This window comes from Heloderma suspectum, chromosome 5 (assembly GCF_057233095.1).
Source record: "Heloderma suspectum isolate Gila_16-S chromosome 5, 16-S_ref, whole genome shotgun sequence".
Lineage (NCBI taxonomy): Eukaryota > Metazoa > Chordata > Lepidosauria > Squamata > Helodermatidae > Heloderma > Heloderma suspectum.
The window spans coordinates 182,748,080-182,892,258 of record NC_139462.1 but is presented as its reverse complement, the minus strand read 5'-3'; the positions used below and the strand labels follow the sequence as shown (position 1 = coordinate 182,892,258).

General features: G+C 44.2%; 1 protein-coding gene across 1 annotated transcript; it reads right to left on the bottom strand.

Annotated features, from left to right (window-relative positions):
• Nucleotides 1–75,878: 75,878 nt before the first annotated feature.
• MACC1 (MET transcriptional regulator MACC1) lies at nt 75,879–130,337 on the bottom strand. The gene is made up of 5 exons (XM_084860452.1): nt 130,184–130,337; nt 96,101–96,210; nt 91,902–93,952; nt 87,363–87,551; nt 75,879–81,734 (listed from the first exon to the last, which is right to left on the bottom strand). The coding sequence occupies exons 1-5, from the start codon at nt 130,258–130,260 to the stop codon at nt 81,522–81,524; spliced, it is 2,640 nt and encodes an 879-aa protein (XP_084716578.1). The 5' UTR covers nt 130,261–130,337; the 3' UTR covers nt 75,879–81,521.
• Nucleotides 130,338–144,179: the final 13,842 nt, after the last annotated feature.

Sequence of the window (144,179 nt, the reverse complement as noted above, 5' to 3'; positions counted from 1 at the left end):
AAATAATAGGAGTTTAGTTAGCCATGACTAACTTAAGTCCCATTGATTTCAGTGGGTCTATTCTGAGTATGACTAAGTCTGAAACTAACCCAAGATGTCTATATAAAGATGCTTGGCTCAAGGGCCATTTTTGTTTTTTAGTATGTTGCACTCATACATACAGATATTGCAGCCTCATGTTTCCCTACACTACTTCTGAATGCTACCATTATTTCTCATTGCCCACATTTCATTTCCCCTGATTATTTATCTCTTTCCCTGCTTCCTTACAAATGAGTCATTTCCTCTTGGTGGATCTGTCCAAGTTTGGGTGGAAAATGTGCTGCATCTCTCCCCCGATTCCGCTGGAGCTCAGATAAGCGCTTGCTATGCATGGAACTACCAGTGTGAAATTATTGCTTGAATATTATCTGCAAACTCATTTTGACAGCCACATCCAAATTGGTTTGAACAAGGTCTATGGTGGCCCAAAACAAACTGGAGTGCCAAAACAAGGTAAATTCTGACTAAGATTGGACTCGGTCCTCTGGGAGGAGCAGGGGAGGGTGGGGGATCAATGTTGCAATTTTTGGAAAGGCTTCAATATCTTTGAGAGTTGTGAGTCATTTCCTTTGGTGATAATGATCCCTATTTTAATTCCATGGGCTTATGCATGTTTTAATTCTGTTCTGATTGCTGGCTATGCCATCTTTTTCTTTCATTCTCCTACTTGAGCTGAAGAAATGGAATTATCCTCCCTGACAGTATATGTAACCTTCTAAATTCATCTTCCTTTGAATTTACTAATTATTATCATAGTCTTTTCTATCTCGTCATTTTCAGACTCATATGTTGAAGTCGCACAATAAATCTTCAGAGGTGTGTATGTATAATCCAAAACCAAGTTGGGCAGGATATGTACAGTATATGTAACTCCAGCCTAGTGGAAGTTCAAACATACATTAAGATTGTGAGACAACTTGCCATCTTGCAGAGGAATCACCATAGCTCAGTGGTGAGCTCATGTTTGGTACGTAGAAGGTCCCAGGTTCAATTTCTGACATCTACCCTTAGAAGGATTTTTAAATTTTATTTTATTTATTACATTTCTATGTTGCCCAACAACCTCTAGGTGGGTCACAGAAGAAGACTGAAAAGCATAGAATACAATTAGGGATGCTGGAGACATTTGAGATGGACTAAACTGAGCTCAGATTTCTAAGAATCTGAGCTGCGGAAATTGCTGCGGAGTCTGTGGAATTCCAGATTTTATTTTATTTTTTACTTTCCCAAAATGTATGCATATTTATTTGTAGGAAAATACACAGGTTTCTGCTGAGGAAAAGTTGAATGGAACAATACACTACAATACACTAAAAGGCAGAGAGACAATACACTAAAAGTTACTTACAAAGGTAAATTATGTAAATTCTTGTGAACTTTCTTATGGAATTATTTGTGTATTTTCTGCATAATGGAAGAAAGAAATTGGAATCCATCTGTGTGAATGGATGATGGAATAAAAGGCGCCTGACAATCTGCGAAACACAGATGGAGCGGATTTCACACAATCCATACATCCCTAAATACAATAACATAATAAAACAGAATATATATCTATATATACTTTACAAGTTAAAACAACAGAATAAAACCAGATTAACCTGGGCTTTGGATAAGGGAGAATGCTCCTTCCTTGTTCTCCTCGACCTCTCAGTGGCTTTTGATATCATTGACCATGGTATCCTCCTGGACGCCTGGAGGGGTTGGGCATTGGAGACACTGTATTGCGGTGGTTCCGGTCCTTCCTCTCCAGCAGGTACCAGAGGGTGGCACTGGGAGAGGAGGTCTCAAACCCGTGGCCACTCACTTGTGGGGTGCCACAGAGTTCCATCCTCTCCCTGATGCTATTTAACATCTATGTGAAGCCGCTGGGGGCTACCAGGAGGTTTGGGGTGCAGTGTCATCAATATGCGGATGACACACAGCTCTATCTCTCATTTATATCTTCGCCAAGGTTGGGTGTAGAATCCCTGTCCAAATGTCTGGAGACAGTGAGTGGCAGGATGGGGAGGAATAAGCTGAAGCTGAACCCTGACAAGACCGAAGTACTTTTGGTGGAAGACAAGAGGAGGTTGGGGGATGTTGACCTGGTGCTGAATGGGGTACAGCTACTCTTGAAAGACCAGGTCTGCAGCCTGGGGGTCATTTTAGACTCCCAGCTGTCCATGGAGGCACAGGTGTCAGCAGTGAGACGGACAGCACTGTACCAACTCCATCTGATACGGCAGCTGGCCCCCTACCTTCCCGACCATCTGCTCCCATCGGTAGTACATTCCCTGGTCTCCTCTCATCTAGACTACTGTAATGCGCTCTATGTGGGGTTATCCTTGAAGACAGTTCGGAAGCTGTAGCTGGTGCAGAACGTGGCAGTTCGCCTGATTAAAGGCAGCCACTGGTGTGATCACATCACTCCAGTGCTGAAGGAGTTGCACTAGTTACCAGTTGTTTTCTGGGCCAAATTCAAGGTGTTGGTTTTGACCTTTAAAACCCTATACAGTTCCGGCCCAGCCTATCTTAAGGAGCGCCTCCAGCAACACCAGACAGGCTGCTCAACAAGATCAGCTTCAGATGGCCTTCTCTCTGTCCCATGATCAGCCAGGACAACTAGGCTGGTGAGGATGAGGGAGAGGGCCTTATCTGTGGTGGCCCCCACTCTGTGGAACTCCCTCCCTAGGGAACTCTGCCATGCCCCCTCTTTAATGAGTTTCCGCCACACGTTGAAAACTTGGTTGTTCAGGCAGGCATTTGGGGTGGGCTAAATGATGTTTTAATGTGTAATTTTATTGTTTTTAAACTGTTTGTATTATTGTACATCGCCCAGAGTGGCCAGGTGACTGGCCAGATGGGCGATTACAACATTTAATAAATAAATAAAAATAAATACCTCCCCCCCAAGTAAAAGCCAGCAGCAGTGCAAAGATCTCAAAACACCCGAAGGCTTTCATCCTATGCATACTTTCCTGGGAGTCAGTCCCATTGAACTGATTGGGCTTTGGTTCTGAGTAGACATACATAGGATTGCATTCTCACTCCTTAAAAACAAACAAAAAAACCTGAATGACTAAAATTCCGGGGAGGATACAAAGGTCTTTACCTGGCACGGGTGAAAGATCAGGTAGCCGGTGATGGGGAAAAATCTCATCCTGAGACCCTGGGTAGCCACTATCAGTTAGAATAAGCAATCCTGCCTGTCCTGGCTGCTATGCTGTGCAGTGTCAAGGTGGAGGTCATCTGTCCAGCTCCTGCCCTAAGTACACACAAGAGCTGGAACCAGGTAAAATAAACTTCCTAGTTCCCAGCACCACTCACCCCGCCCTTCTGAGCTGATACAGATCTGTACAGTGGCAAAAAGGGAACACACAGCCAACTTGGGGAGCAGGGATTGGAAGCTTAGAGCCACAGCGGATGTTCAGGGCCACCCAGATGGGGCCTGGGGCAGGTGCAATGTTGGGGAACCCTTAGAGGCAGTGGAAGCTGGGGAGGTGAATTTGCTCCGGGTTTCAGACCGAACCAGTAGAACTCTAAAGGAGCTATCCAAGGTGCTGAGCCCACTTGGGGGCTAGTGTTCAGCACTTTGGATAGCTCCTTTAGAGTTCTGACTGGTTCTGACTGAAACCTAGAGTGGACTCACTGCCCCACTGACATAGGAGCCACCAGCCTCCACTGCTTAGAGGCCTGAGGCTTCCCGATTCCAACCTTTTATGTTTAATGGCGATTACTGGAGGCAGCACAGTGGCACCACCAGCAGTTGGTGGAGGCAAAGTCGGACCGCAAGCAGGGTGGGACCTGAGAGTGGGGGGGGGCACAGACCTTCACCCAAGGGTCCTGGGCTAGTGGAACCTCTACTGAGCTAGATGGACAAATAGTCTGACTTTGTAAATGGCAGCATCCTAATTGTCACAGGACTGGATAACATCCATTTTCAATAAGAGCTGATAGCAAAGTAATCTTGAGTAGGGAAACACACTTGACAGAGAGAAGAGCTGTGTGAATCAGCTTTATTACGTCTCTTAAAATCGTTGTCTACCAATATGCTATTGCTGGTACATTAAATTACATTATACATTATATACATGCTATATTGCTGGCACATTATATATAAACCAACCACAATCCACCTGGATGTTTTTCTGCCCATGCATAGTAGTTTTTGCAGGAGATCACATCCATTTCAACAGGGATATTTGTTGTATTTCTTTTTCCAGTGTATGACTCGTCCTTTAGCCAAAGCTCTCAGGGTGACATACATAATAAAAATAGCTACAATAAAGCTGATAAGAAACAACATTAAAATAACTTTTAGAAGTGTTAAAAGTAGCAACAATAATTTAAAATAATTTAAAGAGATGGACATTCAATATGCACAGGAAACCTTTCACTAGACTCAGTACTGTTCTTCAAGGTGCTTCTGTGCAGCATTATCCTGGTCACCAGTAAATGGGTTGATGGTAGGAGTGTAGCAGATATTTTTAGGCTCCAAACTTAAGCCACAATTATCCACACTGTGATTCACAGTCAGACCCATGGTTCACGCTTCAGCTTCACAAGGTTTAAAAAAAAAAAAAAACCTCTCCGAAATAGCATGTGCCTAGCTTTCTTATGGCAAGTGCCCTCTTCCTGTGTTTTTCCTCATCACTGATCAGCTAGTGTTGGGACAGGAGATACAATTCAGGCAAAGAGGTTGGCCAAGGAAGCAGCTGCATTGCACAGTAATGAATGAACTGGTCCCCTGGGCCTGGGATCTAGAGCAAGTGCAGAACACGGAAGAAGGAGAAACGTTGGGCAAAATACATGTTCCAGCATTTCTAACTTCCCCTATGTATTGTGCTTAGGAATGATCTCTAACCACAGAGAGACAGAGAGACAGGTCTGGAAAGCTAAGCTTAATCCTGTACCCTCCTAGGGCAGCCACCTATGCATCACCCCGAAGAGGAAATGTATCACTCACAAAAAGGCAAAAGAGGATACAGATTTGCAAAGATGCATATACTAACGTATAGATGCAAATTTAGATTAATGTTATTTAAATAGGAATACAATACATCTCCCCAGGCCCAGAGTGGGGAAGACTGTGACCAGGTGACTTGTGTTTTGCCTTCTCAGTCTCCTGGCCAGATGTTACGTGTTGATGGACAACTTCAAGGTCCCTGCATTCCCTTCTTTTGGTTTTTTTTTAATCTTTAAACCAGGCTTGGACCGGATAGCCCTCCAAGTATAGGGTGCCTTCCAGTAGAGGACTGTCCTTTGCAAAGTAGGACACACGGACACTGTATAAAAACTGGCTCCATGATGCTTCTTCATACAGAACATAGAGCAAGCATAGGCGATCTGATGCCCTCCAGATGTTTGGACCTATACCTCCCATAAGTCCCAGCCAGTATGGCCAATGGTCAGGGATTATGGGGGTTGTAGTCCAAAATATTTGGAGGGCACAAGTTTTCCTACCCCTGGCCTGGAGGTTTCCAAGACTTACCTGGAGGTGCTTCTGCAGAAGAGGCTCTTTGGCAGCATGTCCTAGGTGCTAGATATGATTGGCTTCTCTGACTGGAAGATCCATTGCCTCTGTCACCAATGCCTAATGCTGCCTCTGGTTTTCAGTACAACAGATCAGCATGGTTAGAAGCCTGCCATTTATAGTGCGAATGGAATACCTTTGGGCTCTGTGGAGCTGTGGCTGAAGTTAATCCACAGCACAGGCCTGGCACAACGTCTCCTGTACTGAAAAGAGAGAGAAGAGATGGAACTCAGCAGAACCAACATGTGTGGTGTTCTCAGACCTGCCGCCCATTGCTGGGGTTCCTCCCAGATTAAGGGTGTTGGGACCAATGGTGTAGTGGTACATTGTGAGGTGCAGGCACTCAATGTGACAGTCCCTATAAACACACCCTCAAGGAGAGCACAAAAATGTGGGTAGCTGTGTTGATCCAAATCAGCAAACCACTTCTCACAGTTTTAATCTCCACCAGGAGTAGATCTTTTGTAAAGATCATGGGTCTTCATTCCCCATTCCAGACCAAGCCACCCCAAACTACTTTGCATTACAACAGGGAACAACAGGGAAAATTCATGCCCCGCCACCCCTAGCTATTGTGAGAAATGCAGCTAAGCTCAGAGTGAAATCTGAGGGGGGTGGCAGATGACATCAGCATCCCCACTAATAAAAAAGTGTCACCACTGTGTCCTTGCAAGCTCTGGCTTTACTACACCACTGATCAGGACCACATCTAAGTGTGGATCTAGCAGCAAGCCTAATTGTTTATGCATATGGAATTTGTACCAAGTGCTGCATCAGAAATTCATGGTTAGGTGGAAGGGTTGGCCATTATTCTGGAAGTTAGCTGTTTTTTCCTCCATGAATGCTCTGACTTAAAATAAGTCAGAGCATTCTGACTTATTTTAGTTTGGGGGATGGGAGGAGGAGTGTATGCATGAAATATTCTTCATAAAGCACAGCTGTTTTCCCTTTTATTTCAAACTGCTAGCTGACAGATGTTTCATAATATTTAAATATAAGAAAACATGTACAGAAAACTCCATATTTCAAAGTGATCGTTTCAAAATGTCTTGTGGGCCTACTGCTAAGCTCCTTGGGGACAACTTATTTCTCAAATGAAAGGTATGGATCTCCACTTTGTGGAAAATTGGAGGTTGTTTTCCATGTGAAATCTTTATTGGCACAAAGAAATCAAGCCTGGCATTAATTTGTTACTGAGCTGCTCTATGTAACGTGACTTATATGGGTGCTTCTTCCTCTTCCTCTTCCTCTTCCTCTTCCTCTTCCTCTTCCTTCTTCTTCAAGCTTTGGCAATAGAGATATTGAAGGCGATGGATTCCTAGGGTGGAGGTGGGGGGTGGAAACATTCCTGTGGTGCTTGCCAGTAACAGTTAACAGCAAATGACCACACAGGCACTAAAAGAGCAATGTTTTTGGGTGGGCTATGCAATCCACATGTTGCATTGTTGTAGCACTTCCCAAGTAACATTCCCAATGAATAGTATCACAGAATATGTCAGTATTCCATGAATGGAAAAGTGTGTGCCAGCATCACCATTTGGCTTCTGAAGGTTTTGATCTCAGTAGAACCGAGCTCGTTAGCGTTGCTGGACCTGCAGGAGATTATATCTTCAGTGCAGCTAATTTTATGCCAATTTTTGTTTCACCTCACGTTTTCCTGCTTTTTTTTTTTTTAAGGTCCTGAGCAAACACAATAGAATAGCTTAACCATCATGTTGACTCTTCAGGATTTACTGCAACCATCAATTTGCAATCTAATAGGAACAGGAATTCTGAGTTTGATACAAATAAGTAGCCTAAGAAGAGCCATGCTGAATCCGACCATGGGTCTATCTAGTCCAGCATTCTGTTGACACAGTGGCCAACCGGCTGCCTGCAGAAAGCTCAGAAGTAGGACATGAGCACAATAGCACCCTCCTGCTCATGTTCCCCAGCAACTAGCAGACAGGCATACTTCCACTGGTGTTGGAGGAAATAGCCATCATGAGTAGTAGCCATTGATATCCTCCATGAATTGGTCTAATCCCCCTTTGAAGCCATCCAAGCATGTTTATAAGAGGGTTTCTGGTTCATAGGAAATGGAGAGCCAGTGTGGTGTAGTGGCTAGAGCGTTGGATTGGGAGCTGGAAGATCTGGGTTCTAGTCCCCACTTGGCCATGGAAGCTCAGTGGGTGACTTTGGGCCAGTCACTGCCTCTCAGCCCAACCTACCTCACAGGGCGGTTGTTGTGAGGTTAAAATGGAGAGGAGGAAGATAATGTAAGCTGCCTTGGGTTCCTTGCAAGAGGAAAAAGGCGGGATATAAATGCAATAATAAATAAATAAATAAATAAAAATGGTTCAAAGATGTGTATTATTGAGCGGTCACAGTACTGAGAGTAGGGGTGCATGAACCCCACTCACCAATCCACCGGGGGGCGTCCACTTGGGGGGGAGGCAATCCATCCCTCCACCCTGGAATCCTTCCCAGCTGGCTCTGCTCCGCGGCAAGGCTGCAGAGCCGCCGGCCAGAGCTGGCCGCAGCCAGACTTCCGGCTGCTGCTGGGCTGTGGCCACAAATGGTGGCCGGCGTAGCGGCCGCCATTTGCGTCCCTGCCTTAGGCTGTGATAGGCTACGTAAGTATTTACATAGCCTATCACAGCCTAAGGCAGGGACACAAATGGCGGCCGCTACGCCAGCCGCCATTTGCATCTGCAGATGGGGCAGCAGACAGCTGAGGCAGCTAAGAACAGACCGGATGGCCGACGACCAGGTAGGGTCTGTCCGGGGGGGATTCCTCAGGGTAGTGTGTTCTGCCACGGACTCCAGGGGGCCAGATTCTAAGGAATCCAGCCTCACTGGAGTCCGTGGCAGATTTCTCCGCCATCCCTAACTGAGAGTGCTTGATGATCTCAGAAATAAAGGAGCCAAGTTATGAATGAACTTACAGGAGCTAAGCAGAGTTGTCTTTTCTGAATTGGGTCCAGGGATGAAATTCAGCCAGCTTTCAGGTTCTGGAAGGAAAGCTTGGCAAGATCAGATCCAGAATAATCTGGCCTTATCATTAGGCAGAGGGAGGCAGCCTCCTTAGCTGTCAGGAAATTGTTAGTTATTATTTTTATAGTATTTTTACTGAAGGGGGAGAAGATTTTCTGCCTCAGGTGCCAAAATAACTTGACCAGCCTTGGGCACTATTCATCTTGACTTGTGGGGGAGGGAGCGCAATTGGCTGCTTTGCCTTAAGTAACAAGGTGCCTTTGACAGGCCTTGATCAAGCAGTAGGCAAGACAGGCTCAAGGGTAGTGGGTCTGAGGCAAAGGAAAACAGGATCCAGCCCAGGCAATACAATTAGACAGGGAATGATAACAGCAGATGCAAGGCCTATGGGCTTTTCTACATGAGGCACTTATTGTACGTTTGTCATTCCCTATTCATGGTTGTTTATGGGTTCTTTAGACAACGTTGTGACACTCCAATTTTGCTTCTGTGTCTAACGAGCACTTTCAGAGAGTTTTTTAGGGCTGGGAAAATGTGGCATTTCATTGTGAAAGTGAAAGAAACATCGATTTCCACTTGTATATTTGCACTACTCTGCTAGAGCGCAGTGCCACCTAGAGGTGGGGTAGTAGAAATCCAAGAAATGAAATGCTCCTCGTGTGGTGCTCGCATCACAATTCTGTGACAAAGACGAAAATAGATACAGCAGATTAACAGTCTCACGTAGAAAGGCTGTATGTCAGAGAGAGAGAGACAGAGACAGAGATGGACAGGTATTTGGCTCTCTACAAATGATCTATTGACCAGCTTTTCAGAAGCTTCTTCCTGCTATCATTATATTTCCAGGTTTCTAGCAATTGTTGTTGTTGTTGTTGTTGTTCAAAAAGCAAAGTTTTTCAACAGACTTGTTGAAAAGTCTGTTGTGCTAAGGATGTGGTGAGAGGGGAACTGATGAAGAAATTATCTCCTGGTACTTGGGGAACCAATAAGAGAGGAGCACATTTATAACAGTGCAATCCTATGCATGTTTAGACAGGTAAAAGTCCTACAACTCCCAGCATTCCCCAGCCAGCATGGTATGAACATCATGGTTTGAACACAGTGTGGACATGATGTTTGGCCATCCCTTCCTATTTTGTGGTAGCTGTAGTTTTCCATGACACCTGACCTCAGGAAAGCATGTTGTTGTTGTTGTTGTTCAGTCGTTCAGTCATGTCTGACTCTTCGTGACCCCATGGACCATAGCACGCCAGGCCTTCCTGTCCTGCGCTCTCTCCCGGAGCGTGCTCAAGTTCATATTCATTGCATCGGTGATGCTATCTAGCCATCTCATCCTCTGCCGTCCCCTTCTCCTTTTGCCTTCAGTCTTTCCCAGCATCAGGGTCTTTCCCAGGGAGTTTTCTCATCGCATTAGGTGGCCAAAATATTGGAGCTTCAGCTTCATTATCTGTCCTTCCAATGAGCAGTCAGGGTTGATTTCCTTTAGGATGGACTGATTTGACCTCCTTGCAGTCCAGGGGACTCGTAAGAGTCTTCTCCAGCACCACAGTTCGAAAGCATCAATTCTTCGGCGCTCAGCCTTCCTTATAGTCCAGCTCTCACAGCCATACATTACTACTGGGAAAACCATAGCTTTGATTAGACGGACCTTTGTCGGCAAGGTGATGTCTCTGCTTCTTACTATGCTGTCTAGGTTTGCCATAGCTTTCCTCCCAAGGAGCAAGCGTCTTTTAATTTCAGGGCTACAGTCACCGTCTGCGGTGATCTTGGAGCCCAAGAAAGTAAAATCTGTCACTGCTTCCATTTCTTCCCCTTCTATATGCCAGGAAGTGATAGGGCCAGATGACATGATCTTAGTTTTTTTAATGTTGAGTTTCAAACCAGCTTTTGCACTCTCCTCTTTCACCCTCAACAAGAGGCTCTTGAGATCCTTTTCGCTTTCTGCCATTAGGGTGGTATCGTCTGCATATCGGAGGTTGTTGATAATTCTCCCGGCAATCTTAATTCCGACCTCTGATTCATCCAACCCGGCATTTCTCATGATGTACTCTGCATATAAGTTAAATAAGCAGGGTGACAATATGAAGCCTTGTCGTACTCCTTTCCCAATTTTGAACCAATCGGTTGTTCCATGTCTGGTTCTTACTGTTGCTTCTTGACCCTCGTACAGGTTTCTCAGGAGACAGGTAAGGTGGTCTGGTACTCCCATCACTTTCAGAATTTGCCACAGTTTGTTGTGATCCACACAATCAAAGGCTTTCGCGTAGTCAATGAAGCAGAAATAGACGTTTTTCTGGAATTCTCTTGCTTTCTCCATGATGCAGCGAATGTTGGCGATTTGATCTCTAGTTCCTCTGCCTCTTCGAAACCCAGCTTGTACTTCTGGTAGTTCTCGGTTCGCATACTGCTGAAGCCTAGCTTGTAGGATTTTGAGCATCACCTTGCTGGCATGTGAAATGAGCGCAATTGTGCGGTAGTTTGAACACTCTTTGGCATTGCCCTTCTTTGGAATTGGAATGTAAACTGACCTTTTCCAGTCTTGTGGCCACTGTTGAGTGTTCCAGATTTGTTGGCATATTGAATGCAGCACTTTAACAGCATCATCTTTTAGGATTTTAAATAGCTCGGCTGGAATACTGTCATCTCCGCTAGCTTTGTTGTTACTAATGCTTCCTAAGGCCCACTTGACTTCACTCTCGAGGATGTCCGGCTCAAGTTCAGTGACCGCACTATCATGGCTATCAGGGACATTCAGATCTTTCCTGTATAGTTCTTCTGTGTATTCTTGCCACCTCTTCTTAATCTCAGCTGCTTCTGTTAGGTCCCTGCCTTCTTTGTCCTTTATCATGCCCGTCTTTGCACAAAACGTTCCCTTGAGATCTCCAATTTTCTTGAAGAGATCTCTAGTCTTTCCCATTCTGTTTTTTTCCTCGATTTCTTTGCATTGTTCATTTAAGAACTTGCTTCCAAAACCAGAATTGGAAGCCATGGTTTGAACTTCTGGTTTTGAATCAAACTATAGTTTGTAACAATTTCCAGAGGGGTAGCTGCAGCTGCAAAACAACAAAGAGCCTTGGGGCACCTTAAAAACTAAAAAAATGTATTTATTCTGGCATAAGCTTTCATGGAGACTGCCCGCTTCATTACATGGTTTGTAGTAACTATAAGAGTTCGAGGAAAACTGTGGTTTGTACTTTGGGGTAATCATGACAAACTATAATTACAGCAAACCAGAAAGCGAGCGAGGGAATTGGTGCTCACAAAGATGGTACAGATGTGTATACCTGAAGCATAGTCCTCATGGCCAAACCATAGGTCTGTTCATGGAATCTGAACCAGGATATTGAAATCAATGGGTCTCACTTTCATTAAGTAGGCACAAAGGAAGATCTGAATACTCAAGAGATTGGGTGTATTCTCAGCTTGCCCTATAATTTCAATGGGGCCAAAAAAAAACCCCTCTCAATATGGAGAGAGGGAAACATTTAGCACCCTTCTTCTAGTAGATGGAAAGCAATCACACACCAAGGTTATAATCCAGATCAGGCTCTTGCACCTCCTCGAAGTAAAAATGAAAAAAGGCTTAGCTACTAGATACGTCTTTTGTGACCCTTAGCTTCCTCCATTCCTGCATGTTTTATATATGGTCTGCAATAGCTATAGTCTCAATACCTCGCTGTCATCTCAATATTAGCAAAGTGCCATCTGTGCTACTTCTAGGGTATAAACTTAGTATTTCATCACACAGGAGGTATTTCCATTCCAATTTTTCATTTTATGAGCCAAATGGTGGTAATTGCACACTAATGAACACACTGGGAAGAATTCCCATTTTTTAAAAAAAAGAACTATCAGATATAGCCACCCTCATACACCCATTCTATATTAATATTTTAGACATTACATTCTAAATTAGAATGCTGGTAGTTATTGTAATGGTAGTCTTTGTCTGTGAGAAGCAGCAGGCTATTTATCATGTACCATTCTGTAGCCATTACCCCCATTAGGGAACAATATTAATGCTATAATGAGATGCAATAAGATTAGGAGAAACTCAGCAGTTCTGATCTGAGAAAACAGAAGAGAAAAATCTATCAAGCAACCTGATTTCCCCATTGAAAGAATATTGTTATTAGCTATGTTCTTTCCTCCACCATCTCCTCCTTGGCATTATATACAGATTTTCATTATCTTTCTCTACTCTAAGTTACTTCATAGAAAATATTCCAGATCAGGCTGGGAAAGGAAGTGTTTACAAAAGGAATAAAAGCCTTACAGTTGTCTGTACATTAGCTTTCCTTCTATCATCATTTCAGCTGTCGTTTTGTTTTGTTTTGTTTTTAAACCTGGCTTAATATTAGCAGGGATTTGGGATTTTCAATAAGAAGCATGTAGCTTAAACCTTATCCAGCATCTACCAATGTCAACAGGAAGATCTCAACAAATATTTGCTGAGGCCTCCAGAGAATAATGGAGAACTTGATAAATCTTGCAGTCCTGCCTATTGTTACTCTAACTATCAATATGATCTATATTGCAAGTGTAAATGCATAATATCTAGCTCAGATTAACATTTTATTACACTTTATTACAAAGCAATAATGGTCAGGATGTCAGGGTTGGATCGGAGCCCATAGAGCCCCAAAGCAGTTCTGATTCTGAGCAAGAAATAGAAACCATGGGAGAGGAACCCGCACGCTGTTCAGAGGTGCCACCGGAGGGAGAGTCCCTCCCTGCTCACATTCATGAGAGTGGTAGTGACCCTGGCAAGCAGGGGGAGGGGTAATTGGAGCTTCAGGATGCTAGGCACCAGCGAAGGGACAAGTGGGAGATGGAGGGCGCCGAGAGGAGGCACTCAGCCCGCTTGGCGCAATGTCAACAGCTGCGCCCCAATGCCCCATGGGAAAGGGGCGGACTTTCACCTCCTAGCCCTTAAATCCAGAGGTTTCCCACCTCTGCCCTCCAAATGGAGATCAACTGATTCACTAAGGCTAAAAAACTCTGGCAGGCAGCTCTCTTAAGTCTCCCTCATTAGGCTCATGCAATTAGCATCTGTAAGCATCATTAGGTTGAATGGAAAGAAAGCCTTGGAAAAGAGCGCTATCTTCTGTGTGTTGATTCTGGCTACTTGAGGATTTCAGAAGGCAGCAAGGGCGCTCCTGACACAGTATTTGCCAGATCACCAGTCTTGGGAATGGCCATCTCTATTTCTTTTTATTTATTATTTATTCATTACATTTATATCCCACCTTTTTCCTCCTGAAAGGAACCCAAGGCAGAATACATGACCCTCCTCCTCTCTACATGAGGTAGGTTAGGCTAAGAATCAGTGACTGGCCCAAAGTTACCTAGTGAGCTTCATGGCTAAGTGGGGGCTTGAACCTGGATCTCCCAAGTCCCAGTCCAACACTCTAACCACTACACCATGCTGGTTCTCAATTGCATAACATATTCATAACCCTTATTAAAACATTTGTACCTTTACGATCAATGTGACTAGTTTCAGTCTATAGTATTGGGCCTACCATCAGCTCTTGACATCCTAGGACAGCTTCCTGCACCTGCCTCGACCCCTCACATTGAACAGCTGGGTCTGGGGGCATCCACTGTAATTCCCCACAATGCACTGGAGTTCCACTACAGGCTCTCTGGAACATGGTGAGAAATTAAAATGGCTCCAAGCAATCCTTGGCATGCTGCTGCTGCTGCCACCACTGCCAGGTAAGCCTGAGGAGGCCTATCCATGGAACGGGTGGAGCTACCAGGGGACGCTTTCCTCAAGACCCCCTAAACCTGGAAGCATTCATACAATTTCCCCCACCCCACCTCATTTATTGTTTTGGATCCAGGTTTTTGTGAGCATAGTCCTGCTTGGAGCTCAGCTTCCCACACCCATCCAGAATGGAGGGCTGGGGGACCCTCCAGAACATCACATGGAGGGCTGGGGGACCCTCCAGAACAGCATGGGAGATGGTGCAGGGGTCTTCAGGGGAAAGTTAGAATCAGCATCCCTCCACTTCTGCTAGTGGAAGCTCCACTAGATCCAAGCCCATCGATGGAAGGAGCCCTCTCTCTGTTTGAAGAAGGCATCCATTGAGTCCAAGCCTAACAACAACAACAACAACAACAGCTATAGCATTTCTATTAACTGTATTTGCAAATGTGATTTGTTGTATTATATCTTTTTGAATATGTCTGAGCTTTTGCATAGACCTTTGACTGACTATATATATATCTATATATCTATATATGCACACAGTCTATGACTAAGCACTGTACAAAAGCATGCAGCTAAAGACACATCAGCCAAATATATCTACTCTAGAACAATCTGTTCTATCACCACAGTTGCCCTGAGTTCCACCTGTGCACCCAGAGAGCATGCAAAGGGTACTGTGCCATACACTTCGTTCGCAGCACTGAGTATCTGTGTTTGGCACTCAGGACCATATACAAGGATTCTGACACTGAACTGGGAACCAGGCAGGCAATGCAGTCAGATTTGACTGCATTGTCCCTTTTTTGCTTCCCACACTGGAAGGAAAGACAGGCTTTGATACAGGCTTTCTCTCCCTCCCAAACAGGTGCTTGGCACTGTCAAAACTGGGAGCCAAATGTCTACTTGCAGCCCAGTGTTCTTGGGCCTCTGTTATCAATTTTCCAGCCCTGTAGAAATCATGGGCTACTGCTGTTCCTGCTGCTGTTCTTCTCCTCTGGCTTTCTCTCTCTGAAACAGGGGATTACATGCTCACAGTTCAAAAGAACACAATTACCTCAATTGACTGTAGGGCTTTAGTCCAGCTCACATAAAGTTTTTGGTGGCCTAGCAGTTAACAAGGACACTGCTTCCACTCAAGCCTTACAGCTCTGGAGCTGAATACTTTGCTGGATGCCAGTGTTAAAGAACTCTGGTGAATTCCTTGCTACACAGACTGCCTCTGCGAGTCAGTTGTTTTAGTTTTCTGCACATTAATTTTACTGGCTTTGGCTCATTCCATAAAATGTCCAGCTGTCCCCCTGTGATTACCCTGGATCGCAGGAGCAAAATAAACACATGGAAATTGAGAAGAGAGTCTATAAGCTTTAGGTAGTGTCAAATGAGTCATAAAATGTAGGCACTGGAACTGCACATTGAAGGGTAGGCAAGCTAGGCTACTGCCCTCCAGATGTTTTGAACTACAACTCCCAAATGCCCCAGCCAGCATGTCCAATGGCCAGGGATTATGGGAATAGTAGTCCAAAACTTCTGCAGGGCAGCAGGTTGCTTATCCTGCAGTATATGCACATTCATACACAGTGGAGGCTGGGAGCTCTGATGTCAGTGGGACAGTGAATCCACTCTGGGTTTCAGTCAGAACCAGTCAGAATTCTGAAGGAGCTATCCAAGCACCCTGGATAGCTCCTTTAGAATTCTGACTGGTTCTGACTGAAACCCAGAGCAGATTCATACCCTAGACAGTTCTAAACAAATTGTGACACCTACCCTGCATCTTTGGAATTCCCTCCCCTGGGAGACTTGTTGTTGTTGGACATCCTTTTTTTTTAAATGACAGGTGATTTCTTATTTTGATAGGCTTTTAGCCAGCAGGTTCTGCAATGAGCATACAGTGCTTCTAATATGAATTGTAGCTGTTGTGCAATTTTATTAGACTCTAGTTTTAAGAGGTGTTTATGGCTTCAGTTATTTTTCTCTGGGGGCAGTTTTATGCTGTTTTGGTAACCACTGAATGTTGTTTTTAAAAAAGAAGAAGTTGGGTTATGAATTCTCAAAGTACAAACATTATTGATCATGATTCAGAGGTGAATAGGAATAAAATGCTTGCTAAGTGTTATAGCGAGGGTGGGCAAGTTGTGGCCCTCTAGAAGTTTTGGCCTACAACTCCCATCAGCCCTAACCAGCATAGGCAATGTTGAAGGATCATGGGAGTTATAGGCCAAAACATCTGGAGGGCCATAAGGAACCAAGGAAGAAGGAACAGCAGTATCCACTTACCTTGCCTTTCCCTTCTGGGCAGTGGTGTTTGTTTGTATGTTTGTTTATTTCATTTCCCTACCACCCAATAGCTGAAGCTCTCTGGACGGTTCACAAACTGGGCCCAGAGGGAGAGGACAAGTGAGCAAGAAGTGCTGAGAGTCCCAAGCAAACAGTTCAACAGTTGCCTCTCAGCAATCCTTTTTCCACCTGCTCTTTTTGTGCATGTTTCCATTTCATTTCTTTATTGTTGATCATGAATGGATTTGGTATGCCGTACAAATGGGAAGGAAGGGAAATCAGGGATGTACATTGCATTTTTTTGCCTACTGTTATTGCATTTAACATGCAGATTTAAAAAAAAAATGTGGATATCCTCCAATGGTTGGAGGATGGGCAAGTAGGATGGAAACTGTGATGCCCCCATTGGGAGCTTTCCTCCCAGTGCAAGCAGTAACATTGGGTGAGTTGGGGGATCCATTGGATCCATTGCAGCAGGCCAGGTATGGATAAACTTCCCCTCTTGGTCCACATGCTGTGCCTCCACCCCTATGGCATCTATTTACATTTTCAAAAAAAAACTATGGCCATTAAATGCAATAACTGATTTAGGGCTTGTTTAGATCTTAGGGCTTTTAAGATGCCTACGTCCTGCTGGGCTGAAGCCAGCAGGGCAGGAGGAATGGCAGAGGTAATCTTTACCTATCTGTCCTCTGATTTCTGTACTTTTGCTAGACAGGCTTTTTACCCCATCTAGCAAGGGCACTTCAGCCTCTCTGGTCTCCACCACTCCCCGCCCACTGGAATGCCCCCTTTCCCCCCTCTCTGACATTGCTTTTCTGACTGTAGAGAATGAAGCAGCCAGCATGGTTCTTTCTGCACCAGCTGCGAGGGGTCTGGATCTGGGGTCAGATCTCTGACTCCATGTTCTGAGATCGGAGCGCTGTCTCCAGCCTCAGAGGGGTTTCCCATGCCATCCTATGGTCCCTGGGATGCTCACTCAGGGACTGTAGGATTGCTCTCCTAATGTCATACCTAGTTTGGCCCTCGAATTACAATAAGGTTTAAATCAGGGGTGTTGAACCTCAGGCCCATGGGCCAAATCTGGCCCACTTGTCCCAATATGGCCCTTGAGGGTTCCTCAGATGGCTACATCCCTTTCTCCTGGCCTCACCCCTTTCCCCCCTGACTGCTTATCACTTGCTGTTATGCTGGCTTTGGCATTTTTTGGGCCCAATTCTGAGAGGTTGAAATGCCTCTCCTATTGCCAGCTTGGCAACTGGCAGCAACAGCTCTAGGTTAAAATATGCTGGTATTATGCCAATCCAGATCAGGCCTATAGTGGGGGGGAAGGGTTGAAGCCCTCCTACCCTCGCACGTTGGTCCCAATCTGGATCAGGACTCCTGTGCTTACCCTAAAGCAGGGGTGGGGAACCTCTTTCATCCAGGAGCCCAAATTGAGTTTTGAGGAAGCTCTTGGGGGCCTCATTCCAGTCATGGGTGGGGCCAAAGGCAAAAGGGGTGGGGCCAACATTACAAAAAGACAAACAGAATCCAGCATATTGTCGCTTAAGGCTCTGACGGCCGGTAACAAAGCCTTAGGAAAGGCATTTCAACCTTTTAGAATGGGGAAAAAACTGTGCAAAGCTAGATAAACCACCAAATGAGCAGTGGTTGGGGAAAGGGGCATGGCATGGCATGGCCATCTGGGGGAGACTGGATTGGAACCCCAGGAGAGCTGGATTTGCCCCCTGTGCCTGATGTTTCCCCACTCCTGCCCTAGAGGAAAATGAACAAAAGACAGCTGCTTGCTGCTACATTGTTAATGTCTGTTTGGGGCTTGCAGGAGCAAAGAGAAGGAGGGGCCACAGCACATGCTTTGCATGCAGGTTCAATCCCCGGCTTCTCCAGGTAGGGCAAGGAAAGAATCCTGACAGAAACCCTCAAGAGCTGCTGCCAGTCAGTGCTGACAGTACTGGGCTAGATGGACCAATGGTTTGACTCAGTATAAGGCACCTTCCTATGTTCCTAAGGATGCAGGTGAAGAAACTGGGTATTTCTTGCATTGTTGTAATCTGGGGTAAGCCACCTTGGAGATAATTTGATCAAAAGGTGGGGTACACATCTTTACAATGAATCAATACATTAGTGGCTGTAGGGGGTGGTTGTACGGCACTCTTTGGACTCAGGACCCAGAGTTGGTAAAACCTCTCTGCCTCTGTGGGTGGGTGGGCGGGAGGGCGAATGTACTGGACAGGTTGCCACATGGCATATGGGGGTTTGTGACTTGGGAAGGCATCATGTAATCACCTATTGGAGGTGGGGGCGAGATTAATGTGGCTCTTATTTCAATGTGAAACCTACATTAGGCAGAATCCTCATTTGCATTACAACTGCTCTTCTTTAACTTTCTGTTTTATATTAGCAACCAGCTGCTGTTAGCAGAATTAGAGTGAGGCAATTTAAAGCTCATGTCTGGGGGAATAAACTCTTAGACGTGTTGAAAGAATTAATTTTCTCAGGTTGATTTGATCTCTTCTGCAACATGACTAATCTCTTTGCAAGATGCTTGGATGCCATCAAAGCCTCTCCGAAACCAAGTCTACATGCTTTCAGCAGCCCTGTGTGTGGGAACAATATTCTCTTTCCGCCTTTGCTTCAAATTAAAACAAAAATTCAAATCTCTGTGACCAAAGCCTATCTAGACTGCTTTTCTGGCTGCCAGGCTTCTGCCATTAGCATGTCTCTTGACAGACTCCAGAACAGCATTATAATCTTTTTTTTTTTCTTTTTCTATACTAAAAACCCGTTCCTTTCCAGCTGAAGCAACAGAATATATTGAGCACCTTGCTGCCTTCTAACTGAAGGCATTCATTCTAATCTATTCTTCCATGTTACTGTTAGATAGGAATGTCAGAGAATTCCGCCACGGATCTCGGTGAGGCCGAATGCCAGTGCATTCAGCCCCCCAAAATCCATGGTGAAATGGCCTGCCCCCCCCGCCCCCCCACGGATACACCCTGGGACGAGACTTACCTGGGGCGGATGTTCCCGACGGTGGTGGCTCCAGAGGCGGCTTCGGCAGTGGCGGCTGGTCTTCTGACCGGCTGCTGGCTGCCGCCGCCACCATTTGCAGTCTGGTCGTTTGTGTGGTTTTTTTTTTTACATAGACGTGATAGGCTACATAAAGACTTATGTAGCCTATCACATCTGGGTTAAAAAAAACCCACCACGTACGCAAATGGCTGCAGCTACGGCCGCCGCCATTTGCGTTCCTTATTTTTGGCCGTCTTACTCTACGTAAATATTTACGTAGACTATTATGGCGAAAATAAAGGGGAATGCAAATAGCGTAGTGGGCACTATTTGTGTTCCTTTTTGATTCGCCGTTTTAGCCTACGTAAATAAGCCTACCACGTCTGGGTTAAAAAAAAAAGCGTACGCAAATGGCGGCGGCTATGACTGCCGCCATTTGTGTTCCTTATTTTTTGCCATCATAGTCTATGTAAATATTTACATAGGCTAAAACGGAAAATCCAAAAGGAATGCAAATAGCGCCCACTACGCTATTTGCGTTCCCCTTTATTTTCTCCATAATAGTCTGCATAAATATTTACGTAGACCATGATGGCGAAAAATAAGGAAAGCAAATGACGGCGGCCATAGCCACCGCCATTTGCATACGTTGTTTTTTTTTAACTCAGACGTCATAGGCTACGTAAGTCTTTACATAGCCTATCACGGTTGAATACAGGGATGCAAATGGTGGCAGCTACAGCAGCTGCCATTTGCGTCCCTGCTACCCAGCGGCTGGATGTCCGGCTGCTGGCAGAGCCGGCCAGCGGCTCCGCGGAATCCCTGCAGAGCAGAGCCAGCCAGGCAGGACTCCGGGGGGAGGGACAGAGTGCCTCCCCCCCCACCGCGAAGCAGATCCATGAATGGTAAGTAACTTTCGTACATTCCTACTGTTAGAGCTAAAAAAGTATGGCATATTCTACATTTGCCTTGGAATTTATTAATTTGATTCAATGGGTTGGATCCAGCCTTAGTCCCATTTGGAAAAGACCCACTGAAATCAATAGGTCTTAAGTTAATCTCATGACTAACTTAAGTTTGATTGATTTAAATGGGCCTAACTTGAAGACTCAATCTAACCATATAATTGGATAGTCACATTGGAATATGTGGTGGCAGTCATAAAGACCATATGCTACAGCTGTCCCTATCAGAGACAGTCCCTGGTACCCATCCCTGCCATATAGTCTCCATTTTGTGTCGCTTTAAACATTGATTAGTCTGTGGTTAGAGTTGCCATTCTTCTGGGTTCTGCTCTCATCCCTCCTGGGTCCCTATATGCTAAATCTCTCTACTGTGCAATGTAAGGACAAGTTACCTTTTCTCTGAGCTTATGCATATCTTGATGACTAATAGCTTGATAGGTGAGAGGTAGGGGAGAGTCTGAGAGAACAAGAGGCACAGATGATAACTGGGGGTGTGGGGAAGGCTGCCATGAGTGAGAAGTGTGGCTGCCAGCCAGTAATTGTAGGTTAATTGTGGTGGGGGGAACCATATTGCCTTTGTGGAGTGGAGATCCATGTTTGGTGTTGTATGTCATATATTTTTATTTCTGTGTTAGGTTTTATTCCAGGGCTGTTGTACCTCTTTAAACCAAAGGATCGAATTCAGTTTTAGAGAAGCTCTGAGGTGCACCATTCCAGTGGTGGTTGGGCCAAAGCAAAAGAGGCAGGATGAAAGGCAAAACAGATGGAGCCAAAAAAATACCAGCATAATGTAGCTCAAAGCTCTTACTGCCGCCTTAGGAGAGCCATTTCAGCCTTTTAGAATGGGGATGAAAAATGCAAACACTGGGAAACCAACAAATGATTGGTGGTCATAGGAAAGGAGGTGGGGCAAGGGGAAGGAGGCATGGCAATTTGGGGAACCCCAGAGGCTGGATTAGGATCCTAGGTGGGCTAGATTTGACCTACAGGTTCAACACCCCTGCTGTATTCTCTCTCCTGTGTAGCTCTAAGCTATTGGACTATGTCAGTTTATTTGTAATGTTTCATTCATTGTTGGATGGATCGATAGTTTTTTTTTATTATGAATTTATCTATTGATGCTATGCTTACCTGTAATTGTTCTTATTACTTTTTTTAATTGTTCTATTTGTAGCTGTTCATTTGATATGTTGTGAGGTGCTTTGGACACAACTTTGTGTGAAAGTGGCATACAAATAAATAGAAAAGGATGGTGCTTGCCCAAATGGCCAATAATAGAACATATTAATACCTAGAACCTGGAATGCAGGACATACCTTTCTGCCAGAGAGCAGAGCATTCAAAGACAGGGCTTGCAAATGCAGAAGTGGTCTGAGTTTGGAGCTTATGGAATTCAAGGCACTGATGCTCTTTTAAGCACTTGCTTCCACATCCTGTAGTTTCTGCTCAGTTGTACACCTGCAAATAAACAGATAGCTATAAAGACACTGAGACAATAACGTTCCCTCACCCAGAAGGGTACTGACCCAGGAAGGGCACCCTGAACTCTCACAGCTCAAGGAAGGGGAAAAGCAAAATTATATCATGTCCAGTGGCCCCAAAGAACTACTATGAAAGAAAAGAGGGGGAACAACACCTTATTTGGCTTTGGCCGGTTGATAGTTTTGGTGATAACTTCTTCATGCTTCATTTTAGAATCTATTTTTGACCTGATGGCAATGTTATTTATAGCGGCAATTTACTTACACTGTGCTTCTGTTTCTGACTTCACAGGCCATCAAAAATGCATTGTCTGTCTGTTCTATTGAACGATACAGCTCTTCAAGTGAGGCGTTGCGAAGCACAAAGGATATGGGAGACAGAGAGATCTCATATGCTGTATTATTGTCAGTATGTGTTCTGAAAATAAGCTCATGTATAACCAAGAGGAAAATTAACCTTTGTTGTAACAGACAGCATAAAATGGAAAAAGAATTGGAATTTTAAGTAGCTTGTGGGTATTGGCGGGAGGGAGGAATAGGAACATTCTGAATGATAAATAAGTTAAAGGTGTGTGTGGGGGAGGTCTGCTCCTAGTTTTAGCATTGTTGTTTTAGCATTGTTATTTTAGCATTGTTATTTTAGCTTACTGCATCCTCCATGCAGTAAGCTTCAGGGATGTATTGTACATAGCAGAAACTGTAAGTCTCAGAGGCAATAAAATTCAAAGGTTATCCTATGTGTGAGTTACTTCTACATTAATAATACAAAACCTTGAAAGTTCAGACTACCCTCAAGAAAACTGGGTCTCACAGTGTATACATACAGAATAAACACAGGTATACATTTCTAGTTTTAACCAACAACACTACAGACTGGTTATTCTGCCTACAAAAGAGTCTTAAAAGATTGGAAGAAATCAGTCTATGACATGTGCACATACTTGGGTTGTGTTGGGTTGCCTTATCTCCCCCCCCCCCATTGATACCTTTCCTCATCTCTTGCTTTATTTTGAGCTTTTCTACATGAGGCTGTTAATCAGCTGTTAATTTGCTGTATCTACCTTCAGTTTCATTGCAGAACTGAGATCCAAGCACTACACAAGGAGTATTTCCTTTCCTGCTTTTCTACTACATAACCTCTAAGTAGCACTGTGGTACATCGGAATAGTACAAATACACAAGGTGAAATCATGTTTCCTTTCACTTTCACAATTAAATGCCACATTTTCCCTGCTACAAAGAAACACACCACAAGGTTGTCTAATGAGCAGGGAATGATGAGTGCACGATCAATGCCTTGTGTAGAAAAGCCCTTTGCCCTGCAGATCCAACTGGGGTGGAATTGAATTTCTGATTCTTTGTGTAAATCCTGACACCTTAGCCCTATTCCTATGTCTGGCTTGAATCCAACATCACTCAAATGGACTTCCACTTATGTAATGGGACTTCCCTTTGCTCTCCTCCCCCCTGCAGCTCCCTGTGCACCTCCCAAATCTACTCCAGAGAGTCCCGCAACCTTCTGGAGCAGATTTGGGAGGACTACAGGGTGAATAGGAGAATCCCAGTGGTTTCCATTTCAACCTCTGAGTGCTGGCCAGGGCCAGCCATGACCTTGGAACCTCTATGAGACCACTCAGCAATACAAATTCCCAGTGCTGTCTTGGAACACCTTTAGCCCACAACATCATGCCAAAGCAAGCACATATGTAGATAAAAGTGATCACCCTTAAATTTCACCCCAAAATGATACCTTAGAGAAGGTGTCTCTAACCAGGAGAAACAGTTTCTATAGCCTGCCTCATCATAAAGCCAGCCTTGGCTTCCATACCAGTCTTTTTGGTTTTGTGAATTTGAGCCATAGTCCTCACTCTGCATATTTGTAACAAGTAATAATTTTTGACTCTACTCAGTGGCTACAGTCCAGCATATAGTTTCATGTAGATAGGTCCTGCTTAAATCAGTATGATTTAGGCATGCATAGCTGTGTTCTGGATTGCTGTTTGTGCCTCCTAAGTATGGGTAGTTTCATCGTCAGGAGCTAGTCCTGAGTCTGACCTCTGTCCTTGAGCTGGAACCCTTCTTTCCTCCATCAGATTAAGATGAAGGAATTTCTTCTTGATGTGTAGGACAAAATCTATTCAGATACACCCCAGGAGCCTTGACTAGGTATCATTTATGTACTGTAATCCCAGGTGCCCCACAGTTTCAGACACTGGCAGAATCATAGTAAGGGAATCCGATTATATCGGGGTGCAGAACCTCTTTCAGCCCTGAGGTCTGAATTCCCTTTCAGAGAAGCTCTTGGTAGTTGCATTCCAATGGTGGATGGGATCAAAAATTCCAAAATATATCAGCTTACTGCCAGTAACTAAGCCTTAGGAAAGGCATTTCAACCTTTTAGAATGGGGGGGGGGACTGCTGGGAAAAGCTAGGAAAATCCACCAAACAATCAATAGTTGGGGGAAAGCAGCTGGGGTTGGGAGAAGGGGCTTGGCCTTCTGGGGAATACTGGTGGGCCAATTGGGGATTCCTAGAGGCCCAGATTTGCTCCCGGACCTGGTATTCTACACCCCTGGATTATATGGGCTCATTTTCAGACCACACACCACCAATATTCTAAGCTACTTTTTAAGACACCACTGACATCCTGAAGAAACTATTGTCTACTGCCAATCTTCCAGAGAATATCATCATAGCTAAATGGATGTTGGGGCTCTTGTCATCAATATCTTCCACAAAGATGTACCACAAGCCATCAGGAATATCAACCCACATCTAGCTACCAAACTATGCCACTTTGTAATTACCTGCAGTTACTTCAGGTTTATGGAGAATGTGTATTTTCATATCAGTGGGCATTGCCATAGGTGCAGACATGGCTCCACAGTATGCCAACATATACATGGATGACTTAGAACGATGCTTTCTCAGCTCCTGTCTCCAAAAGCCCTTCCCTTACCTGAGATTCATTGATTACATCTTTATTATTTGGACCCATGGACAGGAGGTACTTGAGAAGTTCTACCAGGATGTCAACAATTTTTATATCACTGTCAACGTGAGTCTAGGTCATTCCATGCTGGACTAGGAATGTCGGAGAAATCCTCAGTGGAATCAAATGTGTTTGGATTTCTATGAATCGAACCTGCAGATTCTGCAGCAGACTGGCTTTTCCTGTGTTGCATGGATTCAATGGACTTGCAGACTGGTTCTTTTACTTTCTGGAATGTAATGCAAATTTAATTAAAGAAAAATACGTAAAATTTAAAAAAAGTCTAAAAATGTGCATTTCCCCCATAGGCTAAAGCATAAAAATGTGCATTTGGAGGGGGGGATTTGTGCTGGGGGGGAGAGTGGTGGATTTGGGCATGTTCACAAGCGCAAATTTGCGCAAGTGCAAATTTGCGCAAAATCGTGTAATTGGAAAATATCTGATTCTGCCAATGAGCAGACAGTGGAACAAAAGTCACCTGACAAACCATGAAACGCAGATGGAATGGATTTTACAAAATCCATACATCCCTATGCTGGACCCTGCAACTGCAGAACAGACACATAACCATCGCCTTTTTGGAAACCTACTGACCACTACACGTATGCACATGCTTCTAGTTTCTACTAAGAACATGACACAAGATCCATTGTCTACAGCCATGCCTCTTTATGAGAGGGGCTGTAAGTCAGTGGTAGAACACATGTGTCGCATGAAGAATGTCCCAGGTTTGATCCCCAGAATCTCTAGAAAAAACTTTTGCCTGGAACCCTGTTGACCTGCTACCAGTCAGTGTTGACAATACTGGGCTAGATGGTCTGACTCAGTATAAGGCAGCTTCTTATGATACAGATGCATCTGTTCAGACTTACAAAGTAAAAAAGCAGAACAAGGCCAAACTGGTATCCAGGAAATATTTTCTATAGGACAGACTCAGAAGAAAAAGTGACAGATCACCATGTGTAGTCACCTATAGCTTTCAGCTAAATCTGCTCCAGTGTATTATCAGTGCTCTACAGCTCATCCTGGAGGGTGGTAGGCCTGTCCTTACTTACAGACAGACCCCTAGAACAGCTACCCACCAGCAACAATACACCATATAATAGACACAGATATAGGGACTAGACCTTATAAGAAACCCAGATGCCAACTCTGTCCCCCTATCTACTCAGGCAACACTAGTACAAGACTTAATAACATCAGCCAGAATATCAAGGGTTTATTTTTCCAGTGTGATACATACTATTTGCAGGAACTAAAAGCAGGGCCAAAATGAAGCAGGGAGACATCCAATTTGTGTCCTGCTGCATCTAGGATTCCATCATCCATTCTGGGTAATGACTCAGGTGAGGAGCCACGATGTGAGACAAGCAACTGGAACAGGAACAGTTTTAGTACCACAGCCAACACCACGGGTACCAACCCAGGACTTGGCATGATTTCAGGATGACAGAGAGCAGTCCTGCAGCTAGAGCATTAACAAATTATCCCAGCGATGGCTTAGAGCAGGGGTGAAAAACTGTTTTTAGATGACATCAGGGGGCATGACTCCTCCTAGCACCAGCCAACTCCCTGTCTTCATGTGGCGTCTGGTACCTCCATAGATGATTGGTGCTATGTGAAGCAACTCAGTCAGCACCAAGGAGAGCAGCCAATCTTCCTGGCACAGGCCAAGTCCCATTGCCCTGACATCTGAGATGGCAGAAGACAATGGACATGCTCCTGCTGGTGAGTCACCAAGTCCTGCCACCCCACATCCCCAATCTGATGCAGGGATTTGTCACTCAGTTACCTCCAATCTGAGATCAGAGATAACAGTGGGGGTTACCTTAATAGCATGTGCAAGCAGGGGAACCCCCAGTGTTATCTCTGCTCTGAGATCAGAGATAACAGCGGGGATGGATTTGAGTGCCATGTGCTAGCAGAGGTATCCCTGCTGTTATCTCCAATCTGAGACCTGATGTGGGGATTCAGGGCAGTGGGAATCAGTGGTGTACCAGCAGGGGTATCCCCACTGTTATCTCCTATCTCTGATCAGAGATAACAGCTGGGATACCACTGTTGGTGTGCTGTACAATCCTTGCACCCTGCATCCTCACAGTTATCTCTGCTCAGAGATCAGGGATAAGAGGGGATGGCCCTGGCACCACAGAGATCAGAGATAACAGCAGTGATGCCCTCCAAGGGCTTCCTCCAGGCAGCAGGGCTTGGAGGCTATGCCCCACCCCCAGGAGGAACTCAGGGAGGCTTAGAGCAACTGGCATGTCTGTATAGTCAACTCAGGAGGAGAGTCTTTCTGGGAGGTCCACATCCTCAAGTACTGCCCCTGTTTTTTTTTAATGGGCTAGTGCCCTTTCCCATAGTCACTGGCTTCTTCTATGTGGTGAGGGTCTGGGGACGGAGGAGCTAGTCTAGTTGTGATGCAGGGGTTAGAGTGTTGGCCTGGGACTCGGGAGATCTGGGTTCTAGTCCCCACTTGGCCTTAAAGCTCACTGGGTGACTTTGGGCCAGCCACTGACTGTCAGCGTAACCGACCTTACAGTGTTGTTGTGAGGATAAAATGGAGAGGAGGAGGAGGAGGAGGGAAGCCACCCTGGTTCCTTGCAAGAGGGAAAAAGGCAGCATATATCAGTGCAATACTAGTTGGGGAATGCTCCCCAGGGCCAACTTGCTCACTGGTGGTCCGAAGCCTACTCCTCCGTATCTGAGCACAACGATGCCTGCTGATGATTGAGATGATAAGGTGTGGGATCCATGGTGGAGGGGGCCATTTGTGAAGGTCTGGCAACTGGTTCTGACTCCTCCTCAGAGTTGCTGCCACTAGAAACTTCAGTCTCAGAGGGCTCATGGTGATGGACCATGACAATTTGCTTGCCTTTGTGGAGGGGATTAATACCACAAGCTCACTCTTGCACTGGGAGGGGCTGGGATCCCATGGAAAGAATGCCCTTGAACCACACACCCTTTGCAAGCTCCTGTTGTCATTTGAAGAAAACAGAGTAAAACAATCATGTACACTGGTGTGGGAACCAGATCATTATGGGATAGTCCACAGCTATTCACTCCTGGAGCACAACTGAAAGCCTGGCTTTGCCTCAAGCAATTCACTATCTGAAAGAAATGCAGACGCAGACGATGAGGGGCACTGGGAGATTCAGAAGGCAAAATCATATCCCATGAGCTGAAATCTTTTCTACTCTCTTCTATAAAAGAAAAATGTTTGATACTGTGCAGAGCTGTAACTTGCCCCCTTCCCAGGGCTTGGTTTGATTTACTGAGAAAATAATAGTGCACAAACAACCCCCCCCCCAAGCTTTTAGATCTTCTCCCAGGGCTTGGCTCATTATAATTCAAGCAAAGCAGACTCAGACCACAGCACTGCTCTCTAAAGATCCAATGTCACGTCCTCTGCAACTGTATAAGGGACAACCCATGCATTCCAGAGAGCACTTGGCGAAATAGCCCTCCCCAACACTCCCCACATCACCATATTCAATGTGAAACTCGTGTGTGTGTGTGTGTGTGTGTGAGAGAGAGAGAGAGAGAGAGAGAGAGAGAGAGAGAGAGAGACCCAGTTTTGAAGCAGATTCGGGCTGCAATTCCACAAAGCAATGAAATGCACAGCCAGAGATCTCTTGAGAGTTTCTGCAGTTGCTCACCTAGCTCACATAGGCAAGACAATTTGCACCCAAGAAGTGGTTTGCCTGTGCATTTATAGATATAAAATGTGATGCCATGATATACAGCTGATGACAACACAATGCTACACTTTGAGGTGTTCCAGTCACTGGCTGAATCCTTTACTTATCAGCAGAAACCACTTACTCTAGAGTTGTCCATTAAATCTTCCTTGGAGTATATTGGCTGAAAAATGGAGTTAAAAAAGATTTGGGGCTGGTTCACACGCACTAACATGCAGGTCTAAATGCCCCATGGGGGATCCTTCCCTCTCAAAAAGCCAGACCTGGAGTTTGTGTGAATCCAGTCTTCATGCAAAGAGAAAAGAATCTAAAGTTAATGTGGTTCTTCAGCTTGTGGATTATTCTTGAAAGTCTCATAAACTGGCTTAAATCAAAGTAACTATTAAAATGATTACTTGAGCAATCATATGTCTCTGTTTCTGTACCTATAAGAATAAGCAATGTGATTACTGAAAGAACATGCTAATGGGGAAAGAATGAGTTCAAATGTACAGCTTTCTGCAAGGTCAGCTACTGCCTGGGTTGCCACAGCAAATTCTATTTTTAGACCTGTTTGACTCCTCTTGCAGCTTATTCTATTTTACTGGCTTGTCTAAATCACCATCAAGTCCAAATTGTTTGATGCCAAAAAAACACCAGCTAACAAGGGATGTATCCTTTAAATAATTTGATGGATTTTGCACAAGCTTTGGCTCTTATATTCACTGTATGGGGGGGAGTATATTTATTTATTTATTACAATATGTCATCTTTCTGTCTTGAAAAAGCATCTTCTTTTCCAAGGTGGATAACAATGAACCCTTATAAAAGCAATCCAAAAGCGGTGAGGCAAAGACAACCCAAGATGGAAGAACCACCATATCTGAAGTCATTTGCAGGCAGCAAAGTTGCATTTACCCACATTTTCATTCTTGTACAGACTGAGCTGGTTCCCATGCAGCCATATCTACTGGCATTTTCCACCATTGCATTTTCCTTCCTTGGTTACAAATGCAGGCGCATGAGTTTTTCCAAGCTCTGTTTAGTGGCACAACTTTTTCCAGATCTGCACTACATGTAGAGCTGCAAGGCTTCCTACGGAGCAACAGAGTCGTTAGGGTGGGGTGGGGTGGGGTGGGCTGTAGTCAGTGTTGTGCCAAGGACATCCAGTGTTACCTTGGGGGCTCAGGTGTGTGAGAGGATCGGAGGGAGTCATTTGATCACTTAATAATAAGGAGGTACTTCAAACGTTGCAGTGGGGGTTCCCTAGAGAGTGGTTCTGGGATGGTGAAGTCTGGAGGGTGTGTGCGTGGAGGGAAAATAGGTTCACCAGCTCCAGAGATGGCACACTTTCCTACCCGTTCCAGCAGTGCATCAGGGAAGTGGGAGGGTTTTAGATCTGTTGGGCTTTAGATCTACTGCCCCTAGAATGCCTCCTTTTTGTTAGTACCATCATTGGTGTAAAGGTAAGGGCAGCAGAGGTTTCCCTGCCCACAACAGGGAGGCCTGAAAGGGTGGACCTCTTCTCTGCCCAAGGACCTTCATCTCTGTAGGTAGAGAGGGAGATCCACCAAATCCTATGGCCCCCTAGAACACCTTCCCAGGGACCATCAGATGGTGGCCTTAAACATATTAAGCAAGAAATAAATAAATAAACATTAAATCAAATAATGTGCACAGTGGAAAATGCATCCCCAGATTTAACAGAATTGAAAGTCACAGTTTACATTTTCTGCACCTTCCTGAGTAACCCAGAGGTGGTGAACGTCTAGTCTCAGGCTGTTTACACCCTGTAAGTCCTCTGCTTCCAGCCCGCCAAGGCCTGGTTGAATCCTGGCCCTGCCCTGAAGCCCCAATCCTCAACTCCACAATTAGGAGACACCACAACAAGGTGCCTGGAACATCCTGAGGCAGCTATTTGTGAAGGCACTGCTCAGCCCTCACCTTTCCCACTGGGAAAGATGAGGGGCGGGTGAAGCCAGGTCAGTTGGGAACCATCACTTCAAGGTGCCTCAGGTGCTTTGAAGTGGCAGTTCCCCAAAGAACAGTCCACTGTTCCAGTGAGCTAAACAGTATGGAAAGGGGGAAGTTGTCTAAACCTCCCCTTCAACACAATCTCTCCCCAGCTCCCCACTGTTCAACTCACTGCGAAATAACTGAAAGGTATGGAAAAGGGGGCTGTGGTGTCCCCCTGCTCAGCGCCCCTTTCCTCCCTCCTCAGCTGTTTCCCATGCTGGTGTGTGTGTGTGTGTGTGTGAGAGAGAGAGAGAGAGAGAGAGAGAGAGAGGGAGGGAGTGAGGGAGAGAGAGAGAGAGAGAGGGAGGGAGGGAGGGAGGGAGGGAGGGAGGGAGGAGAATCATGTGAGAGAGAGAGACAGAATGGTGAGTGTGTGTGTGTGTGTGTGTGAATGGTGGTTGTGCGAGATAGAGAGAGAATGGGATCACTTTTTTATTAGATTTCTCTATCTTTGGCTGCGTCCTGCAGCCTGTCAGCTGGTTCTCCAACAGGCTGTAAGATGTTGTGGAAGTGGTGCTCCACCAGTGAGAGGAGTTCCACCAGTGGGCCAGCACTTATACCCCTGGAGAAGCCCCTGGGAGCCCCTAGTATACCAGAGGAAACATTCATAGATTACTACTTGCAGTATTTCACTGGTAGTGGGGAAGAGGCATTCCATGGGGCATGTCAGGGGCAGATGAGGAGAGAACTGTTGGTGTTACAGAACTGTTGGTTTTACAGAAATAGTGGGGAACATCTGGCTGGTGCAATTCCTTCTCAGCTTTGGATATCTCCCCATGTGATCAGTAGCTGTCAGTAATTGGGGGTAGGCCATTTCCAGAATTTTTGCTTGAGGTCCAGGTAAGAACAGGGGTGATGTGGTGCTTCTTCTTTTCCTCTTCCCGAAAGGAGGGGCTGGCAGAGCCTTCAGACAGCATTGGAAGCTTGTGCAGCAGTGCTAGCAGCTGGGGCTGCAGAACATGATGGGAGTCACAGTCCTTTTCTGCCCCTGGATACTTCCATAGTTCAAATGTACTGGGTTTAATACTCAAAAACGTAACACAGACCTTAATTCAGAACGAGAAAATTCCTACATAGAGAACATTGGAATAGTGATGATAAGGGATCACACCAAATGAAAGTGCAAGCTAAGGTTATTTATTTTCTTGCAGAGGGGTTAAAAAGTTATTAGCTGCAAAAGCAAGGATCACTGAGGGTGCAGAGCTAAGTAACAGCTATAGAAACATCAGAGAGCCTTTAGTGCAAGCAGGATCACAAAAGGGAGGGACTGTTGCCTAGCAGCCAGGTGGCCCCACATAAGTTTCATTTTTAGCCTGAGTTTCTTGTGTGTAAAAAGTCTAGCATGTTCACTGTATTCTTTAGTAGTGATGGTTTTATTCTCTTAGGGCTTCTCTACATTAAGCAAAAATCCTGCATTCTTACCAGGGCTTTCTGGAGTCTTTCCGGGTTTACAATGGGCTCCTTTAGGCAGCAAACATGTGATTTGGAATTGAAAAAGTTCCCTTTTTGCCATGCTTTATATGTTCAATGAAACAGTGCCATCTAGTGGCTGAATTATAATGCTATGCTGACATTACACACTGCCAATATCATGCCATTACCTTTTGTTACAGCTTATCTCCAATCTTTTTGAAAGTGGGATACAGGGGGGAAAGCATGGGAAACATCCTGGAGGTTGACAACTTCTTGTAAAGGACCTGCAAACTTCCAAGAGTGACTAATCATGAGCGTGCAATAAATCACTCATGTAGAGAAGCTCTTAGAAGCATGGCCTGCTTTGCTTTGCTGTTTTATACTTCTGACTGCTTATCCAGGAAGCTATTTGTTTGTGACACAGTAAAGTTTGCCAAGCCCCCCACTTTCTGGTTTCATTCAGTTTTATTCAGCCACTTCTGCTAACAGAGAATCCAATATAATACTTATACAGGAATAACTCTTATACATTTTATTACATGGTAAGAATATAATTTCTATGCACCCCACACCGTGCTGTAACTGAGTTACATGTACAATCCAAGTTAAATTGCATCCAACTAAAATACGTTTCAGCTTCTTTTTCTGCAGCAAATGAATAATATAATATCTATTTATTATAACAGGACACATTGCCACATAGTAGCTCTTTGTAAACTGACATGTAGAGTTTATTATTTCAATTTTGTTTAATTTAGTGGTGCAGCTTAATGCTCAATAGTGAGACATACAAACAATAAAAGACAGCTTATTGTGGACATGGCATTACTGATCAGGGACAGTAAATCTGTCTGAAGCATCTACTGTTCCTTGTGCTCTAACTGCATATGATTACATTCTAACATTTTTCTTCAAGTGCTAGAGAGATACACAAACATTTTCTATCCCATTGTGCAATCCCATTGCAATTCAAACAGAATAGGCAGGAAAGTCAGTATCTGTTGACTAAAAAAATGCCTTCACCATAATCTCCCCATCTTGTATCATTTGGACGGAGTCTGGAACATTTTAAGGGCACTTGAAGTGAGTGGAGAGGAAGTCATATTTTAAGATGCTATTTATGTCCTGTCTCTGTGCTGGGGGGCGGGGGGAGGCTAAAATGTGTGTGCAAGTGGGTGGTGGTAGGGAGACACTGCAATGTAAAAAGAATGCTGTTAAATTCATTCATTTGCAACATTAAAAGGGGGCTGGAGAGAGAGATGCATTGTCTGTTTATTCTCCACACAGTTTCTAGAGATGTCAGAGAATTCTGTGACAGATCTTGGTGAGGCCGAATGCCAGTGCATTTGGCCCCCCGAAATCCATCGTGGAACGAAGCCCCCACCCACCCCAACCCATGAAAGGCGCATGGGACGAAGTCCTCGCCGCCCCCAACCCACAAAAGGCACGCGAAACGGAGCACTTACCTGATCCCGTCCACGCTGCTTTGCGAATGGCAGCCGTCCTGCGGCTGCCATTCGCTTCCTCCTCTTCATAGCCGTGATAGGCTACGTAAGTATTTACGTAGCATATTTATGCCATTTGCATCCCTGCGGAGGCTGTGATAGGCTATGTAAGTATTTACGTAGCCTATCACAGCAGGGGGGAAAAAACCCAGCATACGCAAATGGCGGTAGCCGCCACCATTTGCATATGCTGGGGTTTTTTTCCCCTGCCGTGATAGGCTACGTAAATACTTACGTAGCCTATCATGGCTAAATACAGGGACACAAATGGCGGTGGCTATGACAGCCGCCATTTGCGTCCCTGCAGGGCTGCCCAGCAGCCGGATGTTCGCTGCGGGCTGCCGGAGCCGGCTGGCGGCTCCACGGCTTGGCTGCGGAGCAGAGCTGGCCGGGCAGGATTCTGGGGGGGAGGACCAGATCACCTCCCCCTCTGTCGAGGATTCTGGGGGGAGGGACGGAGCACCTCCCCCCCCCACAGATTGCCTGGTGCGGAGCCAGGTAGGTGTTTTGTACATCCCTAACAGTTTCCCTTGTACATCTTCTTCATAGAACAAAGCTGCTGTTTAATGACATGGTAAAAAAAATAAAAGAGACTTAACACAGGCCATAATTACTACAATTTAACAACTTCGTAATACAAGCAAAAACTATTAGCTTCAACAAAGAACTACAAGTGCAAATTAGTTCATTAGACGTGAAATGCTCCCAAGGGCGGTGTGACTCAGTGTCTCAATCTATTTCGGATATGCAAGTGTGTGTGGCCACATGTGAGAAACTAATGTATCCAATGTGCATTCTACTATCTGGCCATATTGAGATAATATCATAAGGAGGACCATATAAGTGGAAACCTCTTTCCTCATTTTCTGGCTTCCAAAGAGAATATGTCATCATCCTCTTCTTTGAAGCAGATGTGACCTCTGGATTAGACTATTGTAATGTGCTCTACATACATTGAGCCTCGTGTGGCGCAGAGTGGTAGGCGGCAGTATTGCAACCGAAACTCTCCCCACGACCTGAGTTCGATCCCAGCGGAAGCCGGGTCTCGGGTAGCTGGCTCAGGGCAACTCAGCCTTCCATCCTTCCGAGGTCAGTAAAATGAATACCCAGCTTGCTGGGGGAAAGGTAGTCACGACTGGGGAAGGCAATGGCAAACCACCCTGCTACAGTCTGCCATGAAAACACCAGCGCAAGCAGCATCCCTCTAGAGGTCAGTAATGACCCGGTGCTTGCACAGGAGGAACCTTTCCTTTCCTACATGCAGCACCCCATGGTTTGGAAATTACAGCTCATACAGATTTCTGCTGCTTGATCAGTATCAAGGTATTGCCTGGAGGAATCCTGCTACACCTGGGCTGGAATAGCTACATTAGTTGCCAGTCCATTTCAGGCCCAATTTATATGGACCTTTACAGCTTGAAACAGGTTGGGCCTTGGGCATCTCAAGGGCTGCCATGTGAATTTCCCCATAAATGAGAAGGACTTCAAAGGGAGGAGCATCAATGGGGGTGTGTGTTTTTGACTGCTATTTTGGAGTTATAGTTCATCATGGCAGGGATGGGCAACCTTTGGCCCTTTAGATGTTGTTTGACTGCAATTCCCATCATCCGTCACTGTTGGCTATGTTGGCTAGGGCTGATCAGAGTTGTACTCCAACAACTCTGGAGAGCCACAGGTTGCCCACTCTTGTTCTATGGGCTGTGCATTGACTGTGTCCCTCACGACATTCCAAAAGCTGGTTACAATTATAGTATTATTATTATTATTATTATTATTATTATTATTATTATTTCATTATTTGTTTGCTGTACTTTTGGTTGCTAGTTCTTACTGCTGTTTGGCTGCTGCTCTATACTGAACTGCAGAACACAAAAGCATTCTTTTGAACCCAAATAAAGATGGAGCTGGAGAGCAGAACTTTGCTTTGCAGCATGTCAGCTTCCCAGTTAATTTTTTATTGTAAAAGATCTTCAGAAATAAAACAAAAACCAGGAGGGACAGAGAGCCTGGTGGGCTCCAACAGTTATTTCTGTGGGAACACTGAAGCCCCCAGCAATAGGGAGAAATGGCAAACTTTATTACCTTATATTGACTGTCAGTTAAAAAGGTGTTAATGTCATTTCCACAACTTTAATAGGGCCTTTTTGAAGCAAGCAAGCGCACGCACGCACACACACACACACGACTGAGCCATGGTCATTTATTATTTCCAAGGCAACCTGGAATTTTCAGTTGACATATTAAAATCAAAATGTTGAATGATCTGAATTATTGCAGTGTCTTTCAGAAACTGGGGGCTGAGGCATGTAAAAGAATCAACAGAGATCCACAAGAATATTAAATACCAGAGGCTCCTCAAGTAATAACTGTCAGTTAATCAGTGACCTTTCTTTTCTGGAATAATAGATTTCTCCCCAAAGTATTAGTTAGATTTGATCTTGCTGCGCATTATTGTAAAATTCTTGGAACAGAACCAAAACAGTTGTGATGAAGTAACTCTCTACACCTCTTGGGGAACTTCCCCCGATAGGTATAAGATGGGTTAGAAGGAAAGGCAAACAGTAGGGCTGACATAAGGCACTACTTAAAATCAGTAAGAATCCAGTTTTGGCCCTGCCCATTTTGTCCATGGCTCTGCCCACTGGTGGAATGCAGCCCAAAAGGCCCATCACCCCTGCACTAGGCATTCCTTCCAGCAGCATGCATGGAGTAAAGAAATATGTCAGCTTCAAGAGCTTAACTGGGATAGCTATTCTCACAACAAGTCTTGAGAGTAAGTTCATTGTCCTGTAGGGGAGGTTCCAGGAGCTGGAGAATAGGGATGTACGGATCATGTAAAATCCATTCCGTCTGTGTTTCATGGATTGTCAGGCACCTTTCATTCAGTCACCCACCCATTGATGGAATCGGATTTTTGTTTGTTTCCAAATATGCACAAATCTGCAATTACACAAATGCACATTTGTGCAAATTTGCACATGCAAAAATGTTCAAATTCCCCCAAAATTCGCATTTTCATGCTTTAACGTATGGATGAAATGCACATTTTGGGCCAGGTTTTTTTTTTTTGGGGGGGGGGTTGCATAAAATAAATATTTTTCTATATTGAAATTTGCACAAAATTCGGGACAGTTAGAAAACCAGTTTGCAAGTCTGTGGAATCCACTGGACAGGGGAAAAGCTGGTCTGCTGTGGAATGTGCGGGTTCGATTCATGAAAATCCAACTCCTTTGGTTCTGTTGTGAATTTCTCCAACACCCCTACCTGAGGGTACTCCTATCTAGGAGTATTGCCCAAGACCTGTCCAACTCCTGCACCAGGAGTTGATGGAAGTCTTAGAAGCCTTGATGTCAGTTCCTTTGTCCTGCAATTAAAAGCCTGGAAATAGTAGCCCTGGGTCATTGTCCTGCTTCCCAATCACAAAAGGAAACCAGTAGGATAGTAGTATTTTCAGGCAGCAATATTTAGGTATTTTTCTGTTTCATAGACAATTTTGTTGTTGTTGTTGGGGCTACCTGAGTCCTAAGCATTCATATACGTATATCTGCATGGAACTGCACTGTAATATTCCAAGAAATACTGACAAATATTATGTTTCACGATGGTGCACTAGCACAGCTGTTAGTCTGTCTCACCTTAGCCACTTACATCAGAGATGCAGAACCTCAGGCCCTTCTGGGGCCCAATTCTGGCCCTCCTGGGGTCCCTAGATTGCCCCAACCCCTTTCCCCAACCACTAATCACTTGGTGTTTCCCAGCTTTTGTGCATCCCGCCCCCCATAATGTTGAATGCCTCTCCTAAGGCTTAGTTTCTGGCAGTAAGAGCTTTAAGCTAAGATATGCTGGTATTCTTGGCCTCACCCACCACTGGAATGTGACCCCCCACCCCACCCCACCCCAAGATCTTCTCCAAAATGGGATTTGGTCCTGGGGCTGAAAGAGGTTCAATGCCCCTGATATCCATGCTGACTAAAGCACAGCATTTTGAATTAAGATGCCACAGAATGTATCACAAAATGAATTCTAGGTCATTCCAGTTCACTTCAGCAATACTGGGTCTCCAGGGCCAAGATTACGATTAGAGAAGATAAGAATTCCACATTAATCTGTGGGAATTCTCCACATTTGTTGCCTGCATCTCTGTGGAAATGTTACCTCTCCATCAGAGACTGGCTGACACTACAGGGACATGAGGAGTGGCTTATAAGCTTGAGGGGGGTCTCTCCATGCCTGTGGGCATTGCTCTGCCTGGCCACAGGCCTCTGGGGGTTGGTACATGCCGCCACTCCTCATTACTAGGGTTTCATAGGAGTGTAACCTTCAAGTCATTGCCTTTCAAGTCTCAACCTCTTTCAATTTATTTCTTTTAGTCTCCATGCCAGGACCTATTCTTTGATCTTCCACTAAAATTATGTGGCTCTGTATTATTATATTCCATGATGGAGCTAAGTGCTGGACTGATGAGAAAGATGCTTACTCATTCAGGAAAACAAGTCAAGCTGGAATTGGATGGGCCCACTTGGGACTAGAAAATAATTAAATTGCTAAGTGATGAAACTAGAAGGAATGTTTGCTTGAACAGCACCCAGATGCTTTTTTGAAATGGTACAATGCACTGATAACAATGCCTGAGTACTCTCCCTCCAAACATAACAGTATTTTTTAAGAAAAAGAAAAGGAACAAAAGAAACATAATGAAATTGAAATGCAGCATATCAAGACTTTGCAGACTTGGAGGAAGAGGGTTGTTTTGATGTGATTTTTAATGACTGTATAGCTATATAACTGGGCATAGAAATTAATGTATGTCTAATTCAGGTATCAGTGGTAGACTGAATGAGGAATGTATTCTTTTCTAAAGACATCTCGTCCTGCCTTACCTTTAGGATTTTGCAGTATTACCATTGTAGTTGTGAAAATATCTTTGTCTCAGGCATTTTCTACAACAGCAGATGTGGATCTGAGACTGAAGACAGTGAAATATCCAGGGCCACCTTGGCAACACCATGGCTGAGTTGGCATTTGACCATGATCGCTGTGTTCAAATCCAGCACTCTGTTAATTGAACAAGACACATATCCCAAGGAAAGGAATCAATAATTGGCTATATTCAGAGGCGTGTACTCCCTGGGTATCTGCATGAGTCAGTATTCTGGATATCCCTCTGCCCAAAGCACAGACAGGGCAGAATTACCAATCTTCAAGCAGCAGCTGATTGGAAAGAGGGAAAAGGCCACAGCTCAAGATTGGAGCACCTGTCTGCATGCTGCAAGTCCCAGCACTGCTAAAAGCATCCCTGATAAAGCATCCCAGTTTATGAGATGACCTCTCTGCCCAGGACCCCGGATAGCTGCCATCTAGTAGAGTAGCCAATACTGGAATGGATGGACCAATAGCCTGATTCAGAAGAAAGCATATGTTCATATGTGGGAAGACTAAAGCAGTAAGTTATGCATCTTGCAGTCTTATCTGTGGATGGATACCCTGGGAGCCCTTGGGCCAGCTCTACCATTAGACAGAGACCTGGTTTGTATGTAACAAATACAGGTTGAATATGGGTTGTCATTGAATCGTGGGTTGTCATTGAATCATGGGTTGTAGTTACATGCGAATCCTGCACTATGGTTTAACTATGGGTTGTTAACCATGAACAACCTAGAGTTTACAACCATGGGTTCTCTTCCTGGGTTGTTCATGGTTAACAATGCATAGTTAAACCATAGTGCAGGGTTTGCACATAACGACTACCCCTAATTCAACAACAACCCACAATTCAACAACAACCCTTACTCAACCCATACTTTGGGTTGTCATTACCTGCAAACCATGCTCATATGTAATGCTAAACCATGGTTTATGTTAATATGGGTTGCTGAATCATGGGTTGTCCTTATGTGTGAACCCAGAATGATGGGTTAACCATGGGTTGTTAAGCATGAACAACTCATGAAGACAATCTATGGTTTGTTGTTAGGTTGTGAACACTGGGTTGTTTAAATCATGGGTTGTCATTATGTGCAAACCCAGAACTGTGGGTTGTTTGTGGGTTTTTCACCAGGATACAGAGACAGTGGGCAAGAGTGGTCAAATAACCAGCCACTCTACTCTATGTGCCAGTACTACAGTGCCACAAAGTCATGTGAGATACAGGGAACTAGTGAGAAAAGGGGGCAGGAACCCAAAACCCCAGGAACTGAAAAAACAGCCTGAGGTTTGCTCAGTTGTCTGGCAGACAAATCACAGGTTAGCTCTGGGTAAGACAAACACCCATGAGCTAATTAAACCATCAGTGTTGTTACGTGTGAATCAGGTCAAGGTAAGGTGGTTGCCTCAGGCACATATAGTGAGGGGCAGGCAGTGGACATGGCTTGCTCTTTACCTCCTAACCCAGGGTGCTGCCCTCAGGTACAGTGGAGGATGCTGTCCCATCACCAGTGCAGGATTCAATTGCCAGTCTGGCCAGCTTTTGTACCAGGAATTAGGGAAGGGCCATCTTATCCTTTGCCTCAATCAGCAAAATGACTTGGGCTGTGGAACTCTCACTTATTTCTCACAGGACATATTTTTTGGGAATTACTGAAATAAAGGAACATCCAGTAAACAGATCATTGCCTGCTTTGTGGTGGGTGTGGCTCTACAAAATGAAGTAGGAAACATGCCATTTCATGGAGATTTTTCACATTTTCACAACAAGCTTTCCCTGATTGACCAGGCATGGTTTTTATTGTCATTCTGTTCTTTAAAATAACTGTTAATACTGCATATTATTTCTTTTTATCTTTTCTTGTTCACCGCTTTGGGATCTGTTTAGATGTGGAGCAGTTTATACATGTTGTAAATAAATGAATAAATCTTGGAGAGACAGAGCCAAGGGTCCTGCCCGGGCTAAGCGTCTCGGAGAGATCCTGCTTCACACGTCCAGCTTCCAGCTGAGGGTAGGGCAGGAAACATTTGCCACTTAGAATGTCAGAGGAAGAATGAAGATGCAAGACTGTGCATATGATGGAGCTTTTAAAAGATGGGTTGTCTTTTGCTAGAGAGGCTCTGCAGTTGATGTGCTAGTGACCAATGAGGCCTGCTACAGCACCCTTATCTTAAAGAATCATCCAATCTTTGGAGAATGCCTCAATGCCTTACAAGTGACCAAAATTCACTATTCATTGCAGTGCAGCCTCACAGAGCTACAGCAAGCAGATACAGATTTTGTGAAATGAAGTAGATAGATGATTGATAGATAGATAGATAGATAGACAGATGATAGATAGTAGGTAGGTAGGTAGGGAGATAGATAGATAGAGAGAGAGAGAGAGAGAGAGAGAGATATGATTGATGATAGATAGATAGATAGATAGATAGACAGACAGATGATTGATGATAGATAGATAGATAGACAGATGATTGATGATAGATAGATAGATGATGATGATAGATAGATAGATAGATAGATAGATAGATAGATAGATGGATGATTGGTAGATAGACGATAGATAGGCAGGCAGGCAGGCAAACAATAGAGTGACAGATGATAGGATGGATGGATGGATGGATGGATAGATGATAGATAGATAGATAGATAGATAGACAGACAGATAGAAGGATGGAGAGAGAGAGAGAGAGAGAGAGAGAGATCTGGCAAGCTTTTTCCTTTAATTAAATCATTATGTTCCCACCAATAGTCCTACCTGCTCAAACAAAAAGAGAATAGAGAAAGCAGATAAGGAGAAGGTTTTATCCTTCTCTTATTATACCAGAACCCAGGGTTATCCAAGAAAGGTGAGAGATAAAAGGAGAGATAAAAAGAAGTACTTCCTCATACCACGCACAGTTAAACTATGGGATTCGCTACCGCAAGATGTAGTGATGGCCACCAGAGTGAATGGCTCTAAAAGGGGATTAGCCAAGTTCATGAAAGGTAAGGTATAAATGGCTACTAGTCATCATGATGATTATATATTACCACCAGTATCAGAGGCAGTATGCCACTCAATACCATTTCCTGGGGAACACAAGCAGGAGGGTGCTCTTGCATTCCTGTCCAGCTTGTGGATTTCCCATTAGCATCTAGTTGGCCACTATGGCAACAGAATGCTGGACTAATAAGCCTTTAGTCTAACCTAGCAGGCTCTTAACTTCTTATTTAATATAGCTGCCTGTATATGCTCACACCACTCCACAAATCATTGACACCTTAAGCATTGCTCTCTGACAGCTGTCCCCAGAAGACTCCGCTTAGTGTCTAAAAAGCAGGTGGAATTTCACGCAGACACCTGAGCCACAAAGTACACAAAAACGTGTCTACTTAAGGCCCATTGCTTTCAATATGAGTTAATGGCCTTAACTGTATACTGAGGTGGCCCAGACGGGTAACTGGTGCTGGGTGTGCTTTCCAAATATATGAATCTGCCATTCAAAATTTACAGGACACTGCTGGGTGACTTACCATTTGACTGTTTTCTTTTATTGCTTCTCCTTTCTGTACCCCCACCCAACCTTTCTTCCTTCAGTCTGTTTTGAAGTTGGCTTTTTGCCTTCAGTTTCCGTCAGTGTCCACTCAACAACACTTCATAAAGTACATTTACAAAGTCACGTCGGAGACACCATCTGGTAAGCTGCGAATTTAGCACAAATGAAAAACAAAATGGATGAAGCATTTGTATAGTGCTCAGGGTAGTCTCCCCACATGACTATTTAAAGCAACAATAAAAAGTGCCCCACCTGTCTCTTAAAAATATGCCAGAAGGTTTTGTAACTGCAGATTTCTGCCCCTGTTTGTGTTTGCGACACAGTCCAACTCTACCTACAATATCTTTTTTAGGTGCTTAAGGAAAGGCAGGCCTGGCACCAGTAGCCAGCATCCATGGGCAGTTGCTGGGGCTTCACTGCCCAAGCAGGGCCCACCTGAACTGGTATCTGCCCCGGAACTGATACCTGCCTCAAGCCTTCTGTGTTGGGTGGCTGAGTCTATGAGCCTCCCTCACAATGCCTACAGTTACACTACATCCAGCACTCCACGGAATTGTGAATACTGAAAATGCCAGCTCCCAGCATTGTCCCACAGCCCCAAACTTATATACTCTGTGGGAATATTGGGAAGCAGTTTGATAAGTTTGAAGATAGCAGTTGCAATAAACAGTCTGTTAAGACTTATAGCCAAGGTGAAAAAGAAGGATAAAAAAAACTTTATTCAAGGGAAAAAAAGAAAGGGAACATAGGTAATCATCTCCACTGCCAGAAAATAAAACAGCATCTCATTGGAGGAGGAAAAAAGGGAGGAAATGAGATAAGAAGGGAGTGGTCAAGATATAGGGGTGGACAAAGGGCAATTAAAGACAGATTAAGCAAGTTAACTCCTTGTTTACCAGAGAGAGGATTCATCAGCAAGGACTGAAAGATTATCATAACTATCACCTCCCACTGGCCCAAACAATTAACTAACAAGCATTGTTGCCCATTTCTAACAGACTCGGCAACAGAAGGAATACTATCATCTGCCTGCATTAGCTGCTGTAAATCTCTACCTGTGCAGCATTCTTTCAGCTCCTGAACCATCCCTTGTTAAGCAGCAGTGTTAACCACTGATTACAGCATATACATCCATGTCAACCACACTTCGACCAAACAAAAATGGAGAGGAGAGCTATGCCTAAGTGACTACACTGAATAATACTGGGTTGGGTCCAGATTTAGGTGTGTGCAACTGGGCTAGCAGAAGTGGACTTTCCACACCCTCTCTTCACCACAGCAGCCCCTCTAAATGCTACACAGAGGGGGCAGGGGACCTGCGAGCTGTGGTGTGAGGGGAAAGGGGCTACCCCCCCCAAATCAGAGCTCATGAATAGAGCTCTGCTTACCAGTGGATGTTTACAGAAGGTGCATACACCCAGTTTTCAGGGATACCCTTCCCCCTCAGTATCTCACATCGCCAGGGCCTTCTGACCCTCCATGTAGCATTTGTAGGAGGATGGAAGGACTGCCATAAGGAGGAGAGTGTGGGGAAGTCCACTTTCACCAGCCCAGTTGTGCATGCCTAAATTTGGATCCAGCCCAATACCCTTCCCAATAAATTAGGTACTGTGATTTGGTGGGAAAGAACTGGGGCTTATTTGGTGGGAAAGAACTGGGCTTATTAAAACTTTTATTTTCCCTTTGAATATTAAAAATGTAAATACAGTTGTCCATCCTCCTTTTCCCTCTTCCGTTAATTTTAGCAGTTCCATAGATTTGGGGATGGAAATATGCTAGGCTTGGGGGTGAGTAATTATCAGCCCCCCTCCTAAATAATAGGTCAGAGTGGATGAATAAATTAACCTTATATACTAGCAAAAATTAGGTTACACTAGAAACCTAACCATGTCTTTGTGTAGGTTTATTTATGTCTGATTTGCATGCATGATTATGGTAGACAGCAAGACACTGATAAAGATGTTGGTACATCATCTGTAGTGTCATGGTGACAGAAGATATAGAGCATATTTTTAATCACATTTTGTTTTTTGCTGGAAAGTGTCTCCAGCCTGAACAGTTAAAAGCTTTGGGAATTACCCATCCAAGTTAACTACGGTGCAGTCTATTCAGAGGTAATTACCACTTTCAATGGGGCTTTCTCCCAAGTAAGTGGATATAGGATTGCAGCTAAAAATGCAGAAATTGTCTACCAAATAGGAAAAAACAAGAACAGCCCAAGAAATTGCCTAAGGCAAAACTCATATCTGCCAGTGGAGCTCTCTTTGGAATCCATTAAGAGACACTTCCATTCTGGAGATCATTGTGAAGTGTTTTGCACCCTAAATTCTATTACCACATGAAAAAGAAAAGACATTTAAAAATGAGCTTCTGTGGAAGAATGGGTCTCTAGCACCTCAGCATAGCTGAATTGTTTCAGAAAGAAATGGGCCGTTCTCTTCCGTTCATTAGTGACCTTTCAGGAATCAATTATATTTATGTATAACAGTTCCTAACAGCTGTAAAATTTCTTTTCTTTAAATTACATTCAAGTTATAAATAGTTCCACAAATGGCCTATATAAAAGTAGTAGCAATTGTAGGCATTCCAGCCTAGATGCCAACCCATTTAACAAGAATTATTTTTTTGCTTTCCTTTGCTTTTCTTTTAAGAGAGTTAACAGACTTTGGGCAGAATCCAGTGGGACACTTACACCCCTGCTGCTTCTTTTCTGCCCCACCAACTCTCTTTCACAAGCAGCGGGTCCTGCCAATTCTGTTGTGCAAATGGGACCCACCCTTATGCAGGGAGATTTAGTACTTCCTAGAGTAGGCCCTGAAACAAACAGAAACATTTGTTTCTGGAAGGAGGCAGGTTGGCAGAACTCCCTTATGTGATGTCTGCTGACCTGCCTCCTTCCAGAAATAAGCATTTCTGCTCATTTTGGGTTGCTCCAGAAGCACTATCCCTGTTGCACAAGTGGTTGGGGGGCTGCTTGCACAATGCAGTTGGCGGTACATTAGAGAATAGGCAGGGGGTGTAAGTTCCCCCATTGGATTCTGCCCGAAGTTGTATTAGTTCTTTAAACTAATACCACAAGTGTCAGACAAACTGCTTAAAGAACTAATACAACTGTGGCTGTTATTCTGGAAGTTTTTCACCTGTCTGAAAGAAAAGAAAAAAAAAATTCCTTAGGGCCATATGGATCTTCCTTACACTGAGTCAGACGATTGGTCCATCTAGCTTAGTACTGCCTACACCAGAGGTAGCATGACAAATATTTGCCCCAGAAGCCTTTGCATCTGGCAAGACTACAGCACCAACATGAACAACAAGGCTACCTTGAAAATATTTGACCGAAATAGTTATTGGATCATCCACATCTTTCTGATAAGCTGCAAAACTCTCCTAAGCTATAATTTTTGTAAAGAAGCAATGGAATATTAAGATATATTCCCGTATTAAGTTTGAATCAGTTTGATTCTAACAGAGGCATTCTAACAGAAGCATTTGTGCTGATGTTCTGTGACTTTTGACTGAACTTTTCACTGGCCTGCAATGTGAAAGATGAAATGTTCCCAGCTGAACTCATGAAAGGAATAGCAGGATTTTCAGATAAGGAAGTTGGGAAAAGGAAGAATAACTGCATATTAGACAATTGTACATGTTCAGGTTATGACACAAAAAAGTGGAAAATGTCATGAAATATTCTGGGAAGTAAATAGGACTAGGAAACACTTAAGATTTAGAATAGTAAACGTATGGAAGAGAAGTTGATGTTGTTCTGTTTGGGGGACTTACAGAACTGTGTAGCTCAGTGATGCTGACAAGTAATGAAGTAAATATATTACTTCCCAAATTATAGCTGGGAACTTTGGAAAAATAGGTTTCTGTCAGTGCTGAACATTGTGGGTTCAAATGAGTTGTTCAGTATGTTGGAGCTCAGACCACCTCTGCCTTGCATCCAGACTTTTTGGCAGGTAACTTGTCCCTTGCCATGCCTCCCATGGCAGCTATTTTGTGGTGGTACCCAGGACAGTTTCTCAAATTGCCAGATGTGCCCATAGCCCAGAAAGGTTGACTAACCCTGGCAGTGGCTCTCCCAGGTTTCAGACAAGTGTTGGCTTTCCCATCCCTCATTGCAGAGGGAAGAGATTGAACCTGAGATCTTCTGTAGGCAAAGCTGGTGCCTTTCTTCTTCATGTCATAGGTCTTAAAACCTTTAAAATAGTGGTGGGAAATGTATGACCCTCCAGAATGGGAGGCCTTTTAAACTTTTGCGTCTTCTTTCAAATAAAGCATCTTTGCAAGGTTTTGTTGCAAAACATACACACACAGGGGGGGGGGAGGGAAAACAAGAGAGAATCCAATATAAAAAACATTTTTCTAGCAGGGTTGAGTTGCACAGAATGGTGCCTTGTGACTTTATACTTTTAAAAAGCCTCATTCAGTCACTTCCCTTTCTTTAGAGGGATATTTAACCCTGGACCTCATGAATCAAATGAACTGCTGGAAGAATGATCCATCGACCCTGTAAAAGTGTGTATTTTTCTGTAGATATTCAAGTACAGTTATTCTGTAGATATTTGACTTCTGTATATACTCAGCTGTAGATATCCAACAGTAGGATGGCAGCTCCTAGTGAGTGACAAAGGAAGCAGCCATTTTTAATGGCAGCAGCCATGTTGAATTTCCAAAAATGTACAAAGCACCTCAGACCAGGACTAACATGGAAAAACAAAATGGTGGGCAATGCAGTTCTCTTCCGTCCAAAGTATGCACCGAGCACAAGATTTGGTTTGGACCCCTAACTGGGGTGGAAATATAGCTGAAACAAAACAGCTGGTTTTGTGAGATGGATGAAACAGCAGAGAAATAGTCCTTGCCAATTTGGTTCTCCCCTGTGATATGGTGCTTCCAGATTAAGCTTTTATTGCACCATTGCCCTGTCTCATTGATAGAATTTTACTGGAGGGGCCAGACATAATTATCTTCAACTCATGTGTTTTCCCACCACTTGTTCCATCTTTTTTATTACCATGTATAATCATTATGGAAGAAAAGATGGCATAGCTGCACAGTGCTTTCTCATCATTAATGCTAGGATTCCTTCATCTGGAAGTACCTCAGGTTCTGACTCTACTCAAACTAGCAGTCCGAAAGCTGAAATTCGGCAAATTTCTCTGTGAATCAGGTGACAAGGATGTCAGTGTTGACAACATTTAGCTGAGCAGGATCAGTCTTACTAAGCCATTCAGAACCTGGAACAATTCTGGAGAACATCACTCTACACTTTGACAATATTCAGAATTCTTTCCAAATTTATGTAGCTCAATATATTACAACATTGATATGTTTCAGAGTAACTGCACATCCATTGGAACTGGCATCATCCCAGCTATCCCACTGTATGCCAAGTTTGTTTCCATTGTGATGTGGAATCATATGAAAGGTCACACTTTCCACTTTCAAATTCAGCAAACACTGAAAGAAATGGAAAGGCCATGCACTGGCTTTGGAGAAGTAAATCTAAGGAAATGGCAAATATGACTCCTATGATCACTCTCTCAAAACAGCGAGATATGATATATATGATCTCTGCTGTGTCTGATGTCCCTGTTTCCCAGTCAATAACCACCATCAGCTAAGATAGTTCAGTAATTTCCACCACATGCCATTAATGAGTCAGTAATAAAGATGACAACTCAGGGAACAGGAGAGTTCATGGAACAGAAACTGTATGCCAAGTGCTATCTTCATAGTCCTATGATTTAATAACATTCCCTGCCTCACCAAGCAACATAATACAAATAAAGGGAAAGCTGAAGTATATCACCACCAAAATGAGAGAACCATCATTTCAAAGTTACTTTAATATCATAACAACAATAGCAATGGGCAGAATTATATTCCCTAGTTGTTGATAGTGAATATCAAGCACTGATGCTGTTGATTAATGAGTATTTGCTCCATGTTCACAAATTGGGTGATCCATCACCCAGAGCCCAAGTGCCACTGGAGGAGGGGGTTACACCCATCTCCCAGGAAGAACGTCACAGCAAGGGGAAGCCCAGCCTGACGTCATACATTGGGTGGAGGAGGAGGGGCCCAGGGAGCTTGAGTCCCCCCTCCCTACCAGAAAGAACATTCAGGTCCAAACTGCCAATTGCCAGTGGACTGCTGAACCAAAGGGAAGCTCACTCTGACCTCATCCATCAACCAGAGGACTAAGGTCTTCTGGGTTGTGTGTGTGAGTAAGTGCTGCACTGAAAATTTCATCCACATTTTTTTAACCATTCTCATCTCATTCAATTTAACAGAGAAGAAATTGCTTTCAAAAAGAAATTTAAAGGAGAAGGAAATTTATGAGAAATTTTTATAAGTTAGGTTTGGGGTACTTATGAAGGAGCGTGCACGAGTGTCCTGTCTTTCATAATATAATCATCTCTCCAGCAGCCTGTAGCCTCCTTATCTTCCCATACTTCAATTAAAGCCCAGGGGAAGACACCGAGAGGTAATTCCTCCCTTAGGGCTTTTTCAGATCAGGAAGTGCAGGCATCCTGGGAGGCTGCAGAGCAATGGAGAGACATGTAATAGAAAGAAAGAAAAGCTGAACAGCGCCCTTGGCCATCTCACAGTAATTAGGTAAGCTCAAAAATACCACCAAGAGAAAGTCAAAATAAGTTATAAAACATCCTGAGAATGAGTTAGGAAAATGGAAACCTCTTTTGTGGGGAAAGAAAACTTTCAAGAAATTAGAATACAGGTTTTTGGCAGAACAATAGTTCTGCCTCTTCCCTGGATCTGGGCATAATACTACCCCTCTCGCACCTGCTACAGAGCTTTCAGGGAAGTAGTGGTATTATAAGTAACTGCGTTAGAGACAAGATGTATCTACAGTCATCCCGCAGAAAGTTAACATTTGGAAGACCCTAGGCATGGTGCTGAACCCAGAAAAATGACAACTGGAGCTCAGCCAAAATGTCTCAAAATAACGATTTCTCAAAAAGGTTCTGAGAATTTTCTTTTCTTACCCCACCCCAAGAAATAAGAGGCCCCTTTGCAGAGTGTTCTTCAAATTTTCTTCACCATTGGGGGGGGGGGTGTCGCCTTCCCTCTCTCCACCACAATGGCCTGATATGGTGGGTATGGGGTATTGTGAAGATGCAAAATGGGGGCCAGGCTGCCTACACCATAGCTGCTGTTGCCACTTGCTGTGGCAGCACAAAAAAACAAAAGCCCTTAAGCAAAAAGGAAGAAGTGGGCTACCATCCTGCCTATGGTGAGCTCTATGTGTGAGACACTGTTGGAGAATGTCCTCTCCCCCTGGAAAAATTGTCCCCCAAATTTCTCAGCCCATAAATACAGTGGAAAATTTTGAGAGGTCATATGCACACAGCTCTACTGTGTGTATGTATGTGTGTGTGTCTGCGTGAGGGTGTCAGTTGCGGGGGGGTTATTGTTTCATTGCTACCTTCTGTAAGATTCCTTGAGATTCATTCAATTGAAAGGCACAGGGTATACCTCTTCCCAAAAAATAATAATTCACCATCAAAATCTCATGACAATTTGGGAGGAGAAGGGATAACTTCATTTCAGCTTTATATTGTGCATTCTGAGGCAGGCTAGATCTATACTACTGCTTTATAGCAGTATTGAAAGGCACTGATAACTGTTGAGGCACATTACACATTCGATATATACTGCTTTTATAGTGTTATTTCCTGCTTTATATTCCACATTATCCAATATACCACAACAAATGTCACTGTGTGTCCTATGAGGTATAAATCCACAAGAGGGATATAGCGTTACCATGATGTGGTCATAAAGATATGACTCAAGGTATAGATCTGGCCGCAGCCTTTTCAGCAAGACTGTAGCCCAACCTCATGTAACACTGCAGTCCTGTACATCTACTCAGAAGTAATTCCGGCTTAGTTCAATGGAACTTACTTCAAGCAGGTAAGGGTGCAATCCTGTCCATGTTTAGATAGAAAAAAGCCCTCGAACTCTCAGCATTCCCCAACCGGCATGGTGGAAGAATGCTGGGAGTTATAGGACTTTTCTCTGTCTAAGCATGCATGGGATTGCACCCTAAATATGTGTAGGGTTACAGTCTAAGAAATGCTTTTGTTATCAAAACAGCTAAAGATGTACTTCACCTCCCATAGCAATTTTGATTACCCTCTGGTAGGGCTTCTCTTGAGACAAAGCATCTGGGTGCATGATCATTTCAGATGCTCTTTCAATGTTTATTCAAGACTTTTTGTCTTAAAACAACTCAAAATAGTCACAGAATGAACTTTTCACTTTAAAAAGTGATTGTTAAACAGCTTCTTGTAATTCTTTGCTTGAAGAGGCCGCTGATCTAAGATAATAAATCATTAAATAACCCTACACAGTTCCTTGGGGGTTAATCAACTCAGTTTCAAACAGGGTATCCAGAAATGTCACTCAATGTCATGCATTAATGTTATGCACAACTATTGCCTAGAGTGATAGGTTAGCTCTGAAAACAAACTTGTTAATGCAGTTTATGCTCACATCCGTTGTGCAAATTTAACACCCACTAGCATTTTTGGATTATTTATGAGGCATATTTGTTTGCAAATTTCTCATTGGGCAGAGATAGCTAAGAAAACATCAAGTAAGAGTTCTGATGTCATTTGTAAGGATTGTACAACTGGTGTAGTGTAGAGACTAGGAATGTGAGCTGTGAAACAAAAGCTCCCAGTTCTTCAAATAAAACCTCGGCTGTGAATGCACACTCATTTATGGAATTAACTCCCCCTAGAAATTGATGTGTCTCCATCACTATTAGTTTAAAAATACTTTAAAGACCTCTAAAACTTCAATCTGTGTTTTATTTAGTAGCTGCCCCTGTGATTATTTGGACTGTTCATTTTAAGTTTGTCTGTTTGTGATTAGTGTCTTCTCTGCTTGCCTCCAGAACTAAAATCTTCTCCTGGTTCTGGGTATGTTTCTTAGGGACAGGCGCAACTGAATTTCCAAGCGGCTTTCCACTAGTGCTGGAAACTACAGTTCCCTAGAATGATACAATGAGTTTTATTTATTTTATTTGTTTACAATATTTATATACCACTCCACATCAGAAGATTTTAGAGCAGTGAACAACAAAGTTAAAAGAATAAAACACCAGGTTAAAATAGTTCAAACATTTTTTAAAAAGACAAATTCCAGTAAGATCAAATTTAATAAACCATGGCTGGTCATGCAAGGAAGGCCTCCCAAAATGATGATGTCTTCAGGAGGCGCCAGAAGGAACACAATATTGGTGCCTGCCTGACCTCCAAAGGCAGGGAATTCCACAGGAAGGGGGCTCTTTTCCTGGTGGACTCCAACCAGGTAATGGGTCCATGTGGAACCACCAGGAACATGCCCTCTGATGACCTCAGTGACTGGGCAGGTTGGTAAAGAAGGAGGGGCTCACTCAGGTATCCTGGTCCAAAGTTGTTTAGGGCTTTGTATACTACTAATACCTTAAACCTCACCCCGTAGTGAATCGGCAGCCAGTGCAGTTCCCTCAGCAAAGGAGTTGCACACTGAAAAAGGGCAGCTCCTGACAACAGCAGAGCTGCTACATTCTGCACTATCTCCAGCTTCCAGATCAGACTTAAGGGCAGCCCCACATAGAATGCATTGCAGTAATCTAGTCTTGAGGTTACTAATGCCTGTACCATAGTGGTCAAGCCATCCCTGTCCAGGAGAGGCCATAGCTGGTGAACCAGCTGAAACTGGTAAAAGGCACTCTGAGCCACCGCAACCACTTGGGCCTCCAGTGACAATGGTGGATCTAGGAGTACCCCAGACTACAAACCTGATCTTTCAGAGGGAGTGCAACCCCATCCAGAACAGGCAATGAACCGATCTCCTGGATTCAGCAGCCACTCACCCATAGGGCTTCCATCTTGCCAGGATTCAGCTTCAGTTTATTGGCCCTCATCCAGCCCATTACTGAGTCTAGGCACTGATTCAGGACTTGCACAGCCTCTTCTGATTCAGATGTCATAGGGAGACAGAGCTGTGTGTCATCAGCATACTGATGGCATTTATCTCCAAATCTCCTAATGACTGCTCCCAGCAGCTTCATATAGATGTTAAACAACATTGGGGACAAAATGGTGCCCTGCGGGACCCCATAACTCAATTGCCAATGGGCCGAGGAAAAGTCACGCAATGTTACCCTCTGAAATCGGCCCCATAAGTAGGACTGGAACCACTGTAGCACAGTGCCTCCAATACCCATCCCATGGAGTCGATCCAGGAGGATACAATGGTCAGTAGTATCAAAGGCCAATGAGAGATTGAGCAGAATTAATAGGGTTGTACTCCCCCTGTCCCTCTCTTGATAAAGGTCATCCACCAGGGCAACCAAGGCTGATTCAGTCCCATAACCAGATCAAAACCCAGACTGGAATGGGTCTAGATAATCAGTATCCTCCAAGAGTGCCTGCAGTTGGTCTGCCATGACCCTCTCAAGTACCTTCTCCCTAGAAAAGGGGTATTATGACTCAGCAGCAGTTGTCCAATACCATTGGGTCCAGAGTGGGCTATTTCAGGAGTGGTCGCACTACTACCTCCTTAAGGTCAGCAGGGACCACTCCTTCCTGTAGGGAAGCATTTATCACTCCCTGGACCCACCCTGTCATACCCCCTCGGCTAGCTTTTATTAGCAAGAAGGGGCAGGGATCGAAAGGGCACATGCTCGGACACATTGCTGCAAGCACCTTGTCCACATCATCAGGCCACAACAACTGGAACGAATCCCACAAAATCGGGCAGATGGTGGCATCAGACACCTCGAATGGAACTGTGATAACAACATTGTCAAGTTCACTGCAGAGACAAGTGATTTTATCCTCAAAGTGCATTGCAAAGAGGTCACAGCAGGTCCTTAATGGGGCCAGGGCCCCATTTACTGGGGAAGGTGTTAACAGCCTTCGGACCACCCAGAAGAGTTCCGCTGGACAACTACTTCAGGACACAATGGAGGCAGCAAAATAAGTCTTCTTTGCTGCCTGCACTGCCACACAATAGGCACAATTATGTGCTCTAGAGCATGCTCAGCTGTCTTCACTTCAAGTCTTGCACCATTTGTGTTCTAGCCGCTATCCAGCTTGTTTCACTGACCATAGCTCCCCAGTATACCAGGGAGCAGAATGGGCTCCACAGTGCCAGAGAGGGCACTCAGGTGCAATCAAGTTGATGACCCTCTGCATCTCACTGTTCCACAACAAGGCTAGGGCCTCAGCTGGATCACCAGTTCTCTCCACTGGAAAATCCCCAAGATCATTCAGAAATCCATTAGATTCCATCAGTCTCCTGGGCCAGACCATTCAAATAGGTCCCCTACCCCCGCAGGAGGAAAGTAATGCCAATAAGTTCAAATCTCACCAGGAAATGGTCTGACCATGACAATGGGGTTACTGGGGGGGGGGGAACCCAAATTTTCAGATTGCCCATCTCACAACTTGAAGCAAAAACTAAATCAAAGGCGTGCTCTGCTTCATGTATTGGGCAAATGACATATTGAGTCAGCCCCATGGTTGTCATGGAAGCCATGAAATTCTGAGTTGGAACTCCAGAGACAGCCTCAGCATGGAAGATGAAGCCACTGAGAACCACTATCCTGGGTTCCTCCAACACCACACTTGTGACTGCTTCTGCCAGCTCAGTCAGGGAGGATGCTGGGCAGCAGGGTGGGTAGCATCACCAATCTGTCTCTGTAGCCCAATAGCAAGTGCAGCCCCTCAAGCCCTGCTCCAAGGTGGAGTGGTTTCCTGGTGAGAGAGATGAAAGTTCTATGAACCACGGCAACTCCCCCCCCCCCGGCCCTCCAACCGATGTTGGTGCTGCACTGAGTACACAGGTCGGCAGAGCTGAGTCAGGTTGACCCCACCTAGCTCACCCACCCAAGTCTCAGTAATACACGCCAGGTCGGCCTTCTCAACCACAATTAAATTGTGAATGAGTGTGGTCTTATTGCAGACCAATATGGCATTAAGTAGCAGCACCGCAAGACAGAAGGGCTCAGTGGAAGAGCTACCAGGTACATGAGAGCTGGAGGAAGGGGGTAGAAGAGGAACCATATATAAACACCTGTGACACATTCTACTATGATGTCCCAACCCCCTCCTCCTGCCGCATCTCCTTCTGCCCCAAGTCACTGGAATAGTGGTACCCCCTGCATGGATCCCTGCGTCAGAGTTTCCTAGGCACATCCTTACCACAGCAAAAGTACCCGCACACTCTCAACAGCCACCAACCATTCAAATGTACATTCAGCCACTCAACACATACACTCCACTCACCTAACAATCACTCCCAGCCAAACTAACACAATCACAATTTGTAGTTTACGGTTATAACCAGTCGCTGGTCACACCTAGGGCATCAGGCTTGTCAGCCAAACAAACAAAGTGGAGAACAAGTAAAGTGCTTATTTCCTAGCTATTCAACCTACTTCCATTGGTTCGTGCTCATTCCTTCTCACCTGGGTGTGGCAAAGTAGTTCTCTCCTCTCCCCCCCGACTCTCACCCAGGGGAAGCTCCGCTTCTGACTACCGCTCCCACCCTAGGCAGAGAAGCAGTTCTGGGTGTGAAGCTCCCATCCCCTGTCTCTCACCCAGGGCAGCAACAATAACATATGAAAACAGCTGTTGTCAGGGGATCCCTGTGCTCACTTGGGGACACCCCACTCACACGATGCAGGCAGTCAACACATAAACGGGAAGTAAACAAACCAAAGAGGAAAGGAAGGCGGGGGGAAGGCACCCTCATCCTCATGGTAAGCCAAAGGGGCAAACCAAAGAAGGGCACCCCCCTTTGCGGTCGCCCCCTGCCAGCGCAGCCCACCACCTCGTAGCAGGGCAGTTTTTAAGTCTCCACAATACCTGAAGGTCTCAAAGGCTCAGAGACAGCACTCTGCTCCGATTGGCTGGAGAAACTTTGGCAGGTGTTCTCACTCACTCCAGAGGTTACTGGGAGATTGAGGGGTGCGGGGGAGGGGGTGCAGGCAGCAAACAGGCAGCCAGCTATATATGATGGAACAATCCTCCCTCCCACCGCCCCAGTTCTCTTCTTGCACCAGTCTAGCAATGCAGAGTGCCCAGTCCTCTGTCTTTGCCGTCATAAACAGTCAACAACTATTTCCTATATTTCCAATGTTATTCATGACTGAAACACCTCCAATATAACAGCAGCCTCAGTATAAAGCATATCACAACCCACTGCGAACTCAGCTTCCTTGAATCTCTGCTCTGGTAAGCATTTTTACACCCTGAGGAGAAATTTTAGGCATGACTGATTAAGTGAATGCCATGTAAATTAATTGCAACAAGAATCAAAGACAAAGCCTTTGAAGTCCTATCACATTATTTCACTGCATTATAAAGAAGGGGAGTTGCAGCCTTTAGTTCTGTTGGCTCGTAGAATGGGAAATGCCAAGAACACACATCAAGAATTCTATTTTTCTAGAAGGTTCTAGGAAAAACACTGAATCTGGTTTAATGATTTGTTGCCTTGTAAAGTTGAACATGCTGTAATTGAAGTGTGCAGTCAGAAACAGCAGAAACACTCTTAGGACAGCTTGTAGCTAAAGCACACACCCTCTTTGATGAGATATCTGTAGGCAATACAGCAGGATCACTTATCACTCAACCTGAAGTTGAAGGTATAGCACATTTTACCTCATACTGTCAAGTCTCCTCAGAGGATTTTGGTTCTAAAGCCTCACATATACTTTCAGACAATGAATCTTCTGTCCTCTGTAGGTTTGGCTGAAGGAAGACCTAGTTCCATTTTTTAAATTACATCTTTAACATTAGAAATTGGCGCGCACAAGCACGCGTGCGCACGCTCTGAGTACCAACCCGGTCTTGACTTCATGTTATAAAGGCCTATAACTAAAACAAACAAATTAACATTCCCAAGAATTTTCCCAAATGAAACCAACAGTTTAGTTATAGGCATTAAGAGCCATTCACTTGCATGCCCTCAACCAATCATTTCAGAATATTTAGTTATTTATCAAAGTATATCCTGTCTTTCTTCCATGATGGAATTTGAGGCAAGATGCATAGGTTTCCCACTCCCAGGTGGTCAGCCACCCAAGCATTGGCTAGCTGAGCTTCAGCAAGATCGCTGCATCATATTGTCATGGGTTTTCTCTCAGATTTCTGGGACAGAGCTGCCAGTATGGGTTGCCCTGAGGCAATATCTGGACAGCATCTCGGACTTGACCAAAGAGTGTTGATAACCCATGATGCTCCAGTGATGTGTCTCCCTGGGAGCTGAGAATGGTGATGGTCAGGAGAGATGACATATCTGGATTCACATACACACACATGCTGCCAGGGGAAAGGGGCCAGGTGTTTGCATGGGAAAGGAACCATAAACTGCAGTTTGAGTGAGACAGAGGACACAGAGCTCAGTTTGGGCTCTGTAAGCATCTCAGACAGTCCAGCCCAAGACATGCCACAGACACTGCTGATGCTGCTGCCAGGGCCAGCACAAGCCCTCAGAGCTGCCGCCACTGCTGCGGGGGGCAGGGGAGCATGAGCCACCGCTGCCAGGGAGAGGGGGAGCGAGCTGATGCCGCTGCCAGAGAGCAAGCACGAGGCACTGGAGCCACTGCCAACACCCTCCTCCTCTTCCCCCACCACCACCCGCCTTCCCATCAATACCTTGGTCTGAGGGGTCCTTCCTGTATTGGGCCACTGCTGCACAAAAGGCAGTCTCCAGGGCCACCTGCCCGCCAGTGCCACACGCTCAGGAAGACCCCTCAGTGAGGCAATTGCCCCGCATGGGCTCTGTGGAAAGCTGAACCGGGAAGCTGTCAGTGTGGTTCCCCAGAGAGCCTACACACCCGATGCCTTGCTCTAAGGGGTGCTCGGGGTAAGGCACTGGGTGGGCAGTGCTCCGGCGAGCTGTGCCGGGTGCTCGCCTTCTGCAGCAAGGGACTGGCTGGTGTGGCTCTGCAGAATGGCCATCCCCTTACGCTTTACTCAGAACTGCAGCATAGGGTGAGCAGTGGTGGCAGCTGTTCTGGAGAGCTGCGATGGCTGCTTTCCTGCTGCAGCATTTGCTGCAGCAGGAGAGTGGCCAGAGCGGCTCTGCATCAGGACCCATGGCCCACCCTGTGATGGGGCACGTGGGATCCACCACCCTTCCAGATGTGCTGCCTGAGCAAGGGGATTCGACCAGCCTCGTGGGAGGGCCAGCCCTGAAATCCGGGTTCGGGTACTCTCCCTAGAGATGTGATGTGGGAGCAGTGGATTTTGGAGGGATCCGAGTGTTTAAGCTGTGTGCCTCTACCTATGCTCAACCACTATATTCGTAAGTAAATGCAAATGTTGCAAAATGTCAGAACCCTCCAGTGACCTCATTCTAAAGGGAAGCAAAACCGGATGAGCGCTACACCCCCAGAAGCTCTTCTCATTTCTTGGACAAATGGTGTGAGCACAGCAATATGCCTTCAGACCATGCATGCCCTAGGACAGAATGTGACTATTTTGTGAGTGGGAATAGATGTATTATGGTGACAATTTAAAGAGCTCGTATGGCTATGCTGACCACAAGAATGCTAGTTATCTGCTGACCGCAGCTAGGCAGTGAGTCATAATGACCTGGGATTTCTGACCAGTTGCAGTAGGATGGTAATTCACAGACCACCATGTGGTTGCTGACCGCTGCTTAGCTTCACATAGTGAAGAGCCCCCCGTACAGTAAGGGGCCTGTTTCCGTTTTCTGTTTCTCAGGAGAAGTGATTCCTCCACAACTCTGCTTTATCCATAGGCAAAGAGATCGACATTCTGATTTCTGGTTGGTCTCTGAGGGTCCATTCAGCTGAATAGTAATTGGGAGATTACATATGTAAGAATCATTCATGCTCTTGAATCCCTGCTAGCAACATAGGCCAGATCTACACGTTGTGTCTTATCATATGATCCCATCGTGGCAATGCTATATCCCTCTTGTGTATTTCTACCTCGTAGAACACTCAATGACTTTTGTTGCGGTATACTGGATAACGTGGAATAAAAAGCAGGAAATAACACTACAATAGCGGTATATCGAATGTGTAATGTGCCCCAGTGCACTTCAATACCGCTATAAGGCAGTAGTGTAGATCTAGCCATAATGTCCAAAGTGCTAACATGTGGATCTTGCCTGGGCCACTGTTCATTTTAGGACTCAGATGTCATCATAAGTGAGATCCTCGTATCAACGCTTTCTATGTTACATTAGCAGTGAGGATTCAGTCAGAAGCATAAATAATTCTTGCAAACAGTGTAATATCTCAATGGGATATCATCACCATCAACAACAACAGCAGCAAATAATCCAGCCAGTTTCTCCAGCCAAGAAAACTGAATCACCCTCCATGATCAACATGTTTGTGATAGGTTAGAGTAACCGTGGAGGGTTAAAGTTCAGTTTTTTAATTGTGCGTTTGAACGGTCAGAGAAAACTCCCTTTGTTAGGTAAACAATCTCAAAGATTTTGTAGAAGAATGCATATATCTTTGCCGAGTTACCAGCTTATCAATAATCATAATCATAATAATGCAATAAGAGGCAATTATGTTTATTCCAACTACCCTGTAATTGTTCAGGATTTCCAAAATGTAGGATTATGACCCTTTTCATTTCAGCAATTCCAATTCATGGTATGACTGTAAATCAACTAAATTTAAGTGTAATTACTGTACACTGAAATAATTGCCTCAAATTCTATCTTTAAAAGGCCATGGCTGACTATGTTATCCATTTTTAAAATAACAAAAGAAATCCTTTTAGTATGATTAATCAAGGGAAAGTTATGTTAAAGTTCTGTTATCAAGTTTTGATATGCTACTAAAAATCATGTGCCAGATGGATTTTAAACAGCTCATCAGTCATAATTCACATGACTCATAGACATGAATTTGTCATAAATGTATTTAAGATCAGAAAAAGAGACCCTTCTCATTTGCCCACCCATGAGAGCAGTCAGGTGGGTGACCACACATGAGAGGGCCTTCTCTGCAGTGGCCTCACATCTTTGGAACAAGCTGCCATTGGAGGTCTGCCATGCTCAATCATTGCAGACTTTTAAGAAGGCCTTTAAAACATATTATTTTACCTTGGCCTTCTATTGATATGACTGCTACTGTTGCTGCTGTTAACATCATTGTTGGTTTTATTGTTGGTTTTAATTGTTGTTTTAATTGTTGGCTTTATTGTTTTTATGTTTTTAATATTTTTAATATTTTAACTGTTTTTGTGTATTTTATTGTTGTAAGCTCCCTTGGGAGGGCTTGTGCCCTGGAAGGCGGCCAAGAAGTATTTTAAATAAATAAATATAAATATGCAAATAAAATGTGAAAAATATTTTTACCCAATTAGACCATTACACTTACCTCTATTAATTTATAGTCCCTGAGAAATGTTAGAACAACCAAATTGTGCTTATATCTATTCATAGCTAATGGTACACCTACCCCAAAGGGTTTCATAGTGTTCCTTTTCTATACCACAGTATATTGACATGTGTGCCATATATTGTCCCCTCTGAAGTGTGCCTTACAAGAGTGCTTGAAGTGTGTTTGCAGTGCTAGGACTGCAATTTCGAAGCCATTTCCCCTTGAGCAGTCCCATACATTTCAATTGACTTACTTCGATATGCCTGGTGGGTAAATTTTAACCTCTGTACACAACCCACCGGGAACAACATCTGTGCATGGCTTGATGTAATTCATGGAAGCTGATAAGACCAAGGTGCTCAGTGGCCCAATATGAACATGGCACATAGAGATCACATGTTCAATCCCTAGCATTTCTTAGATAAAAGGCTTGGAAAGACCTATGTCCAAGACCTTAGAGAACCACGGCCAGAGAGTGCACTGCACTAGGACAGATGGACCTTGTGTCTGCACTAGGACAGATGGACCTTGGGCAGATGGACTTTGGGTAGATGGACCTGAACTAGGGCAGATGGACCTTGGGTCTAGCTCCACATAAAGCAACTCCTCATACCTTTAATTTAATACTGGGATTGCGCAGGAGGATTTCCCAATAAACGTTACGTATGGCATATGCTATTATATTTATATCATGCTTTCCTTCTGTAGAACTCGGGGAAGGGAATATGTGATTCCATATGGTCTCCCATCCAGACACTGACAAAACCAAGACCAGCTTAGCTTCACTAAGGTCACTGCCACCTGCACCATGAGTCCACGCCCTGGGTCCATGCTCTTGTACACAAGGCAGTTACTCCCATTACAAAAGGAGCCAGGTCAACAGTTAAGCTGGGCTTCTGTCCGCTTCACACCTTTTTGAGCTAAGTCTGAACTTTTGTTTAATTTCACTAACTTTATTTCACTAACTAAATGTAATCCCTTTTTTGTCCAGCTATCTTTATTGGTTTTCACAGAAGATTGTTTTGGAAATACCCTTTAGAGCCCCTTTATCCTATCTGTCCGGTGCTGTGAAGCACAACCTATTCTCAGTTTTATGAAGTTCAGCTAATTATGGCAAGCCTGCTAGGAAGCTTCTAGCATTTTGTGGGAAAGGTCAGGAATCATTCTGAAAAGCTGAAATGTGCAGTAATCCTGCCAGTATATTATTTATGTAATGCTTCACTTTCATCAGTATTAAATCAATTCAGCAAGATATGTGAATCCAGTGACTATTGTAAAATGATTTGGAAGCTGGGAAACAATTCTCTATCATATTGGTAATCTTGCTTTCCTCCTTTAAATATTAATTAATTAATTAATTAATTACATATCTATACTGCCCAAAAGCCAAAGCTCTTTGGGTAGTTCACAACAATTAACATAGTTGGTTTCTAGAAATACTGGATATATTTTTATTTGGGGGCAGGGGAACAAAAATCTTGCACATTTGTATTCCATGGTATTGAAAACCTCTTAATGCCATTAAAATAGGGATGTCAGAGAATTCCGCCACGGATCTCGGTGAGGCCGAATGCCAGTGCATTCAGCCCCTCGAAATCTGTGGCGGAATGGCCTGCCCCCCGCCCCCCCCCACAGATCCCCCCCAGATGAGACTTACCTGGGGCGGATGTTCCGGGCGGCGGCGGCTCCAGCAGTGGCTTAGGCGGCGGCAGCTGAGGCGGCTGGTCTTTCGACAGGCTGCCGCCACCACCATTTGCAGCCTTGTCGTTTGGGGTTTGTTTGTTTTTTACAGAGACGTGAGAGGCTACGTAAAGACTTACGTAGCCTATCACATCCTGGTTAAAAACAAACAAATGTGTACGCAAATGGCGGCGGCTATGGCCGCCGCCATTTGCGTTCCTTATTTTTCGCCGTCTTAGTCTACATAAATATTTACGTAGACTATGACTGCGAAAATAAAGGGGAACCCAAATAGCATAGTGGGCGCTATTTGCGTCCCTTTTTGATTCACCGTTTTAGCCTACATAAATATTTACGTCCCTTTTTGATTCGCCGTTTTAGCCTACGTATTTATTTACGTAGGCTAAAACGGCAAATCAAAAAGGGACGCAAATAGCGCCCACTATGCTATTTGGGTTCCCCTTTATTTTCGCCGTCATAGTCTACGTAAATATTTACGTAGACTAAGACAGCGAAAAATAAGGAATGCAAATGGCGGTGGCCATAGCCGCCGCCATTTGCGTACGCGTTTGTTTTTTTTTTTACCCAGAGCCCTCCACGGCCAGAAATCCAGCTGCAGACGGCCCTGGCCTGGGCCCGGCTGGCTGCTCCGTGGAGCCGCCACAGAGCACAGCTGGCCGTTGAGGATTCAGGGGGGGAGGACCAGATCACCTCCTTCCCCGTCGAGGATTCCGGGGGAAGGGACAGAACACCTTCCCCCCACACCATGAACATAATCCGTGGAAAGGTAAGTGACTTTCGTACATCCCTACATTAAAACCATCATCTCAATAAATGTTCTGACCTTCTCTCTGACATGGTAGCTTTAATATCTGAAGGGAGCCCTGAATCAGGAAATTACTCAGCTGCATTCTGATGTGGACTGTACCACATAATTCTTCTAAATGTGTGGATTGACTATTAGCTGTGATTTAACGGGTAAAATGTTATGAGAACTTTGTGCATGTGTGTGTCAGCCCAGACACGAGACACCCTATTTCGGTGGTCTTGTTTGGAATTATGTCATCAGAAGCTCCCAGAAAACTATTCTTCTTAGGGCAGTGGTGAGTTACCTGTGGCTCTACAGATGTTGCTGGACTCCAAAACCCATCAGCCCCAGCCAGTATCATCAATGGTCATGGATGATGGGAGTTGTGGTCCAACAACATCTGGAGGGCGACAAGTTTCCTACTTTTGCCTTTGGGCCAAAGAAGCTGTTATAGAAACTATGTACAGGTGTGATTTAAGGTTTATCACCAATTCCATCCAGATCCAGTTCATCTGGACTACAATCTTCAAAAACAGTGACTACTGAAGATAATTCTGTGAATTTCCTAAGGTGTTTGCATTTACCATCTCAGAATCATAGAACAGGCTAACAGGCCAGTGCCATGCAGCCGCCCCACAACAGGACAGGCAACAGAAAGCAGTACTTCACATAACGCATAATTGATGGAATTCAGTTATGGCCTGTACCTTAGATAGCTTTCCAAAAAGATTAGACAAATTCATTATATTCCATTCCATTCACCCTCACCCCTGGTTTTTCATCCACCCCCCCCCCATCCAAGAGTTAGACAGGATTCCATGGGTACTGGGCTAGTTTGGCAGCTTCCCTCCATTTAGTCCCCCCACACACAAAATTTTGTTGTATTTTGGCAATCTTTGAGGTTCTTCTAGGCCTGTGTTGTTACTCCCCTCTTGTAAAAGGATGGTACATAGTTTCAGCTACATCTTCAGCAGTCCTTCTCTAGGAGCCCCCAAGAAAGGAAGTGAGGTGGGTGGCTACTAAAAAGAGGGCCTTTTCTATTGTGGCACCCCAGCTTGGAATGAACTTCCTGGAGAGGCTCACCTGACGTCTATGCTGTGCTCTTTCAGCACCAGGTAAAGACCTTATTTTCCCAGGCATTTTAGTATTTCAGTTTCCATTGTTTTAAATCCATTACTGTACTTTAAATCTTTGCACTGGTGCTGGGTTTTACTTTTTTGGTTTTTATTTTCATTTTATACTGTAGTTTTAAACTTTTAAACTGTAGTTTATCATGTTGTATTTTAAGGTTTTAATTGTTGTGAACTGCCCAGAGAGTTTTGACTATTGGGCGGTATAGAAATGTTAAAAATAAATAAATAAATAAATAAATAAGGAGCTACACTTGGAGAAAGCATTTGCTATTAGTACACTGGATAACTATATGGAACCCGCAGTGGCAGAGGTGGTAGGCCACTAAGTAACAGTTGCTGGACTGCAGAGAGCAACTGCTGGAGTGGGGTATAGTCTCCAGTAGGGATGCTAGAGAATTCCACCACGGATCCCAGGGATGCCGAATTCCAGTGAATTCAGCCCCCCGGAATCCGTGGCAGAACGGAGCAACCCACCCCACCACCCCGCGAAAGCCCCACGAAATGGAGCCTACCTGGCTGCAGCTCCAGCGGTGGCAGCTCCGGTGGTGGCTGGTGGATGAAGCGGCGGTGGCAGTAATGGTGGCGGCTCCGGCCGCTGCCGGGCTGCTGCGGCCGCAAATGGCAGCCGTCATAGCGGCCACCATTTGCATCCCTACGCAGGCCCGTGATAGGCTACGTATATATTTACTTAGCCTGTCACGGCTAAAGCAGGGATGCAAATGGCATAGGGGATGCCATTTGCATCCCTGTTTTAGCCGTGATAGGCTATGTAAATATATATGTAGCCTATCACGGGCCCGCGTAGGGACACAAATGGCGTCCCCTATGCAAGACGCCATTTGCCTCCGCAGCAGCCCGGCAACAGCTGGAGGCCCCGCTGCAGGTTGGCCTGGCCGGTGGCTCCGCAGACTGGCTGCAGAGCAGAGCCTGCTGGGCAGGATTCTGGGGGGGAGGAATGGATCGCCTCCCCCCCATCAAGGATTCCAGGGGGAGGAACGGATCACCTCACCCCACCTGCAGACCCCAGCGGAGCCAGGTAAGCGGGGTTTCATACACCCCTGGTCTCTAGGCCCTGACTGGCTTTCCTAGAGGCAACTGTTTTAGCCAATATGGGAATTAGGAGGCTAGCTAGCCTAGACCTTAACCACATACTCAAAAAGGTAGGACTACCAACCAGCCTCCCAAAATAATCTACTAATGCAGAGAGGCAGAGGGTAGCAGGGCCAGTCCTAACCTGAGGCAGAGTGAAGTGGTCAATGGCAGATGCTGGGTGGTGTAGAGGTAGGGCTGTCCACCGCTTCGGCCCAAAGCCCAAGCGGGCCACTTTGGGCCCCTTCCGAGGTTAAGTGGAGGGGGCACCAAGTGACCCAAAGTAGGTTGGAGCTTTCCAAAGTGCTCTGGTGTGCTTCGGAGCTTTGGCACCCCGGCTCAGCCTCACCGGTGCCTCCAGCTCCTTACCTGAGCCATCACAAGGAGGAGCCACCATCATCGCTGACGGCGGCAACAGTGGCATCGGCGCTGCTGCTCCCTTCGCCACCTTCACTGCCTCCACCTCTGCTGTCACCACTGCCATCATCGCCGCTGCTCTTGCCAGCTCCTGAGTCCCGGATGCACGCCAGCTCTTGTTGCAGGGAGTCGCAACAAGCCATTTTAAAAATGGCAACTCCCTGCAAGAAGAGCCACCGTCTGTTCAGGGCTCAGGAGCTGGCGGCAGCAGGCAGTGGCGGCGATGATGGTGGTGGCAGTGACAATGATGACAGTTACTCCTCCTCGTCATGGCTGCCGGTGCACGTCCTGAGGGCCCAGGTAAGGAGCTGGGGGCTTGCGCAGCATGGTGGGGTGTCAGGGGGGAGGAAACGGGATTCAGCCATCCAAATCCCACCTCAGGTTCAGGGCAAGGCAGAATGAGGGGTGGGGGGCTGAATCAGCCTGAAGCAAATTTCCAAGTTGGTTCTGAGGGTCCATGCACAGCCCTAGTAGAGGGGGTAGTGGCAGCAGCACCTGGCCATTCTCCTCTATTGTTGTTGAACTGCCTGGAGAGCTTCAGCTATTGGGCAGTATAGAAATTATATTCATTCATTCATTCATTCATTCATTTACAGTATTTGTATACCGCTTCACATCCAAAGACCTCAGAGTGGTGAACAGATAAAGAATAAAAACACCATGATGAATAATAATAGTGATGATGGTGGTGATGGTGGTCAGAGCTGAGCATCCCAGGCATCCTGCCCTGCACCTTCTAAGCTAGCCTGCTGCCCTCTGGTGCAGTGGAGGATGCTGCCCCATCACCAGTTCATTTGTCAGTCTGGTTGGCTTCTGTGGGTAGAATGTGTGTTGGGGGGTGGGGGACACCATCTTGCTATTCTCCTCAAGCAGCAAAATGTCTCATGCCAGCCCTGGAGAGGAAGTGCACTACAGAATGGTGCTTAAAGAACAGCCAAGACGGGAAGAGTCTCACAATTGGGCGAAGGCATCTGCTGTTACAGGAGAAAGCACACACTGGGTGTTCTGAAATATCCAAAATCTTATTGCATATTTGTATTCAGTGGTATAGAAAATTTCTCGATATCGGAGAAAACACTTATTCCCTGAAATGTTCTGACTTTCTCACTGATCATATCTGCAGGGAACACTCAGTCATGTAATCCCTCACCTGCATTCTGCATTAGCAAGTCACTGCTAATTAGGCCCAGAGAGAAACCTATGATTCACCATCACATGGACTTCACACACCCCTTTCACTTTTGGATCTCTGTTTCTCCTTAGCAATAAATCCTGCATGGGAAGTTACTTGTTGCCTTCTCTCTTGAGTATTAAGTACTTGTTCCAGGAAGGGATACTGTCAGCTGGAGTTCTGAAAGAGCCCAGCTGTGAACTCCACTCCCTTGGTGGTAGTGAGACTTTGGTTAATGGCTCCCCTCATTATTTAACACAGCCTAACAAAATAAAACTGACACCTGAAGATAAAGTGTGCCTGGAACACAAAGAAAGGGGGAACATCTGAAAAGATAACCATTTCCAAGATGCATGACAACAGCTCAACAGCAAGAGCTATTTTTGTACGTATGATTGGTGAAGACTTTGTGCTCTCTGCATCCACAGATCCATCGTGCCAAAACTGAAGAGCGGGCATTGCATTCAACTGTTGACTTGAATAGATATTTGGCAGTGAGAAGCCTAGCCTGTGTCAAAGTTGCTTGTGTTCCACAGCAGTCCAACCATGCAAAAATTAAATTAGCGAAACCAATATGCCATATACAGTGGGCCAATGAAGCCCAGTTGGCTTCTGTAATAGAGGCCCAATTACAGCCTCTAAGGCTTCAGCTCTGCTGCAGACAGCCTGATCATTCTCTTCATGCACTGCTCACAATATAAAGCACAAGTTGAGATAATATTTATAAAATAGAATAACTATGCTTAATTCCATGGAAGTATGCAAAAAAGGAGGGGGGGAAGGGGAAGAGGTCTGTAGTATTTTATTTATTTATATATATATATATATATATATATATATATATACACACACACACACACACACACACACACAGTATCCAACTAGAATCATAGAATAGTAGGGTTGGAAGGGGCCTACAAGACCATCAAGTCCAACCCCCTGCTCAGTGCAGGAATCCAAGTCAGAGCATCCCTGACATGTGGCTGTCCAGCCCCATCTTGAATGCCTCTAGTCTGGGAGAGCCCACTACCTCCCTAGGGAATTGGTTCCATTGTCATATTGCTCTAACAGTCAGGAAGTTTTCCCGATGTTCAGCCGGAATCTGGCTTCCTGTCACTTGAGCCCATTATTCTATGCCCTGCACTCTGGGATGATCGAGAAGAGATCCTGGCCTTCCTCTCTGTGACAACCTTTCAAGTACTTGAAGAACTGTGTCATTCTGTTAGTGCAAATGATGTTGCACTAGCAGAATCTAGGTTCTTAACTATGCACAAGAGAAGAATTCAACTAAAGCTACATTTGCATAAGCATGGTTGCACAAGCAGTTTTGCATTATGCTTGTGCAACCCGTTTGGGTTACACAACTGCTTGCACCCATTATGCAACCCATTGTGCAACTGGTCGCACAACTGCTTGCAGAACCGGTTGTGCAAGAGAAATGGGCAACCACTTGTGCAACCGAAAGATTCAGCAGAGCTCCACCAGCCCTATTTGAGTTTGCAGGAAGTCACTGCTTGATACTGATCTATGTAACAAATGCCAGGTAAACTATATAAATATGTATCATATCACTTTATTGACTGCCACACAGGACATCAATACACTTAAGCCCATTTACACTTGCTCAGGATTTCCCCTGACCTCTTTCTAAAGCTCTTGGAGGTACATAGCAAAAATGTGTTTTTCAATGAAAGCCCTTAAGGCAGGGGTGGGAATCAGGTGGGTTGCATGCAGTTGACCCTGGCCTCTAGCAAGGCTCCTGCCACCCCTACACCACTGAATTTGGGTCGCCCAGCAGCAAAAACTCAGGAGGTTGCCACTGAATATCATGGCAAGCTAACTTTTAAGCCTCCAGCACAGCTTGCAGCTGAAATTTGGCTGCAAGCCACCAGTTACAATCAGGGCCAGAAATATTGGAACAAGGATAACTGTTTTGGCAGTTGGCCTCTGTACGCCACCACATTGAAGTTGAAAGGAAACACACCCAGATGGGAGCGAAGTCAGGACTTTCAGCTGTAATTCAAGGGGTTTGACAAAAGTGGGACACTAACCATTCAGGAAGTACAGCCAGTGGCATGCACACACACCCATCATTGGTGGCTCATAAGTAATGGAACGAATGGCTGACAAGCAGCTGCATGGCCAGGTGTGGCCTGTTTCCTGGGTACCCCATGACCAATCAAGCAGATAAAAGGCCTGGAGGTTCTGAGTGTCACATTTGCATTTGGTAGCTGTTCACTGGAACTCACAACATGAGGTCCAAAGAGGTGTCCATGCAAGTGAAGGAGGCCATCATTAGGCTGAAGATATGAAATAAACCCATCACAGAGATAGCAAAAACATTGGGAGTGGCCAACACAACAGTTTGGAACATCCTGAAAAAGAAGGAATTAACTGGCAAGCTCAGCAACAGCAAAAGGCCTGGAAGACCACAGAAGTCAAGTAAAGTGGATGACTGCAGAATTCTGCTCATGGTGAAGAGGAACCCTTTCACAACATCTAACCAGGTCAAGAACACTCTTGCGGAGGTAGGCATGTCATTGTCAACACCTACAGTCAAGAGACAGCTTTATGAATGTAAATACAGAGGCTTCACAACAAGGTGCAAACCACTGGTAACGCTCAAGAACAAACAGGCCAGATGAGCCTTTGTCAGCAAACTAGGGATGTACGAAAGGGACTTACCTGGTCCTGCAGCTTGCTTCACGGTGGGGGGGAGGCGCTTCGGTTCTCCCCCCGAAGTTCACGCCGGGGGGGGAGGTGCCCCGCCTCACCTGGCCGAAATTCAGGCCGGGGAGAAGCGCTCCGTCTCTCCGGCCACGAAATAAAAAGTAAAAAAAAACACCACCCGTGATAGGCTACGTAACGATTAACGTAGCCTATCACGGCTAGATTTCCAAAGTCAGCCGTGATAGGCTACGTTAATCGTTACATAGCCTATCACGGGTGTGGTTTTTTATTTTTACTTTATTTTGTAATGGCGGCGGCAGTAGCCGGTCGGAAGACCGGCCGCCGCCCCCGCCCCCGCCCCTGACGAAACGCTGCCGAACTCCCACCGGGACCCACCGCCGAGAGGGACATTCGAGGGAGGTAAGTCCCATCCCAGGGGGGGCGAGGGGGGCCGGAGAATTTCACCAACAATTTCGGGGGGCCGAATGCGCTGGCATTCGGCCTCCCCGAGATTCGTGGAGAAATTCTCCACCATCCCTACAGCAAACACCTAAAAAAGCCTGCCCAGTTCTGGAATAAGATTCTGTGGACTGATGAAACCAAGATGAACTTGTACCAGAATGATGGGAAGATAAAAGTATGGAGAAGGAAAGGAACAGCTCATGATCTAAAGCATACCACATCATCTGTCAAAAATGGTGGAGGCAGTGTTATGGCATGGACATGTATGGCTGCCAATGGAACCGGCTCACTGGTGTTTATTGATGACCTGACTGCTGATAAACGCAGCAGGATGAATTCTGACGTGTATACTATACTTTCTGCTCAGATTCAGCGGAATGCTGCCAAACTGATAGGACACCGCTTCATATTGCAGATGGATAATGACCCAAAACATACAGCAAAAGCTACCCCAGGCAAAGAAGTGGGATGTTCTTCAATGGCCAAGTCAGTCACCTGATCTCCACCCAATAGAGCATGCTTTTCACTTACTGAAGACAAGACTGAAGGCAGAAAGGCCCACAAACAAGCAGCAGCTGAAGGCAGCTGCAGTAAAGGCCTGGCAAAGCATCTCGAGGGAGGAAACTCAGCATTTCGTCATGTCCATGGGTTCCAGACTTCAGGCAGTCATGGACTGCAAAGGATTTTCATCCAGGTATTAAAGGCAATTCTTACGTTTGAAATGATGTTGGTTTGTCCCATTACTTATGAGCCACCAACGATGGGTGTGTGTGTGTATGCCACTGGCTGTACTTCCTGAATGGCTAGTGCCCCACTTTTGTCAAACCCCTTGAATTACAGCGGAAAGTCCTGACTTCACTCCCATCTGGGTGTGTTTCCTTTCAACTTCAATGTGGTGGTGTACAGAGGCCAACTACCAAAACAGTTATCCTTGTTCCAATATTTCTGGCCCTGACTGTATTTTGCCTGTGAGGGCAGGAGTGTGGCCCATGGGGGTGGAGTCTGGGGGGTGGAATGTGGCCCCTGGAGCCTCCCCCCAAAGTTGCTCACCACTGCTGTAAAAGGCATCAGTTTCCAGAAATGGTTTCTGATCTAACTTGAATATAATTCCAGCTTAGTTCTGAACCCAGCAATTTATTTTTCGTGGATACACCAGCTCTAGTGCACACAAAGAGTTCTTAGAACAGCTTCCCTGTGGCACGTATGGAGCTGTCCATGAATATAACACTGAATGAAGAAGGCTTGGACAAATCTGTGCCTGGCAGCCCCAGTTCTCTATTTGTGGGAAGTGTGGTATCCAGGCACAATCTGATCTCATCAAAGATACAAGCAGTCACCTCACTATAACCCTGCTGTTGTGACATCATACTCAATGGACCGTAGAGATCATAGTGGGACTGATGAGAAATCAAGAAAAGATGGAGTCTTCACCTTATAGGACCTTTAGACCTGCAGTGTAAAGCTAAATGGTAAACCATTTTAATTTTTGTGAACCACCCACAGAGCTTTGGCTATTGGGCGATATAGAACTCAATCAATCAATCAATCACAAAGGGAGAGCCATATAATTATAATTGTGTTACTGGGCTTGGTTATGATTCAGCTGAAATCTAATCATTTAGACCATCAAACTAGAAGACAACTAGAAATAATATAACAAATATGACAAACTTAGAAAGACATCTCCTGTGTTGTCTGTGGCTGAACAGATGCTAGGAAGTAAAAAGCAGTGAAATTTCCAATTATTACTTTTATCTTCAGCAAAAATTAAGATAGCCGTATTGATATCTCAACTGTGTTTCAGGCAGCCCACACCATAATGAGTATTTCATGCTGTCTATAGCCACATATTATTCGGAGAATCATGTGGACTAGCAAAAATGCTGAAACTGAAAGCTGAGTTTCGGCAGCACAGTTCTGTGGTGAAGCACGAATTCTCCATATATTTAGGTCTAACCACAGTCCTTTCCTCCGACGTCAGGGAGAGATTAGCAAGTTTGGGGGTGATAATCCTTTAGCGGTGAGAGCAGCCTGGTTCTGTGACACTGGAGAGTGTTCCAAAGAAAATGTTCACCAGACTGACAGTCAGCTGAAGCAGCCCTAGGCTTTATTCCAGAAACCACAACTCCACAAACTCAGGATCAGGTGGCTGTTGCCGTGCGCAGACGCCAACTGACAGGCCTCGTAGACAGGACCCAATTTCAGTGGGTTATTGAAGACAACTGCTGGGCCGCATTTTGTTTTTTACCTTTTGTATTCCAGCAAAAATTAACCCCACGTAAAAGCATCTGAGTGCAGAAATGTGAATTCCTCGACTTCTGAGAAATCAGCTTATCGAGACACTAGAGAAACAGGACTGCCTTACCTGTGTCCAGTCCAGTGCAGATATGCTACTATTTCATCAGAACTCCACATACCTCTGCTGCCTTGGTGTTTTGCTACAGTCTTACATGGGCAGAAAAAGAGCTCATGTATCTATTTATCTGAGCACTTGTTCATATTGAGATGTAAGCCCCAAACTAACACTGCACTAAAATAGTGGCAGTATTCCAGTAGTTATAGCACTCCTGAGCTCCAAGGAAGCCTTATCTAGATCTTGAGCCTAAACACATTGATTTCAGTGGTACTTACTCCCACTTGATGTTCACAGTGTATAGCAGCTTATTCAAAGCTTCCATTACCTCATTTAGATTCATGTAAGTGAACCAAGGCATATGCTGTTAGAAAAGTACACACTGAAAATTCTGAGAGATCAACAGTCATATTGCTATTGAATATCACAGTTAGTGGTATTCAAAAACTCCTAGTGCCATTAAACACTATCGCTTCTCTCCCCTCTGATGCGCTAGCTGTAATATCTCCATACTGATCTGGGAATATTCCTGTATTCAAATTTGCAGGTTACTGTTAATTAGACCTGGAGGGAAATCTGTGATTCAACAATCACACAGACATACCCCCCACTTCATTCTTGGATCCCTCCAAGTAGGGATGCTGGAGAAATTCGATATGGACTAAAATGAGCTCGGATTTCTAGGAATCCAACCTGTGGAATCCGCTGTGGAGTGACCCCCTCAGGCCACATGGAGTCCATGGACTTTTGGATGACGTTTTCTTTCCCAAAATTTACACATATAAATTCGTAGGAAAATATGTACATTTCTGCTGAGAAAACATTGCATGGAATGGGGGACAATACGCTAAATGTTACGTACTAAGGTAAATTATGTAAATACTTATGTAATTATTTGAGTATTTTTCCGCATGATGGAAAAATATCTGCATCTGTCCGTGGGCAGACGACAGAACAAAAGGCACCCGACAATCCAGGAAACACAGATAGAGTGGATTTTATAGTCTGTACATCCCTACCTCCAAAGGTGGTGTGTGTGTGTGTGTGTGTGTGTGTGCGTGCGCGCACGTGAGAGAGAGAGAGAGAGGTGAACCTGGTTTTAGAAAGGAAAATCAAAACAGATTTCTTATGAATGAAATGCCTTGTCAAGATAGATACTATAGATTCAGCCCCATTTTCTTCCACCTAGTCTCTCCCTGCTTAGAATAGTGCTATTTATCTAACCTGAATTGGAAGCGTTTTCTTTCATTTCTCTTCCCTCCCCCACCCCAATTTTCTTGCTGTGCAGCTTGGAAATTATTTATTTATTTAAAACATTTGTATCCCGCTCTATATCATTAAGATCTCAGGGCGGTGAACAGATAAAATCAACCTAAACAGTATAAAACAATAAATAATTTAGGGAGCAATCCTATCTGGATTGAAGGTCACCTCTGAGCCCCGGGGCAACCACCTATCCAGTGCAGGGAGGGTGTGGTGGTGAGGAGCAGATCTCCTCCTCACTCCCACCACCCTGCTTTCACGGCTAGACAGCTGATTTTGGCTGTCTAACTTTGGGATCTCAGAGCGTGGGAAGCAGCAGCCAGATGACACATAGGATGTGTCGTACTGGCATTTCTGACCTCCCCGCCCTGGCCCTCCCCTGAGAATGCCCCGTTTTCACTGCTAGACAGTGCTCTTCCAAGTGTGGAGCCAATCCGCGCTGCCTACGAGGTGGCGTGGGAGGGGGTGAGGGTTGGTTCTCCACTAACCGACCTCGGAGCGTGAGCTCTGAGGTCAGTTCCCAGGAACCGACCTATCCTATGGCTGTCTAGCTGCTGATTCGTGGCCATAGGATTGCACCCTTAAATACCTAAAAACATACTAAACTATTAAACAAGCTAATACCAATTAAAATCTAAAACACTAAAAGAGTTAAAACAGTGTGCTACTTAAGGGAATGCATCAAGCCCTCAAAGGCTTTGGTAAAGCCTTTTTTACTTGGCGCCAAAATGAAACCAATGTGTGCACCAATCGGGCCTCCAAAGGGAGGGCATTCCACAACCAGGGTGCCACAGCAGAGAAGACCCTCTCCCACATCCTGCCATAGTGTATGTCTCACACTGGTGGGATGCATAGGAGGGCCTCTCCAACAGATCTCAGTCCTTGGCAGCTGGTGCAATTCCTTTAAAACTGCTGTTATATGATTTTTATGAGATGTTCCGGTCAGCAGTCTAGCTGCTGCATTTTGCACTAGCTGCAACTTCTAAGACATCTTCAAGGGCAGCTCCATGTAAAGTGCATTGCAGTAGTCTAACAGGGAAGTTACCAGCATGTGTACTACTGTGGCTAGGTTATCCCTGTCCAGGAAAGGCCGTAGCTGGTGGATCAGCTGAAGCTGGCCCCAAGTAGTACAGGCAATGGAGTCCACCTGGGCCTCCAGGGACAGGAATGGATCTAGGAGTAATCCCAAGCTATGAACCTGATCCTTCAGGGGGAGTGCAACCCTGTCCAGGACAGGTCGCTTACCCAATTCCCAGTCTGGGGAACCACCAATCCACAGAGCTTCCATCTTGTCAGGATTTAGCTTCAGTTTATTGGCCCTCATCCAGCTCATTATAGCCTCCAGGCACTAGTCCAGCACCTTCACTGCCTCAGCCGACTCTGACAACAAGGAGAAACAGAACTGAGTATCATCAGTGTACTGGTGACACCCCACCCCAAAACACCCGATGACCTCACCCAATGGCTTCATATAAATGTTGAGCAGCATGGGGGATAGAATAGAATCCTGTGGCACCCCACAGCTTAATAGCTATGCCTATGGGGTAGAACAGGAATCCCCAACACCACTCTCTGGAATTGGCCATGGAGGTAGGAGCAAAACCACTGTAGCACAGGCCCCCCCAACTCCCATCCTGCAGAGCCAATCCAGTGAGACACCATGATCAATGGTGTCAAAAGCCACTGAGAGCACCAGAAAGATCAACAGGGTGGCACTGCCCCTGTCTTTCACCTGGAGTAGGTCGTCAGTCAGAGCAACCAAGGCCGTTTCAGTGCCGTATCTAGGGATGTACGAAAGTCTTACCTGGCTCCGCGCCGGGCAATCCGTGGGGGGGGGAGGCACTCTCTCCCTCCCCCCGGAATCCTCCCCGGCCGGCTCCACTCCAGCTCCATGGAGTCACCGGCCAGGCTGCTGAGGTCACAAATGGCGGCCGACGTAGTGGCCGCCATTTGTGTCCTTGCAGTCGGCCGTGATAGGCTACATAAGTATTTACGTAGCTTATGACGGCAAAGAGCAGGGACGCAAATGGTGGCCGCTACGCCATTTGCACCCCTGCTCTTTGCCGTGATAAGTATTTATGTAGCCTATCACAGTAAAGGCAGCCACGCAAATGGAGTCCGTGGCAGAATTCTCTGACATCCCTAGCTGTATCCTGGCCTGAAACCAGGCTGAAATGGGTCCAGATAATTGGTTTCTTCCAAGAATGTCTGAAGTTGTCCAGACACCACTTGCTCAAGCACCCTGCCCCCAAAGGAGATATTAGCAATGGGGTGGTAATTCTCACATATCTCTGGGTCCAGGGAGGGCCTCTTCAGGACAGGGTGCACTACAGCCTCTTTCAAGGCGGCAGGCACCACCCCCTGACAGAGTGAAGCATTTACCAGCCCCTGGACCCACCCAATCAATCCATCTCAGCTAGATCATATGAGCCAAGATGGGCAAGAGTCAAGCTTACATGTGGTAGGACGGACTTATTCAAGGGTCTTGACCACATCATCAAGCTGCAACAACTGAAACTGATTCCAGGAAACACAACCAGATGGAACACTGGACACCTCCCCTGACTCTGTGATAACTGTGGTGACATGTTCTGAGTGAATATGAGCGACTTTCTCCTCAAAGTGCCTAGTAAATTTATTATAGCAATTGTCCGAGGGTTCCAATCCCAATTTCTCTGAGCCCAAGCAAGATCCCATCAGGCTCTTCATCACTAGAGATGCTGGAGAAATCCAAGATGGACTAAAATGAGCTTGGATTTCTAAGAATCTGACCTGCAGAATCTGCTGCAGAGCACCCCCCTTGGGTCACACGGAGTCCATGGACTTTTGGATGATTTTTTTACTTTCCTGAAATTTACACATATAAATTCATAAGAAAATACGTACATTTCTGCTGAGGAAATGTTGAATGGAATGGGAGACAATATGCTAAATGGTACGTACTAAGGTAAATTATGTAAATACTTACGTAATTATTTGCAAATTTTTCCACATGACGAAAAAAAAATTGCATCCATCTGTGGGTGGACAATAGAATAAAAGGCACCTGACAATCCAGGAAACACAGATGGAGCAGATTTTACACAGTCCATACAACCCTAAGTCCCAAATACATCGTTAATATATCTTAATTTCATTTTAGATGATATAAGTATTTCACAGAATCTGTTCCATCATTAACAGTGCAATCCTATGCATTCTGATTTAGAAATAGGTTCCACTATGTTCAATAGGCCTTACACATGCATGGGATTGCATCCCAAGGTTATATTTCAGCATCAGTAGAAGCTGCTGGCAAATACCAAAACTCTGTGATTTTGATATATGCGGTATCAGTATGTCCAAAAGCAATAATGAATGAGACATTTAACAGACATATAAAAATGTATTTATTTATTTTTTAAAAAGGATTAACCAAGAGATCAGAACAAGGTATTATGATAGTTTCAAAAACTGTACATTAACAGTATGAAATGCAGATTAATCAAGGTTACTTTCAGCAAAGATTGTGCAGTCCTCCTTTCCCTGCTTACAGTGCCCTTGAGCAGGCAAAAAGCACCAAGAATCAACCAAATGTTGTAGTCATAATCCAGAAGCAAGATATTGACAATTTACTCAATTTATGCATACTCAAGGTACCACTTGAGTAACTAAGGGCACAATCCTATGCATGTTTATGCAGAAAAAAGTCCTGAAACTCCCAGCATTCCTCAGCCAGCATGGCTGGCTGGGGAATGCTGGGAGTTGTATGTCTTCTTCTTGTCTATACATGCATAGGGTTGCACCCTAAGTGTTTAACGAGTCAAATAAGTATCTAAAGTTTTGACAGTTTTGATTCCCAGACTGGTAAACACTATTTTGTTTCAGAGAAACCATGCTGTTTCCTAACAAGATTTTCTCTTAAGAGTCCTACTGTTATCCTAAATAAATGCGTACTGGATTTTACTGAGCTTCACCTGCTTGTTAACTTTGCAATGTAAAGTAAGACTGGTGGAATTTAAAAAACAACTGTTCAATAATAATGTAATAATGGATATAAAACAGAGTTGTAACAGATAAGGTGTGTGTGCATCTGTGTGGCATTTCTAATAGGTGTAGAAGTATGACTATTTTAAATATAGCATATAAACTGCATCCAAGGGTTATCCAGATACATTTTAATCAAATATACAGGAATGGTACCCTCTGTGTCTAATAAAGCACTTGTGGTAGCTAGCATTCAGTAGAATTATTGGTAAAAGCCATGTACTTAAAGTATATGCCTTGACATAAATATATGCTTGTTTTCCATTTTATATGAAGGAAGAATTTTTCAATCAACAAGCCCTTATACTTTTGGCCAGGCAAAATAAAATGATGCAACGCTCATAAAAGCTACTTTTTCCAAGATCCAGGGAAACAAAATAAGCTTTCACTTAGTAAAAATGAAACCCAGCCCCTTTTAGGGTAATGGCTGGAGAGACTTTTGCCATACCTGATCCAGATTAAGGCTGCAATCCTATGCCCACTTTCTGGGATCTCCACTGGTCACAGTGAGATTGGTTTCGGAATATACATGTATAAGAATGCACAGTAAATGCAGATAAGTGAAAATACCCATCATCCTATTCTGCTCCATTATATTCCAAATTCTCCCTTCTGTTCCTCAGTGTGTTTGTTGGAAGTAGATCCCAGAACTGTAACTTCTATTAAGTTTTTCCAAGACATAGCCTTCTCTTTTGGAACCCTTAGGATTATTTCCAATGTCAGCTTAATGTCACTGATATCCATGTCACATATTAGTAAGTTCCTATATTGTTTCTCCTTTTATAGTAAATAGGTCAAATTCCTACATGCAGATGTAGACTTCCACATAGGAATCTGTTAATGTCCGAAGGAACTCATATGAAATCCCACATGCACACAAATCCATCTACCTGTTTCATTGTCAATAAACTCAGCTGCTCAAGTTCTGGGAATTTCATGAACACTAGATGTACAATTGCGCTCATTTCACATGCCCGCAAGCAAGGCTTCAACAGCATGTGAACCGAGAACTACCGGAAGTACAAGCTGGGTTTCGAAGAGGCAGAGGAACTAGAGATCAAATCGCCAACATTCGCTGCATCATGGAGAAAGCAAGAGAATTCCAGAAAAACATCTATTTCTGCTTCATTGACTACGCTAAAGCCTTTGATTGTGTGGATCACAACAAACTGTGGCAAATTCTTAAAGAGATGAGAGTACCAGACCACCTTACTTGTCTCCTGAGAAACCTGTACGAGGGACAAGAAGCAACAGTAAGAATCAGACATGGAACAACCGATTGGTTCAAAATTGGGAAAGGAGTACGACAAGGCTGTATATTGTCGCCCTGCTTATTTAATTTATATGCAGAGTACATCATGAGAAACGCCGGGTTGGATGAATCACAGGTCAGAATTAAGATTGCCGGGAGAATTATCAACAAACTCAGATATGCAGACGATACCACCCTAATGGCAGAAAGCGAAGAGGATCTAAAGAGCCTCTTGTTGAGGGTGAAAGAGGAGAGTGCAAAAGCTGGTTTGAAACTCAACATTAAAAAAACTCAGATCATGGCATCTGGCCCCATCATTTCCTGGCATATAGAAGGGGAAGAAATGGAAACAGTGACAGATTTTATTTTCTTGGGCTCCAAGATCACCGCAGATGGTGACTGTAGCCATGAGATTAAAAGATGCTTGCTCCTTGGGAGGAAAGCTATGGCAAACTTAGACAGCATAGTAAGAAGCAGAGACATCACCTTGCTGACAAAGATTCGTATAATCAAAGCTATGGCTTTCCCAGTAGCAACGTATGGCTGTGAGAGCTGGACTATAAGGAAGGCTGAGTGCCGAAGAATTGATGCCTTCGAACTGTGGTGCTGGAGAAGACTCTTACGAGTCCCCTGGACTGCAAAGAGGTCAAATCAGTCAATCCTAAAGGAAATCAACCCTGACTGCTCATTGGAAGGACAGACACTGAAGCTGAAGTGCAAATATTTTGCCCACCTAATGCGAAGAGAAAACTCCCTGGAAAAGAACCTGATGTTGGGAAAGACTGAAGGCAAAAGGAGAAGGGGACGGCAAAGGATGAGATGGCTAGATAGCATCACCGATGCAATGAATAGGAATTTGAGCACACTCCAGGAGAGAGCGGAGGACAGAAAGGCCTGGCGTGCTATGGTCCATGGGGTCACGAAGAGTCGGACACGACTTAATGACTGAACAGCAACAAAGACAGGGATTTTAATAATTAGACATCCAATAACCACACTAAATTTACATTAGCCTATTCTTAGGGGCTGAATTATTCACTGTTGTGTCCCCAGTTCAGTCATAACATAAATGGCCTTGAGTGCCATTTTTCTTGGTAGAAACGTGGGGTACAAATCAAATAAATGAATCTTGGGCCTCATAACCATGGTTTACAAACTCAAGAAAGAGCAATGTTTCGATGTGCTCTCTCCTTATCCCTCCATTCATGGTCCTAGCTTTGGCACAGAGATGGTTGCTTCTTTAAACCACCATTTCCAGTAATATCGGAACCAGGAAACTGTGGTTTAATCCCTGCTTACTAACCAGAATAGAAACCAGGATGAGCAGGGATTAAAGCAGTTATTTTTTTTATTTAGATGTAATGGAAACTATGGTTTAAACAAGCCACAATCTCAGCACCAAAGCCAGGAACATTTATTTATTTATTTCATTTATATCCTGCCTTTCTTCCTCTTGCAAGGAACCCAAGGCAGCCTACATTTTCCTCCTCCTCTCCATTTTATCCTCATAACAACAACCCTGTGAGGTAGGTTGGGCTGAGAGTCTGTGACAGGACCAGAGTCACCCAGTGGGCTTCCATGGCCGAGTGGGGACGAGAACCCAGATCTCCCGGCTCCCGGTCCAACGCTCTAGCCACAACACCACACTGGCTCTCAACATGAGGGGAAGAGATGTTCAGGGAGGAAACACACAGGCACAGAGCTCATTCTTGGGCTGATATACTCACCTGAGATTGTTACATATGAATGCAGCCCAGTGGGGCAGTGAATCCACTCCAGGTTTCAGTCAGAATCTGATAGAACTCTAAAGGAGCTAACCCAGAGCCCCACTGACATCAGAGCCGCCAGCCTCCGCTGACTGGGCCTATGCAGAGTGGGTTTCTTCCACCAAGTGAGCGCTTAACTTTAAAAAAAAACTTGGTTTTTTTTGCAGTTTTGAGAGTGATGTATTAGAATTACTAGGTGTTGTTTGTGCTCCATTTTTTGCAACATTAATTCTCAGCACTAAGATTTTTGAGAGCAAGGCAAGCTAGTCAAGGCACAAATGACAGTCGAGTTAAGATCTATTTATTTTTCTCAAGTCTCTCTTTATAGACGTTAATAGACTTAATGGGCAAGCAATGAATGACGGTGGCATAATATCCATAGATTAACCTGAAAAAAGTCTTTTTCCAGAACATGTTTGCCAAAATGATTTAACTACAGTGAAACAGAAATTGGTATTGACAAAAACAACAACCTGTAAATAATAATTGCAGATAAATGAGGTCTCTAACCAATGCCCGTATCTCACTTGAAAAATGAACCACAGCAGAGGTAGTAGCTAGAGGTTATTGACCTTCTTAATCTGGCTTTCCTTGACTTAAAAAGCTGACACGTATAAAACACAGCAAGTAGAAAATATGCGTGTTAATTATAACTGTGCATAAAATTTATATGCAATCAGTGGAGCAAAAATGATATCCACTTCTGGATATCCACTTCTGGAGTATGTGGGTGGATTCAGACAACAATTTTATCAGTGAACAATGTCTTTTGTAGTCACCGTATAAGGGGAATTAAATGGAATTAGACAGTATGACATGGATTCTGCAGTCATCATATTTTGGATGAACTTCCAAGTGTTTAGTCTTCTGAAATTATGATGGCAACAGAGCCTTTGAATCATGGTCCTCAGTCAATGGGCAGTTTCAATCACCTCTCTGGAGGCATAATCCTGCACCCCTTGTGTATTCTACTTACCATCCGGAGCAGAGCAAGAGTGAAGAATAAAACTGGCTCTGGGAATGTATCACCAGCATCACAGAAGGTCAAAGTCCAGGATCAAAGCTCACCACAAGTGAGGCAGCCATAGGGAGATGGAGGTGAGGCTCTGATTTGCTGGGGAGGAGGGATGGAACTGCCTTCTTACAAAAACACATGAGCATATTGCTGGGGGTGGGGGGTGACAAGTGCCATAAAGTAATCAGGAAGGGGAGAGGTCACTTCATGAGGCTATAGCTATAGAAAGAGCTGGTTATTTTGCTGCCAGATAGAAGACACAGATAAGTAACAGAACTCCATAGACCTTGGGTAGGATTATCTTTGTGTTGCCTCAGGCCCAGCTCCTGTTTGTTGCCAGCAACACCACCACCTTCCATGGTGAAACATGGACCAGTAATACAGATACCTGGCACAGAGGCCTTCACACAGATTACTTCCACTGGTATCCAAATACCCGGTGACCACTGAAGTCCCGGAGCATATAGCCAACTAATACATGCAACGAAGGAGCATCCCAGAGTATTTTAGAGCAACCACATACACCCATGAAGAATTCCTAACAGAGTCTCCTAGGAATGACAGTAGCAGCTGTACAGAGCAATTTCTAGGGGAAATTCTCTTTCCATAGAAAGTAGATTACTATCCAGCTCTCATTCCACCAGAGCTGCATTACCAAATTATGATTCTCTGCAGTCCATCACAAGGGTGTTCAAATCACAGTCGCTGCATGTGAATACCTTCTCACAAATGCCATGCTAGGTATATAAGAAAAATGAGGTAAAATTGGTGGTGCTTGAAAAGGGAACAATTCAATTTTTGAAAAAATATAAGCACAAAAAAGCCATGCACAATAGGCATAATTTTCACAGACAGAGGCACTAAATGGGCCTTAATTCAAAGGCTCCCTTTTAACTGCTTAGTGTTTCAGGCAGATAATTTGTAGAGCACCTTTCTAAATTAGAAGACAAGTTTTATTCCTCATTCATCTTGGAGAAAGCACTCATCCGAAGAACCTCCATGCAGTTGACCAGAATAAGAGCGCCAGTTAATTCTCGCCACTGTTTAGTCACAGGATTTTTCATTTTGTCCAGTGCTGATTGCAGGTCTTGCAACATATCTCTGTAGCTGTCTCCATAGTGAGCTCCCCAGGTGTACAGAAAGTCATATGCTGGTTTCCACATCATCTGCAGTTGGACAGATATCAGGGACCACATGTTTATATTCACAACAATACAGTGATAAGTATGAAACTATATATATATATATATATATATATATGTGTGTGTGTGTGTGTGTGTGTGTGTGAGAGACCTGGTTCGCATGATCACTGCTGCCCACCATGGCTTATTATTGTATTTAATTTGGATACTATGGGGTTAGATTTACTATGGGGTTGTGTGTGCACTAGCAGTATCAGCCAAAAGGTCAAAAGTTTAAGGAATGATTGTAGGAGTCAGGATGTTTGTTCAGGAAGCCAAAGGTTTACAGAAGGCTCAAGTCAAATCTTTAGTTCGATATAGGAGCCAAGATTTCTGTAGAGAAAGAAGAAAAATGTTGTAGGAAGTTCAACAGATGGTCAGGGGAAGAGCTTAGGAAAAGAAAGTTAGGGCAAAGGTGAAAAAGAAACTGCCTTCCTGTTTGGGTGAGTTGGGGAGAGAAAATAACTAATGTTAGCATAAAGAGCCTAAGGCAGAAGCAGAGAGAAACAGAGAAAAGAGGGAAGTGAGGAAAGAAGGCCAGAAAGAGTCAGAGCTGCTGGATCTGGAGAAATGGTTGAGAGAGAAATGGATTTATGACAGTGAAGTATTGCTTGTATAAGGGACCTGGCTAAAAATAGGGGCACAGCTGGAAGCATTTATCCCTGGTTATTTCATTACCCTATTGCTTATATGATACCTTGTTTGTTGTCTGTGGGTGCATCCGCTCAGATTTTATAACTTTTTCCTGTTAACATTTTTCTTCAGTGAACCTTTGTTGTTTGAAACTTTGTAACCTCTTTTTTGGAAGGGTTACCTACTGCATATCTAATAATCAGCTGCTACACTACCTGAAAGAGATACCCGAAATCAAGAGAGCTTTAAAGCTGGTTTGTGGCAGCAGAAAAGGCTACAGGTACGGAAGGACAAAAAGGAGTGGGAGCACATTATTTTTCCTGTTCTCACGGAACAGGGTGTTCATATAAATCTGCATATGCAAATATTATGCAAATCTATGTCTTCTTGTGTCCTCTTTTTTGGGGTGATCTATTTCCTCTTTTTTGGCAATGCACAAGTGGCTACCTAATTTCCTAGAGATGCTCCCTTTGCTCATTCTCTGGTGGCCTTTTGCCTCAAGGTCCTTTCACTCTCTCTCTCTGAAGTTATTCAATTTTACTTACATACTTCTCAAACCTAGTGCCTTCCAGATACTGTGGACCTGAAATTCCATCAACCCCAGCCAGCATGACCAATGGTCAGGACATTGTAGTCCAAAACATCTGGAGGGCAACAGGCTTGGGGAAGGCTGGCATATAAGCATAGAACTACATAGTTGGAAAGGGACACATGGGAAGTGATATAGTTCAGTTGTATAGCATACGTGTTCTATTTGTAAGGTCCCAGGTTCAATCCCAAGCATGAAAAGTTCTGAGAAGCAAGCTGGTGGTCAGAAAGCAAGAACCAGAGGCCTAAACAAGAACCTCAATAGAAGACAAGCCTTCTTGATTCCAAATATGGCCACTGATGAATACATTTTAAAGTTTTCTTGAGGAGCTCATGTTTTAGACCATTTCTTCATAATGGAATACCAATCCTGATGGACAGGATACAAGAAGCTTAATTGAGAGGGAGAGAGAAAGAATAAGATCCCAAGTTCAACCACAAGTATCTCCAGATAAGATCTCTTCATGGTACTACCTGGAGACTAACTGTCAGTCAAGAGTGACAGTACTGGACTGAATGGACCATTATACTGACTCTTACAAGGCAACATCTTATGGGAGGCATGGGGACCAGTTGAGGGAATCTGCAATACCTTGTTGCAGCATCGAACACACATGAATGACACAAGCATTGGTAAGCCAGAAATTATCTTGATAAGGGGGCAGAGCAATTTTAGAAATTGGTATCTATCCTCAGTAACTAGTCCTGGCCATTAGAGATGTGCAAGAGTAGTGTTGACTAAACTTTTAAGAATTTCTAGTTTAGAAATTAATTCTCTTCCCATTTTGTAGGTGTTTTCTGGGAGGTGCAACAACAGCAAAATGTATGTGTGTGTCGGGGGGGCAGGGGGAGACATCGGTCAACAGTATGGCAGTATTTTTTTCCTTAGGTCTCAATTGATTGTTTTAATTATTTAAAACATTTACTCTTGTCACTACTTCAGTATGCATGTATTTTAAGACTGTATCTAGAAGAATGGCATAAATAGCAAATGAGAATGGTAACAAAAAAGGTATAATTAGATACCTTTTTAAAGTCCTCCATCAGAAGCTTCTATTTTTAAAAGAAATCAAACACATCCTCTTTAAAATTCATCTAAAAACCACAGGTGGAGAGGAACAGCAGTACCAACAGCAAACAAGCCAGAATGTCACCATCATCATTGAGGGTAACACTTAAAACACACTCAGCTGCTGTAAAAATAACCTTGAACCTGCAGCTCTTGAACTTCCTGGATCAAATGTGCTCAATTGAGCTTGAGTGCAAATAATAATAAAAAAGATGGGCTTCCTACATGTCAGTTCTGCAAACTCAGCATGGGCTGTGAAAGTCAAGCTGCATTTTTGCCATCTTGTACCTTCTCATCAGTTTTAGAGTTAGAACTTGAGGCCGGATGGAAGGCAACACCCTCTTAACACTGTTTTACTTAAAAGCAATTGGAAGCTGCAGCATGGCAAAAAGTCATGCAATAGGAGCCTCTGTACATACAGATTGATCGGACAAGCAAGTACTATTTTTAAAGACTTAAAGTATTTCTGGGAAACTTTAACTAAAGATGGTTCCATTACACCTAAGGTCCGAACTTGGGCGGTACGGCTTGTTGGAGGGGCAAACAACCCTCCAATAACCCTAGAACAAGCCACGGGTTATTGGAGGATAGCTTTCCCTTCCAACAAGCCATGATCCTTGAGTTCAGATGACACAGCAAACCATGGCAACCCCCCACCAGGGGTTGAACATTCAAAATGGCTGCCAGTGCATACCGCAACCCACTGTAGCTTAAATAAGCCATGATGGGCTCCAGGGATCATGAGAACTCACTCCATGTTTCATTTCAGAGTGCTGACTGGTGGGAAGGCGGCAGGGTGGTGTTTGTCGAGGCCCAGAAGACATCTTGCCCAGGGGCCCTCAAACTTGATCCTGGTGGTGTAACAGGTCAGGGTGAAGACACGTCTGCTAAATTAATAGGGATCTGGCTCACAAGGCTGCTGTGAGAATGGGTAAGGGAAACAAATGCTGTTAGAGACCCTGACCCTACGCTGGGAAAGGCCAAGCTATAAAATTAGAAACAAAGGAAAACTGAATACACTGTTCACACAGCCATCAGATTCCTGGGTTGTAAACTTTGCATGCTGACTGACAAGGAGACAGGTATTTGGTTGCTGCAAATATTTCATTTAATGTTTCATGGTGACAGTTTAATATCACTGTGGTGGTTGCTACAAGAGTTCTAAGGCTGTTTGTAACAAATGATTGGAAATAAAAATATTACTGTAGTCAAAAAAAAGAGGGCAAGACATTGAAAAATCTAGTTTCTTCTGTGATAAAGAGGACTTTATACATAATGCAAGGTTCTACCTAAGTGTAACTTTTTCTGTAGGGTTTTAAATCTTTCAGTATTGAAGTTCTAGCCCAGGGACAGAGGAGACAGAGAACTGAATCAGAAATCTGGGTCCTTAAGAGCATTCTAAGCCTTTGAAGGGCACAAGGTAATAATTATATTTTCCTTTGGTCAAGGTTTGGTTTTCAGGTCCTGTTTTGGAAGGAAATGCCTAATTTAGGCTGAAATCCTGTACGCATTTGCCTGAGAATAAGCCCAATGAACTGAATGCAGCTTACTTCTGAGTAGGCATGTACAGGATTGCATTCTCATTTACTTACTATGACCTGGTTTGCATGACATAACTACCCATGGGTTGTTCAAACCCTGGGTAGTTGTGACTGAGCAAGAATAAGCTAGTGTGCCCACCTACCCACTGACCTAAACAACCCCAGGACATTCCATCCTTGGTTTGTCAATCATGACATCCAGACCTGGAATTGTGGGTTGTTAGGGGAGAGACCAGGAGCTGTAACCCAAGGACAAACCATGGGCTACAACTCTGGGTTGTCGCTCCCCCAACAACCCACAATTCCAGGTTTGGACATCACAATCAACAACCCAGAGATCGGGTGTCTGTAGGTTGTTTAGCTCTGCAACAGGGATGATCAATCCATGAGAAGCAGCACACTCACTCGCTCCTGCTCATTCATGACTACCCATGGCTTAAACAACCTATGAGTAGTCATGACATGCGAACCAGGTCTATACTTATACCCCGCAGCTTCAACACTACAATATTCCAAGGGGGGCTTATAATAAAAAAAGAATAGAAGCCAGGAAAAAAAGATTGCTAGTAAATACATGTGTGTAATATCCTGAGCTCTTCTTTAACCATGAGGCCAAGTGGTATCTAATGGGCTTGTTCTGCTGATTTGAACACAAATAGGCCAAAGTCTACTGAAATTATTAAATTTTCCATGGCATGTAGGATATCCAAGCTTCACATTTTGATTATATACTGTATATTATTTAACAGACCCACTGTAAAAATTTGAATTTCCAATATTATGTTATCTGACAGAATGGAATTAGCCATTTATAAGAGTTTATAGGAAATCAACCCTGAGTGCTCATTGGAAGGACAGATACTGAAGCTGAAGCTCAAATATTTTGGCCACCTAATGCAAAGAGAAAACTCCCTGGAAAAGACCCTGATGCTGGGAAAGATTGAAGGCAAAAGGAGTAGGGGATGGCAGAGGATGAGATGGCTAGATAGCATCACCGATGCAATGAATATGAACTTGAGCACGCTCCGGGAGAGAGCGGAGGACAGGAAGGCCTGGCGTGCTATGGTCCATGGGGTCATGAAGAGTCGGACATGACTTAACGACTGAACAACAACAACAAGAAGACACAAACTGATCTGAAGAATTTAAGGAACCACATAAATGTTAAGAATAGCCTAAGATTGCACAGGGAAGATACACATAGTTAAAAGCTAGTGTTAAGAGCATAGTTAAGTCAACTCCTTTGACCCAACGTATTGGGCCAGGGGACCTGAAGATGTTCCAGTAGGCTAGAGTTGGCCAGTGACATTTAATCATTAGCTTGGTGAGCCATGTCAGCTTGGATGGACTTTGAGCAATAGCTTTAATCAGGTTCAGGGCAATACTATTCTAACACATACACACACAAGGAACCCCGATGTCAAAACTTACTATTAGCATTGAACATCTGGAAGCAGAACAGTAGGGAAGAAAACTCTGGCCTGTGTTAGACATTTTCAAGAGAAGAAAGGCAGTTTGAAAGAAAGGTCACTGCTCACAATGTGTATGCTCATCCCACTTTCATTTCTGATAAACATGTCTGACAGGTTCTATATAATTTTCAAAAACTTGCACAACCTGTTTGGCCAGGGGTAACAGTAGGACCAAAGAAATGGGCATAAAACAATGGAAAATAATTCCGCCTCACAAGCCGGTCTTAAAATCTATTGCCAGTTTCTAACTTAAAATGTATTGCAATCTTTGTAACAAAATAATACACAATGAAAGATAGTGAAACCTCACCTCTGGAGGAACATCTCCACTGTTACCCCGGTGGGGTGTTTCATAAGCTTCAATCTGTTGTTTTGTGAGTCGGGCTAATTTTTCTGCCAACTCTCTCCAGCCTTTCCCAAGCTTTACAGCTGAAGTAAAAATGACAGTATCCTGTGTAATGCGTGCTAGTAATCCTTGGCAATCCAGCTTCAGAAGAGCCTGCAAACAGTTTTTATAGTTATGTTTTCAAGCAATCTTTAACAACGACAACAACAAAGTCTACTGTGCTAGCATAACAATCTGAAAAATTAATAGTAAGGAAGAACATTCTATTTCTTTACATAATTGCTTTGCTTATACTGTTGTTTAAGAATCTATTTTTACAGAAGAGCTGTCTAGAAGTTAAACATAATTAACTTAACATCACATTGCTTCACTACTTCAAGTCTGTTAGGTCAGGTTTTATTTTCTAGAAGGGAAAATTACTTTTCCAGTATTTGAAATGCAGCTTTTTAAAATATACCATTAATTAAGGGAAATGGTGAATGGGAGTTACTTTCTTATTGTTATTCACAAGCAAGGAAAATTTCCATTGCCAATAGTTAAGGAATAGTCTCCTGAAATATAATATTTGATAATCTTTGGAAATAAGGTTACAATATTTTCATACCCCAGAAGATTGCTATTTCAATAATTTATATGTAATTAAGGACTGGAACTAAAAGAACCACAGACCTTAAGCTTTGAGAGAGAGAATATGAATGGCCGGGTTCAGATGTAATGTTAAACCATGGTTTGTTTAACTTTACTCTGGCTTTGTACATCCAAACTCAACCAGGCTCACTAACTATGGTTTGTTTGGAGTAAAGACACCATGAGGTGAGACTCTAGTTTGAAGTTGGTTTATGAATCTCGCTTTGTCTTAACTATGGTTCATTATTATGTCTGAATTTGTTATCCTGATTGAATCCTAGTTTGTTTCATTGCTTCACCCATCTAGACACAAAGACCTGAGCGAAGAATGGATCAAAAATCAACCCACTTATATAGCTAAGAGAGTCTGCCAGGTGTTTTCCCAAACATCTCTGACCTTCCTCACTCTGGTTGGCAACAGGCTCATTTCCTGGCCTATCTCTTCACTGCCAAGCTCTCCCACTCCAGCTCAGCTGCCAAGCTCTACAACTAGGGATGTACGGACTGTGTAAAATCTGTTTTGTCTGTGTTTCATGGGTTGTCAGGCGCCTTTCAATACGCAGTCTGCCCATCAACATAATTGGATATTTTTAGTTCCTGAATTTGCCCAAATGTGCATTTGCACATGTGAAAATGCGCAGATCCCCCCAACATGTGCAAGATGCCCCCAAATGTGCATTTTCGCACTTTAGCCTATGGGGAAATGTGCATTTTGGCTGTTTTTTATTTTTTTCATATTTTTCTATGATGAAATTTTCACTGAATTTGGGAAAGTTAGAAAAACGGTCCGCAAGCTGGCGGAATCACCCAACAGGGGGGAAAGCCTGTCTGTTGCAGAATCTGCCAGTTGGATTCATCAAAATCTGAACTCATTTGGTCCCATTGTGGATTTCGCCAACATCCCTATCCACAGCAACCTTGCAAGGGATAGGATCACAAGGCTTTTCTTCATATGTAATGAGAGATACCTGTTAAAGGCACACATTTGATCCTAGCAAGCTATACTTTGCTCCCAGCAAGCAATACCAGCAATTCAACAGATGCAGTTGCACACTTTGCCCTAAAAGCCTCTCCAACCACTCACTTTCCACTAAACTCCATTTCCGCAACAATCCATCTACCCTCTTTTATATTTTAAGGACCAAGTTAACCCCTGTTCTCCTGCTTATTGACCAGTAAAATTTTAGTATTGAAAAAAATATTGTGTGTCTTTACTGAACGAAAGGCCACAGACTTGTGTTTGGGAGGGTGAAGAAGAAACAGAAACATTTCTCAAAACAAAGTTTTGCGTTAACAAAGAGAAAACAAACTTTTGAGGAGAGTATCTAGAAAAGGAGGAAGAGAAGAAGGCTTTAGGACTGTATTTTGATCAGGGACATGCCAGGAGCTGCTGAAGGTCTCTGAAGAAGAGAGTGTTTGTGTTCTGCATCCCATCGCTGCAACCAGCCAATAGTAATAGATGCACTGACAGCTTGCTAATCTTTGGGCATTGCAAAGGAATTTGGGATAGCGGCTGGGTATTCACAGAGGAGGTGGAGGCAGAAAACTAACATCAGATGGAAGAAGGTACAGTTTGTTTGAATGTCTGCAATCTGGATACTGGCTTGTTCAATAAACCATAGTTGAAACAAACTATGGTTCAGTGCAGCCTTCCCCAACCTGGTTCCCACCAGATGTTTTGGACTACAACCCCCTGCATTCCTGTCCACTGGCCATGCTCACTGGGCTTGATGGAATTGTAGTCCAAAACAGGTTGGAGAAAGCTGGCTTAGTGTTAAATTGAAGCATAGCCAGAAAAAGTGTGAATGAAATCATCTCAGGATGCCTGGCCACATATCGGAAGACATACAGACTTGCTACCAAAAAGCCACAACAACCCCAAATCAGCACTGCAGAGAAACCACTCTTCTACTGGGAACATATTGCTCTGCTTCTGTCATGCCTGAATCACCAGCCCCATGAGAAGAGCAATACTGAACACGTGAAGCTGCACTCCATGGCGTCAGACCAATGGTCATCTATCCCAATGCAGTCACTGAACTCTGACTGGCAGTGGCTCTCCAAGGCATCAAATCTCTCTCTCTCTCTCTCTCTCTCTCTCTCTCTCCCCTGTTACCTGATATCCTTTTAACTGAAAAAAATAGGAACAGCCTTCCCCAACCTGGTGCCCTGCAGATGGCCTGGCCTGCAACACATTGGCCATGCTGGCTGGGAATTAGGAGAGTTGTCCTCCAATATATCTGGAGGCCACTGCCCTGGGGAATGCTGAGATAGGGATCAACCCCAGCCCAAGGTGGCCAGCCACCTGAGGTGAGAACTTGCACCACCACTGACTCTCCCTCACACCCCTTCCTCTCACTACTCCTGCCTCGTGCCCCTTCCAAACCCTGCTGCCTCATCCTCTGCCTTGTTCCCCCTCTCCCTGCTGCTGCCACCACTTTACACCCCTTGATTGATTGATTGATTGATTGCATTTATACCCCGCCTTTTTTCCTCTTGTAAGGAACCCAAGGCAGCTTACATTATCCTCCTCCTCTCCATTTTATCCTCACAACAACAACCCTGTGAGGTGGGTTGGGCTGAGAGTCTATGACTGGCCCAAAGTCACCCAGTGAGCTTCCATGGCCAAGTGGGGACTAGAACCCGGATCTCCCAGCTCCTAGTCCAACACTTTTGCCACTATACCACACTGGCTCTCAGACCCCTTCCTGGATGCGGGCCTCTTCTGAGAGCTTGACCAGGTCTCGTGAGAGCTCAGCTGGCTGGGTCTCATGGGAGTTCAGTTGCACCTTGCAAACATTCAGCCAGCCAGGTCTCATGAGAGGTTGACCAGCCAGCTGGAGTCCTGCAGCACCATGCTAAGGGGAAGGGGAGCACATGACATTAGGAAAACAGGCTGGGCGGCTGCACAAGAGAGCCTGCCAGCTGCTGTCTCACTGCTGCTGGGTTGGCCCCCAGGTTGGGCGGGAGGGTAAGTGGGAATAGCGGCTGGGAGGGCAGGTGGGAAGGATGAGCGGCTGGGCAGGAGAAAGCGAGTAAGCAAGCAAGCAGCTGGGCAGGAGGGAGCAAGTGAGTGGCTAGCTGGGCAGGCAGGGGCAGCAAGTGGCCAGCTGGCTGGCCAAGCAGGAAGCTGGCAGCACCAAGAAGTGGAGGTCTCTTTGTAGGGGGAGAGCAGTACAATTTGCCGTTCTTCCCATTCCACTGCCTGATCCACCCAAATCAGGCTGTATCATTCTAGGGCCAGCTCTACCCAGGCACACTGGATTTGGCCTATGGGGCTGAGGTTCAACACCCCTGGATTAGGGCTTTGAAGGGATATAAAGGGAAAGGAATAGAGATTTAGGAATAAAGGAAGTAGCCAGGCATTATATTTATTTGCCAGGAAGCTTTTTGGATCCCAGTGGGAGATGAACCACCCCCTTCCCCTGAAAGCTGTCATTAGATACTGGCCAGGCACTGGGAAAGTTTAACAGAAGATTAGAGAGCCCCCTGATCAAAAGTGATCCGTGCTACTAAGTCTGGCAAAACACCCACTGTGTTTCTCCCCACCCCAACCTGTACATAATTTCTAAATATGGAACATATTCACACCCAGCTTTGTTTGAACATCTTGGTCATGATCCAAACAAACCTATAAACGTGGATGGGAGAAAACCACATACAGAGCCAGAAGCTTCTTGAACATTTCCACCGTAGCTGCTGCTTACAGTATGGCTAACAAGGCCAGCTTTCCATTTTAAAATGGCTTTGCTGGATCCCAGTCTTGTCACCTGCCCATAGTTCTTGAGCTACCATAATCGCAATAAATTATCTGAAATAATTATTGCTCATTTGCATCTCATATAAGCTAATAGAGTCCATCCAAGAGGTACTTACAACGGAGAGCTCGTACAGGAAACGTCTTGTGTTTCGGTTGGTGTGGCAAACTTCCTTGAGTTTCTTCATGATATACGCAACTTTTTCTGATTCTTTCTCAGCTTGCATCTCACTGAAATCATTCAGGGACAGAGGTGAAAATCCAAGGGCATCAGCCAAAGCTTTCCAGTCATACATTTTTTCCGATACTGTGGATAAGATTGCTGAATAGATGTAAGTCAATTTTTTAAAAGGCAATGCAATTTGTTGAAGGAGACTGCTGGTCATAATTGCACTATCTTCAATATCCATAGCTTGATCTTTGGCTATCACTTTGATATTTTTGCAGTGCACAAGGCCAACCTTCCTTCTAAGAACTCCCACATACCACTCTTTTATTTTAGTCTGTCCGATGGCCTTGACCTTATCTTCACCAAGAAGCGCTATTGTGTCACCTTTAAAATATTCCAGCAAATAGTCAATTTTACTCTGACGTAACACCGTTTTCAAAGCTATGCCATAGCTGGTAACATTCACAGCCTTATTTTGGAAGACGGGATATTTCATTGTTGGCACTGACAGCATGGGTGCAGATTTGATCTCCTTGCGTTTTTCTAATCGGGTTGGCTTATTAAACATTCCAGTGAATGGCTTTGGAGCTGGCTCAGGTGTTGTAATGTAGAACTGGCACACCAGGTTGTTGTTTGGGACTTTAACCTGGACACGGAAAACAAACAGATGCATTTTCCTTGCACTGAGCATAGAAAATGGGAAGTGTTGGTGAACCACCTCACCACCTCCTTTCAGCGTTGTGTCCTTAATTTCTTTCCTTTGATCTTCTTCCTTCACTTCAAAATCAGGGTCACAAGAAGCCACAAAAATACTAAGGTCTTGTGGTTTCTCAAGTACAAATGTATGCTTCCCCCAGAGTTGGAAAACCACTGGAGGCATTCTCTTCCCACCCTTTTTAATGTCGCTTACTGTAAGTTTCTCTGGAACATAGTTATGGCCAAACAGAGCAAAAACAACAGTGAAAGATGGATGGATATGTTTGGGTCCATAAATGCCAACTGAAAGTTTTCTGTGGATATATTCCCAAGCACTTGCAGGAGAATTCACTGAATTTGTTTGGGCTACAGTAACAATGTACATCAAGTGATTTAGATCTGTCAGCCTCACTTGTATAGTATCTTTATAAATGTAATGGTTCTGTATTTTTTGAAATGGACCTTCTTTACTGAAACCACAGAGACATACAATTTCGGTCATAACCTGACTAAAAGGATCCTTCTTCACTTCGGCTGCAATTTTCATTTCTAATAAAATGGCTTCTGTGGTATTGAGGTTACTTAATGTAAGTTCAATCAACGGGCTCACAGTGGTTGAAAACTCATGATTAAGTGATGCTGGAGCGTCAAGGATTGCCTGTAAGCCAACCTCTTGGAATTCTCCAAATGCTACATGGCCTTCAGGAAAATGAACAGCAATATCCGAGTCAGGAAGCTGCACTGAGCCACCTTCGTGATTCACTTTGCACACAATATGGGTTTCTATAGATTGGGTTTGTGCCCATCCCGGACTCTGATTTATTACATTCAAATCTAGGCAAGATCGGGCCAGCTGTCGTTGATTCAACCACGCTGTCTTATAGGCTTCGCGATCATTCTGAAGTGATTCACTATCTGGAGGTAGGATATGGTTGGACGGCACTGTCCTGGGAAGTTCAAATGACTTGGTGCCCACAATATCCAAGAAATCTGAAATGCTCCTAGATTTTGCCGATCTCCTCGAAGCTTTCCGAAGAAAAAGATAATCAATATTTAAGTCATCTCCAGATGAAGCAGCAGAATCCCTGATATTTGAGTCTCTAAAAAATAAATAGGGATCTTGCTTTAAGATGGATATCCGGCTATCACTTTTTTCTTTGTTGCTTGACTGAGCTACATCATCTAAAAAAGGATTAGATGCTGACAGTTCCTTCCAAAACGGATTTGTCTTAAACACATCAGGGGCACCTTGTTTAAAGTCTCCAGACCAATGGGATTTCAGATCCAATTCATTTTCTTTGTCATCTGTTGAAAAATAATTACAGTTAAGTATCTCCACTTTATATTTATCCCCCTTCTAACTGGTATTCTACATATGCCAAGATACTTCAGTTTCTCTTACATTAATTTATTTGAAGATGCCAGGGACAATGTGAAGAAAAACTATTTTGGCTTGCTCTGTTCTTACACTGAGGGCTTTGGCTTCCATGTTGGAAGCTGGCCATGACATTGTTCTGGATTCCATTTACATTTTAAACACAAGTACACAAAACATAGTTCAGCTTTTATTTTTGACAGAATTTGTTACTATTCTTAAGAGGTAGCTGTGTACTAGCAGTCGGTCCAGCTTAGGCTGCAATCCTGTGCATGCTTTCCTGGATGTAAGCTCCCTGAACACTGTGGTTTGCTTTGGAGTAAACAGGCATAGGATTTCAAAATCCCTATTAGTGTAATACTTTTATTAGGCCAACCAAAAGATCACAAAAATGTGCATGCTTTCGAGGTCTCTAAATCTCTCTCTTAGAGCCTTTCTACATTAGGTTTTATAATGAGCTTGTGATTGCTCACCCATGGTAGTTTGTAGCTCCTTTACATGACATCGTCTTCCTCCAGTGCCTCTCTCATGCTTTGTGACCATTATCCCATTTTTTTCTTAAGGGGGAAAGTGTGATATTATTTTCTGAATTTTCCTCTATAGCGCCATAGGAATCCCGTGTAATTGCGCGGTTCCACTATACCACAGTGCTACCTAGTGGTTGTAAAATGGAACATATAGAATGGCAGGGAAAGATAAACCCTGAGGGGAAGGGGGGAAAGCGTCACAGAGCAGATCTTAATCCCACAAAGAAACTGGAAGTAGAAGCCTTGGTAAAGGTGCAGGTTAAAAGCTTCATGTAGAAAAGCCCTTAATCAGGCAAGATGTTACAAAAAGCAGATTTGGCCTGGAGGGGGAACTGTCTTGGATTCTACTCCCAGGTATTGGCTAGCATATGATGAGGCTTTCAATGTCAACTTATTTATCAGGTCCTACTATTGTATTGTTGACTGTTTTTAGCTGTTTTAAACTGTTTTATTTTTTTTTGTATGTTAAAGATTTTATATTATGTTTTCATTATGTTGTATTTTGGGTTTTAAATCTTGTGAACCTCCCACAGAGGTTGGGCTACTAGGAGGTATAGAAATGAAATGGAGCACACTGTTAGGGTTATACCCAACGTTACAGTAGTGGAAAAGAACTGACATTGTTTCACTAGCAGTTACACAACTGCTAGCAGAACAACCAGCACAACTAGTGCAAGCAATGCATGGCCCAGGAATGGGCAATATGTGGGGAATGGGCCGTATGCATCCCTATAGCCCTCCAGCATGGCCTCTACCATCCCCCAAAGTTCAGGGGGACCACCCCCATAAAAGGTTTTACACATTTTTTCAACCAAAATGGCATATGTAGCACCTACAGAGCACCCAAATGGTCAAAATTAGCTTGTTTGCGAACAAGCTAATTTTAACCCTTTAGGTGCTCCATAGGAGCTACAGATGCCATTTTGGTTGGGGTTTTCCCCCTGTTTGGCACCCATGGGGAGGTGGCCTGTCCAGGGGGTGAAAAGGCCCCCGGACCTCCTGACGTTGCCCACCCATGGCCTAATGAAGTCATAGTATATGGCTGCAATCCTATACCTATTTACCTGGGAGCAAACTCCATTGAACTCAATGGAACTTACGTCTGTGTAGATTATGTATAGGAATGTACTGTAAATGAAGAATTGTTAGATTTAGATTCAAAACCTAGGAAGCCATTTATTTGTTTATTTATTTATTTTACTTTCCCCTCTCAAAGACCCTTTGGGAGTTGTTTTTATGTCAAGGGGAAAGGGCATTAGAATACACACCAAATTTGGATTACATTTTCCCTCTTTTGTTGTACTCAAAAGATCCATTTTAAGCCACTGCCCATTTTCTTGCTCTTTGCAGTAGTAATTTTCAAAGCTTGCTAAGACCTCCACACCATCACCACCATGTAACTTCTCCTATGCAGGACATAGTGAAAACAATGGAACTTACTTACAAACTTCACAAGGACCTTGTCCTCGATATTATAAACAGAGCACTTCTAATACAAACATCGATCATGAGTCCAATTCTGCTTGAGACAATGGGTTGCCAGCAACATACCTGCCCAGTCATTCCTGACAGGGTTTCCATTATCCAAGTCAATCAGAGATCCCTCTGATCTACTCCATGAAATCTCCTTTAGATGACAGGAAGCAGACATTTTTTTCTTCCTAATAGATTTGAGAAATACTGGTTAACAAACTGAGAAATGCATAAAACTACAAAGCGTCATCCATAGTGTGGTATGGAAATAAATGTCTAAGGCAGCCTTCCCTAACCTGATGCCTTCCAGATGTGTTGGACTGCAGTTCCCATCATTCTAGCATGGCCAATGCTGGCTGGGAATGACAAGCATTGCAATCTAACACATCTGGAGGCCAGCAGATAGGCAGAAAGGTGGTCTAAGGGCTTCCTTATAAGTACACCCTATAGCTCAGGGGTGGGCAACCTATGGCCCTCCAAATGTTTGGGCTTATAACTCCCATCAGCCCTATCCAGCACAGGCAGTGGTAAAGGGTCATGGGCGTTCTAGGCCAAAACGTGAGAGCTGTAGGCCAAAGTTGCTTCACAATGGAGCATCACTGACTTAAGGCTAGTGGCCTGTTCTGTCGTTATTTCGCATTATGTGTGTTGTTTATCCCTGTGTAGCCACTCAGTGTTATTTCTTCTCCATGCATGGAGGGAGGGATCATGCTCATGGCAGCAGAAGCAACTCCCCTCCATGTGCCAGATCGCACAGGGCCTGTTCTCAAAGATCCCTACACACATAGGTGTGATTTCTTGCCACCTAGAAAGATGCAGGAACTTGACTTGAAATTACTTGAAATAGCCCATCTATATAGCTGTTGTTAAGTATGGTAGGACGAAAAGGTTATATACTGCTCAATATAGAGACTAAGTTCCAGAAAGTGTGGACATCACTTTAAAAGAGAGAGTTCTCACAGAGGAATGGAGGACTAGAAGAAAAGGCTACAATCCTATACCCACTTACCTGGGAGTAAGTCCCATTGAACTTAATATGACTTACTTCTGAGTAGACATGAATAGGCTTGCACACAGCAGAAAGTTGCAAGTTACAATAGGCGACTGAGCAGTTTGTTCAATAATAGGCTGGTGTTTGAATATATTTGAGCAGTTATATATATATAACCAGCAGTAGATTTCCTTTTTATGTCCTCCACCTTCAAGCCCCATAATTGCTAAATATATATTTTTACAAGTTAGCTGAAAGTTCATAAGTTTTTTCTTATATCATCTATTGGTTAGTACGCTGAGGATGCCACTGGTGTGATGAAGGGCACATGATGTGCAATGTTACCCCAAGTGCGGGGGCGGGGGAAGTAACCAGGGTATGAGGTGGTTTGCCAACACAGTTTGGGTTTTTGACAACTCCCCTTACTAGGCTGACTTGTTGATGGTGCTGGTGCCTGATTTTAGTTTTTAGTATGTATGTAGAGTTTTTGATTGATTGATTGATTGATTGATTGATTGATTTTCTAAAAAAATGTTTAAGAATGGATACTGAGGCATTGTTGAAATGTTATTATGTTTAAAATGTACTACTGTTGACATAGTTATTGATATGCTTATTTTTACATATTGCTGTTATTGTTTGCCTGCCTTGTATGTTGTAAGCTCTCTTGAACACAACTTTGTTGAAAGGTGGCATATAAATTAAAACCTAATCTAAAGTCTAACCTAATCAGCAGCATTTTTCCATTCTCCTAACCACATAGAACAGAATCATAGAATCATAGAATAGTAGGGTTGGAAGGGGCCTACAAGGCCATCGAGTCCAACCCCCTGCTCAATGCAGGAATCCAAGACAGAGCATCCCTGACAGATGGCTGTCCAGCCTCATCTTGAACACCTCCAGTGTGGGAGAGCCCACCACCTCCCTAGGTGATTGGTTCCATTGTCGTATTGCTCTAACAGTCAGGAAGTTTTTCCTGATGTTCAGCCGGAATCTGGCTTCCTGTAACTTGAGCCCATTATTCCGTGTCCTGCACTCTGGGATGATCAAGAAGAGATCCTGGCCTTCCTCTCTGGGACAGCCTTTCAAGTACTTGAAGAGTGCTATCATATCTCCCCTCAGTCTTTTTTTCTCAAGGCTAAACATGCCCAGTTCTTTCAGTCTCTCTTCATAGGGCTTTGTTTCCAGTCCTCTGATCTTCTTTGTTGCCCTCCTCTGAATCCTCTCCATTTTGTCTGCATCCTTCTTAAAAGTGTGGTGCCCAGAACTGGACACAGTACTCCAGATGAGGCCTAACCAGTGCTGAGTAGAGGGGAACTAGTACTTCCCGGGATTTGGAAACTATGCTTCTATTAATGCAGCCCGAAAGAGCATTTGCCCTTTTTGCAGCCACATCACATTGTTGGCTCATATTCAGCTTGTGATCGACAACAATTCCAAGATCCTTCTCGCTTGTAGTGTTATTGAGCCACGTATCCCGCATCTTGTAACTGGGCATTTGGTTTCTTTTTCCTAGGTGCAGAACTTGGCATTTATCCCTATTAAATGTCATTCTGTTGTTTTCTGCCCAGCGCTCCAGTCTATCCAGATCGCTTTGAATTTTGTTTCTGTCTTCCAAAGAATTAGCTATCCCGCCCAATTTTGTGTCATCTGCAAATTTGATCAGCATTCCTTGCACCTCCTCCTCCAAGTCATTAATAAAAATGCTGAAGAGCACTGGACCACAAATACCTACACAGGAAAAAGAAACCTCCAGAGGAGGTCAGTCTATAGAGCACCAGGTTTTATCTGACAGTTTCCTTTTTTCATTTGCTTACTCCAGCATTAAGCATGATTAACATGGCTGAAATATCTGTCTAGGCCAAGAGTAGAATTATAGGTGGCTGTTGCAAAAGAGCAGCTAGGGCTGCATATGTAAAAATCCTGACAATCAGCTCTTTGGTGGAACCAAATCCAGTCCTTAATGCCTATTTTGCTCCTTTTTTTAAGGGCAAGCCACACACAGCCCTGGCTGCTGGATCGGTGCATGAATGTATACCCCTAGCCAGACTGGGATGGTAAGGATTTTTTGGGGGGGTTGCAATAAATTGTACAATAAATAAAATAATTTTTTCAAAATCTAGATAGATAAACCAATCTATTCTCCCCATTCATCAACACAATCCACATCAAAGAATAGAGAAACTTTACACTTTGCACCCACTTGTATTTTGAACTACTGGTTAGAGCCACAACATGTGATACAGAAGATCTGTAATAAGATCTCCTATTATTTATTTTTCACTTCAACATGACCATGGTGTGTGTGCACACATGGAATTCAGTTGTTTTTCGAATGGTGGCACATGGTGAGGGCTCCTTAACCGTTTCCCCCTTCCATTTGCCTAATTTAAATTTAGCCTACCCCAGCTACTATTTGCAGAAGAAGAAAAAATACAAGCACAACATGGGTACCCCCCCTACACCTACACACACACACACACACACACACGAGACTAATAACAGCTTCAGAAGCATCACGAAAGTGATGAAGAGGAAAAACACCTGTGCTATTGCTCCATCTGTAGCTGCTTGTAAAAAGAAAGAAAAAGGTTGGGAGATCTTATCACACATCTCCCATGTCACATGTGGCTTGGCTCTGATGTAGACTGTTACTGTATTTAAAGTAATAACCAACAAGGCTATTGCTTATATGGGCAATCTTTCCTCTTGCACATGATATCAGTTAGTTAGTTTTTGTTCTTCAGCAGTACTTTTAGAAAAAGTGTATTGAAGATGCCCATGCTAATATAAATCTATTTTCAACTTGCCATGAGCAGAATATGATTGTGTGACCATGACAAGCTGTGTAGAAATATAACCACAGCTCACCATAGGTGCAATGACAATAGTATATTGTTGCAATTATATTTTCCAGAACCAGAGATGCATGGCTGGTTTTACAGCTGACCCACCACCAAATGCTTTTTCTGATACTGCCACAGGATGACAGTTCAAGGCTACCTTGACTCATTTAGCATTTTTTTAAAAACCTCCCCAGGAGATAGTTGGGTCCATATTTACTATCCACGCTGCTCAGTTTTATTGCTAAAGCTCTATTCATCCTAATGAAAATATTTCAGACTTAAACTGAAATGAGACAGGAGAAGCAGACACTTGTTCAGTAAAACATCTTTTGGAATTTGATGTCATTCTCTGTGCCATTGCATCTGCTTTAGACTGGAGATGGGAGGAAAAGGAGGAGAATAATTTAAGTGCCTACTCAAAACTGTTCTGTATGACTCAATATGATGAACAATCTGTAGAGCATAACAGGAAATAGAGAAAGAATAGGAAGACTAAAATACCAGTGCTGTATTGCTAAGCTAAAGATATGCTGAGTAAAATTGATTTTGCAATCTGTTCCTGAATTAACAGCATAGTCCACAGAATAAATGAAATGCTAGCACAGCTTGACCTTTTGTTACCTATGAAAATATTACAAAACAAAAGTTCTGGTATTCTCAATGAGGAAAACAAGGATACTGCTCAGCAGAACCCTGCCAGGATGCTAATAGATAAATTAAAGGAAGAAATTGCAGGGACAAAATAAATGGGACAGCACACCAGAAAGCAGACAAACAGCTGCTAAATGATGCATATTTTACACACATTAAAATGAAGTGACTGAGCAGGGTAACAAAAAGAGTATATTTGTAAAGTTGGAGTATAATGACAGCACAGATATAATGAGTCCTTAACATAAAGGCTGCATAAAGTTTAGAAAAACAAACAGAGCGAGGCTTCCCCAAACATTCTCTTTGGAGTTTTTCAATCCATTTCTGCCTGCAAATATAATCAGGAGATTAGGCAAAGAAATGCAAGTTGGAGGGACAATCTTATAAAAAGGGTCACTGAGATTCCCAAGTACTGAGACGACCCCATCATTTCAGTCTGCCATTAGGCAAGGAGTGAAGAAGTGGGCAAGCAAGGACTGCTTCACACATTGGCTCCTCCTCCCTCATCCACCCAGAACACAGAGGGAGAGATGTTTATCTTGTCAGATAAAACAATGCATGAAGTGACCTTTGATGTGTGTGCCCTTAAAAACATATACAGTCATATATGAGACTGATGTGAATTCCATACACACTTAAAATGGCCTCTCTGTCCCATCAGCCAGGATAGCTAGACTGGTGGGGACGAGGGAGAGGGCATTTTCTGTGGTGGCCCCCACTCTGTGGAACTCCCTCCCTAGAGAACTCCGCCATGCCCCCTCTTTAATGAGCTTCCGTCGTGCATTAAAAACGTGGTTGTTCAGGCAGGCATTTGGGGTGGGTTAGGGTATTTTAGAAAATGTTTTTACTGTAGAATTTTATTGTTTTAAACTGTTTTATTGTACGCTGTACATCGCCCAGAGTGGCTGGGTGACCAGCCAGATGGGCGATTAATAAATTTAATAATAAAAAATCAAATTAAAATGAAACTCTTGACATTCCTAAACAATATTACTTTGAAATGTCAGGACCATTGGGGAATTTGCCATCAAAATTAGACCACAAATCATAAAAACCACCCCCACCCCCAAAATGGAAAAATTCAATAACTCAAAATTCAAATTTCGAAATCCCAAAAGTAAAACTGAGATCTGTATTTATGCATATACATTCAGATTTTTCTGTGCATCCATAAACAAAGTTTTGCTGTTGTTCAGTTTAAGAGGAAAGACCAATGTGTACAACTATTACCACATGTGCTACACCAGCAGCAGTGACAACTTCAGTACATTTTATCTGTGAGGTTTACTATACATGGATTACAGATAACTAGGAGCACACAGGAAGACTTTCTTTCTTTCTTTCTTTCTTTCTTTCTTTCTCCCTCTTCCTAGTAGTTTCCTATAATTGTTCTATTAAAGGAGACATGTAGGGGCCCCATTAACATTTTTCTGGGTTATTGCTCTCTGCTTTCTGACTGCCTCCACAGTTCACTCAGAAGCGAAATGTGCCTCTGTTAATCTTCCTTTACTACCAATGGCATCTCATCCCAGTGTATTAGAAAGATATCTGTAGCACGTCTGCTTCAAAATTCAATTATGTTGCGATGCCAGGAGAATTTTTGGGGGGAAGCGGTCTTGCTAGGGTGGTTAAGAGTATCCAAACAACATAGGGAACCACTTCATGTGAACAGCCTCTTCTGTGGTTAAAGAGGTCCATGCAGTTTGTCTTCCAGGTGGCAACTTTATTGCCAGTATAAATTAAGAATGCCCCCTATCAATCAAGACAAGATACATCTTCAGTAAAACAGGAAGTATTTACTTTTCTTATACATTCTGGAAAGGAACCAGCAGCCAACATGCACTTGGAGTAGAGCAACGGAGCTTAACTTCCCTTCTCTGTCCTTTGCTTGCTGTTGCTATAGCACCATCATTCCCTGCTTCTAATCTCAGCAATAATCAGTAAGCACATTTTCAAGATGCATGTTTTAATATGACTCTCAGTAACATATTTAATGCTAGAAGATCCTGAAAACTAGTGATAAGAATTTATTATGAAGATGCTTTGATAAGAAGGATGCCAAACTTTCAAATGTTTTCAGTAACAATTCGTTACTCTAAGATTCAAATTTCTCTAGACTCGGCAAAACACTACAGTGGGCTGGTTTGCATGTCACAATAAGCCACCCTGCAAATAAGCCACAGTGGATTGGTTGTTCGTTCGCTATCCCAGATTGCTCCCAACAGATTATTCAGAGCTCTGCAGCTTGCCATGGAGTGTTTCCCTCTTAGTCCTTCCATCTGCTCCTGGCATGTATCCCATGAGCCTTTGTGGCACAACCCTTCTCGTATCCTTGAACCTACAGAGGGAATTTTTTCTGAGTTTCCACCCCTCTCTGAACATAATTACCCTTTCTGCGTAATTTTTCTGTTCACAACTTTTTTTAGATGTTTTGGAAGTATGAAAATAGGTTCATTTTTATCATTATTTTTATTTTTCTGTTGCTTGCAAGTGTGCAACTGCCACATTCATCCGTCTCCTATTTATTTTCTTCAGCAGTACAGATCAATATCCCCTCTGTACATGTTGAAAACCCACTTGTCAATATCATCCTCCATTATGTCTTGAACTGACATTTGTTGGTTAAGCCACACTGACACAAACAAGGCTCACAACCCACCATAGCTTACCATGATGTGTGAACCACGTCAGTATTAACCTAGTTGAAATAGGGTGCTTCCAGATTAGGCTTTATTGTGCCCGCATCCTGCCTCATTCACTGACTTTTACGGGGGTTCCACACGATAGTGTCTTCCTCTCATAACCCTTCTAGTTTTTCCCACTGCTTCTTCCGTCTTTTTTTACCATGGAAAATTTATTAAGAGAAAATATGGAATAACTGCACAATGCTTTCTGACTGTAAGCACCAGGACACCTCCATCTGGAAGCACCCATCTATGCATGTTCACATCTAGTTTAAGTTATAGATGACAATACAATTACAAATACAATTCCATAATGCAGTTATGCAATTATGCAGGAAACAGAAGTGCAACTGGTTATTTGCATTTGAGTAATTGTAGGATAATCCTTGGTTGAATCCAGACTTAAAGTAGACCCATTGACATCAATGGGACTTAAATGACTAACTTAAGTCCCATCGTTTTCAAGAAATCTACTCTAAGTATGACCAAGTCTGGATCCAACACCGTACATATAATGCACAAATTATAGTCTCTTATATATGATCTCTCTCACCCATGCTCCCTTTCTTTGCATGCCATCTCATGGACCTGGTTCACTTGACACGGCATGGCTTGTTGTGGGTTATTTAACCCACAATGAGCCACAGTGCCCACAGGTGCCATTTTGCATATTCAACTCCCACTTGGGGGTTATCATGTTCATGTTGTGTGAACCCAGAGAGCATGAAGGTTTTTTAACCCTCACATAACCCACAGTTGCCGGGTTTGCACAGCACAACATCCCCCAAGCACTTAAAAAAAAAATGACGGAGTGAAATTACATACCCAAACTACCCGTGTTTGAAAATATGTAAAATGTCATTAAAAGACAGGCAGAATAAAGAAATGCTTGCATTATACCCAAGAGAATAGCAAAGTAGGGAAGAAGTTCCATAACTAGTGTTAGGGATGCTGGAGAAATTCAAGACTGACTAAAATGAGTTGAGATTTCTAAGAATCCGACCTGTGGAATCTGCTGTGGACTGGCCTCCTCAGGTGTGTGGAGTCTGTGGACTTTGGGTCATTTTTTTTTTTTTAACTTTCCTGAAATTGATGCAAATTTATTTGTAGGAAAATACACAGGTTTCTGTTCTGAGACATACGCAATCCTGGAAAATATACGTGGGGAAAAGTTGAATGGAATGGGGGACAATACACTAAATGTTACGTAATGACATAAATTACATAAATTGTTACGAAACCTCTTATGGACTTTGTGCATATTTTTCTGCATAACGGAAAAAAAAATCGAATCCATCTGTGAACAGACACTGGACTGAACAATGCCACACAGTCCACGAAATACACACGGGATGGATTTCACAAAATGCAGACATTCCTAACTGGGGTGCCCAGCAGAAAAGGCCCTCCCCACTTTATCTCTGAGAAACATGTGGCCAACTGCAGCTTCTCAAGATGTGTACACACGTATTATGGCTTGGGACCAGGTTATCTAGAGGATCACCTACTCCTGTTTGAACCTGCTCATTCTTTGGGTGCTCTGCCTTCAGGAGACAGGCAGATAGGGATAGGGCCTTCTCAGTGATTGCATCCCATTAGTGGAACTCACTCCTTCTTTTGAGATTTCAGCATCAGATTAAATTAAGTTTATTCATGTGGGTTTTTAACAAATAATGCAATGTTTTGTTGCAACCGGTGTTTTACTTGTTTTATCTCCTGTTTTATGATGATGATGATTTTATTTGGTATTGTGTATGCTGTTAATCCCCTTCATGGATCACTGCCTTGTTGTGGCGAAGGGGCTTGCGTAACTCAGTGAAGCCATAAACTATGCCGTGCAGGGCCACCCAAGACGGACAGGTCATGGCAGAGAGTTCTGACAAAATGTGGTCCACTGGAGAAGGAAATGGCAACCCACTCCAGTATTCTTGCCAAGAAAACCCCATGGAACGTATCACAAGGCTAAAAGAGATGACGCCGGAAGATGAGCCCCTCAGGTCGGAAGGTGTCCAATATGCTACTGGGGAAGAGCAGAGGGTATTTCCAAGTAGCGCCAGAAAGAGTGAAGCGGCTGGGCCAAACCCGAAAGGACACTCAGCTGTGGATGTGTCTGGTGGTGAAAAGAAAATCCGATGCTGTAAAGAACAATATTGTTTAGGAACCTGGAATGTCAGATCAATGAATCAAGGTAAGCTGGAGGTGGTCAAACATGAGATGGCAAGATTGAACATCGACATCTTGGGAATCAGCGAACTAAAATGGACAGGCATGGGCGAATTTAATTCAGGTGACCATCATATCTACTATTGTGGGCAAGAATCCCTTAGAAGAAATGGAGTAGCACTCATAGTCAACAAAAGGGTGGGAAAAGCAGTACTGGGGTACAATCTTAAAAATGATAGAATGATCTCAGTACGAATCCAAGGCAAACCATTCAACATCACAGTAATTCAAGTCTATGCCCCAACCACTGAGGCTGAAGAAGCTGAGGTTGATCGGTTCTATGAAGACCTACAACACCTTCTAGAACTAACACCAAAAAAAGATGTCCTCTTCATCATAGGGGATTGGAATGCTAAAGTAGGAAGTCAAGAAATCACCGGGATAACAGGCAGGCATGGCCTTGGTGTACAAAATGAAGCAGGACAAAAGCTAATAGAGTTTTGCCAAGAGAACATGTTGATCATAGCAAACACTCTTTTCCAACAGCACAAGAGGCGACTCTACACATGGACGTCACCAGATGGTCAATATCGAAATCAGATTGATTATGTCCTTTGCAGCCAAAGATGGAGAAGCTCCATACAGTCAGTAAAAACAAGACCTGGAGCTGACTGTGGCTCAGATCATGAGCTGCTTCTTGCAAAATTTCGGCTTAAATTGAAGAACGTAGGGAAAACCACTAAACCTTTCAGGTATGACCTAAATCATATCCCTGATGAATATACAGTGGAGGTGAGGAATAGATTTCAGGGATTAGACCTGATAGACAGAGTGCCTGAGGAACTATGGACGGAGGTCCGTAACATTGTTCAGGAGGCAGCAACGAAATCCGTCCCAAAGAAAAAGAAATGCAAGAAAGCCAAGTGGCTGTCTGATGAGGCTTTACAAGTAGCTCACGAAAGAAGGGAAGTGAAAAGCAAAGGAGAAAGGGGAAGATATACCCAACTGAATGCAGAGTTCCAGAGAATAGCAAGGAGAGACAAGAAGGCCTTCTTAAATGAACAATGCAAAGAAATCGAGGAAAACAACAGAATGGGAAAGACTAGAGATCTCTTCAAGAAAATCAGAGATCTCAAGGGAAAGTTTTGTGCAAAGACGGGCATGATAAAGGACAAAGAAGGCAGGGACCTAACAGAAGCAGATGAGATTAAGAAGAGGTGGCAAGAATACACAGAAGAACTATACAGGAAAGATCTGAATGTCCCTGATAGCCATGATAGTGCGGTCACTGAACTTGAGCCAGACATCCTAGAGAGTGAAGTCAAGTGGGCCTTAGGAAGCATTAGTAACAACAAAGCTAGCGGAGATGACAGTATTCCAGCCGAGCTATTTAAAATCCTAAAAGATGATGCTGTTAAAGTGCTGCATTCAATATGCCAACAAATCTGGAACACTCAACAGTGGCCACAAGACTGGAAAAGGTCAGTTTACATTCCAATTCCAAAGAAGGGCAACGCCAAAGAGTGTTCAAACTACCGCACAATTGCGCTCATTTCACATGCCAGCAAGGTGATGCTCAAAATCCTACAAGCTAGGCTTCAGCAGTATGCGAACCGAGAACTACCGGAAGTACAAGCTGGGTTTCGAAGAGGCAGAGGAACTAGAGATGAAATCGCCAACATTCGCTGCATCATGGAGAAAGCAAGAGAATTCCAGAAAAATGTCTATTTCTGCTTCATTGACTACGCTAAAGCCTTTGATTGTGTGGATCACAACAAACTGTGGCAAATTCTGAAAGTGATGGGAGTACCAGACCACCTTACCTGTCTCCTGAGAAACCTGTACGAGGGTCAAGAAGCAACAGTAAGAACCAGACATGGAACAACCGAGTGGTTCAAAATTGGGAAAGGAGTACGACAAGGCTGCATATTGTCACCCTGCTTATTTAACTTATATGCAGAGTACATCATGAGAAATGCCGGGTTGGATGAATCACAGGTCGGAATTAAGATTGCCGGGAGAATTATCAACAACCTCCGATATGCAGACGATACCACCCTAATGGCAGAAAGCGAAGAGGATCTCAAGAGCCTCTTGTTGAGGGTAAAAGAGGAGAGTGCAAAAGCTGGTTTGAAACTCAACATTAAAAAAACTCAGATCATGTCATCTGGCCCCATCACTTCCTGGCATATAGAAGGGGAAGAAATGGAAGCAGTGACAGATTTTACTTTCTTGGGCTCCAAGATCACCGCAGACGGTGACTGTAGCCATGAAATTAAAAGACGCTTGCTCCTTGGGAGGAAAGCTATGGCAAACCTAGACAGCATAGTAAGAAGCAGAGACATCACCTTGCCGACAAAGGTCCGTCTAATCAAAGCTATGGTTTTCCCAGTAGTAATGTATGGCTGTGAGAGCTGGACTATAAGGAAGGCTGAGCGCCGAAGAATTGATGCTTTCGAACTGTGGTGCTGGAGAAGACTCTTACGAGTCCCCTGGACTGCAAGGAGGTCAAATCAGTCCATCCTAAAGGAAATCAACCCTGAGTGCTCATTGGAAGGACAGATAATGAAGCTGAAGCTCCAATATTTTGGCCACCTAATGCAAAGAGAAAACTCCCTGGAAAAGACCCTGATGCTGGGAAAGACTGAAGGCAAAAGGAGAAGGGGACGGCAGAGGATGAGATGGCTAGATAGCATCACGGATGCAATGAATATGAACTTGAGCACGCTCCGGGAGAGAGCGCAGGACAGGAAGGCCTGGCGTGCTATGGTCCATGGGGTCACGAAGAGTCGGACACGACTGAACGACTGAACAACAACAACAACAACAATGCTGTTAATCTTAATGGTTTTTTAAAAAAATTATTTACTTAAATTGTGAGATAGCTTGTGGGATATATATTTACCTGTATTTTATAAACACCTTAAATAAATATATTATTAATTACATTTCTTAGACACCTTGTTAAAAAAAGAAGAAGACTCAATGCAACAGGTACAGGTAGGTTCATACTGGCAGAGGTGCTCTGTTGGGTAGTGTGGTCCCAAGAGCAGTACCGTACATTGATGTGATATGCTCAGACCTTCTGGTCCCTGTTATCTATCCGGCTGCCGTATGTTGCACAAGCTGCATTTTCTAAACCATCTTCAAAGGCAGCCCCACATAGGGTGCACTGCAGTAATCTAACCTGGAGGTTAGACATGTGTGATAAACTTGAGTGTGATGTTCACGCATAGTATACACATGGATGCCTAAGGTTTTCCCTACTTGCCTGGACACTTCTGTAAAATGGCATGTGAGGGAAGGGAAAACAAAAGCCTGAAGTTCTTTTGTGGCACAACTACTTTCTCCTCACAGCTACCAATGTGACAAAGCACAAGCAGACTAATCCCTTTACAGAAGACTGAGGTACACACCTTATAAAAGTAATATATGCCTATTTAAACTGCTTGTGGCTGACTATCCAAGCATCTGAGTGGTGCATTTCCTGAGGGCATTTCTAAGAGACTGGCTAGTATGACATTTAAAGAATTTACCTCAGGAAGTAGGGTAAAGCTCAACTTGTTTTTGGTCACTTCAGGACCTTTTAACATAGAAGCTCTTTAAAATGCTCTATTGCACTGTCTAGTTGTGGTATTTTAATCATTTGAACCAGCTTTATGTTTTGCACATATTTTTCTAATATCAGAATGCTCAACATGTATAAGCTCTTGGACAGATAAATGAAACAACTCAGAGGACTTACAGCAAACAATGGACATAATAACATAGAAACATTCCTTGTGCTGATCTAAGAGAGGAAGGCCCCAGACTTCCTAGTTTGATGGGTACCAGTGGGCTGACAAACTTGCTGTCAAACCCAGGAAAGAGAAACATATTTCCTCATAGTTGAAGATATTTAATTTCTAAACAGTGCAGCCAATGGCAGGCCGAGACTCTCTGCCTGCCAGTCCCTCTGCAACATTATTAAAACAGTTCGGCCTGTTACTGCCAGAGGCATCACCGTCACTGCTGTAACATCCCTCAGGGCACTGCAAAATAAAATCAGAAATACTGAAAGAACTGGAAGATGCTACCTGCAGAAATGAGAACAAGCCTAAAGGATATCAAGGTTCCAAAACGTGAATGAATAAGAACAGAGGAGAAAAGTCGATCAACAAATACATTTGGTACTGAAAACAGAAGAACTATCTGCAGTAGAATATCATGAATTGTCTTCTATTGCTCTGCAAAAGCAGCCCACAGCAGAAATGGATGGATGTTGAGAGGCGGAAATCTGACCACAAATTGCATAAAATTGCAGGATACCAAGAAACGAAAGGGCCATTTAATCCACTCTAATCATTCCTGATGACACGGAAGATAATGCCACTTTAAAAATTGTCGTGCAGTCTACTGGATCTGCACAGGGTCAAATACATTGCACAAATATTGTACTTGCTAGATGATATTGCTCCTTTCTCTGCCAATACGTTCCTGATAAAGTCATTGCTTAAATAAGCATTTATAATGGACAGATTAGAAGGATGTATATTTAATGCAGGCTCATACAGGACTCTTGTCACAAGGAGGAAGGCCAGTCCGTGTTCCCAAAGGACCTGTTAACTCCTGGGCTAAACACAGAGTTGAATGAGGTGGCAGATGAGGTGGTAGAATTCTGAGGTGGTAGAGTGGACTGTGGAGTTGTGTCAATGCTGAATGCTCCTTGATGTAATATATATCCCCTTAAAGGGAGAAAATGCATAATGGGGACACTGGGGACTACTCCAGCCTCCTTTATAATATGCTACCATTTCAATAGCATAGCATTTGTTCTTGGTTTTTTTTTGGTAGTGATATCACTACAGCCAAACCCTCATATATATACTCACAGAATTTACTCCAAGTGTTTTAAAATACACATTTACAAACATATATATCCATACACTAAGTAACAATGCACAATTGTAAAACATGTATCAATGTACACCATGGAGTATCAGTAGAATTCCATTTCAACTACATAGTCTTCAAGTCTTTTTTTCTTTCTTTCCTTTTTCTTGTTTGTAGGGCAAGGGTGGGCAATTTGTGGACCTACAGATATTTTGGCCTACAACTCCCATCATCCCTCACCATTGACTATGCTGGCTAAGGATGACGGGAGTTGTAGGCCAAAACATCTGTAGAGCCACGTGCTACCCACGCTCTGCCCTGCCCTCCCTCAAAAAGACTTGAAGAAAACTTTAGAGAAATGTATGGCTAGATAGCATCACTGATGCAATGAATATGGACTTGAGCACGCTCTGGGAGAAAGCGCAGGACAGGAAGGCCTGGCGTGCTATGGTCCATGGGGTCACGAAGAGTCGGACACGACTGAATGACTGAACAACAACAAATCAGATGCAGGGCTTCAGTGCTCACCTTACTGTAAGGAGGTGGCTGAGGGTTTCATGTGCGTTCTTTATTTTACCATTTTTATCCAGTTCTGTCCTTTCAGCCTGTCCAGCTGCTTGAGCTTTCTAGGAAAAACCGTAGAGGACTTAACGAGGACTTCCTGCTTTGGGGCTTCCCTGTGTTGCTGCTTGCAGAGTGCCTGAAAGCTGAGTGAGGAGTTGTTGTTTTTCTTCTTGTTGTTGTTAAAAGGACAAACCCCTCCCCCAAAAAACCCTGGTTAAGTCCCCTATGGCAGCGGTCCCCAACCTTTCTGGCACCAGGGACCGGTTTCGTGGAAGACACAGACCGGGGGGGGGGGGATGGTTTCGGGATGATTCAAGTGCGTTACATTTATTACTTTGCAGTAATAGGCTACGTAAAGATTTACGTAGCCTATTACTTGAAGAACAGGGATGCAAATGGCGTCTGCTACACAGACGCCATTTGTGTCCCAACAGCCGGAAGTCTGCCAGCGGCCAGAGCTGGCCGGCAGCTCTGTGGACTCGCCACAGAGCGGAGCCGGCTGGGGCTGGCGAGAATTCCGGGGGGGAGGGACGGATCGCCTCCCCCTCCTGCGGACCCAATGTAAGAGGGTTTCACACACCCTACGCTCACCTCCTGCTGTACCGCCTGGTTCCTAACAGGCCACGGACCGGTACCGGTCCGTGACCTGAGGGTTGGGGACCCCTGCTCTAGGGGGCTTTTCAGAAAGCTCAAGCAGCCAGAGAGGCTGCAGGGACAGAACCAGAAAAAATGGTAAAATAAAGAGCACCCCCCACCACCACCACCCTTCAGCCACCTCCTTACAGTAAGGTAAGCAATGAAGCCCTACACACTGAGAAATTTCTCCTAAATTCTCAACATCCATGTGAAAGAGGGAGAAAAATGACTGCCTCTTTCTCAGGGAAACAAAGAGGCAGGGAAAGGGCAGGTGGGGTTTCGGCACAGAACTAGTTTTAAGTGGTGCCATCTATTCTACTGCGTCAGGGCTCTTCCACCCCATCCTGCTGCATGTGTAGACCAGGCCCAAGGGCGTTTAGTCAACACTCCTCCCACTTCTACCCCACCCTCACATTTCAATTTCTTTCCATAAACTGCCTGAAACAGCCCAAAGGAAGGGAGAGGCAGAGGTTTATGCTGGCCCTCCCATGAGGCAGGGTGAATTCCCCCACCTCAGGTGGTGGATCCGGAAGAACAGCAGACCCCTGTCAGAAGGGCCACACACCCCTCCACTGCCGCTGCCACCGGGAAGGAGGCAAGAGAGCTGCCAGTGGCGGGAGGGGGAAGAGAAGAGAGGGTGGCAGTGCACCCTCCCAGCTCTGGCAGCAGGCGCCTCGGTACTGGCCCGGGTCTATGGCAGCAAGAGCTGAAGAAGGAGAGGATGTGGTCCTACCCCTTCATCCTGTCTCTCCTCCCCTTTTGATTCCCTAATGGATTCCGAAGTGCAGGCCATCCTGTCCAGTGATGCAGCTTGGAGATTATGGGAGGGAAGGAGAGAGAAGAGCATATAAACAAGAGGAGGAGATTCCCTCCTCCTCAGTGTGCTATGGTCACCATCTTTTTTTCTGGCAGGGCTCCTTTAGCAGCTGTATTGCAAGCAAAAGATGTAACAGGTGCAGCTTTTCCAGGCATGGAGACACAGTAAAGAGAAAAGCGGCACCTTTTTGCCTGTCATCCAGCAGTTTAAGGCACAGGAAATATATCCGGAAAGAAACGTGGCAGCCTCACTTGCTTTTGTGTTCTTGCCTCACTCTCCACCCTTTTTTAGTTGTTGACCCTCCTCCCCCAGCCATATCAGGGAGTTCAGGCAACACCATATTCCCTCAGCCTGCCACTTCATTTATTCTGTTTTAGAAGGTTTTATTGTTTTTCATTGTAACCAAAATCATTGACTCCTAATAAATTGAAGAGGAGTGCTACAGCTCACTAACTTTAAAGCCAGTCCCTGACAGTCCTGCAGTCCCACAACACTCTATCAAAACCTTTATAGAGTAAATTTATCTTCACAAAAAGGGACATGTCAGCACAATCTGGCTCTGCTTTTATGTTCTCAAACAATTTCCCATCAGTGCTTCACATTTCAGATATATATAGACTCTTCTGCAAATGTCTGCAGACTTAAGATGCTGGGTGGACACCATGGATCATCAGAACCATGAAAACCATAATAAGCTTTCCATTGCAAGTAGGAAACACCAGCTTTGACATGTTCTTCCTCACTTACTTTTTTATTATTCTTATTTATTATATTTCTATACCACCCAATAGCCAAAACTCTCTGGAAGGTTTACAAAAGATTTAAACTTTAAAAATACAATATACATCATATTAAAACCATTTACATACAAAAACAATTAAAAACAATCAACAATAGAAATCCCAGGACCAGTTACAACCTTATCGTATACTGTCCATGTCTGGGAGTAGAGTAAAGTCTTAACGTGGTGCTGAAAAGATAGCAATGTCGGTGCCAGGCAACCTCACTGGAGAGGGTGTTCCACAATTGGGTGGCCACCACCAAGAAGGCCCCCTTCCTTGTTGCCATCCTCCAAACCTCCCTTGGAGGAGGCACCTGGAGGAGGGCCTCAGATGATGATTGTAGTGTACCAGTAGGTTCATACTAGGAGAGGAGCTTCATCAGGTATTTTGGCTGTGTAAGGCTTTATAGGTCAAAACCAGTGTACTTAGATATGACCTCCTGACATTGCCTTCATTTTTCTCAGTTTCACCCTCATCTGAGTTTTCTAAAACAATATTATCGGTAATTAACTGATGGTGTCCAATGGTGGAGCTAGCCAGTTTGGAATGCTAATGCTGTTCAGGCAGCTAGAAACAGAGTAAACCAGTGTGTGGTTATAGATTACACATGTACCTTGCAAAGACAACCTGGAAGGTGCAAGTCAATTTGGAGAAAGGCCTGTCACCAGTCCCACTCCTCTCTCCTCCACCCATTGCTTGGTCTCTGTTTCTAGTTGGCTGAACAGGCTACTTTGAAACTTCTTTGCCCACAAATTTTATAACACTTTGTCATACTGCTCAACTTTCTTGCAAATCAAGTAACTTGAATTCCCATCTGAGCCATTTTGCAAAATGCTTTGATCTGATCAAGTAAGCTCAGCTTTTAAAAGATAGAGGGAACAATCCTATGGCTGCTAGACAGCAGCTAGATGGCCATGGGATATCTGGTTTTCCGGGAAGCGACCTCCCCTTACTTCCACGCTGCCTCTGAGGCAGCACAGAACAACCTTGTCCTCCGCCCTCACAAGAGGAAAGTGGCGCGGCTGAAACAGGGCACTCTGGGGTGGGGAGGGCAGAAATGCCTGTATGACACATCCAGTGTGTCGTACAGCAGCCTCCTCCCCCGCTCCATCCTCCCACAAGCTAGACAGCTGCAATCGGCTGTCTAGCCAAAAATGCAGGGCAGGAGAAGTGTGGAGGGAATGATCTCCTCTGCTTCTCCTGCCCTGCATTGGATAGGTGGTCACCTCCGAGTTCAGAGGCAGCCACCTATCTGGATAGGATTGCGCCCCTAAGGTGCAATCTTATGCATGTTTGCGATCCTATGCATGCTGGCTGAGGGATGTTGGGAGTTGTAGGACTTTGTCTAAAGTTGCATAGGACTGCACTCTAACTTAATAAACTTTAAAAATTTTAAGCTGCTAGATTAAAGCAGAACCTTTATTTATTTGCTTGTTTGTTGTATTTCTATATCACCTTTCTGAAGCCAACCAAGGTGGTTTATGAAAATTCTAGAAAATAAACCACAGTCAAATAAAAATATAGTAAAACATTAAAAACATTAAAAAGCATAAGAACCATAACAATTTTAAAAGCCAAGTTAAAAAGATGCATCTTAACACCCTTTATAAGACCTCAGCCTTTAGCATGTAATCAAGATACACTTTATCACAGAACATCTGCTTTGATAGTTCAGGCCCTGCAGACCTTATAGGAGATACCAGCTCAGAATCAACTGAGACTCCTTAAAAGATATAGCACTATAAATGTATTATTTTGCTATACGTGCTTTTAAGAATAGGATTTTAACAAATGGACATACTGACCACTTCACATGATCGGGGAAGGAAAACAAGCCATCATAGCTTATTTTCCCACTCTGCACACACGGCATCATTACCAGAATTACCCTCGCTGGGTGAGGCTTGTTGTATGGTTCAGATCCATGGTGCACAGCAGGTAGGTTTACAAACCACCCCAGAACCCATGGCCTGTTCTACAGTTGTGGGGTGGTTTGTAACCGACCCACCCAGCCACCCCCATGCACCCTTGCTGGGTTCAGGCGGCACGACAAACCACACCCGGCGAAGGTAATTACGGTAATGACACAGCACGTGACCAGCACATCCAGGGCATGAAAATAAGCTATGATAGCTTGTTTTCCTTCCCTAGTCATGCAAACCTGGCCAATAAAATGTCTACCTTTCGAGGTCTTTACTTTGATCAGGGCTGGCTTTGAGTAGCAAACCGCTATCCTGTCATACCCCTCCTATGAAATCTGTCTCCTCTCCAAGGGGGTTTACCTCAGTAGTGGGCAATAGCCTTGATGGTGGACAGTGGCTCACAGCTGCCATCTTTTGTTGGAAGTTGAATCTTCTGGGGCATTGTAGGAGGGCTGTGTGGAATGGCTACCACTACAAAAGTATGGTGGCCACCAATGGGGTGGTCGCCATATTCTGCCCTTTTCTATGGCACCAACCTATTTTACCTACAAAATGCCCTAAAATATCTACTTTGGGGGCATTGTTAGAAACAAAGATGGTGGCCACAAGATGGCACTGCCAGTAGGAACAGTTTTCAGGTGCATGCAATGTTTTAGAGAAGAGACCAGGACAGAAATCAGCAGTGGAGGCAATGAGGCTCTGGCAACTGCACAACTACAACTCCCACTGAGACCAGGTACAACTTTAATCATGGGGATTTTAAGGTCAAATGAGGAAACTTCATATCTGTCAAGAGAGACCAGGCATTATGTCTCTATGATGTGCCTATTCTGGTTATAAAGTATACTCTCTATAAAAGGTGTCATTATCCAGCACTTTGGCCTTAATTAAACTGTCACAATAATGAGCAATAACAGTAATGTTCACTGGGTGAGAACCCGGCTTAATTACTGATGGTAATTAATACCACAGATTGCATGTTCAGTACATGCTTGTACTAACAACCATACACCCAGAGAGAAATAGACAGACAGTTTGCCTGGAAGCCAACTTTTAAGTTTATTGCATCATTCTGAAACTTGGAAGAATATGATTTTGCAATAAAACCAGAGAGCACTGCATAACCTTGGGGTAAGGGAACTACTGACTGCATTAAACTGGGGTGGAAAGGGGAGGATACATACAAGGGGTTGGTTGTCTTAAAGTCTTAACAAAAGATAATATACATACTCTTTTGAAAGAAAGCCAGTGCTTGCTTTGGCTTTTTAAGGGCCCGTGGGCAAGACACCCTCAATGAATGCCCTCCTGCTCCACCTCCTCCTCCTCATAAGTTCTACCACTTGCTTGCTTGACAGGCAGGGAGCCAGTGAGCAAGTAGGCAGAGGTATCTACTGCTTCTCCTTCTCATCACCATTGTTGTCTGGGCCAGAATGAGAGGCAGGTGAACAACTAGGTTGCAGTGGTTTAGAGGACTGGGCCCCTGAGGGGGTGTGGGTCTTCGGCAGGTGCCCAATCATGCCTACCCTTGTAACTGGCCCTAAAGGCCACATGTTTACTACGTTTAGGGTCCTTTTCATTCAGAAGAGTTTCTTCAAGAAAAGGTAACAATGAAGATCACTGGTAAATATCCGCTGTCACTGCATGGGGGTGCATTCACAATTCAATATCTTGCAATGCGTTTACCACAAAAAAAGCATGGTGAAAATTGGCCTTTATTCTCCTAGGAGCAAGCCATGACCTTAGAACCGAATAGAAACTATTGAAAACTTTCTCCAGCATTAGAAGAATACCTTCATTACTGAATAAGAATATTTAGAGATTTCCCACCAGTTTCCTCCCAAACTGAAGAACTGCCAGAGTATATGCACCGCCTATTATATTTGGAAAGAACTTAGTCACACAACAACCTTGGCACATGGCTGTCACCAGAAAACAATCTGAAGGAGACTGTGCAGCTAGCACCATCATATATCAAGATCAGCACTTCTAATATGGCACATGACTGGAAGTAATCAGTCTATCCATCAGGGGCACACAAAGCAAGAAAAGTGGAGCATACACCACCTTAAAACCCGCTTTCAGAGGTCACACAGCACTTCAAGCCCCCATACTCTGGGGTTGGGTGGGCGGAGTAGAACTGAACATCATCAACCTTGTAGGTGCTGCTCAGCGAATGAGGAAGGCTTGTTTCCTGCTCCGTCCATGCTCTCTTAACCGGGAAGTTTACTGGAAGCGCTGAATTAAGCCCTTGTAGTTTACCCCACACCTTTCCCCTCTCATCCACAAATTGTGGATATTGTGAAAGATTAAAAGATACTGCACTATTGTGAATGGGGACAACAGGCTACATAATCTGAATGGGTGAAGCAGCTACTGCGCTATTGTGAATGCTTGAAACAGCGCTACTATGCTATTATGAATGGGGACAAACAGGCTACATACTGTGAATGAGTAAAGCACCTACCGCGGTATTCTGAATGCTTGAAACTGCGCTATTGTGAATGAAAACAACAGGCTATATAATCCGAGTGGGTAAAGCACCTACTGCGCTTTTCTGAATAATCAAAACAGCGCTACTGCACTATTATGAATAAGAAAAACCGGCTGTATATTGTGAATGGATAAAGCAGCTACTGCACTATTCTGAATGACTGAAACAGTGCTACTGTGCTATTATGAATGGGGAAAACAGGCTGCATACTGTGAAGCAGGTACTGCACTAGGCTATATACTGTGAATGGAAATAGTGAAAGGATGAAACAGAGCAAAGGAGTGCTAAGTGGGAAAGGAAGCCTATGTCCAAAAGCACCCTACAGCAAATGGGGAAAAGGAGGGAATGCAGGGGGGTGGGCAGCCCCACCCCTTGGCCACATCACTGCCAGGTCACAGGAATAGGTACATCCAGGATTTAATGTGGGGGGATGGGGCACATTGCTGTGTTTAAGGAAAAAGGATGCACTAAGGGAGCAATCCTATGGCCGCTAGTCAGTGGCTAGACAGCCATAGGATAAGTTGGTTTCTGGGAAGCGACCTTCCCCCTCCCCCGCTCTGCCTTGCAAGCAGCTCAGAACGGCTCCACGCTCAGAAGATGAGCAGAAGCAGCGAAAACAGGGAGTTGGGGGTATTCCGGGATGGGGAAGCTGGACATGCTGGTATGACACATCCTACGTGTCATCCGGCTGCCGCTTTCCCTGCTCCACCTTCCCGCAGCTAGACAGCCAAAATCAGCTGTCTAGCCACAAATGCAGGGCAGCTGAAGTGGGGAGGGGACGATCTCCTGCCCTGCATTGGATAGGTGGTCACCTCTGAGTTGGGAGGCAGCCGCATATCCCCATAGGATTGTGCCCTAAAAGGACTTTCCAAAAATGCACTTTTCCCAGAGGGAAGCTGCGGGGTTGCTGTGGTTTGGCGACAGTGTCATCTGTCATGAACGACCCTGATGCGCTCTCCTTCTGCACTAAATTAGCCATGTAGATTGGGCTGCGGCTGTGGGTCTTAGCCGAAAGTGGATTTGTATTAAAAGCAATATTTATTTATTTATTTATTGGGGGGGTGGCCTGAGTACTCCCAGCAACTGTGTGGGCAGGAAGCTTCAGTCTGTTTCCCGCCTCCCAGCTGAGCACAGCAGAGCAGAGCAAGCTGCTCCAGCTGGTCCAGGGACTACAGAAGCAAGCAAGCTCCCAGAGAGCGAGCGAGCAGGGGGAGTAAACAGCAGTTGGCCAGGGAGTTGCAGTGGTAGAAGAGACAAAGGAGACAGACGCAAAGAGGTAAGTGGGCTGCAGGAAGCCCAGGGGGCTGTCCTTTCTCCTTCTGAGTGGCTGTGAGCTCACCAGGTGGTAGAAGAGACAAAGGAGACAGAGGCAAAGAGGTAAGTGGGCTGCAGGAAGCCCAGGGGGCAGCCCTTTATCCTTCTGAGTGGCTGTAAGCTCACCAGGTGCTCCTGAGTGCTCCAACTGAATTGGGGATGTGTGGCCTGAGTACTCCCAACAGCTGTATGGGCAGGAAGCTTCAGTCTGTTTCCCGCCTCCCAGCTAAGCAGAGCAGAGGAAGCTGCTCCAGCTGGTCCATGGACTACAGAAGCAAGCAAGCTCCCAGAGAGTGAATGACCAGAGCAAGCGAACAGGGGGAGCAAACAGGAGTTGGCCAGGGGAGATGCAGTGGTAGAAGAGACAAAAGAGAGAGAGGCAAAGAGTGGGACTCTGCTTTTAACCTCTAGTGAGTAGAGGACCAGGACCAGGCTATTCTAGAACAATCAGAAAGCTAGACACAAAAAGGGTAAAGAGGCCATGGAGGGACAAGACTCTCCAGTGGTGTTGACCTGCAAGGTGTGTGCAATGTTTGTTTTCTTGCCTGAGAACAACATGGCTTACACCTGCAACAAGTGCAAGTTGATCACGCTGTTGGAAGAAAAAGTAAGAGGACTGGAATGGCGACTGTCAACCCTCCGGGGAATAAGAGAACACGAAGAATTCTTGGACAGAATGGGGCAACTACAGCAGCAAAGTGAAGACCAGAAGCTTGAAGAGCAACAGCAAGATGAGGCAGAAGTGGGAAATGCTGAGGTGAGGAAAAATGCAGTAGAGGATACTCCTTGGAAAAGGGTGGCAGTTAGGAGAAGAAGAACTAGACGCCACTCCACACCAGTGGAAGCAGTGGAGCTATGGAACTGTTTCCAGGTACTTGAGGATGAGACTGGAGGACAGCCTGCAGAGGAAGAATTACAGGGGAACCTGCATGAGAGTGAGCAAGAGGCTGAAGGTCAGTCAAGCAGAGGTGATGAAACCCAGGCCTACAACAACAAGAAGAGGAGAGTAGTAGTAGTGGGAGACTACTTGCTGTGTGGGATCGAAACCCAAGTATGTTGCGAAGACCCGTGGACTCGCCAGGTATGTTGTCTCCCGGGAGGATGGTTTAGTGACATGACTGAAAGGTTGCATGCGCTCATAAAGCCCACTGACAGGTATCCCTTTCTTCTCATCCATGTGGGAACAAATGATACTGCCAAGTGGAGCTACGAAGAGATCACGTCAGACTTTGAAGCTTTGGGAAGGAAACTCAAGAACTTTGGGGCCCAGATAGTTTTCTCATCCATCCTTCCAGTAGTTAGAAGAGGGACAGAAAGGGAAAGAAAAATACTCCGGGTGAATGACTGGCTACTAAGGTGGTGCCAGTGCGAGAGATTTGGATTCCGGGACCACGGGCTATACTTCCTGGAAGATGGGCTGTTGGCAAGGGATGGGTTGCACCTCACAAGGGCTGGGAAGGATGTGTTTGGTCACAGCATGAAGAACTTAATCAGGAGGGCTTTAAACTGAATCCTACAGGGGAGACAAAGTTGGGGGTAACAATGGACGAAGACTCATGCACCGCAATGGAGAGAACAGCTCTAATAGTGCCCAATAATAGTCTTCAGAAACATGTAGGAAGAAAGCCAGACTATGAAGCACATGGTCTTCGATGTCTATATACTAATACCCAGAGTATGGGAAACAAATAGAACAAACTTGAACTCTTAATACAAGAGGGAAATTATGACTTGATAGGTGTAACTGAGACTTGGTGGGATGACTCTCATGACAGGAATACAGCAATTGAAGGATATCACTTCTTCAAAAAGAACAGGAGGAACAGAAAGGGAGGTGGGGTTGCACTATATGTGAAAAATACATATCTCTGCACAGAAATACAGGAGGATGAGCTTGATAGCCCCATCAAGAGCATCTGGATCAAAATAAATGGAGCAAAGAATAAAAGGAACCTGGTGGACGGAGTCTACTACCGGCCACCCAATCAAGGAGAAGACAAGGATGAAACTTTTGAAAAGCAAATAGCCAATGTTTCAAGGAAGCATGATGTAGTAGTAATGGGAGACTTTAATTTCCCCTATATTTGTTGGGAGACAAATTCTGCAAAACATGGCCCCTCCAAGAAATTCCTGACTTGTGTGTCAGATAACTTCCTCCTACAGAAAGGAAGGAACTAGAGGATCAGCTGCCCCTGACTTGATCCTAACCAACAGAGATGACTTAGTGGATAAAGAAGAAGTTACAGGAACTCTGTGGGAAAACGACCATGTTATACTTGAATTCTTGGTTCTAAGGGAAGCAAAAGCCAAGTGTAGTCAAATGCGTACCCTGGATTTTAGGAAAGCTGATTTTAATAAACTCAGAACAATTATAAGCAAGGTCCCATGGCAAGCGACTCTAATGAGAAAAGGAGTCCAAGATGGGTGGGAGCTTTTAAAAAAGGAAATTTTCAAGGCACAATTACAAACAATTCCAACAAGAAGGAAAGGTGGAAGACAACAGAAGAAGCCAATGTGGCTTCACAAAAAGCTTAGAGATGACCTGAAAACAAAAAAGGACACATATAGGAAGTGGAAGGAAGGCCAAGCTACAAAGGAAGAGTACAGGCAGGTAGCACAGAATTGCAGGGATGGCATCAGGAAGGCTAAAGCTGAGAATGAGCTGAGGTTAGCGAGGGATGCTAAAAGCAACAAAAAGGCTTTCTTCAGCTACGTGCATAGTAAAAGACAGAGGAAAGAAATGGTGGTTCAGCTATTAAATAAGGATGGCAAAATGATAACAGATGACAAGGAAAAGGCAGAAGTGCTCAATTCCTACTTTGGCTCAGTCTTCTCCCAAAAGAGGGTCTATGAGCCCCCTGGAAAGGCGAAGTACAGGCTGAAGGGGCAGGATTGCAGCTTGAGATCGATAGGCATATGGTCAAAGAACACCTCATTACTTTGAATGAGTTCAAATCTCCAGGGCCAGATGAACTGCATCCTAGAGTAATAAAGGAACTGGCAGAAGAACTCTCAGAACCGCTGTCTATTCTCTTTGAGTAACCATGGAGGACAGGGGAAGTGCCAGATGACTGGAGGAGGGCTAATGTTGTCCCTATCTTCAGAAAGGGTAAAAAGGAGGAACCTGGGAACTACAGACCAGTAGGTCTGACATCAATCCCTGGGCCAATTCTGGAGCAGATGATAAAGGAATCCATCTGGAAGCACCTTGACAACAATGCCGTGATTATTCGAAGCCAACATGGATTTGTCAAGAACCAATCCTGCCAGACGAATCTGATCTCATTTTTTGATCAGGTAACCTCCCCTGTGGACTGTGGGAATGCTGTGGACATCATATACTTTGACTTCAGCAAAGCTTTCGACAAAGTGCCCCATGATATCCTGATGAGCAAACTAGCTCAAAGTGGGCTAGATGAACAAAAAGTCAGGTGGATCCACAGTTGGCTACAGAATCGGACTCAATGAGTGCTTATCAATGGGATCTTCTCAAACTGGGGAGAGGTAATGAGTGGGGTACTGCAGGGCTTAGTCCTGGGCCCAGTGCTCTTCAACATTTTTATTAATGACTTGGAGGAGGAGGTGCAGGGAATCCTTATCAGATTTGCAGATGACACCAAATTGGGCGGGATAGGTAATATCTTGGAAGACAGAAACAGAATTCAAACTGATCTTGATAGACTGGAGCGCTGGGAGGAAAACAGAATTACATTTAATAGGGATAAATGCCAAGTTGTGCACCTTGGAAAAAGAAACCAAATGCACAGTTACAAGATGCAGGATACATGGCTCAACAACACTACAAGCGAGAAGGATCTTGGAATTGTTGTAGATCACAAGCTGAATATGAGCCAACAATGTGATGTGGCTGCAAAAAAGGCAAATGCTCTTTGGGGCTGCATTAACAGAAGCATAGCTTCCAAATCCTGGGAAGTACTAGTTCCCCTCTACTCAGCACTGGTTAAGCCTCATCTGGAGTACTGTGTCCAGTTCTGGGCACCACATTTTAAGAAGGATGCAGACAAGCTGGAGAAGGTTCAGAGGAGGGCGACAAAGATGATCAGGGGACTGGAAAGCCCTATGAAGAGAGACTGAAAGAACTGGGCATGTTTAGCCTTGAGAAGAAAAGACTGAGGGGAGATATGATAGCGCCCTTCAAGTACTTGAAAGGTTGTCCCAGAGAGGAAGGCTGGGATCTCTTCTCGATCATCCTAGAGTGCAGGACACGGAATAATGGGCTCAAGTTACAGGAAGCCAGATTCTGGCTGAACATCAGGAGAAACGTCCTGACTGTTACAGCAATACGACAATTGATCCAATTACCTAGGGAGGTGGTGGGCTCTCCCACACTGGAGGCATTCAAGATAAAGTTGGACAGCTATCTGTCAGGGTTGCTCTGACCTGGATTCCTGCATTGAGCAGAGGGTTGGACTCGATGGCCTTGTAGGTCCCTTCCAACCCTACTATTCTATGATACTATTAGTCATTGATATACCGCCCAATAGCTGAAGATAGAAAAATACATGATTAATGAAACAATGCTTTATAGGATTATGAGAACATCTAGAAAGCCTGAAGTGGAGCACAGAAGCCAATTAAAGTACTATAACTAAAATGCAAAATAAAGTACTTTGGGAAGAAATAACTCAAATCCCGTATGGATACTGATCAGTTGGGAATTAAGTGAAAGTGCTGTGAACATTCAAGCACCTTAATGGGCAATTTAATGAGGATGTCTATTGAGCGCAAGGCTCAGTCAGAGAAAGGATGGAATGGTTTTGATACATGGAAATGTTGCATCTACTACCATTTATAAATTGATAACATGATCACATTTGGAACCTTGGATTTAGATTATTAGGAAATAATATTTTACTAGTAACTGCTGTAAGTAAAAGCATGACAGGAAAAGTAAAAAGGAGTAAGCCCTCCAGATTGCTACCATAAAACTATAAAAACTATGGAGGAGCAAAAGGCCATTTTTATTATAAGGCAGGACTTCATGTAGCCCAGGTAAGAGAACTATTCTAGTTTAACTGTATTTTCTCCCATCACCTTTTCTGCATAGCTTAATAGTATTTCTGCTGGATTTTAAAAAAAGATAAATACACCCTTAAACAAATAATAAGGCTAACACAGCATATAATTACTCTTTTGAGGAAAAATGCTATAGGATATCGTTGCGTTAACTCAGCTAATGTAACTGGAGGCGTCAACTCAATTTTAATTCATTGTAAGGTAAACATGAAGACCAGCAGTCATTTAGATTCAGGGCAAATTATGAGTCTACATAATCTTATGCACCAGCTCTCATGCAGTTTGACATAAAAAGTGTACCACAACAAATGAGGCTGTCCACGATGTGCAGAAGTTTATTGTACCCAACTGACTGCACCTTTATCCAAGGCTTCCAAATTCAGTTATGTCATCCCAACCTGTTTCTTATGGCTCAAGAAGGTTGGGGGTTAAGATCACCAGCATTTCAGGCCACCAGCATTTCAAAGTGAGTGAAACAGTTCTCAAGTACTGTTGTGGGTACACATGAGAAGAACACAGCTATCCTATTCTTCAGCTAAACCAGTTCAGTGCCCCCACATAATGTTCTGCATCCGTTGTACATCCCATATTAGATTATATTTTGACATTACCCTCAGCCTGCATCATGGACCACATCCTTCACTGGCCTAGCATCCACAAGACTGGTCAGATGTAAGCACTGCTGTCACCAAAGGGAATCTTATCAAGCCAAATAAGGCCTCAGGTGGATCCTCGTTTGGATTTTCCCATCAGTTCAACGCTCCTGAGTCTTAATGAGCTGCTGCAGTGACCCAAACAAGCGTCATGGTTAGCCTGTGGCCTACTGAACTCTTCACCAGCCATTTCTCATACACACCCAAATCACAGGATTACCATTAGGGCTGTGCACCACTTCAGCCTGAATCCCGAAGCGGATCAGGGTAATTTGGGCCAAAGGAAACTGGTTCTTGAGTGGGTTGGGAGCAGCCTGAAGCAGGTTGGACCACTCCTGAAGCACCAATCCAGGCAGCCGCCCACCAGCCATGCGAGCCCCCTATGCTTTACCTAGACCCGTGGGGAGCGCCTGCAGCTATCACTCTCTTGGAGGGAGTTGCCATGGTGCCTCTTCTTCCAGTAAGTAAATGGTGCATAGATTGTGGATGTAAAGGGGCATCCACGCAATATTACAGGTGTAAATGGGCCATTTACACCTGTAATATTGCGTAGATGGTTCCTTTATGGCCGCAAACTACACACCATTTACTTACCGGAAGAAGAAGGGTCACCATTTTAAAAGAAAATGGTGGCCAGATCTACACCTTGTGTCATATCATTATGATCTGGTCATAGTAATGCTATATCCCTCTTGCACATTTATACCTCGTAGGACACACAATGACATTTGTTGTGGCAATAATGTGGATAATGTGCAATGAAGAGCAGGAAATAGCACTACAAAAGCAAATGTGTAATTTGCCCCAACAGTTATCAGTGCACTTCAACATTGCTATAAAGCAGTTGTGTAGATCTAGCCGGTGACTCCCTCCAAGATGGTGGCAGCTGCAGGAGCTCCCCATGGGTCCAGGTAAGGAGGAGTATGGGGCTTGCACAGCTGGGCAGAGAGTAGGTGCAGGGCTCGTGCGGCTGGGTGGTGGGAAGTGCAGGGCTCTCATGGCTGAGTGGCGTGGTGGTGCTTCGGCTGTCTGGATCGTGCTTCAGATCTGGAGGCCGAAGTGGGTTGGCCCAGCTCTGGATCAGCCCGAGGTGGGTCAGGGCCAATTCAGAAGCTCCGGATTGGCCTCCAGAGTGTGTGTGTGTGGGGGGGGTCCCTGCACAGCCCTAATTATCATCTGGGGGGATACTTCGTTTCTCATCTTCCTGTTTCCATCTGGGATGATACCTACTGGTCTTCTTTTATCCCCAGCAAAAATTAGAGGAACATATCCAAAAGGTGTTTGGAAGACTGGCTTTATTTTTTAGGGAATGGGTCAGTGCTTCCCACAGTATCCCACATTCAATGTTGGCCTAGGGCTTCAAGCCTGGCAGAAGTACCATAGGCAGAAGAATGGGAGAGGAAAAGTAGGTCACACTTGAAGATTTCCATACCTTGATACTGGGATAGGTCAAGTCAATCTCAGAATCATTAAATAATTTGTGCCCTAAGAAAATGTTGATACAAACTTTGAACTACATTATATTTCAGTGGGTTGGTTCCAAAGAGACCAGAATACAAGTGGAGGCATTTCCACTTGCACAAAAAGGAGTTTACGATTCGCAGTTACCCCCTACAGTACAGATCTTTCATCACATCTCACAGTATTCATGCAGGTCCCTCAACTTGCAGAACAGCTTTTCAGGGGGGTGCAGTAGGAAAGGCAAGCAGGACCCACTCGCGATAGTTATGGTCCAATTCAAGATATCTCCAGTTTCAATTTATTCATCCTTTGCCCCAAAGTACAGCAGTTAATAGAACATGTTCTCGTGGATATAATGACCTTAGAATTTGATCCCAATGCAAGTAACTAATATGAAGGGATGAAGGCTGTATCAGCCTTCCAAACCTGGCACCCTCCCAATGTGTTGGGCTACAATTCCCATAATCCCCAGCCAGAATGGCCATTGGTTGGGCATGAAGGGAGTTGTGGCCCAACACATCTGGAGGGCACCAGGTTGGGGATCAGCTTCATCATAATTAGATATGCCTTGATTTATATGACATTTCCCCAGGTGTGGTATAGGCTATCAAAAATCACTATTTTGCAGCCTCATTCATCAGTGAAGGCAAGTTTTAATTGGTGCAGCATTAAAATACACACTTTTAAAGACTATTTTGCCTGTGATGTGTTAGTGTAATAGAAGTGAAAGAGAAAGCTTTTTAAAATTGGATTTCTTTCAGACATAACAACATAAGAAGAGCCATGCTGGATCAGACCAAGAGTCCAGCTAGTCCAGCATCTGTTCACACAGTGGCCAACCAGCTGTCGCCCAGGAACTCATAAGCAGGACACAAGTGCAACAGCACCCTCCCACCCATGATCCCCAGCAACTGGGGTACATAAGCTTACTGCCTCTGATACTGGAGGTAGCACATAGCCATCAGGACTTGTAGCCATTGACAGTGTAGTCCACCATGAATTTGTCCAATCCCCTTTTAAAGACGTCCAAAGTGGTGGCCATCACTACAGGCTTCTCCACAGTGGGCTTATATTGTGCGATCAAGGAGGTTTGCAGGTCCTTTACATGACATACAAGGCCCCTTACATGGTTTAAGACCTTTCTCCCACCTTTGTAAAGTGCAGGGAAAGTCTGATTTTTCTCTAGGAAGCACCATAAAGTGCTTTACTGACTGAGAGTACTTCTGTAATGGTGCTATAACAGCAGCACCATTTAGGGAGCAATCCTATGGCCGCTAGTCAGCAGCTGGACGACCATAGGATATCTGGTTTTCCGGCAACCGACCTCAAAGCCCATGTTCCGAGGTCAGTTCCTGGAGAACCGACCTTCCCCCCTTTCTGCGCTGCCTCACAGGCAGCGCAAAATAGTCCCACGCTCTGTGCTTGCAAGAGGAGCGTGGAGCGGCCAAAATGGGGCATTCTGGGGAGCGTATCCTATGTGTCATCCAGCAGCCTCCTTCCCCGCTCTGCCTTCCCATGGCTAGACAGTTGAAATAGGCTGTCTAGCCACAAATGCAGGGCAGGAGAAGTGCAAAAAGAACAATGCCCTCCATGCTTCTCCTGCTCTGCATTGGATAAGTGCTCGCCTCCGAGTTCCGAGGCAGCCGCCTATCCCCATAGGATTGAGCCCTTAGTGGCTGTAAAGTAAAACACATATTGCTAAGAAATAAAAACAGCACACATCAGCCTATATAAAGGAGCTGATCTTAATCCCACAAAGAATCCAGAAGCAGGAGCCCTGGTAAGAATGCAGGATTTTAGCCTTGTGTGGTGAAGCCCTACATTTTGTGGAACTCAATTCTATAGCTTCACTATGTGCTGTGTGAAGAAGTGCTTCCCTTTATCTGTCCCGGATCTCCGATCAATCATGGGATGACCCCAGGTTCTAGTATAATGGGGGGGGGGGGTGGAGCCTCCCTATCCACTTTCTCCACCCCATGCATCATTTTGTACACCTCTGTCATGTCCCCCCTCCCCTTACTCTCCTTTTTTCTAAGCTAATCAATCCCAGCTAAACATTCCCAGACAGTAACTGGTAGCTCTTCAGCACAATCCTAAGCATGTTGACTCAGAAATAAGTCTCTCAGAATTGAATGGAACTTACTCACAAGTGAATATATTTAGAAGGGCAGCCTTCGTTTGTCAGACTGCACATTGTCTGAAAGACTCCTATATTGAGGTTTTAGTAGTTTGCAGATTTACGTTCATTTAAGGCACAATCCTATGGGGACAGGCGGCCGCCTCTGAATTCAGAGGCGGCCGCCTAGCCAACGCAGGGCAGGAGAAGCACGGAGGGGATTGTTAACTCCATGCTTCTCCTGCCCTGCATTTTCAGCTAGACAGCTGATTTCGGCTGTCTAGCTGCAGGAGAGTGGAGCAGGAGAAGGGGCTGCCAGATGACACATAGGATGTGGCGTACCTGCAATTCTGCCCTCCCCACCCCGAAACACCCCATTTTGGCAGCTCTATGCTCTTCTTGAAAGCGCGGAGCACAGGGCTGTTTTGCACTCCCTGCAAGGCAGCACGGAAGGGGGGGGAAGGTCGGTTCCCGGAAAACCACATATCCTATGGCCGTCTAGCCACTGGCTAGTGGTCATAGGATTGCTCCCTTAGTTGATTCTAACCAGTTAATCATTCAGCTGAAATTCTCAGTTGAAAGCCCTAGCTTACATCAATAGTAACTTTTACTAGTTAAGGGCACAATCCTATGCACAGCCAGCTGGGGAATGCTGGGACTGTAGGACTTTTTTTCTGACTAAATATACATAGGATTGTACCCTAAAAGTATTTTCCTCACTTTCTATATTACACGTTACAGGCCATACAGAATACACTGTCATGATATCGTTTTGCCAGCATCCAGAATTGAAACTCTTTGCTTTGTGATGTGAGGCACAGGACTGGAGCCTTTAGACCTGTTATTTACCCAAGGCTAAGTACTAAACTCAGAATCAGGATCATACATATTTGGCTTGAAGAAGTGAGCAAATTCATAGCAGAGTTAATCACGGGTAAGGAAATACAAGCACAGGTAATGGCATGGCATAATCCAGCCTTCCCCAAACTGGCACCATCCAGATGTGTTAGACTACAACACCCATCCATCCCAGATGCCTAGGGATATAGGGGTAGTAGTCCCAACTCATCTAGAGGGCACCAGGTTGGGGAAGGCTAATCAGACCCAAATAAAATGTCTTGCAGTGAGCAGCATCAGCCCTGGTGGGCGCTAGCATGCACAGGCCACGCCAGATGTTGACACCAGGCCTGTTTGCCACTGCGCCAGCAGTGGCACTCTCCGGGGAATTCCTGGGCAGCAGATGTGGGCTCCAAGATCCAGCCCTAATTGCACCGCTGCTGGTATACATTGTCCTCCCATTTTATCCTTACAACAATCCTTTGAAGTAGGGTTAGGCTGAAGGTTGGTCTCCATAGCTGAGGGGGGATTTGAAGCCTGGTCTGCTGACCCCAGACCCAGGTTAGAAAGATTCCCATAGAGTAGGAAAGAGCCCTCGAATTTAGTTCATCTGCGTACATTCTACCTTACGTTTTATTATAGACTAGGCTCTAATCATCCACATTTGTAGGTTAAGCAGAGAGACTGCTGGAAGGCAGTCTCTCTGCTTAAGAGACCATGGAAGTCAGCATGGCCTGTCTGAAAAACCCCAAGAGGAAGGAGTAAGAACCGTAGGAAAAGGGAAGAGCCAATAACGGGTTAAAGTAGCGTCCTAAAACGATGCAAAACGCAAAGGGCGCAATCCTATACGTGTTGAGACAGAAAAAAAGTCCACAACTCCCAGCATCCCCCCAGCCAGGCATGGGAGTTGTAGGAATTTTTTTTTCTGTCTCAACACTCATAGGATTGCGCCCAAAGTCTGTTGCAAACTGTTGTCACAGTATAGCCGTTGAAAACCGTTGCATTATTGATACAAATAGCTTTTAAGAATTAGTTTTAGAAAGAGGGAGTTGCGGGGAGAGGAGAGATTTTTCCCACACACCCTGGGCTAGCATTCCCAACTTGTGCGCACGCACCCGGGACGGGGTGGCTCTCTATCCCTTTCCAAAAAGAAGAAATCTGTTTCAGAGGCTGAGCCGGAAGCTAGGTTTTTCAAAAGCTGAACTTACACCTGATGCCATAATTCACCATTTTCGATGCGCAGAGCCACATATTCCTTTTCTGTCCTCCATCCATTTCTCAGCCACCTAAAGTTTGCAACACATAATTTCAACAAAAAGCATACCTTTTTTTCCCTTCCCCTTTCAATCTGCGGCAGCTACTGATTTGGGGGCATCGCTTTGGAGACGTCCGGGCGTACATATGTTCTCGATGACCCCATCCTGGCGTCTCAAACTCAGGTTAGCTACCTAATTAGAAGCACACCGCCTTCCATTTGTGGGCGGTGGCCACGCTTTCTGGGACTCTGAGTCCTGCGGCGGCTTCAGCACTCGCGTGGAATTAGCCGCTTTGAAAAGATGGAACTACATTACCCACAGGCCCATTCGGCTCACCTGGGCTTTCACCTGAAACCAGGAGAGGTAGGTTGGTTACTGAAGTTTCGCCTTGGGGCGGGAGAGAAAGGAGGGAGGAGGAAACAACATTCCGCAGAAAGTATGTTCAGTTTTTTTTGTATTTTTGTTTTGTTTGGAGTTTGTTTGGTTTGGCCATGCTGCCGCGCTAAATTAGCGCTTAGCTGCGAGGGGAGACGAATAACAAAGCCAAGGAATGTCAGGGCTCCTTTCAATGGCTGAATTTCAAAGGTGTGTATCTAAAAGATTTAAAACAACATCAAAACCGGAATGACCAGATTCTGGCTATGAGAACCTCTGAGCAGATGGACAAGTTGGGATGGAACCAAAATTTGAGTTATCTATGGAAGAAGCTGACAAATATTTCAGGAGAAATAGGAAACAGACCCATTCTACCCCTGTGACTTATCAGGTGGGCCAGCTATGAGGGCACCATTCCTCTTACTACCCAGAATTAAGATGCAGACACTCAGGGCTGCCCAGAGCGTTTATGGGGCCTGGGGAAAATATGATATTGGCAGCACTGCCCCTAACAAGGGCCTGGGGGTTGCTGGTGATCTGTGTGGCAGGACAGGGATCAATAGTACTACAGGAGCCTTCCTTTGTGGTGGCCTGGAGGAAATTACCCCAGTTGCCTCCCTCCCCTCTGGACAGATCTGCAGATAATAAAGGCTTTTCTTCATTGCAACCCATTTCATCCCAGCAGGGCTATCAAGAGCAGGGCTATCAGTCCGAATCTTAACTGTGTGTATGCCTCATGGAGAACTCTGAATTCTTGAAGTAGCCTATGAACTGTGAGTAGGGAAACAGACCAATCTGGATAGAGGAATCCATCTGGTCTTAAATGGAGTTGCACTCTCCCTGAAGGACCAAGTGCCCAGTTTGGATGTGGTCCTAGACTCTGCACTAACTGGGGAAGCTCAAGTGGGGGCAGTGACTAGGTGCACCTTTTACCAGCTTAGGCTGGTATGCCAACTGTGGCCCTATCTGGGAAGGGAGGTTCTTTCTTCAGTTATTCATGACATACAACTTTGATTACTGCAATGTGCTTTATGTGGGGCTGCCTTTGAAGATAGTTCAGAAACTTCAGCTGGTCAGAATATAGCTGTCTGGATATTGGTGGGGGCTGGGTGGTCTGTTCACGTGACACCAGTTGCACTGGATGCCAATGCATTTCCAAAGCCAATTTTAACCACTGAAGTCTTAAATGTTTTGGGCCCAAGTAACTTGAAGGATCATCTTCTCCCATACTGGCCTACTTACACCCTGAGGACATCAGCAGAAGCCTTCTCACCTATCCACCACCAAGGGTGATTAGGCTAATAAGTACAAGGGAGAAGGCCTTTTCAGTGGTGGCCCTGCACCTCTGAAATTGGCTTCCATCAAGCCCTTCTTTGCAGGTCTTCAGGAAGACCCATCTATTTTGCTGGCCTTTCCATAGTCCGTGAGCTGCAGGTTTTATCAGTGATTTCTTTTTTCATAGATTTTTAATTGAATCTTTTAAACTGAATTTTATGGTACTTGTTTTACACTGTTTTGTACTGTTTTATCTTGTACATTGCCTTGAGAGGGTTTTACCCTTAAAGGTGACCTAGAAATGCTTTTAAATAAATAAAAATAAAGTAGCCTATCCTTAAATCTTTGTTTCCCTACCTTCTGCCCTGGTGGTAGAGTTGATTTCAAGTAGTGGGTGTTCATCCAAAACAACTCCCAGTCTTTCAGTCACAGTATATTAAAGTCCTATACAGCATAGATTAAATCCTTGCTCCCTTAAGAATATTTGCTCCCCAAGCTAATTTTCCTGGAGTTGCCTCAGCCTGGTGGTCCTGGACCCAGTCAGTCATGTGAGGATGAGATCTCACTCTAGACATGCTTCGGTAAGGACTTACTTTTCGAAGTCTCCTCATGTACGCACTGGCTAACAGACAGTTGAAATGCTTTTACTAAAGTGCCAAGCAGACTACAGGCAGACCTGGGTGTTAAATATAGGGCTAATTATTGTATTAGTTTTTCATTAACCTCTGCCTCTGCCACATATTGTGCTGGTGCTTTTCTCTAGTGGAAGTTTAATTCGGGATATACATTTCAATAATTGCAGACCTCTGATATTTCAGAAGTCTGCACAGTGATACTCAACAATGAAAGACACTTCCCCCAAATCACTTTTATTTTGAATATCAGTTGATGAGATACTTTTATAATGACTGAAACCACCACCTAGCTCCCCACCCCTTCAGACACCCACGTTTAGATGGATGTTATTAGTTATTTGGAATACTCAACATTGTGGTGTTTGGCTAATAAGCATTTTTTAATGAATTCATCAGAGCATTTGTTCATGGAGGAACCCACACATCATATAGGTGGACAAAAGCAATGGCAGCTGTCTGCTGATTCATTTTGCAACATTCTTTCCACATTTTTATTAGTTAGACAATTGAGCTGGTTGTGGCTATTATGTCACAGTCATTCAGCAGCTTGAGGTTAGAACTTAATATTTCAAAAGGAGCAGTCTCCTTGACTAAAAAGGTGAGGCCTGAGCTGCAAACAAAACAAAACAGGAGTTTGTCCAGCATCTGAGATTCACAGCAACAATATAGGATACATATTTGAACATATAATGCTGCATTCTAACCCAATATTGCCAGCTCTGACTGGCAGCAGTTAACTAAGGCAACAAGTAGAATTCTTTCCCAGTTCTTCCACTTGAGCTCCTGCACCTCCAACCAGAAAAGGATTAAACCTGGAAAGTTATGTGAACTTCCATTAAGCGATGGATCCTTCCAAATGCAGTCCAGTCAGTTATTCCATGGGGCCCAATGGCATACAGGCTTTCAAAGCACGTTTTGTAATCTTTGGACAATATTAAATTGCATATTTAATCCCTATTGGTTATTCCGCGACCAAAAGAACATTATCAGGTGATAGCATGTAACTGAGACTTCTCAGCAGCACCCGCCCTCTGGAACGCTCTCCCACATATGATTCGAGAGGCAGAAACTGTGGGAACCCTCAAACACCTCTTGAAAACATACTTGTTTACACAGGCTTTCCTGTAAGAGACCATGACACTGCCCTGTTTTGTTGTTGTCTTTTCAGTCATGTTTAAAATTATAGTTTTAATATTGTATTACATTTGCATTTTAGTGTGAACCATTTATAGATTTCATTATATTAAGAGTAGGGATGTCAGAGAATTCTGCCACGGATCTCGGGGAGGCCGAATGCCAGCGCATTCAGCCCCACGAAATCTGTGGTGGAACGGCCTGCCACCCCCGCGGATCCCCCCGGGATGACACTTACCTGGGGCGGATCTTCCGGGTGGCGGCGACTCCGGTGGCGGCTCCAGCAGCGGTTCGGCAGCAGTGGCTGCGGTGGCTGGTCTTCCGACCGGCTGCCGCCACCGCCATTTCCCGTGTAAAAAAAAAAAAAGATGTGGTAGGCTACGTAAAGATTTACATAGCCTATCACGGCTAGGTTAAAAAAAAAGTGATAGGCTACGTAAATCTTTACGTAGCCTATCACATCTGACTTAAAAAAAAAAAACCATGTGCGTACGCAAATGGCGGCAGCTACGGCTGCCACCATTTGCGTTCTTTATTTTGGCCCGTCTTAGTCTACGTAAATATTTACGTAGACTAAGACAGTGAAAATAAGGGGAATGGAAATGGCATCCGCAGAATCCTTGTAAGCTTAAATTAAGACCTTTATAATTAAGAATTTTGTAAGCTTAAATTAAGACATTTACAGCCGCAAATGGCGTCCTGGACACCATTTGCGTCCAGGAAGCCATTGGTGTAGTGGATGCCATTTGCGTCCCTGCTTTTTTTTCACGTGATAGGCTATGCAAATATTTGTGTAGCCTATCGTGTGGAAAAAAAGCAAGGATGCAAATGGTGGCCACTGTGCCATTTGCAGCCGTAAAGGTCTTAGTTTAAGCTAAATTAACTTAGTTTAAGGCTTAGTTTAAGCTGAGGGGTGCGTCTGCAGTCAAGCCCCCTCAGCTTAAACTAAGCCTTAAACTAAGTTAAATTTAGCTTAAACTAAGACCTTTATGGCTGCAAATGGCATAGTGGACACCATTTGCATCCTTGCTTTTTTTCCACACGAAAAGCCTTAAACTAAGACCTTTATGGCCACAAATGGAGTACTGGATGCCATTTGCATCCACAGTCAATCCCCTTCAGCCAGTGATACAGCATGGCGGCTGTATTGCTTGCTCTCCGGAGCCAGAGGATCCAGCCAAAGAGGATTCTGCAGGGAGGCGAGGTAAGTGCTCCATTCTGCCATGGACTTTGGGGGATTCTTTAGAATCCTGCCTCATTGGGGTCCGTGGAGGAATTCTCCGCCATCCCTACCAGAAACCTCTCTGAAATGGAATTCGGCCTTCATGCTGAAAGAAGTTCCCCACTCCTGGTTTATAAGAATGGTTAGTCAGTGTACAAAACCAATGAGCTAGCCAGGGAACTAGTGCTCCTGAAGAATAAATGCTTGGTGCCTCCCCTGAAATACCTTTTCACATTTGGATAACATAAATTTGGGTTTTACTGTTGCCCAACAACATATTATTCCATACTTGAAAAGTAATTAGGGGTGAGCCAAAAGGAGAGGCACTTTCCAAAATGTTTCCAGAAGTGAATCTCCATTCTTTAGTATGGCATTAAGAAAGGTTTGGAAGAGTGTTCACCGCTGAGAGTAATGCCTACTTCATTTGCCTTCAACAGAGGCAGGGCTCACAGGGATGCAGTGCCGGCACTTTTATTACCAGCGACTCTGATGTTATCTGCCACCATCCTCAAGAGTTCCCTGCCCCCTCTGAGCTTAGCTGCGATCATCAGAGTATCTGGAGCCGGGGGGGAGATGAATTTTCCCAGCAACAACGTATTGTTCCTGGTTGTAATGCAAAGTATTTTGGGTTGCCTTGGTTGGAACGGGGAATTAAGACCCATTGGCTTTAAAAAAGACGCAGGACAGGAAGGCCTGGCGTGCTATGGTCCATGGGGTCACGAAGAGTCGGACACGACTGAACGACTGAACAACAACAAAAGTCCTGGTAGAGATGAGAACTACTAGAACTGTTAAAATGGATCTGCTCGATTTTTGGACCCCCCTTGGGGGCATGGCTATGGGGACTGTCATGATGAGTGCCTACATTTCAACATTTACCACTACACCACTAGCCTTCAATGATATCAGCATATAGCCAGCTTCAATTGGCTCCACATCATCATAATGGCAGCCCATTCACTATTCCAAATTGCCTAGGATCACTGATGTGACTATTTCCAGAAAATGGATGACCCATGTGCCACAGCAGTAGATTGGATAGTAGCGACCAGCCATGAAAAGGTGAAGATTCTCAGTATTAAGGTGTTTCTGGTGAACTAGTTCTGCAACCCTTGTCCCTTGCTCCATTCTGGTCCTGGCTCTCTGCATTCAGGAAGGAGGCCAAGATGCATCTTTTTAATTTGGCTTTTTAAATTGTTATGGTTTTAAGGTTGTTTTTAATGTTTTATTATGTGTGTATTTGTTTATCATTCTTGTTTTTTTAATTGTTATAAACCACCTTGTTTGGTTCCAGAAAGGCAGTATAGAAATGCAACAAGTAAATAATAATAGTTCTACAACTGAGTTGGAAAAGTAGATAGTATTTTAGTTTGTTTCTTCTAATATGCCTAACGGTTATGTTCTCCAAGGAAAACTTGGTTATGTTCTCCAAGGAAAATCTTTCTTTTGATTAACAGTACTTGCTTGTCACTGTTTGGGGCTCTTGTGAGTCACAAAACTTCACAGCAACACTGTGAAACTGCTATGATAATACAAAGGAGAATAATCAGAGAGCCACCTCTGAAAATCAAGAATACGGTCCATAGATAGACCCTTTTCATTTAACTGCTGTTTGTTGATGCACAGGTACTGCTACTTGCTTTAGTAGTAGCAGAACAAGAGAAGGAAGTGGTGACAGGACAGCTAATGCAGTTAGGCCTTAGAGTGGAATCTAATTGGTCTTATATCTCTCTTGATTGTTAAAAAGGCCCTTAAAGACATTTTGAGGGTGCCAAGAGTGTGCGGTCATAAAAGTTTGTTGTGAATCATGTCAGTGAATGGTGTAAGAATCCTTCTGTTTACTTAGAAAGAAAATGTGGCATTGTATATTTGGATAGGTCAAATGCTTTTGACGAAGCCCCTCACCAAAGGCTCCTGACTAAACTTGGCAGTCATGGGATAAGAGGACAAGAACAGGATGCAGACAGTAGGAATACATGTAATATATAAATGATGGACAGCTCTCATAAAGGAGCAATGTAAGATGTGGGGTTCCGCAAGGATCTGTATTGGAATTGGTGTTTCTTAAGTTGTTCATAAATGATCTGGAGTTAGGAATGAGCAGTGAGGAGGCCGTACTTTGCTGACATCACCAAATTACTTAGGGTGGTGAAGACAAAAATGGATTGTGGAGAGCTCCAAAAGGATCTCTTTAAACTGGGGCAACAGGCAACAAAGTGGCAAATAGTTCAGTGTGAGTAAGTGTAAAAGGATACATTGGGGCAATAAATCCTAATTTCACATGTATACTGCTTGAGTCTAAGCTGCCAATGATTGACCAGGAAAAAGATCTTGAAGTACTTCACACAGTGCATAATTAAACTATGGAATTAACTACCACAGTATGTAGTGATGGCCACCAATTTGGATAGCTTTAAAGGGGGGGTTGGACACATTCCTGGAGGAAGAGGTTTGAATGGCTATTAGTCCTGGTGGCTCTATGCTCCCTCCAATATCAGAGGCAGTATGCCTATGTACACCAGTTGCTGGGGAACATGGCTGGGAGGGTGCTGTTGTACTCATATCCTGTTCATGGGTTTCCCACGGGCAGCTGGCTGGCTACTGCATGAACAGAATGCTGGACTAGATGCACCTTGGCCTGATCCAGCACAGCTCTTCTTATGTTCTTATGATGTCATGGTGGATATGTCTATGACAAGCATCAACTTTGTGTGTGTCAGCTGTGAAAAAGGCAAATGCCATGTTAGGGATCTTTTGGAAAGGGATTGGAATAAAACTGGCAGTATTGTAATGCTTCCATACTAATTTAGGATGCAACCATACTTGGAATACTGTGTACAGATTTGGTTACCTCATCTCAAAAAGGTAGAGAAAAGGATAACTAAAATTATCAGGGGACAACTTCCCATACAAGGAAATGCTATGTTGGGGGGTGGGGGGAGTTTAGAAAAATCAAGTAAGAGTGAACATTATTAGAGGTTTATAAAACTATGTATGGCTTGGAGAAAGTGGATAGAAATATGTTTTTCTACCTCTCTTATGATATCAGAACCTGAGCTCATCCCATGAAGTTGCTTGGTGGGAGATTCAGGACAGATAAAAGGAAGGACTTCTTCACACAGCGCATAGTTAAACTATGGATTTTGCCGCCACAAGATGTATTGATGGCCATCAATAGCTAAAGGGGTTAAACAAATTCATGAAGGATAAAGCTATCAATAGCTACAAATTACGATGGCTAAATGCTACATTCAGGACTAGGGACAGTATGCCTCTGAGAACATGAGCAGAAAGGTTCTGTTGCACTCATGTCCTGCTTGTAGGCTTTACATAGGAATCTGATCTGAAACAAGATGCAGGATGTGGCCTCTTGGTCATCAGAGCTCTTTTTATATTCTTTTGACATCCATAGCGGTTTGCCCACTTGGTTAAACTTGATACATTCTGCAGTTCTAAGGTAAGGCCACACATTGGAGCTGTTGTAGCAAGGAATCTGTTATTTGACCTTTGTTTGTGTCTCGCTAAGATCTTGATTCTTAGAATTTACCTGGGGGCAATTCTTACTGATTTCACTGTGAAGTACTTTTTAAGTAAGATGGCAGCCTTCATCCCTCATCTAGTTAAGAGTGATGGCTTTCTAATGTAACATGATACTCTCACAGAGGCTACTCTGGGTGACAGTAAGAAGAAATTAGCTTACAAGAGTGATGTTTATTTCATTTCATTTTATTTATTTATTATGTGTTCTAAAATATTTTAAATCTATCCATCCTTCTTGCAGACACCAGGGTAATGTACAAGTATGAGCAAAAATAGCTGCACCAAAACAGAATATGCAATAAAAGAAAAAAATCAGCAAAATATATTTATTTATTTATTTTGTACCCTGCCTTTTTACTCAAAAATGGCAGTTAAGGCACTGGAAGCTAGTAATCCTAAGGCAATTGGACCTCTCTCATGGGTTGGGGGTAAAATGGTCTTCACACAGTCTGCTCAATACCTCCTTCTGTCCTGCAAGTATAGTGATTCTCCATAAAGTCCTCTGTGCTGCATCTGGAATCTAATCAAATTTGATAAGGTGACACCAGGATTAGTACAGTATATACTTTTTAAATAATCTGATCTGCTTCCTTTTTAACTTAACATATTATATATGAGCATATGCCTATGTAAAGCTTATCTACACTTCCCCCACCCACCCATCCACACGCTTTTTACTTCAGGACATAGTTCTGTGGTAAGAGATGGGGTGTTGCCTTTCAAATATAATTTCTCACTAAAGCTATAAATATAAACTAAAATATGGGAGAAAATTATATGGTTAAAAGTGAAATGAAATTTCAGTTGTAGAACAAAACCAGGATTGAGTGCTTTGATGTCACACAATTTATTTATTTATTTATTAAATTTATTAATCGCCCATCTGGCTGGTCACCCAGCCACTCTGGGCAATATTGTTGTTGTTTATTTGTTCAGTCGCTTCTGACTGTTCGTGACTTCATGGACCAGCCCACGCCAGAGCTTCCTGTCGGCCGTCGCCACCCCCAGCTCCCCCAAGGTTGAGTCCGTCACCTCCAGAATGATGTGACGGACTGGGTGATATACAACATATAATAAAACAGTTTAAAACAATAAAATTCTACAATAAAAACATTTTCTAAAATACCCTAACTCACCCCAAATACCCTAACCCACCCCATTTATTATTTTATTATTTAAAGCATTTGTATCCCACCCTATATCATTAAGATCTCAGGGCGGCATGCAGATAAAATCAATTTAAGCAGTATAAAACAATAAATAATTTAAACAGCTAAAAACATATTAAACCATTAAACAATTTAATACCAATTAAAATCTAAAACAATAAAATAGTTAAAACAAGTGTGCTTCTGTTTAGGGAATGCATTTTAGCCTTCAAAGGCTTTGGTAAAAAGCCATGTTTTTACTTGGCACTGAAATGAGACCAATGTCTGTGCCAGTTGGGCCTCCAAGGGGAGGGCATTCCACAACCAGGGTGCCACAGCAGAAAAAGCTCTCTCCCATGTCCCAATTTGCTAGGGTCAATATATTTCAACAGTTTTGAGTTTCCTATTCCCTCTCCTTAGTGTGAAATGATTAATTTTTATTGTAAGAATTATTATGTGTTTTAGCAGTAGCCTTAAATAAAAAATACTGAAATTTATCTTCTTGGACTGTGGTTATTTTTAAATGGGGTTACTAAGACAAGACATTTTATTAAGCCAGTGCTAAATTTGTAGTGACAGTGGGCAGGAAAAAAAGTTGATTTGATAAGAGCATGGATGATGAAATATGTAAATAGCAGCCATATAGCTGTTAAGCAGGAGTGTGTCGCAGGACAGACAATGATGTAGTTCAGATGTTCAACCCTGAAAGCAACAGAGCAGAGGTGGGGGATCTGTGGTCCTCCAGATGTTGTTTGGATCCAGCTCCCATCAGCACCAGGCAGCATGGCCGATGGTTAGAGCATTGTAGGCCAACAACATCTGAAGGGCCACAGGTTCCCCACCCTTGTTATAAAACTTCAGATCAAGCAGGAACTCCTCATGAGGAATTTTCAGAGGGGTGATTTGAAGAGCTGAGAGCAATTCTGTTTTATTTGTTTGTTTTATGTGCTAATTTTCAGTATAAGTGTTTTCAGCACAGCTTACAAGTTAAAACATAAAATGCCATGGTACAGCAATTATATCTCTCTATTGATATGCATGCACACACACTACAAACATGGAGTAGCAGCAAATAAAGGACAACATTAAAACGATTCAGCAGAAGTTAAATTTTAAAAAATCTTCATCTGGCACTGAAAAGACACTCAGTTGTGCACCAAGCAACCTTCCCTTGGCACAGTGTTCCACAACTGGAGTGCTACCTCCAAAAACTCTCCCTTGTGACCACCTGCTGCACCTCAGAATAGTTCAACTGCAAAAGTAAAAAGTTCTAAAGGTACAGGTTACAAGAGAGCCTCTGCTAAGAGAGATGTTGCACTAGCAACAAAGGGTATTCAAGTCAGGAATTCTGCCAGCCCAGCAGATTTTTTGAGGGACCTTGAGCAAGACCCCCTCAATGACACCCCCCTCCCTCAGTGAGTCTCCCTTCTCACCACCATCATCACCACCAGGTGCTATTGCTCTTTATCCACTTTCTCATCATTGCCACCACTTGCCTGCTTGACAGGCAGAGAGACAGTGAGCATGTAGGCAGTGGCATCTGCTGCACTTCTTTCTCACCACCACCATTTTCTAGGCCAGAGTGAAGGGCAGGTGACCGGGAAGGCTGCAGTGGTGAAGAGAAAGAGCAACTGCAGGGAACTCTTGTCAGTGGTCCCCTGCTAGGGTGTGGGCCCAAGCATGCCTACCCCGACCCTGCAACCCAGGCATTCTGTTTTCCAGACTTGGTTCTGTCAGGAATCCTCACTGGCAGTATCATTCCAGAATAGCAACTGGGCCACCAGGTGGACATACTGAACTTGAAAAGGGGCCTTGGTCACTGTATATGGCTATTTGTGGCCTTTTAGAGCCAGTCCTGTATGCTGTGAGTATGTGTGTGTGTGGGGGGCGGGGGATTGCAAGGAAGGAACTTTTTCATCTTTTCAGTTGCAAGATCTTCCATGATGAGAATTCCCTTCATGATTTGCAGGGACTCATGGGCCTCTCATCCAATGGGAAATTGCCTGTTCCAGGGTCTTTGGCTAAGACAGAAATTATGGGTCTTAATAAAAACTATTTGTCACCCAATTTGTAGTGCAAATTCATGCCATTCCTTTAACTGAAGTTGAGACATTAGCTTGCTTTAAAAAAAAAATGAAACTAAATTTAGAGAGCTACGGAGGGAGCAATCCTATGGCCACTAGACAGTGACTAGATGGCCATAGGATATTGTGTTGCCTGGGAACCGACCTCAGATCCCGCGCTGCAAGGTCAGTTCCCAGAGAACTGACTTCCCCCCACTTCTGCGCTGCCTCCAAGGCAGCACAGAACAGCCCCATCCTCCGCACTTGCAAGAGGAGCGTGGAGTGGCCAAAAAGGCATGTGTCGGGTGTTCCGGGGCGGGGAGAGTGGAAAGGCTTATGTGTCGTACAGCAGCCTCCTTCCCTGCTCTGTCCTCCCACGGCTAGACAGCCACAAATGCAGGGCAGGAGAAGCGCAGAGGGAACAATCCCCTCTTGTGCTTCTCCTGCCCTGCTTTGGATAGGCAGTTGCCTCCAAGTTCGGAGGTGGCCGCCTCTCTGGATAGGATTGCGCCCTCCCTTAAAATCCTTTTAAAATTTGATGTGAGTTAAGAACAGAAGTAACTCACATCTGCATGTAGGTCATGAAGTTAGTGGAGCAACATTGATTTATACTAGCCAATGAACTGGCAACAAGTCCAGAGTATGTATCCAGAATTGTTACAAAGCAATTGTTTGATGGTGAAACCGGGTCTTATTAACTATGGGGAGAGAGATGCCTCCACCCCTACCTGGTTCTTCTGAGATTCTATCGAGAAGCTCAGGCCCAGACTTCTGGGAATGTTGGTAAGACAGACTCTGCCTCTTAAAGAATTTCACTGTGAAATAAAACTAGTTACTGTGTCTATTTTTCTTCTATGAGTTTTGACATTAATCATACCTTTGTAGGCAATTGCATTCACTGAATTTTCTTTAGAACGCATGAATATTTTCAGGGAATCGGCTGCAGATTATGTTTTGTTTTGCCTCTGAAATTAATATCTTGACAGGTAGAGCAAAATTATTTTTGGCAGTTTAAAAAGTGGTTGTTCAAGAAGAAAGTGTAAACCCTGCAGAAAAAAAACCTGAGAAAGGAAGATATATTTGTTTTGACAGAAGAACTAGAGGCCAAATGTAGTTGTGATGCCTCTGAGAAGAAATCCATTTTTACAACAGCATTAGTGAATTTCCTTCAAGTTCTAACTGAAAGTATATTGGCTGGATTTTTAAAATGAAATAAATCAGCCATTCAAGAAAGCAAAAATATATGTATATATTTAAAAGCCATAATTCCAGTTTAATTGCAACTGTATTGTTTTACTTCCAAAGAAGGGCAACGCCAAAGAGTGTTCAAACTACCGCACAATTGCGCTCATTTCACATGCCAGCAAGGTGATGCTCAAAATCCTACAAGCTAGGCTTCAGCAGTATGCGAACCGAGAACTACCGGAAGTACAAGCTGGGTTTCGAAGAGGCAGAGGAACTAGAGATCAAATCGCCAACATTCGCTGCATCATGGAGAAAGCAAGAGAATTCCAGAAAAACGTCTATTTCTGCTTCATTGACTACGCTAAAGCCTTTGATTGTGTGGATCACAACAAACTGTGGCAAATTCTTAAAGTGATGGGAGTACCAGACCACCTTACCTGTCTCCTGAGAAACCTGTACGAGGGTCAAGAAGCAACAGTAAGAACCAGACATGGAACAACCGATTGGTTCAAAATTGGGAAAGGAGTACGACAAGGCTGCATATTGTCACCCTGCTTATTTAACTTATATGCAGAGTACATCATGAGAAATGCCGGGTTGGATGAATCAGAGGTCGGAATTAAGATTGCTGGGAGAATTATCAACAACCTCCGATATGCAGACGATACCACCCTAATGGCAGAAAGCGAAGAGGATCTGAAGAGCCTCTTGTTGAGGGTGAAAGAGGAGAGTGCAAAAGCTGGTTTGAAACTCAACATTAAAAAAACGAAGATCATGGCATCTGGCCCCATCACTTCCTGGCATATAGAAGGGGAAGAAATGGAAGCAGTGACAGATTTTACTTTCTTGGGCTCCAAGATCACCGCAGACGGTGACTGTAGCCCTGAAATTAAAAGACGCTTGCTCCTTGGGAGGAAAGCTATGGCAAACCTAGACAGCATAGTAAGAAGCAGAGACATCACCTTGCCGACAAAGGTCCGTCTAATCAAAGCTATGGTTTTCCCAGTAGTAATGTATGGCTGTGAGAGCTGGACTATAAGGAAGGCTGAGCGCCGAAGAATTGATGCTTTCGAACTGTGGTGCTGGAGAAGACTCTTACGAGTGCCCTGGACTGCAAGGAGGTCAAATCAGTCCATCCTAAAGGAAATCAACCCTGAGTGCTCATTGGAAGGACAGATAATGAAGCTGAAGCTCCAATATTTTGGCCACCTAATGCGAAGAGAAAACTCCCTGGAAAAGACCCTGATGCTGGGAAAGACTGAAGGCAAAAGGAGAAGGGGACGGCAGAGGATGAGATGGCTAGATAGCATCACGGATGCAATGAATATGAACTTGAGCACGCTCCGGGAGAGAGCGCAGGACAGGAAGGCCTGGCGTGCTATGGTCCATGGGGTCACGAAGAGTCGGACACGACTGAACGACTGAACAACAACAACAACAACAATTGTTTTACTTAACTACTTCCTTTGCACTGATAATTATTTTTA

What these genes read in the sequence shown, in the direction of transcription:
- MACC1 (XM_084860452.1), bottom strand. Translation starts at nt 130,260, where the DNA reads ATGTACGCCCGGACGTCTCCAAAGCGATGCCCCCAAATCAGTAGCTGC. An exon ending in TGTCAGGAATGACTGGGCAG is followed by an intron (nt 93,953 to 96,100) that starts GTATGTTGCTGG and finishes ATTTTTCAACAG; the next exon opens with ATGACAAAGAAAATGAATTG. An exon ending in TCCTGTACGAGCTCTCCGTT is followed by an intron (nt 87,552 to 91,901) that starts GTAAGTACCTCT and finishes AACTGTTTGCAG; the next exon opens with GCTCTTCTGAAGCTGGATTG.